We start from the raw sequence: 142,924 nt of genomic DNA, 5'->3' as shown, positions 1-142,924 counted from the left end.
GTCCGGGTCCGGCGGCCAGTCCGGGTCCGGGTCCGGGTTTCATACCAAAGTCCGGGTCCGGAGTCCGGTCCGGTCCGGGTTTCAGTGCGTACCAAAATATGATTATTTTTGAAAATGAGACTAAATTTCGGCACTTACGGCAAAGGACCGAAAAATGGACAACGATTTGCAGCCAATTTCCTGAATGAAAAAAACGATTTCAAAGAAGCATTCCTTAGTAATTCTTTGACTGATTGCCCTAAATTTCAGTTTTTTACACCTTTCAAATGTCTGCTATTCGTCTATAATGAAATTTATTTGATAAATATTGTTTAAAGCTGCAGTTATTTGGTTTTAAACAGATATGTAAAAACGGCGAATATGTGTCCCCCGTTGACAAAAAAATAGGAAATTTCATACATCCTTTAATCCAACTTTTCAGATGATTTTACTCAAAACAAACACGTTTTCAAGCTAAGAATATTTTGCATTTGAAGTTATCTTCATATAGAAATATCTGTATACTTCAAAAACATAAAGACCTAAACATAAACTGAAGAAAACATGGAAAGATATGGCGAAAATGATCACCCCACTCTATATATTTCCATAAAAATCATCACACTTTTTTCAAAACAGTTAACATGGTTAAAATAACACTTTTTAGAAACATATTTTAAAGTGAATTTAATTCAGCATTGTCAACTACATAACGCTTTTTGTCAACTACATAACGATTCACTGTGTTATGTAGTTGACCGTTATGTAGTTGACCTATTTGTGTTTTTTGGATGTTTTTCTTGACCCTAATACTACCAGATAAATGGTTTTTATTGAATTAGAGTAAGTATTACAGACTTTGAATAATTTATGAAAAAAAAAAATATTTATGCCAAAATTTATCAATGTTTTTGCCGTTACAAAGTTGACATAGAATAAAATTACGGAGTAATTTGTAATCACCAAAACTAATCTATAATGAAATGAATCAATGATGTCATCCTGTAACTTTAAGCACGTCATCAGAGGATGAAGAGTAAGTAGAGAGCACTTCCGTAGTTACAAGGGATATAATCAGTTGTTTATTGGCAACATTATTTTATTTGTGTTATGTAGTTGACATTTTTTTAAGTACGAAATGAAAAGTAAGAAAAAATGCTAATAAAATCTAATAATTCCCTGTATTTGTGTATACATACCTGCAGTGATACCTATATATTTATAATAACAAAAGAAAAATATTAATTTCAGCTGGGTATTAAAACCAGCATTTAAAAAAGACTAGTTTTTCAATTTCGTACAAGCAATTTTGGGGTTTTTGGACCCTTTGAAACCCTCTGGAAGCAATTTCTGTAGCTAAATTTCATATAGAATTTGCTGGAACTTGTTACACACACCAAAAACTAAATTGTGTATCTAAAAATTGGATAAAAATATTTACACTTTTTTAGAAATATTGATTGTACAAGAAAATCCACATTTTTTGAAAAAGGCCCATATATATGATTGTACTTTCTTTAATGCTGAAAGGCTGAATTTTTTGCCTGCAGATATTTGTAAAGTTAAAAATACTATGAGTTTCTTTAATCTAATGAACAGCTAAGATAAATTTGTTCGTGTTGGCTTAGCCAAGTTCTGTAAAATTGTAACATGTGTAATGTCAATTTACAAATGATATTTACCTTATTTATTCATGCATTTGTAAATATGTTTGTTCATGCATTATATCTTATTTGTTATATTGTTGTACTATCATGACTCATGTGAGGCCTTTAGTGAAATAAAATGTTTCAATCATTATGTTTCAATGTTACAATAGATCATAGGAAGATGCCCAGTGGTGTGAGTGCCAATTGAGACAACTCTCCATCCAAATAACAATTTATAAAAGTAAACCATTATATTTCAATGTACGGCCTTCAACACGGAGCCTTGGCTCACACTGAACAAAAAGCTCTAAAGGGCCCCATATTGCTAGTGTAAAACCACTGATTCAATCGGGAAAAACAAGTTATTCCCGCGTCACGCTTAGACCTCAATGAGACCCACTATGAAGATATTTTGGAGGTGGCTTCGGCTGTTGTCTGTTCTTTGGTTGGGTTGTTGTCTCTTTGACACATTCCCCGTTTCCATTCTCAATTTTGCCGGTGTAAACATGGTAAAAGTGTATCAGTCTTAAATTATTTCCAGCTTTGTTGATACCTGTATCCTGGCATTGCACAAGGCCATGTTTTTCTCTGACTGTTTATGTCAATGACGTCTTTACACTGAAACCATTGGATGTTGGATGTGTACGGATTGATAATTAAGTCTTAGTTGCATGATTTTTTATTAGTTGTTAGAGGCTTTAAACTAGCTGTCAGTTAACTACTCTCAGAAATGTACCGAGCGTTTTTATGTTGTTGGGATGTACAAGTACCCGACCACCTCCACTTGTAATTTTGTTCATCTGATGGGTGAAGCCTTTTTCAACTGATTTGTAAAGTTCGTTCTTATGTTGTACTGTTATATCACTGTCTCAGGTTAGGGGAGGGTTGGGGTTCCGCTAATTTGTTTAACCCCGCCACAGTATGTATGTATGTGCCTGTAATTCAGTGGTTATCGTTTGTTTATGTGTTACATATTTGTTTTTCGTTCATTTTTTTTGTACATAATTAAGGCTTGAAAGAATACTTAGACTTTTTACACTCACTGAATTTTGTAAGCACACAGGAACTATATTGTTCAAAATATTTTTCTAGAGCTATTGTTCTTATACGTCTGATCTGTATGGAGGGCACCTTAGCTTGATGTAAGAGGTCCTCGTTTAGCTCATATAATTCTCGTATACAAAACACCTTTTCTATTATTATTTTTATTATTTTCTCAGTGTAAAAATGTCATGTCAAAGGGCTAAATAAAAAAAAATAAGAACAAAAGTACGAAAAATAGAAGTTTACTAAGTCTATCCAAAACAGAACCCATACGTGTTATAACGTTTAGATGCTTTGAGATCGCTAATCGAGATGATATGAACATCAAAATTTAACTGACAGTCGATTTCAATGACTAATTCTATTACTGTTTTTTTACATGTAAGGTTCGATTTTGAGATTTGTTTTTCAATGGTCTTTTTTCCAACAGCCAAAACTTGAAACTTGTTGGGTTTTGCTTGCATTTTATTCATCAGGAACCACTCAATAAGTATCATTGAATTAGATTCCAAAGTTTCATTTTTCTCAGTTAAAGTTCAAGTTTTTGAGATACGTTTTAATCCTTCTAATTGTCAAAACCGAGAACGTCATAATCCGACGTTTCAAATAGTGTTGCGGATAGCATGTTTGACACAACTGTGCCTTATAAACGAACTGCTGATTAAATGAAAGGATAATGTTATCCGATTCTTTTCATTTTTTTCATAAACCTTCTGTGTGAAGTTTGTATAATACGAATACGAATGCACTGGACGATGAGCACAGTTGGTTCCTAAATGAATGTTTGTTAGAAGGTTAATAATGTTTTACGTCAATTTTATTTAGTGTGTTCAACTGTTGTCTCATATGTAACCTTGATCACTCCACGGATCAAATTCAAATGAGGGAGGGATGACTATTCAACTAGAGGTTGCTCACCTTGGTCTTTAACATATTTAACAAATGACAATCTCCAACATTGTAGACAAGAATATAATTCATGACAAAAATCTCTTTTTGTTGATCTTGTTTTGCTGATCATTTAGTCTGTTAAGTTTTTCTCTATCTTCTTTAGTTTTTGCTCAAAACACAAAAGAGGGTAAAAAATGCCAAAATTAAAGAAAATCACTCCTATGTAGACTGACAGTGTACCTCCGATGTGGGCAAAATTTGACTTGTTGTTAGAATTTGTCTTGCCAATCCGTTTTGCTCATTAAAGTTTTTATCTATCTATTATAATTAGTTATCAAAGGTACCAGGATTATAATTTAGTACGCCAGATGGGCGTTTCGTCTACATAAGACTCATCAGTGACGCTCACATCAAAATATTTATAAAGCCAACCAAGTACAAAGTTGAAGAGCATTGAGGATCCAATATTCCAAAAAGTTGTGCCAAATACGTTCAAGTGGTGTAAATAGTTATCAAAGGTAATTTTTATCATATAAGGCACAACGCAAAGAAAATGGTAAACATCGTCATTAAAGGAAAATAGCTCCAATAAGGAGTTAAATGACGATTTCCACCGTATAAATTAATTGTAGATCTTGTCTTTCTATTAGTTCTGTCTATTTAAGTTTCTATCTATCTGTCAGAATTTTTAAAGATATAAGGCAAAACGCAAAACAATAGTGAAAAATCGTCATAATGAACAAAACTTGCATTTTACCCAAATGTTCTATGTTTAGCAATATCGTCATCTTGGTTGGCGGGCAGGATCAATGGACACGTTTTTTTTAAACTAGATACCTCAATGATGATTGGTTAAATTTGGAAAAGTATTTTCAAAGGAGAATATTTTTCCAACAGTTAACAGACTATGACGACGTTCGACGACGACGGACGCCAGGTGAGCTAAATATAAGTTTAACTAGGTGTTATGTTATGTTATCGTGACTGATTTGTTAAAGCCCCATGATAATTGATTAAAACTTTCATAGAGTTGATGTACTGATATTTATATTTCTTTTTTTTGTGTTGTGTTGCTTTGTATGTTTTGTATCATTTGTTTTGTTTTGTATTACTTCCTTGGTTTTAATTCTGTCTAATTGACATCTGTTAATTCATATTTAGAAGACCCTTAGAATATAAACTAAATTTTTCACCTGATACAAACAAATTTCAGACAATGCTAAGTTTAATGGAGTAATATGATATAATTGACAACGCTTATAAAGTACACTACAAAATACAATACAAATAAATTATGATCCTTTATACAATAGTGAGATGTGTATCATTACATACAATTATACAAATATATACATAAAATAAAAAAATAACCCGAACCATTTTAGTGGTGTTCATAATGCTCAGTCTTCAGTTTTTTATGTAGCGTTTGCGGACTTGTTTGTTTACTTCGTCGCTTTCAGTGGGTTATTTTCTATAATAAGAGTATAATTAAGTCGCTAACTTTTTTAAATATACCTTTCTCAGTGAGAAAGCCATCATTTTTTAACCCCGCAGCATTTGTGTGCCTGTCCCAAGTCGGATCCTCTGGCCTTTGCTTTGTTAGTCTTGTGTTGTTGTTTTTTCTCTCTCCCCTCTTTCTTGACTTACTGATGTTTTGGATACTGAACGTATGACGTCCATTTTCACGGAACTAGCACACATTTTCGTTTAGATAACAGCTTTTGATGCTACTTTCCAAATTATATGATGTTTATCATTTCTTTGTTCTTATTAGCAATAATCCTAAACGGAGCGGGTTTCAATTGAGTATTACTTTTAAGTTTAAGGAATGGATCCCCTTTTTCTAAATATAGTTTTTTGCTTAATTTTTTTTAGTTACTAGTAATATCTAATCTACATCATTCAGTTTTTATAAAGCTTTCTTGTTCTTATCCATTATATATTACTATAACAAAAGTTGATATAAATTGCCCCTTTATCCTCATTTTCTATAATAAAAGATAAAATTATATACTAGTACTAAGGAATATATATATACAAAACACATCAAAACTCAACTTCTTTTTATAAGGGGATTCACTCGCCAAGCTCCTGTGTTTTTTATTGCACAGAATGTTTGACTGTACCAAGTTGGACTATCTGCCAACATTCTTCATTTAAAATTGATGAACCCTCCTCTATAAGATAAAAGTCCCATTAGAACAGCCTAAAATTATACCATGTGAACATTATTAATAAAGGATATCAAATCATTCACTATCTCTGATGTAATAACGCCTGAAATTTGATGATTCTTTCTTTGGACTACATTTTTGTTCCTCTGTATATAGATAGCATACTCCATCCGCAGACCGAAAGGAAAGGAAAGAACAATAAGCCAATAAACACATTTTGGCGCATTCAGTACGAGACTGTGTTATTGTACTAGATACTGGTGTTGTCAGGAGTACATGATCGTCTATCATATCCAATGCAAGCACAACTTTTCCTGAAAATAGATGGATACTAAAATAAACGCATAGTTTGTTCTAATGTTGTGCTGTTATACCATCGTCAAAGGGTAAGGAGATTGACTCTTCCGCAAACATGTTTAACCCCGCCCAACAGTCGTCTGTTGCTGTTAATCATATTTGTTTTGGTTTTTTGTCTTTTCTTTTTTTTTAATAAAAATTTTAAAAAATCCTTCACTATTCTAGATCTTACACCAAGCCACTTGCAATGGCTTTCTGTAGTCTCTGAATCCTTAAGAACTTGCTGGTAAGGGCTGATTTTTAAAAGCAGGGTCTCCGTTAACCTTGTCTTGTATATATATGTTTTGTGAATAGATACATATTCATGTACATATTTTGCACTCTCTCGGTACCTATGTATCTGCAATAGTTATGAATTAAAACAAAGATTCTGATCTGAAATAAATTAGATGTTGGTGTATACATGTAATCACTCTTAAACAGCCAAATTGAAGGTCAGATTACGAATTTGCACGAGGTAGAATTATTTACTTAGTTTAAACAATAGTTATTCAAATAAATTATTATAACGGTAAGATACAATTGAAACAAATAATTAGGATTCAAAAACAAGCAAATTTGCTTTTACAAATTATTTTCCCGCAAGTCAATAATACATCAGCGAGCTTTATAGTTTATAAATTTGTGACAAACTAATTGCTTCTAACAAATTCCGCTTTTATTCATATTTCAAACAAAAAAAATCGGGATTTTTTTGTAAATTTTTGTCTAAATCGTAGCTAATGCATCTTCTGACGGTAATTTCAAGCTATTGATTTAATTTGACACTCTGCACCCTATAAAACAAAACAAAAACAAATATAATGGAAAAGTGGCTTTCGCTTATACATCCAAACATTGTCAAAGTGTAGAAAATCGTGACAATATTATGAAAACGTGGCATTCGCTAAAATATCAAAGTGTAGAAATTCTTGTAAATATATGAAACAAAAATGATGAACACGTTTTAATATATGTAAGAGCTGCTAAACATAGATGTGTGCTGAAAACATAGTACTTACTCATGAGCTTAACACATAGAGATGTGTCGAAAAGATAGTACTTACTCATGAGCTTAATACATAGAAGTGTGCCGAAAAGATAGTACTTACCTATGAGCTTAACACATAGATATGTGCCGAATAGATAGTACGTACCCATGAGCTTAAGACATAGAGATGTGCCGAAGAGATAACATTTACTGATGAGCTGAGCACATAGAGATGTGCCGAAAAGATAAAACTTACAAACGAAGAGTGTATCAGAAAAGTGTGCCGAGTAGATAATACTTACCCACGAAATGGGTGCCGAAGAGATTATATTTACCCAACACGATAGTGCCGAAGAAATAATACTTAACCATTAAGACTTTGCCGAATAGATAATACTTACCAATGAAGAGTGTATCAGTTGCCTTTGTCTGAAATTAAAACACTGTAATTAACAATCAATATAGTCTAATCTTATCATGATATATAGATTCTGATTTCGTTATACTCATATGTACGAGCACGCGGGTTTATGTGTATAACTACTATTAGTTTGTTCCAACCCTTCGTTGCCTTGTGTAACATTTCGATCAAACATAATTTTTGAAAAAGCATTGTAAACTTGAAAATGCAAGAACAACAACAAAAATTTATTCTTATATGAATTCTTTTATTTTACTTTCAGATATATTATAATGTCGATGTCCTATCATTAAATAACCCATATTTCAGCCAATACCTACATCTCATATATCCCAATGAACCTGAAATTAAGGATACTACTGCTACTAGAGGGACTGCTTCATAACTTGATTTTTTCCTCAATATTGACACAGATAGACGACTTCAAAATAAAATCTATGACAAACTGGACTATTTCAACTTATCAATTTCCTATTTCTCAGCAGTAACATACCCTCTGCCTCCCATTGTATGGTATTTACATATCTCAGTTGATACCTTAGGCTCGTGCATTTTCGCACTATACGGACTTCGTATAAAGAAGTATACTTATTACGCAGAAACTGCTTCGACAAAGTTATGAAGAGGAAATAGTTATCAAAGGTACCAGGGTTATAAAGATTGAAAATGACTCTTCGTAAATTTTATAGACACCATCAGGAATTGGTTGATCCATACGATGTGTCTGTATCTAAACTAACTAAGGACATTTTTAACAATTCTAAGATTGTGGTTTACCAAGTACCAAACATGGCCTATTCCCGAATATTACTGTTTTGCTGAGGCTGAATTCGCTTTGCTATACGACATGTCACGGTATTTGTTTATCCAATATTCATGTATTTAGTTATGATATTAACGTTGTATTTGTAATTCTAGTAGGATATTGAACAAATTCTTATCGTTTGTAGCTTTCTATTCGTATGTAAAAGTAAATATAAATAATCCCCCAGTTCATTTATAAAATTTTAGTTTAAAACAACTATATATATGTACACGATTTATTTGTTTTACAGTTTGATTATACCGACATAGCTAGATAATACAATTAATTATCTTATTACTTACACAGTTCTATATTAATATCTTGTAATTGTTATAAAATACATCAAATAACATCCAATTTTTAGAAATTAACCTTTAACGTCACTTTTGTAGAGTTGATTATGTCGTGTGACGGACATTTCGTGGATCTGTTGTGCTGATCTTGTGTGCTGTCCTACGTTGCTTTATACGTGTTCGTTTTTATGCTGTGGTTAGCATGTCAAAAGTACTATTGTATTGTTCATTTGTGTATTTCTGTCCTGAATGTTCTTGCATTTATTTGTACTGTATTCCTGTTATGTAATCTTGTCATTTTAGTATTAAATTTAACATTGCCATAAAAGTGCGAGGTTTGGCTTGCCATAAAACCAGATTCTATCTACCATTTTTGTCTTAAATGTCCTGTCTTAAAAGTCAGGAAAATGGCAATTGTTATCTCATATTTCGTTTCGATGTGTTTTGCGTTGTCGTTTGTGTTTTGCTGCACATCAATGTGTCTGTTGTTTTGTTAGTTTTCTCTTATAGTTGATGTGCTTACCTCGGTTTTAGTTAGTAACCCGGATTTGTAATGGATTTATAGCTTTACCGTTGTTGCCTTTATTTGTACGTCAGAGGAATATAAATCTTATTACAGTACAGGATGAACGACTTATTTATTCAAATCTTTTAGTTATTCAAATGTCGATAAACATTTCTTAGAATTCAAATATTGAAAAATAATCAACGTAACCAGCGTACAAGGGAATTGTCAATGTTGCTCTGTCAGGAGTTAAATACATACAATTACTGTCTTTTGACGAGGTAAGTATGTGGTTTTATTGAACTTTGAAGAAGAAAAAACAAATATTCACTGAGTTAAATGGCCGTAATGAATATCAGTTTTTCAAACGTCAATTAAACCACATATTAACCGTAATAGTAAGATATTAAAAAAACTCATCATAAATACCAGGACTAAATTTAGTATATACGCCAGACGCGCGTTTCGTCTATAAAAGACTCGTCAGTAATGCTCGAATCCAAAAAAGTTAAAAGACCAAATAAAGTACAAAGTTTATTGTTTTATTCAATATTTCGTAAGAGTATCGAGAGAAATGTATGTAATGACAATTATTTACCAAAAATCAATTGTTCATTAAAAGAGGGACGAAAGATACCAGAGAGAGAGTCAAACTCATAGATTGAAAATAAACTGACAACACCATGGCTTAAACTGAACACGACAAACAGACAAATAATAGTACAGAAGACAAAACATGGAAAACTAAAGACTAAGCAACACGAACCCCAATAAAAACTGGGGGAGATCTCAGGTGCTCCGGAAGGGCAAGCAGATCGTGCTCCACATGTGGCACCTGTCGTGTTGCTTATGTTATTACAAATCCGGTAAATAGTCTAATTCGGTTGGTCACATTCGTGAAAAGGGAAGGGTATTGTAGTTACGACAAAAAGAACATATCCGATATCATCTTTGAAACGGTAATTCCATAACGGTCAACCAACTCGTGATGGCGTCCGTAAAATTTACGAACGGATGATTTCAACTTCACAATTTGGAACTATTGGTTCAATAGCTTCCTTGTGGGGTGTGTAGCAATTCTCTATCTAGGAAATCTTGATAGGAAAAACAAGCCAGGGAATATCGTATCTATTGGGAGATATATACTCCGTATGCAGGCGCTGCTGGAATGTTGCTACACAAAAATAGAAGGTTTACAATTGGGAAGCTGAAATCATCTCTTTTGTCGTACAGTTTTGTTTTTCAACCGACCTTCATTGTCAATTGCTAGATGTAAGTCAAGATATGAGGCAGACTTAACCGTATCTGTAGTATCCTTTATCTCTAGTTCGATGGGATAGATTCGTTCAACAAAGTCGCCAAATTTTGTATCATCTAGTGAGAGAACATCATCTATAGCGGAACGTAAAGTTAAAGGAAATTGCTTACTTTTTATCTTTCTTCCTCAGAAGTTCCTGTATGAAGTCAGCCTCATAATAATAAAGAAACAAGTCGGCGAGAAGAGCGGCACAATTGGTTCCCATTAGAATTCCGACAGTCTGTTGAAAAACACGTCCTCCAAACGTAACAAATATGTTGTCAATAAAAAAAAATGAAGCATCTTGAGAATGTCAGTTTGTTTCAGAGAGAAGTTTAAACAGTTGTTTACATAATCATACTCGCTAAAGCACGCGACGTTTTGCGCGGTGAATATATTTTTTTACGCAGGTCAATTAGCTTATTTATTCAAAATCCAATTTATATAGAAGAACTTACTAAAGTTATATCAATATAAATTATTTTCGATATCTCTCATTTCTGGTAAGTTATCATTTAATTAGGCGAATGGACTTTAGTAAAAAATTAGTAGAAATACAAGGACCTATATTTTTTCTACGAATTCTCATTTGATATCAAAGTCTTTGCTCTTACAGCAGGTATTATTTAATCACACATATCATCTAACATAATGAAAGTTGTTATTGATACTTCCGTGTCGAGGGAAGCACCTTCTGGTTACGGATATAACAAAACAATTAAACAGAAAACCACCTGCCTGAATTTTACTACACTAAGAAATGAAAGACAATTATAAAAGTCAACAATCAACGACAAATACTTGAATGATGGCTTTGAAAAGACACATTTAGAAAGTGATAGGGCAACATATGTGTGTTTGAGTCTTTAACCCTCTCATTATCCTTGGACAGTTTTTTAACAACAGAAGAACAATCTGTTTGAATACATCAAAAAGGGTTTTGCTTAATACACTAAAACTTAACACATAAAAACAAGGGATATCGACCTAAAGGTACTTCTAGTTAAATTACAAAATCATTTTCTCACTAAATCTCCGACGGATTTTGTTTAAGGAGTCATCAGCAGTCTCATAAAAACTTGGCCTGTCCTATACACAAAAAATATGCGTATAAGCCATCTCATAAATCTATTCAAGTTCAGTTCCCGTAACCGTTTCTTAGCTGTCACGCCAAGTACCACATTTCCAGTATTTTCAAGAAAAATTCTTCTCTTATATCTGCCATCTGTACTAGTTTCATTTAATCGAGAGAAACTGAAATTACCACCCCGAAACCACTTTCCATTTTCCCTGCATTAAGTAGCTGTCATCTTGAACTCCAACTTATGTATATCTTATAATATCAGGAAACCATTTTTGTACACAGACAGACAGGCTAATGAAATGAGGAACAAAAAGAGAAAACGACGGACTCACGTAGGACAAACGGATTGCAGGACAAACCGACAAAGCAACGACTATATGTAGCGACAAGTTAGGAAACACACACACCATAAGACGGTCACAAAGATATATAACCTTTAAAAAGTAGAATCACAAAAATGTTGATCTTAGAGGGAGATCTAATCGGAAATTCCATAATCACATGGCAAAATCAAATAACAAAACACATCAAAAACGAATGGACAAGAACTGTCATATTCCTGACTTGATATATGCATTTTCAAATGTAGAAAATGGTGGATTAAACCTGGTTTTATAGCGCTAACCCTCTCACTTTGATGACAGTCTCATCAAATTCCGTAATATTTACAATGATGCGTGAACTAAACAGACATAATAACTAAAATAGTCAAAGTATGTGTACAGCAGTCATCATCGTGTAAATTACACTGAAGGTATAACAGAATACAGTTACGCAACAATAAAAATGTTTTTACCTTTATAAAACTCCGGCCAATAGATGTTCCATATTCTTCGTACACACCGATTCCAAAAACATATCCCCAACATTTCAAATTTCCTATGCATTTCAACGTATGAGATCCTTGAGATAGCGGTAAAACTGTATAATTCAAATTTGTGTCTGCGATTTTAAACCAGACAGTGGATGGATCTAGACTCTCGTTGTCTAAGGTTATTTCATCAAGAACCATACTATAGGCCACCAGAACAAGTCCATGATCAAAACTTCCACCGTAAGACCTTCCAGGTGTACTAAAAGTGTATTCATGCAGCCAGGAATCTATTGGTGCCGGCAAGACTGATCTCGGATCTCCTATACGAGAGCCAGCATAAGGATGAGAAGATGATACTTGCGAAACGAGCACGGGTTTGTCCGAGGTTATTACTGCTGCTTCAGCTAATGCCAATGGAAACTCATAAAACGACTCTTGACTCACATTGATTTGTGAATGGACTCCTGGTTTGTCAATTATTATAGTAGCATTCTCACACAGCGTGAAAATACGAATAAGTTCGCCGTATCCGGAGTTAAACACGGGGTTACTGATTGCAACATATTGTGTTGACCAAAACTTCCATGGAATGAGCATTTCAAGGATCATATCTATAGTTGCAGACACACTAACTGATGGATTACCAAGCTGATGACCACTGATAACTGCTATTGGATAATTTGAAAATATAGTTGTACCAGATAAATCATCCTTAGATGAAAACTGAAATATCTCATATTTTATCAAGTTGACCGATAACTGACTTCCAAATGTATAGGTATCGCCATTATACATTACTGAAGAACCGAGAGGTAAACTAAGGTGAACAACAGTCTGGTCATTTACAGCGATGATTGCACTCATTGACTGATATGCAACAACCTTCGATTTCAAATTAACAGATACGTATTCAGTACTTAGTACTTCAACTGGATATACAATAAAGGAATCACCGCTATCAGCCTGCATATTTGAGGCGAATAATACAATAACATTGTCTGCTTGAACAAGAATACTCTTATCACTTTTTGAAGTATAGGCAATGGTGAGATCTGAGGGAATTTCAACGACGGTTTCTGCTCCACCTGATACGGTCACATCCATACTCGTATGACTAAGTAATGGGGTTTCGATGTGTACAGAGAATGTTTCATTTATCGGTGTTGATATGTACAAACGCAAATAACCATATCTAACGCCGTTTGGAAATGCAAGTACAAATTCTTTCCCTGAATGTGAACCGCTGGCCTGAAAAATACATTTGAAACCACACTGATGATATTCGTGGATTATTGACAAAAAGAAAAAACAATATATTTTCTGTTCCACAAACCAAAGGGACGTGGTAGTCAGTAATTTGTTTTAGCATTATACTTTACTTGGTTTTTGTATCCCCTATCTATTTGTATTAAATTATTATCGTTGAAACCAATGATTTGTATGTTTACTAGCATTGTGCAGTTTACTGTCCATATCCGTACACTGAAAATCATTTAGCGAAAATATTATTGTGTTACCCGTTCGATTCTCATAGGAAAAGTATGAACATGTAAGATGCTTTCAAATTTATTTCTTTATTAGAAGAATACGTTAAATACATTAATAAAAATGCTATTATGTTATACATGTATTACATAATTGTCTGTATTTTCTGATGGACAATAAATAACCCGATAATATCGTTACTTCTAAAAGTAACATGTACGCGACAAAAAAGTAACCTGTAACCCTTACAAAATACTCTTGTCCCTATAACGTTAATCCACATTGTAAGTCATTTCAAATTAAAATAGGTAATAGTTCCCAGGAAAAAAACGGGATAAAATTATCAGGTAATTCTGGGACACATGTATTTGACATACATTCATAAAATTGATATGCAAATAAACAAAATTGTAACATTGAATTTACTTACATGATTGGTTGTTGTTCCAGTTACAAAATGACAGAGGTTTAATATGAAACAGTACTGAAAAAAAAAGTTTTGTTTGTTTTAATCGAATTCTAATACAATTTTGATAACAATTAAAATATTAGCCAGTAGTTTTGTATGTAAATGTTATTTAGTAACGGATAATTTTTTCTTAATCTCAAATTACTCCAAAGAGTTTTCCTTCTGATTTATTTGAAACTGAATACATTTTATAGAAATTTTACAAACTCAGCAATCCCTTTTAATATTTATCTATATATTCGATAAAAATGTCTGTTGTTACCAAAATGTAAGCATCAAATAAAACTTGATTACTTAAGAATTATTGAATCGTTAAATCACAAATAACAGATTAAAAAAATATTTACCGTATTCAAATGTGAACGCATATTCATCTTCTGAGGCAACCTAAAAATGGATATGAGATCTTCACTCTAACTCTTATGTACTAACAATTGCTCGTTTACTAGCGGAACGTTATGTATTGACCATATACGTAAACTTCCTTATTAACAGCAATCATTATTATTCCCTGAACTATTTTAATTTTCCTGCAGAGCAGTGTTGATTACTCTCAAGATTTTTTGTGTCATTAATTTTAGTAGGATATTGAATTGAAGTATTTGTTCTTTTGATTGTGTTATTAATATTTAAAGTAGTTTCATTGTGTATGGGAGCAGCAGTTTAGCAAGCCAGTAGTACATGGGTAAAAATTCCTAATGGGCCTCAACATTTAGAACAAACATGGTAGAACATTTATGATGTATACCCGTGGGAAACATTTTCAAAAATGGTAAAAGAGATATGATTTATTGCAAAAATTATTGCATGCAAATGCATTACTTTTAGATTGATTTTTATCTACGACAGATTGGTTGCCTCACTGAAGCTGCACTACTTAAACGTTTATACCGTGAAATTAACCAGATTATACTATAAACAGCTGTTACATAAGTCTTCTCACACAGCATAAAAATGGGTATAGTTTCGCCGTATTCGGAGTTAAACACAGGCTTACTGATCACAATGTCATGTAACACCAATATTTCGCTGGAATAAGCGTTTCTAGTGACAGATACGTATTCAGTGCTTAATAAGAAATTTAGCTAGATATACAATAAAGAAATCACCGCTATCCGCCTGCATATTTGATGCGAATAATACCATTACATTTTCTGCTTGAACAAGAATACTCTTATCACTTTTCGAAGTATCGGGAACGGTCAGATCTGACGGAAATTCAACAAAGGTTTCCGTTCGTCTTGATACGATCATATTTAAACTCGTTTTCAGACTAAGTAATGAAGTTTCGATGTTTACAGAGAAGGTTTCATCTATGGGTGTTGATATGTACAAACGCAAATAACCATGTCTAGAAAATGGAAATTTTTTTTTTCCCCGAATATGATTCGCTGTCCTTAAAAAAACAGTTCCATGTTAAAAAATGAGTTAATGATTCCCTGTCAAATGCCTGACAAAAATAATCTTTCGTGTCTAACCACAAGACAAAAATCTCAATATTTAACAAAACTGGATTTGCAATGTGTTTTTATAGTATGTAACAAGGGAACTTAAATGTAAATCTTAATTACTAATATAACGTTAAATGTTTTAGTCAGATTTCTGTGCTGCTCCTAATGGATTGTTTATTATTTTTTTGTGATGGGTTACATATTGTAACAGTTCATGCGTTTTTGAGTTTCACTGTGATATAAAAACGCTAAAAGGTACATGTGAAACACAAATATGCGAAACTAGCCATTTTGTGTTTTGTGTTCTCTTTTTTACCTGTTCGCGTTTTCACGATTTATCATACATATAAGATTTACAAATTATAAGTTAATATTTCCTTCCATAAAATGATTTATAAACTTTCCCGGTGAAAAGTTTGTTTTTATGAACCAATTTTCCCATTCGCATTTTGTCTTTAAATCGTATTATCATAGCGATCTTATCATTGTATTTTGTTTTAACAAGAAAATAGAAATGATAGCGGTGGTCATGCTTCATTTACTCAAGTTATTCAAATTGAAATATATATAGAATTTTTTTTAAGGCAGTGGCTATTCATCCGGCCAACCAGGAGAATAGCTTTTTTTCTTTCATAATACTTTCATTCCGGCCATACAAGGACAAGAATAATGAATATGCGTTTGGTTTGGTGGTTATTGTAGCATCCAATGGAGAATATAGTGGCCAATGGTTTCTTTCAATGCTAACACTGAGAATTAGAACTATTCATTTGTTGCATATTCTCCGATAGCACTTTACTGATTATCAACAACTCAAGACAAAACGTTCTGGAAAATAGTAATAATAAAAAGAAAAAAATAATTGATACAGAATTATCATAGGAATAATCTGCTTCATTAATTGCAATGTACCAAACCCTTTGAAATTTATGTTTTAGAACAAATTGCTTCTATCATTTGCCTATAACTTCTGAATTTTTAATTTCTTAATTAAAATATGTAATTAAAACTTTTCAGATTAACGAATTGTTTTCACAAACATTATTTTGTTCAACTCTTTAACATGACTTTTATTAAGAATAAATGGCTGGCTATTAGATAAAGTCACTATCCATGAAATCAGTTGATATAATGCTTTAACCTTAGTTTAACGCAAAGGTGTGATTACTCATTGAATGTTTTATTTTTTCTTTACGAAACTTTATTGATAATGGTAAAAAAAAATATTAAAAAAACTCCAGTGAACTGAAAATTCAAATTGGAAAGTCCATTATTAAATAGCGAGATCAAGAGCTCGAACACATCAAACGAATCAAAAGTAATATTATAGTAAGCAAAAACGTGTTCGTTATGTAGTCGATAAAATATCAAGTACTCTATAAAATATTAAGATAAATCTGAAACCAATAATATCAACCTACAGCGTATTTTCTACCTTTAAAATAAAAAATTGCAGAATTTGTGTAATTGTTTTAAGGTGTCTCTTTTGTTACAATACTTGGTATTTTTGGAGTTGGGTCATGCAGTTTCGGGTCTTTTTAAAGCTTTGAGCAGAATTTCCAAGCAAAAACACTGACCCGTTCTGTATTTTTCTTCTGCAAGTAGTGGACTTACGTTGCACTTTGAAGGATTAAAAAATTCAAATGATGATACCGCCGTATTTTCCTCACATATCAACCTTACAAGAATAAGCACAAAATTTGAAAAAAGACCCAAATAACGTCAGTACCTAGAATATATACTATGAGACCATCATGTATTATTTTTGAAGTTGATACGGAATATTTATAAACAAGTTCTTGGAATCTTCCGATGAACTTTTAAAATCAAAGGACAAGACGTTACTCTGATGCAGCAACTTTCTGCTCAGACACTGATGAAGTTTTATAAAGTCCGAGAAGCATCTGCAAGCTCTTCAATACCGAATGAGTTGGGAAATGTATATCTCATATGCAGGTGAAGTTGGTATATTTCTTCTAGTGTGGGGGAAATTTGATTGATTCAACAATCGTCTCTTTTGTCATAGATTCTGGTACTGAGATAACCGTTTATGTCATATTCGAAATACAAGTTTTAACATGAGACAGAGGATGCTGTGTCGGTTGAAAGGTTTCGATTGTTAATGGAAAGAACATCATCAATATATCTAAATGTGAAATTAAATAATCTGGCTTCTTTGGTCTTCTTTTTACAAGTGTCGTATGAAAGTAAAAAGAGGTCGCCAAGGAGTTTGTTCCCATAGGGATGCCGACAACTTTTTTAAATAGTTTACCTCTAAATTCAACAAATATATTGTAAATAAGAACTTCCAGCATACTGATCACTTGTTCCTCTGTGTAGTTTGTTTGACCTTTTTGTTTACTATTTACAAAATGTGCCTTATGGTATCCAAAAGTAATAAATTTATTGCGTATGTGTCGTACTTGACTTTTAGCACATGTCGTCTTTTTTTTTTTTACATACTCTAAAAGGCTTTATTATCAGCACCGATCCTTGCATATCCTGATATGAACAAAACTTTTAAGTCGAGAGCAGGTCATAGCATATGAAGGTATAGGTTTGTCTAAGGCAGAATGAATTTGGTGCTCCACAAAACATGTTCAGCTGTTTTAGAATGTTTCAAACATTTTCATGCTGATCTGACTTGTCGGTTTAGAATTTGCACAGATCGTAAGGCTCTTAAATATTCGATGGATCAAAAGGTTTCAGTCGGTAGATTGGGTCGTATTGCGCTTAAATTACAAGTACCATGCCTTTGATATCGTTCAAAAACCAAGTAAAAAGAATAGGGTAGCAGACGCACTCAGCGCACATATACTGAAGTGGCTGATGAAAATAAAACTTTGCCAGTGAAAGTGTATGTTGTAAATACAAATGCAAATGAGTTTCTATTAAATACAATTGACGATAATGATTGTGGGACCAATCTAGCGGTATACAATAAAGGAGACGAAGACTTTGAGAGTTTAGCACTCGAATTATATTATTGAGACTATATTCTTGCTTCTCTTAATCCCGACGTCGTCAATAAGTGAGTTATTAGACATCAGTTACAACAAGTTGTCCCAGATTTTCTGAATATGTTTAATTACTTGCAAAATGACGTTTTACCTCAAAGTGAAAAGGTTCGACAAGAAGGTTCTAGCAGAATCTCAAGCTTCTTCTGTTTGTGATAGTGTTTTGTATAAATTGTTTCAAAAGAGGTTGAAAACAAGTGAAGTTGAAAAGTACATTAAACAATTGTGTGAAAAGTACATTAATCAATTATGCCTTCCGTTATCTCTCAGACGTCATGCTTTGCTAGCTTATCGTGACTTGAATTATGGTGGTGCTCACTTGGGATTGGACAGGGTGTTGGCTGCCTTGAGACTAAAAAAATGTGGCAAAAAATGCACCAGTAAAAAAAATATTCCTTCGTGTTGCAGGTGTCATCGCGTTAAGATTGACCATACACGAACAAAACACCTTTAGATCATTTTTGGCCGGTGGCAGTACAATTTTATCGATGGCATATGCATTTTTTTTAAAGCTGAGCAAGACTAGCAAAGGTGAAACATACTTGCTCGTTTGTTTGATAGTTATAGTAAATTGGTTGAAGCATTTGTTTTGATCACACAAGAGGCTAATGAAGTTGCAAAGGCCTTGTTCAAGGAGGTTTTCTACAGATTTGGTGCAGCAAGGATTTTGAATAGCAATTGTGGAAAAATCTTCATGATTGACCTAGTTCTGTCTTCATGTGAAATATTCGATATCACAAGTTAAAATTAAAAATGAGAGAATGGAAATGGGGAATGTGTCAAAGAGACAACCCGACCATAGAGCACTATCACGTACCATCCTCAATCGTATGGGTTATGAGAAAAATGCAACTCAATTCTGATAGAGTCTTTCTGAGCATACTGTGTAAGGCTCAGATTATTTGGCCCGATAAATTAACCGGAATTTCAATGGCTTTAATTTACGAATTTCTACGGCAACTCAATTAACTGATTTTTCTCCTTTTCATTTGCTATTTGGTAGAGAAATGAATCTACTTCTTAACACTTCGGTTACACCTGTGCAAGTAAATAATTCATCACCAATGTTTATAAGCTTACTTTGACAAAATTGGACGATACAGGCTGCTAAAAAGCGAATTGTTATTTCACTTTTCCACTTTCGTAACTGATTGAACAAAAAAAACATACTTTTTATTTTGTATGTATATATATCGTAGACAGTGTCCCTTTAATAGGAATATATGACAGGTGTTATCCATTCGTTTGATGTGTTTGATTTTTTGATTTTGCCATTAGATTATGGACTTTCCGTTTTGTATTTTCCTCGGAGTTCATTATTTTTGTGATTTTTCTTTTTAAGATGATTCAGATTAAAACTTTTATATTGTTTGTACTGATCATGAATAAATAAAGTTAAGTTATCTGAAGTACATTAGATAATTATTTTTTTTTAGACTAGTTAAATGGATGAAGTTTATTCAATTTTTTAAAGTTACACTCAAAATATTTACCGTGATTCATTTCGAACGCATGTTACACTTGTAAAACGGCGACAACTTCAAACGAGTTTTAAACGTATATACACTTATGGAATAAAATTCTTTTAAAAACCGGCAGAATGATACTGATTGATTAACCAATCCGATTTCTTGTAACTTGCTTTTGATAAATGATGCTTATAATACTCATTCCCTGAAGTTTTCGAAAATTTTATGCAGAGCAGTTTTAATTAATTTTCAGGTATTTTTGGCCATTAACAGAAGCATAGCGTTATCAATATTTAATGTATATTTATAGAACTCATTAAGTGCGATGGTACTCTACAGTGCGATTGTCACGCTAAAGTGCGATGGTCTACGCTAAAGTGCGATGGTTGTCTGTTTGCTAAAGTACGATGGAATATCACGCTAAAGTGCGATGGACCAACAGGGCTTAAAACGTTAAAGAACACGTATGTTAATAAAAAGTCTTTTTGCAAAAGCTAGTATGCTAAGGTTTTATAACATATGTGATAGGCTTTATAATTACCGGTAGTCTTAAGTGGTTGTTTTTAAATAAAGAAGAACGACCACGTAATAATTGCTAAAATGGTAATTTAGGTGTGACAAAAATCTATATATATATCCTGTATATAATATTGGCGTTACTTGCCGTTCACACAGTCTATCACTAATGTGAACATCTCCCCTTAAAGCCGTCATTGTAAATTACAAATACAAAATTCGTCCATTGTGTAACATTTATTTGTTTAAATCTTAATTTAAATGAGAGAGAAATGCAATGTTCGTGGAGCTTTCTCCTTTTTCGCAGCGAGTACAAATACAGGTTGAATTTTTCTACAATGTACAACATAATGTTTTAGCGGACAACTTATGATTCACGCATGAAAACATGTACCTTTATTTTATCGACTTTAACATGTTTAATTTTCAATAAAATCGACAATATTTTAACGCGGACCGCAAAGTTAACTGCAACATAAACAATGATTTTAATGTATCGAAACAAGATAAAGAATACGTATGCGTATACTTGTGTATCTGTATAGTAAAATGGACGACTGTAGGACACAAGTCCTTCTTCCAGCACCCGGGAAAAAACATAACCCTCAGCTGACAAAGCACGGTTAGGTTTAAATTAAGTAAGTCATGGACATTTGGTTTAAAGTTGATGAATTTATCAAATATTCTACATTTATCTTTCGGCATGTTCATTCTTTTGTTTGTATAAACGACTGTTCACGTCATAATCCATAGTACGTTTATTACGTCTATACTTTCGCGGACCATCGCACTATAGCGAAGACCATCGAACTTTAGCATCCTCATCGCACTTTAGAGTCCTACATATTTATCTTTAAAAAGTTCAGCAGAATAGCAAGATAGAAAAATTATATAAAACAAAATACGCAGGGGTTTACCTTGTCAATTACTTTATTTATCATAAACATTAAAAAAAAATGTAATTAACAAAAACAATAAGAGTGTGGCGTTGACAAAAAAGACGTAAAGACAAAAACAATAAATTGCATATTCAATCCCAAAAGAATCATGTCATCATCAGACAAAAACAAAAAATAGTAAATAAAAAATGACACGAAAGATAATAAGCGTTATATTTCTTCATGGCTTCTAGTGAACAGTGTCAAAATCTTCAGAAATTCACCTGTGACGTTTCTTTTGTGGCGTTGATTCAGTTGTGTGAAAGACAGTTCGTGGTTCTGTTGTGCTGTTTTTGTGTGCTGTCCTATGTTGTTTTACATGTTCGTTTTTATTATGTGGTTAACATGTCGAAATATACTATTGTATTGTTTATTTGTGTATTCCTCTATCCTGAATGTTCTTGCATTTATTTGAACTGTATTCCTGTCATTTTAATGTTATATATTTAATATTGCCATAAAAGGGCGAGTTTGGCTAGCCACAAAACCAGGTGCAACCCCCCATTTTCCTTCTTGTACCAAGTCAAGAAAATGTCAGTTGTTATCTTATAGTTCGTTTCTGTGTGTGTTGCATTGTCGTCTGTTTTTTGTTCACTTCAGTTTTTTCTGCTTTTTCGTTGTTTTCCTCTTTAAGTTGATGTGTGAATTTCCATCGATTTAGTTTGTAGCCCGGATTTGTTTTCTCTTATGACAATCGATTTATGCTTTCGAACAGTGGTATACTACTTTCGTCTTTATGAGAATATCTATAAAAGGGGATGATTACATATTTAATCTAGAGATCTTTAGTCGTGGATCTCTTTTCTGGTTGTTAATACATTTAGTTTCAAACACAGTGCGCTCATTGCAAAAGGACATTTTTCGCCAAGCTTTTCTTCGATTCTATTGAAGTGAAATATTTTGTATTTAACTTTCAGCTTGATAAATTATAGTTATTAGAGTACACTTTAGAAGTTGCAAGTGATTACAATGCTTGGAAGAGTAAAAATCGATTGATGACAACATCGGTAAACAACTGTAGCCTCAATTTGCAATCAGATAAACCTTTTGTCAATGTTGAGTTTGAAAAAAATATATATTACACAGCTGAAAAACGAGATACTAATACTTAGATATAAAGGGTGAGTAGTTTCTTTCTGTACAAATAACACACAAACATAAATTGATCTGGCTTCAAATGCAGCTGGATGGCAGCACTTACTTTCAAGTCAGGCTCAGTAAGTGACAGGCTGAAGTTACGGGTTTGTACTAACATGTGCAACACGACAAGGTCTACACGTGGAGCAGAATCTGCTTGCCCTACCGGAGCACCTGAGATCACCCGTAGTTTTGTTGTCACAGTTCGTGTGGCTCAGTCTTTAGTTTTCTATGTTGTGTGTTATATACTGTTGGTTGTGTCTCTGTTCGTCTGTTCCTATTTCTATTTCAGTCATGGCGTCGACTTATTAGTTTTAATGTCCCTTTGGTACGTATCTTTCGCCTCTTTTTTAATGTCATGTTAAGTCATTGTATATCACATCAATTCCACAGCATTTCAAAACTAGGGAAAAGTTGTAGCATACTAAATTTAACGGTATATCCTGCATATTTTACATGATTGAGTAAAATAAATATCAATTTTGTTGCTTTTAGATAAGGGTTTCGGAATGGCCGGTACAGCAATGTTATGGTCAAATAAAATAACAGAGAAAATTACTGTTTTGAATGAGGGGAGTCATAGAATTAGTGCAGTGACACTTAGTGATGATATTTTAGATTTTAATTTGTATTGTGTTTATATGCCGTGTCAAAATTATTCCATGGATTTATTTGAAAGTACTTTGGACGAACTAGGTGAAATTATGACAAAGTATAGTAACTCAACAACTATAATATTAGGTGACATGAATGCCAGTGTGAATAGGTCAAAGGGTTATCGCCAAGATAAAGCTTTAAAGTCATTTCTGAACGAGAAACATCTGTCCGTGCCATAGGACTACCCAGAAGAGCATACATATTACCACCACGGTGGGAAACAATCTTCCCAGATTGATTATATAGTCATATCCTCAACTCAAATAGATAAAATCTCAGATATAAAAGTCATGATAGATGAACCGCTTAACACTTCATCTCATAGGTCAGTGCAGGCAACCTTGTCATGTTTCTTTTCAACAAGAACTACTAAGTCTGGAAAATCGATTTCAACACTGAAGAAAGTGAACTGGAAAAAACTTGACAATGAAAAATATGAAAAATTACTTCATCAGAGACTTAGTTATATGTTTATTGACAATAGTATTTTCTCATTTATCGAAATGAGCTGTGAAGAACTTTTTAATATTTTAACTACAACCGCCTTTGAATGTGCACCAACAATTTCTGTTGGAAAAAGGAAACGTTCATGGAACTCTATGCTGCAACAACTCTGTAAACAAAGCAAGGATGCACATTGGAAATGGAAATCTCTTGGGAGTCCGTCTGACATAAACGACCCTGCAAACAGAAAACGTCTCGATATGAAAAGAGAACTTAGAAAACTCCAAAGACAATTGAATGCAGAAGAGCGACATTCTCTCTATCAGAACATTATGGATGCTCATTCTGGTGACAATGCCACATTTTATAAAATTATTCGCCGTCAGAGGCAGAGTGGAAAACGCTTACTCGACTGTCTGATCATTGATGATGTTCATTTTGATACACCTGATCTTATTCGTGAGGCATGGACAAATTATTTCACTGATTTATCTACTCCGTCTGAAAAACCGCAGAATCAACAGTACCGCTCTCAAGTTGAGCTAGACCGTATTTTGCTTCAAGACATATTGGAACATGAAGATGAAAAAACTATTGAATTTGATATTGGAACAATTCAAAAATGTATTTCTAAAATGAAAACCGGGAAAGCTACTGACCAATTTGGAATTTCTGCTGAACATTTTAAATATGGAGGTGAAAAAACAGCCAAAATACTTACAAACTTGATAAATGAAGCATTTAAATTTAAGCGTGTACCACAGTGTTTCAAAGAAGGTATTGTTTCACCGTTGTTCAAAGGTCATGGAAAACCTATCTGCCTACCAAAATCTTATCGACGTATAACAGTTTCTCCTGTAATGGGAAAATTGATGGAATCGGTACATCTTTGTTTAGAGGAACCTAAACTACTAAAGGTACAGAGCAGACTTCAACGTGGCTTTACTGCCGGGGTCAATCCTACTTTTGCAGCACTTCCCCTGACTGAGGCAATCATAGAAGCAAAAGAATTAGGACAAACATTATTTACTACTTTTGTTGATGCGTCATCCGCCTTCGATGTTGTTTGGCATGCCTCTCTGTTAAAAAGTATATTTAAAAGTGGAATATCTGGACAAAGTTGGCAAATCTTAAATGACTGGTACACGAATATGAGCTCTGCAGTTCGATGGGAAGGCAAGTTATCTACTTCGTTTGCTGAACTCCAAGGCGTCCGTCAAGGCAGCGTATGGTCTCCCTCTGTATACAAACTTTTCGTTAATCCGCTAATAAAAAAGTTAGAAAGTGAAAGTTTGGGTTTTAAAATTGGTAATGTGTTTGTGGGTACTCCAATGTGTGCAGACGATCTGCTACTTATCTCTTCAAAACCTGATGAACTCCAGACTATGATTAGTTATACTTCCCATTTTGCAGAGACAGAAGAATATAATATAAGTAAGGAAAAAACTAAAGTTATGATATGGAACTCATCTTTGAATTGCAACCTTTGGAATCAAATGGAAAAGTTTCACATTGGCTCAGAAACATTAGAAACTGTAGAAAATTATAAACATATTGGTATTGATAGAGACTCCCGTGAAGTAGAGGCAACAAGAACAATTATTGGAAATCGTTTAAAAACTGCAAGACAGACTTCATACGCACTTATGGGCTCAGGACTACATGGTTTAAATGGACTTAATCCAGAGGTGTCATGTAAACTTTGGTCAACATATGTGGTTCCACGTTTGTTATTTGGACTTGAAATTGTAAATCTTAGTGCTAAAGATATTTCCCGCTTAGATATCTTTTGTAATAACTTTTTGAAACAAATTCAAAATTTACCTGCTAGAGCCTCCAACGCTGGAGCTTATCTACTTTTAGGTCAATTACCTATTATTGCACTTCTACACAAAAAGATTCTGATAACGTTTGGTACCATTGCCAGAAGTGACTCTGTCGAAAATGATCTTGCTAAGCGTCAACTGTCTACAAAAGGAAAAAACTCTAAAAGCTGGTTTATTAGGGCTGACAAGATTTTGAAACAATATAACTTGCCGTGTGCCTCAGAAGTTTTACTTAAACCAGAGACAAAATACAAGTGGAAAATGAAAGTAAAAAAGTGTGTTGATAACTTTTGGTCCGAAAAACTGTTTACTGAAGCCAAATCAAAACCGTCATTACGGTACTTAAATATCAAAAACTGTAAAATTGGTGTTGTTAATTCTATATGGAAAAGTGCTGGTTCAGAACAAATGTGTATACGTAAAGCCTGTTATAAGATCAAAATGCTATTGGATACATATATTCTACAGTACCACCGTTCAAAATTTTCAAATGGTCAAAAAACTTCAATTTGTCCGCTATGTGAGGAAGGAACTGAGCATTTAGAACATTTTCTTGTCGTATGCTCTGCCTTAACAAGTATTAGAGACATTTTTATCTCAAAGCTTTATACAGTTATTGTACCAAAGATTGGAACCGTTGCATGGACTGACATTTGCGTTAGTAACTCGAAAATGATACAATTAATCTTGGACTGTAGTCGTTTCGAGTGGTATCATGTGTTAGAGAAAAATGACATAAATTTGGTGGAATCAATCACTAGAAGCCTGTGTTACTCGCTCCATGAAAAGCGTAGTGTGCTCCTTGAAAGTAAATAAACATTTAAAAGTTGTAAGGTTTACCAAACTCATAGGCTGTAAATAGATAAAATTGTTTAAAGATAAATGTATAGTGACTGGAAACAGATGTAAATATAAGGCAACAAAATTTTACTGGATGAACTCCAGGTTCTCCTGATAGAGGAGGGATTTACAGAAGGTAACAGGTAACATTCCCCATATCTCCACGTTCCCCAAGACAAAATTCCTGCATCCGCCCCTGCCCTGACTATACTAGTTATGTATGTCATTGGGGAGTTTAAGCGTATATAAACTCATTAACAGAATCAAATTCGAACCAATTCTTCTAACGACAATGAGGACTTTCGTTGTTTTTTGATATGTGGTGATTCCAATAAAAAAAATCGCCCATATTAAGACTGAAAATGCCGTCCAAACTCTAAGGTATATTTAGAAAGAGCAGTCCATAAAATGTGACATTTTTTTTGGATTAACTTGGAAATCTACCTATGGAAAGGGTAAATATTATGCTTTCAGATAAACACTGTTTGTAGACTTTTTGATTTCTTTTCTCTTTTTAATACTGATCAATACTTTCATTGAGAAGGGAACGGTTATCTGACACGGTTATATTCCCTGACAATTCGCTCGGATGTAACAATCATCGATAGTTTAGAATTTGATGTTTGGCTTATCTAACTATATTGAAAAATATATCAAAATTATAAAATAATTTGAATTTTGACTAAACATTTCTTACTTTGACGTAGACAACTTGACCAACTTCAAGCAGATTTAAATTAACAGGATTTAACCCTTATTACATGTGGCGAGTTGGTTAACCAGTTTGGTGCGAGTTGGTGCGGGGCGATTTTTTCAAAGTGGGGCGAGTTGGTGTGTAGGATTCCATTAGTTAAATAAATCTTTAGAACACTAAGTTCTCTTCTGCTAAGCATATACATGAATATATGATTAAACAAATGGACTGGAGGTCAGTATCTTGCATAATATAGTTTATTAAGATATTTCACATATTTTTCTTTTATTTAATTTTGTCCACATCTATTTTTCTTCATTATTAGGTATTTAGATTCACCTTAATATTGATCCTAGTTTGGAGTGTCATTCCCCATATCTCCACGTTCCCCAAGACAACATTGTTCAATATTTTTGATACATTGTGTAAGTATTCTTGGGTTTCATATGTCTTTTAAGTGATCTTAAAATTTAGAAAGAAAGTTATGATTAGTCTCTGTTGTAATTGTATAGTATGTCCATTATCTTGTAGAAGTCACAGGAGTTTGAAATCCTAATAACAGTTTAAAATATACCGAACTCGACTATCACAGTAGAGCTTCTCTGGAACCAACTCCTGTGTAGAAGTAGAAGATCTGGAATCTAATTCCCAATTCCCATAATTGACCCTGTAATTAAATATTCCTATTTAGTTTTCTTCCTTATGAGGGACATTTTAATTTTTATCATGTTTATTTACTAGCAGACTATATTAATAGCATGCCCTAGATAAATAGAATTCAAATGCATTGTATGATTTAGAAAATTCATAACTTAACTGGATTTTGCTGTACACTTTTTTTCGTCCCTGCAAAATTAACAAACAGTTGAGTTTACCTTGATATGGTCCATTCAGGTACACAGTTTAAATAACCAATTATTGTCAGGTATCTATTGTCCATCTCATGTCCATGTCAAGCAATACAGCTCACTTCAATTATTACCTGTGGGGAAGTTCTCAAACCTGTTTCCCAACTTAGTTTATTTTGGCACCCTCTGGAGGAATGAAAAAAAGTGCACGGCAAAATCCTGGTAAGTTTTTATTTTTCTAAAACATAAAACATATTTGAAATTTATTTATCTAGGGCATGCTATGCCTGAAATTTTTTACAGATGCGCAGGTTTGTCTGTACTCAGAGTAAATTTTGAGGTGAAAATACGGCCATTTTAGCCATAGGGTCCACATGAACCTTTAGAGCAAATTTCATAAGAGCAAAATTAATTTGTTGTTAAGCTAAATCATGAACATGTGTAAATGCTTTTGACATCAGAATTTTTTTTCATGAAAAATTAGGGGAAGGTCTAAAACGCGGAAGTGAAAAATGGGTGTATTATAACTAATATCTGTGGAACCGCTTAAGCTAAATCAATAAATAGAACTGATTCTGAAAGCTATTATAATAGGCTATAAGATAACATTAAACAAATATTTATTAAAATATGCATTTTTACCGAAAAGTTGACCGGAAGTCTTTCTTAGTGTGACTCTGGCAACACATTTTTGAACATAGTTTGTTCAGTAGTTACTTTTAAAATCACAATTCCCTAATGTGGTGGTGCTGATTGTCAATTATGAGAATTTAATTTGCCGAATAATTTATGCAATATAGCTTTATAGTTTTCCAACCACTTGCTAAACATTGGAACGGAATCGATGACACCCCTAAATGCACGAGTGACGTTCACTGAAACCAAAGTTTTTGAAGGAAATGCATCAAACTCAAAAGTTATCTATTGCTTTTGTGCAAATCAAAGGAAATTAATTATTTGGTAGCAGCAATAGACTATAGTATTGCCAATAGTATTATATATGATACAAGACAAAAGTTGCTGAAATGTCCAACAAACTTTAACATACTCTCCGGAGCACCTGAGATCACCCCTAGTTTTTGGTGGGGTTCGTGTTGTTTATTCTTTAGTTTTCTATGTTGTGTCGTGTGTACTATTGTTTTTCTGTTTGTCTTTTTTATTTTTAGCCATGGCGTTGTCAGTTTGTTTTAGATTTATGAGTTTGACTGTCCCTTTGGTATCTTTCGTCCCTCTTTTAACTTTATTCAAATAATTAACATTGTACAACAAGACAACAGAATAAAATAAAATCAAGGGGAAAGACCCATGCCAGAGTAAACAAATATTCAGGCTAACATGTACATGTAGTTGGATGAATAGATCTGGATTCTCTTAACTTGTAAGACTTGTAAGGAAATTTATTTTCACAGCTTGCCTCCTTGACTTAAATGTATTTTTATGAGTGACAGTTTTTTTTATATTTGGAAGTGGATTGCCAAATCAGATCATGATCATTCTTCTGTAAACTACAGGTGACTTTGTAATACAATATACATGTACATTTTGTAAAATTACAAGCCATTCAAAAATGACAGAAATCATTGGATGTCTCTTATTAAAGATTATTGGCCTTAAAGTCATAAGAAACGAGTGACCGGTGAAAAAAAATGTTCTTCCATCAGAGCTCAGACATAAACAAGTCCATTTTTGTTTTTGACTTAAAGAAGTCAAAACATGTATTTATTATAATACAATGTATGTGTTTTCAATTTTAGACTTATTTAAGTCAGAAAAAGACAGACTTGTTTACATGTAGGTCTATTTATGTTGATGAAAAAACTTAATTTTACTTGGTGGCCAAAGTACTCCACCTATGACAGCAAAAACCTGTCTGAGAGTTCACAAGGACTTGAGCTATCTATATTTAATTATTTAATTGAACATCCTTACTAAGCACAGATGTTTTACCTTATTTAGTGTGGTTCCAGGTGGTTGTTTTGTAAGGTTAATTAACATTATCTCCAATTTTTTAGACTCTCATTCATATTTTTCTATAGAAGACAAAGCATTGTCCTTCAATGTTGTCATTATTTGATTTAGATGCATGATTTTTTTATAAATATGCATGGGTCTTGAAGTTAACCAATTTTGATAACTTATCGACTTGTAGGAGTCGACATTTGCAACTTTTTGATTCTGGTCAATTATTTCTTGCTTAACAGTATTTGACTTATTTAAGTCGTATTTTGTCTAGCATTAAAGGGAGACAAATCCTAAAACATACAAATTTAGACCTCTATGAGTCAAAAGCAGATTCAGACTTATTTATGTCTGAGCTCTGACTGTCCAATTCTTGAACCAATGCATACAAACATCATTAAGTTAGTCTTCTGTGCACGAATTTATCATTTTTTTCGTGTAAGTTTCGTATAATTGTCAATTTTTTTTTCAATCGGTCAGTGTTTTTGTGAAAATATGGCAAGTAACTAAAGTTCGTGTTTTGAAGCTGAAATTTAACGATGGTCACCTCAGTGAGTGAGTGTTTGTCAACAATCGACAAAAATCTACAAAATTGAGCACGTGTTTAACATGTAAATTCAGATAATAGTTTATTTTAAGGACATCCATTCGTATTGTGATCACTGGATTTTTACGAGATGGGTCACACTGAGGTCACTTTGCATACGGAAAATATGTCGGGGAATTGCTTCCTGGAAGGAAGCAATTAAAATAAAGTAAACTTCTTCTAAATATGAATAAATTAAAGAATTTTCTTCAGAAAAAAGTATATGTACATAAGTTTAATAATGAAAACTATCCATTGAGTTATAAAAAAACATATGCATTTTTTTTTTGATTTGAGGTTTCTTATGACTTTAACTATAAATTTGTGTTTGCATCAAGTGCATAAAAACTATGAAGGGTGATCAAATGTTACCAGGTTAGGGAATCAAGCTCTTATTTAGGTCTTTAGGAGGTTCTACTTTTTAAAACCTGTATGTTGCTGATGTCTAAATCATGACAATGTACATGTATTTCAACTAGTCGTATGTACATGTATATAGAACTGATAATACTTTACAATGTTCCTGAAATGTGATTGCACCAAGTGATATTAATGAGAACACAGATTTTTTGCCTTATCTTTTGAAATATGTTTATCATGTTTATTCTTTGCAGATCAACATATAGATGGCTCTGTACAGGGAACTTCCAACACATGTCTTTGAGAATACTGCAGCTATTGGATTAAAAGTAGGGATTGAGTACTACTGTACTTGTATGAATTATGTTTGTGATTCATTGTTGATGATTGAGATACAACATAATACTGATGCATGTCAGGATACAGGCCCGTAGCCAGGAATTTCCAAAGGGGGGTTATTTGGCCTCAAAAACTCGACTTTAACAGTCACGATTCGAACAGAACGTTGACTTTAACAGTCATTATTTGTTTTCAAGGGGGGTTCAGACCCCCTGGCTACGGGTATGGGATATTAAAAACAATTAATAAATAATATTTTATATGGTTCTACTACACCGCTGTGTTGGTTATCAGGATATTAAAAATGTATAAGTCTCTGATTTTTTTCATCTTTAGCTGATTATGATGAAGGTAAATCTAGAAAAATGCTTCAGAAGCACAAAATTCATTAAGTGATAATATTATAGGATTAAACACATTTTTTCTAGAGGTTATTGATGTGTAAACCGGGGCGATTAACTCACAAACTGAATAAAAGTCCGAAGGACTTTTATGTTAAGTTTGTGAGTAAGAGACCCGGTTTACACATCAATAACCTCTAGAAAAAATGTGTTTAATCCTTATAATTCTTCAGCCAAACATACACGATTATTAATTTACATTATTTGTTTGATGGCTGCTATATTTGCCATCAAAAGCACAATGGCATGTCGTAACTAAGGAGTACGCCGCCATCTTAACTTTCTAAAAACCATAAATGTCCGATGAATGTATCAGAATCTAATATAAAATGTAGCACCTACCTCAAAAACTTCATTTTAATTAAATATTATCCGAATTTGAAGCTTACACGTAACGAAATAATCTTTCCCTTGAAAATTTCCACCCGTATGACGTCGTGTTATGCCAAGACGTAAATTCGGCAAATCCTTCATGAAATTTCGCGGATTTTTATTTAAATTTTATTTTTATACATTTTCGTAGCTTAAGTGCATTTGTTTTATTTCTTTTTTTGTTAAATATGCATTAGAATAGAAACAACTGTTATGCAATTGTTTTATAATCGCAATTTGCTGAAAAATCCCAGTATCCTTGTAAGAATGTGTATCGAGCATGAATAGATTACGAAAGAAGATTCGGAAACATGGTTTATCGAAGTGTAAACCAAGAGAAAAATTCGAATCGACCAATCCAATTCAATTATTTATCGATATGCAAATGATATAAGAATTATTCATTTATCTTTTTTTTATAATTAGTATGGCTTTTTGAGATTTTTTGTACACTGTTCATGACATAGCAAAACATGGACTGTAGGATTGATTGATTGATTTCCAAATAAATCACTTTTGGTAATATTAATGCACAGAGCCAAACATGTAAAAGACCAATGCAAATGTTCACAAAAATATGTGTAATAAGGATGAAGCTATACCATATTACTTATTCTATGTATATGTATTGAGTTATTTTTTCTTCATGTTTTTAGAGTAGAAGTGCAGTTGAAAATGACTTTGTTTCTTCATTTCTCCAAAGACATTTGCCAGCTAATCGCTTGCGAAAAGGGGAGGATAAAGATCTCAAATACAAAACTCAGAATTTGGACAAAGTCAAGAAAAAGAAACCAGAAGTTATAAACAAGAAAAGAAGAAAAGGATTAACTTCAAGAGAAAGAAAGAAATTAAAGCTCTTTGATATTAAGAAAGAACACCAAAGGTACAAGAACAACTTGCAACCAAGTTTTGAAAAAAATAATAGAATTAAGATAAAATTAAGAATAAATGTACATAGAAGTTAGGTGGGGGAAAAAAATGTGAAAATCCAATTTGAACCAAGCCCTAGAATGAATATGATAAATTTATAAATAGGAAATACATTGCAACAAGTGAATAACAAAATGATCAAAAATTTTCATCAACTGAAACATGGTATTAAAGGATAATGGGCAAATCTATTCTTATAAGAATTACTGTGCAGGTCTAGCCTAAAATAAAATATTGTTTGTTTCCCCAATCCCAACTGCCCCTGCAAAAACGGTCCTACTCATATAATTTTATTGTCAAAACTAGGTCAAATATTATTTTATTCATTTCCAATTTTCAGGCTTACCAGATCGACCAATACTGTTCCTGCATTTTGGAAAATAGAATTATTTCCCTACCTACCTACCCATACCTGGTATGGCAGGGTCAGGATTGGGGAAACAAACAATAATATTAATTTAGGCTCAGTAGCTTAAAACATATCATTGAGAAGGTATTGCAATATTCAGGAAGTTGAGTTTTTGTTTTTAGAAATTTCTAAAATTATGCCAAAATCTGAGCTAATCATTCATTTAAACCCCTGAACAGCTTATTTTTATATGCTTGGAAAGCCTTTAATAATCTTAATAAATATGACGTCTGGTAAGGCTATTTTAATATTTTTCTAAGACGCCTTCCTACGACGTCATAAGGCTGAAGCCACTTTTTACGTCTGGAGTTTGAGAGCAAATTTTGGGGGGAACTATGACACCTAATTTTGACAAAAAATTTTCATTGCCGGTTAGAAATTTTTACGTAGGTACAAGTCCTACCTTTTTTGTACTTATTGATGTAAAATATTTCCAGAAATATCCAAAAGAAAGGATTAAATAAATTTTAAATCTTAAAAATTTTAAATCCGGTAAATTTTAATGGATCCGAATTTCCGGAACGTTCAATTTACATTATCTGGTAATTCAGGTCGGTCAAATTTTATCGGATTTTATATTCACGGAAAGTGACGTGGGAAATCATTTCCAAACAAAATAATATTTCCCCCACTTCAAATGGAATTGTATCTTATTTAATCCTTTCTTTTGGATATTTCTGGAAATATTTTACATCAATAAGCACAAAAAAGGTAGGAATTTGCAACTACGTTAAAATTTCTAACCCGCAATAAAAATTTCTTGTCAAAATTAGGTGTCAAAGTCCCCCCAAAATTTGCTCTCAAACTCCAGATGTAAAAAATGGCTTTAGCGTTACGACGTCGTAGGAAGGCATCTCAGAAAAAAATTAAAATAGCCTTGCCAGACAACATAATTTGGACTAGGAAAGCCTGTGTTTAAATATCTAAAATAAATTTTTTATTGTGTAATTCTCAAAGTGTACCTCCTCCTTTTTGGACGTTGTGTTTTTATTGTAGATAAAAGTATATATATTTACCATTAAATTATTTTTACAGTTATGAAAAATACATTCCAATGCACAAAATATGGAAAGACTACATAGAAGATGTCTTAAATATTAAAAGGTATGTAAACATCCTGGAATAAAGTTGCAGATAAGTAAGTCTGATCTCTACTCTAATTAGGTCTACTCTACTTGTTGTAATCTATATAAATACAAATTCTTTAAAAGTTAACTGTTTGATATACACTGTCCCATTGATTCTTATGAAACAACTGGCAGTTTATTGTTTATTGCAACTAGATCATGGCTGAATGGTACAGAAAGCTAATGAAAAAAACATTTAGGATATGGGGTATCTATCCATGACACAAAGTCAATACATGCGCATCAACGACAACAATAAAAAACACACACAAAAAGCAAGGAACAGCGTTTTTCTTTTGCTTCCTTCACATATACATATACTTAATCTTGTTTCCACTGTGTTGAAGGTACCTTATTCAGGTCACTTTCAAGAAAGACTACTGGGTAGATGTACATTCAATGAACAGAGTGTGATTAAAAGAGATAAATTTGTTTGATATTTCACCATGAGAAATTCTGTTTTCTCCACCAGAAAGAAAGTAACTGCTGCTTTTGTGAGAAAATAGGTCGTACTTATTATATATATATATATATATATAATTCTTATATGATTTGCATATAAGGGAATACATTGATATGAATGGCAAAGATTAATCGTTAAATTGAATAATAAACACAAAACATTCATTTGAATAATATTATGATATTATGAGTTTTTTATTTTTATTTTTTGAGTTAACAAATTTCATGGAGTACATACTTTTGCATAAACCAATATTCATGTACCAGGCCATTTCAATGACATAAATATACAATTAACATGTGAAAGAGGTTATGAGTGTGGAAAAAATAATGTCCTCATTATTCTCTGATTTGAAAAATTATAAGGATTAAAAGCCTTTTTTAAGGAATTTATTGGTGTATAAACTGAACCAATTCCTTCGGATTATGATTTTTATTTGTTTGTGAGTGAATAGTCCAGTTTATACACCAATAAATTCCTTTAAAAAGGCTTTTAATCCTTAAAATTCTTTATATATGTGTGAAATTAAGGAAATAGAGAGAAAAAATATAGATTTATTTTGTCAAGCTATTCACAAAAATGAGTGTATCCAGAAAAAAATCAATACCTTGTAGTGAAACTTATAACATTGTATAAGTTGAAAACTAGACTATTTTAGTCTAAAAAAAAATTATTTATAGATAAACTTAAAAGACATGTGAGGAAGTAGAAAATTCAATTTGTAAGTCTTAATCATGTTTCTTTACATAAATTTTAGTGTAAATAAAGATAATATACATGCTGCACAAGAAAGATTATTGAAAGCAGATTTCCATGGTAGTTGTTTGACAATCCAAAGGTCTAAATGTCCTTCTTATGTGGGCGTTAGTGGCATAGTGCTTCAGGAAACTAGAAACACATTTAAAATTATTACACAAGAGGATCAAGTTAAATGTAAGTACTGTGAACAGTTGTGTAATCTACCTTTGTTTATTGTCCCACACATTGTAAGTGTGTTCAACTCTTAATCTTTTATGACTAAAAATTAATGCTAATGAAAACTGTCCACCACAAAATAGTCAACAGGGCTGAAAGTTGTTTTTAATACTATTGAATCAATCAATATGTTTATTGTCTACATCTTATTTATGTTTGGATAAGTTTATATCTACACATGACTTTTTTATTGATTAACTTTGTTATTTAATTTTTTTAGGGATAATTGATAATAACAACAGCTATGTGAAACACAGTACCAGAATACAAAAAAAAATCTAGATTTCCCTGACAGCAGAGAATCACCTTCTTTACCATGTATTTCAAAACTTTTCCTAAATTAATGGGATTAGACTGTTTAAATGTTATCAAATATTTAAAGTTGTTTCATATGTAAGCTTAATCCTTTAATATTTTACCTTTGTATCTAAAAGTGTTGTAAGCATAGTATAACCTTGATGTTTTGTATAGTAGTGCTAATGATTGATCAAACACACATGCAAAGTATAAAATATTTTTAAATTATGTTGTATATTTCAGGTATTCCAAAAACCAACTCTGTATTCGTATTTGAAATTGGAGGATATGTTTTCACCCTACATGGAAATCAATTTTGTGTGAGGTCAGCAGAAAGATGTACAAGAAAATTCAAATTAAAAGGAACTATTGAGATTTAGTATTTTGCTGACATGAAATTAAAATAACATTTGTAATTATTTTATAGTCTTTTATTTCCTCTGCATTAATTAAGCAATCCCAAATAAGACAGTGTTGAAGATCAAATCTTACGCTCAGATTTGACCATCAATAATTTTGTTTTACAATTGCAGTCATAATAGAATATTCAAATTTGAATAAAGAAACCACAGAAGCCTAAGGGGTATAAAAAACTACTAATTGTATATAAGCTATGATTAGAGAAAACTTGCAGAATGTAAGCTGCTCTACCTATTGTCCCTTGACATCAAAATAGTCACAAGGCTTCTGGTAGGAATTATTTACTTAGTTAAAGATTTTTATGGGTTTTTGTGTAAAGATAGCATAAAATGCAATCAAAACCTTATGGTACTGACTTGATATTTAAATCTTCCAAGGCTAATCACAACATATTTGATACACAAAATAGTACATTGATCATAACATTCTATATATCCTATCCATCAAGGATTTGTATACTATATAAGCAATATGTCAGGTATGTTCGGTGTATGAAAGGACTGTAAGGTGTACATGTCCAACTGGCAGGTGACATATGACCTTGACCTCATTTTCATGGTTCTGTGGTTATAGTTAAGTTTTTGTGTTTTGGTCTGTTTTCTTATACTTTATGCAATAGGTCTACTATATATGGTGTATGGAATGATTGTAAGGTGTACATGTCTATGGGGCAGGTGTCACCTGAAATTGACCTGATTTTCATGGTTCAGTGGTCAAAGTTAAGTATTTTAGTTTTGGCCTTTTTTCTAATACTATATGCAAAAGGTAAACTATATTTGGTGTATGGAAATATTTTATGAACTAAATGTCAGTCGCGCAGGTTTTATTTTACCATAGCCTCATTTTCACGGTTTGTTGCTCAGTGTTAAGTTTTTGTGTATCTGTCTGTTTTTCTTAAACTATACGCTATAGGTCAACTATATTTGTTGTATGGAAGAATTGTTACCTGTACATGCCTGCCTGGCATGGGTCATCTGACTTTGACCTCATTTTCATGGTTCATTGTTTAATGTTTAGTTTTCTTGGTTAATGTTAAGTTTATGTGACAGTTGTAATAAAACTTTATATCTAGGACTATCAACATTATATCAACGTTTAGTAAAAAAGGTGAGACATTTCAGCGTGTGCACTCTTGTATTGCTTATTAGCTTGAAAACTTTAAAAGTTACAGAGAAACATTGGCTAGCTAAAATGATCAGCAAGGTAAAATCTTCTAATATTTCAACAGCGTCGAAATCTTCAGACGACTTCTTAAAGTCCCTTATCAAATATCAAAATCTCGAACACATCAAACGAATAAAAAACAAAAGTCATTTTCCTGACTTTGTACAGGCCATTTCTTATGTAGAAAATGGTGAATCAAACTTTGTTTTATAGCTAGCTAAACCTCCCACTTTTATGACAGTCGTATAACATTATTGACAACAATGTGTGACCAAACCAAACTGACGAAATGAGTAATTAGCTATCAAAGGTACCAGGATTATAATTTAATATGCCAGACACGTGTTTCGTCTACATAAGACCCATTAGTGGCGCTTAGATCAAAATAGTTATATAGTTAAGCCAAACAAGTACAAAGTTGAAGAGCATTGAGGACCCAAAATTCCAAAAAGTTGTGCCAAATACGGGTAAGGTAATCTATTCCTGGGATAAGAAAATCCTTAGTTTTTTCGAAAAATGTAAAGTTTGGTCAACAGGAAATTTATGCAAATGACCATATAATTGATATTCATGTCAACACCGAAGTGGTGACTGCTGGGCTGGCGATACCCTCGGGGACATAGACAGCAGTTAACTTTGTGTTATAATCTGAATCAATTTAAAACAAACAAATATAGTATACAACAATGAAAAAAAAACCAAAATGGCGTTAAGTCAAAGCACATCAGCAGAAATGAAAGACAGGAATATAAAAATGACCACAGCACAACAACTGACTGAATGCATAAGTACATAGCTACGCCAAACGGAGATTACCAAAAATAGACTAAGCAGAAAAAGTTAACAATTTACAAAGACAAATAAAAGAACACAAAAGACGTAATTAGGATGATAAACAACAACAGTACCTACAATATTTACGTCAAGACCATCATGTATTATTTGTGAAGTTGATACGGAAATCTTGTCGACACGTCTTCTGACATTTTTTGGAACAACGTCCGCAGTAACAACATATTAATCGGGAAGATATATATATATATTCCACAGGTTCTTTGTCTTTATAAACGGACTTTGAAGGTAGAAAAGTTGTTGAAGGCCGTACGGTGGCCTATAGTTGTTAGTTTCTGTGTCATTTGGTCTCTAATGGAGGTTGTCTCATTGGCAATATATCACATCTTCTTTTTTATATTTGGTTGATTATTCGCACAGTTTTTCAACTTAAAAGTTCGATCTTTTATCATAGACCAGATTGTTTTTATCCATTCTGACAGTGTCTCCAGTTCAGCTTTTTCTCGTTTAACCCATGCACTGGTGTAGTCCTCAATAGAATCCATAATTATTTATGAAGTTAAGGTTACAATGATGTGTTCGGTTTAGTTTCTCTGAACTTATGACCATGAGATATAACCTTTTAAGATGTTCATGTTGAATTAGATTTAGTAGTAGATGTAAGGCAATTGGGAACATGTCAGAGGTTTTTTTAGGGATTGTTCAAGGTCCTGTAATGCTTATTTATAGTTAAATACTTTAAGTGCATTAATAATTGTGGTGTAATTGTAGATTGTAATAGGAACAGACTGATTTTCAAGTGGAGCTTTAGATTTTACCTCCTCGTGATGAAGAACATTGCTGATGTTGATTGCATCATTTCCTGTATTTGAAAACTGAACAGAAGAAATTTCCTCTATTCATCATGCAAAGGTTTCATTCTTACTGAACGAAAAAGAGCTACATCACAAGTCTGTATATATATTGGAGAAAATGTATTTATGCATCTATTGTCAAGTGCATAATCTCTCAAACATTTTGGAAAATCAACAGGCAGTGTAAAAAGAAAATTGCTAATGTATATATAACTGTAGCGGATTATGAAGATGTGAAAAAATGTCACCAAAGCTCCGAGAGGGCGATCTATATTTGGAAGACTTTTTTTTTTTTTTACATTAGACCGATGTTAATGTTTGCCCATGACAACGCTGGTATCTTAAAAAAAGATCATTGCAATGAAGGTTGGAATTTCTACTCCTTAAATATTAAAATTGCAACCATATTGCCTTGCAGTACCAAGTTTCCTTGTTCAGGCATTTTCTGTATCTCGGAAAGGAATACTTAGTAGTTTGTATGTGGTGATACATTTTCTCGGTGATGCATATTTTCATAGAAGGATCATGGTCCAGTCGTTTAGATCAATGTTTGGTCTATGATTGAATGCAATTTCTTGAGAACAACTCTTGGTGTTTCATGTTCTTTTTACCAGTCACATGGATAAACTACTTGTGCACATTTAATTGTAATGACTTATTGAGCAACAGAGCTAGAGGTTGACTTAAGTCGCGAGTCACATATTTAAATAGTCTTGGACTAAGTCACTTATGATTCCGGCCGGGATCTGTTACCATAGATACGTCTAAAAAAAACAGGTGTTGCATGGCGTTACTTAAATGAACACGTGAAACATTTGTGGAAGAGTCGTCAACGCTCGAATTTTCACAATATCAATAAATAAAGGAATGTGCCTTGTCTTTATTATCAGCTTAGTAGGGTATCATTCAGTAGGATACGGGTTAGTGTGTACATATTGAAGGTAGCCCAGCCAGTTAGTTGCGCATATTTTCTACCAATTCTTGATGTAATTTATCTGAGTTTATTTAATTTTTTTTCAATGAACAGGATGTTTGCATATTTAATCAATTGACAAATGCATTTCAATTTTGATAAAGTGTACCCAAGCTTGTCACCCTCAAGATAGTCACCTTATTTATCATTGTCTTCCAGTTCCTTGTCATTATCGCCGGCACGTTTATTGGCATCACTCTTGTGGTCGTCGGTCTGTTTATTATCATTCTTTTTCATATCGTTGGCTTGTTTGTCATCATTTCCATAGACGTCGACATGTTTATTGCCATAAATGTTATCACCTTCATTCAGGTCATGGTCATTTTCGCCGGCCTGTTTATTGTGAACATTTTGATAATCGCGATCGTCGACCTGTTTATTGCCATTACTTTCATCGTCGCCAGCCTGTTTATTATCTTTATTTTCTTGATCATCGGCTTGTTTGTCATCCTTTTCATGATTGTCGACCTGTTTATTGTCATCGTCGACTTGTTTGCCATCCTTAACATGGACGTCGACTTGTCTATTGTCATTACTTTCATCGTCGACAGCCTGTTTACTGTCTTTGTTTTCTTGATCGTCGAATTGTTTGTCACCATTTTCATGATCGTGGGCCTGTTTGTCATCTTTTTCTTGATCGCCGGCCTGTTTATTGTTACCATTTTCTTCATCGTCGGCATGTGTGTTGTTATTTTCTTGATCGTCGGTTTGTTTGTCATCTTTTTCTTGATCGCCGGCCTGTTTATTGTTACGACTTTCTTCATCATCGGCATGTGTGTTATCATTTTCTTGATTGTCGGTTTGTTTGTCATCTTTTTCTTGATCGCCGGCCTGTTTATTGTTACCATTTTCTTCATCGTCGGCATGTGTGTTATCATTTTCTTGATCGTCGGTTTGTTTGTCATCTTTTTCTTGATCGCCGGCCTGTTTATTGTTACCATTTTCTTCATCGTCGTCATGTGTGTTATCCTTTTCTTGATCGTCGGTTTGTTTGTCATCTTTTTCTTGATCGCCGGCCTGTTTATTGTTACCCTTTTCTTCATCGTCGGCATGTTTGTTATCATTTTCTTGATCGTCGATTTGTTTGTCATCTTTCTCTTGATCGTCGGCCTGTTTATTGTTATCATTTTTATCTTTAAATGTTGTAATGTCTGAATTTTCGTCCTCTACAGTTTGTTCAATTTCCCATAAAACTTGTTCATATTCACTTTTGACGAACTTTTGAACACATATTCTGCCTGTGAAACCAGCAAACAAGAACATGTTGGTGAATCCCTGAGGAGCAATCAAATAACATTTTGACTTTTCCTCATCATGCTCATTATCTATCGGAATAATTTTCCACGTGCCATTCCCCGCACTAGGATCACCACTTAATCCCTCCACCCACATTCCATTGCTCAGCGCCCTAACATGATACTCAGTGTGTCTATGGGAATTAATATGAAAATAATTTCCGACAATACTTGCACGTTTGAATGTAAAACGGGTTTTCTTCTGAGCGACAGATTTGGTATATGTCCATCTAACAAACTTGAGTCCTGGGAGTTTATTTTTTGCCATATACATCTTTGAGTTTTTATACATGACTGGTTTTATATGATATACGCCTTCGCACAAAAAATTCAAATCATCCATTTTCATTTTATGCTCTTCTAAGAATTGTCGTATTATCTTGTGTTCGAACAAGTTTCCAGAATAATGGATAATAGCAGTTTCTCTCGATGGCCGTACCAAAAATTTTAACAATTCCTTGTTTTCTTCTTGCTGCTCTTCAATAACAGCTTTCACTCCTTTAATAAGACTTGGTGAATTATTTGAAAATTTCAGTAATGCATAGATATGCCACAATATTCCTCTCTTCATCGTGTCGAGACAACAGTAAACGTGAATATAACGAACAATCTTTTCAAATTCTGATGTTCTGCAGCTACAATATTTTTCATATTCCTCGTCTCTCAGCTCCTTGATACGCTTTGCCAATTTTCCCATTGTTGCAAATCCGTCACCGATGGGAACCATTGCGCATACAGCACTTACTTCGTGGGTTTCAAGTTTTTTGTCGCCCATAGCACATACTAATTTGGCATATTTTGTCAATGTGCATTTTATTCCTTCGCATTCGTTCAGCATTTCGTTATCTGATTGTTCTTTAAGCATCTCCCTCAGTGTTGTTTCTAGATTTGGACCATTCGTCTGCCTGTTGAATAATGCCATGCCAGCAACAATAACAAAATACAAGACGGAAAAAAGCGGATGAACAGTGGACAACTGTTGGAAAATGGACGACGCATTTTGAAATAATTGCACACCTACAGCAACATTTAAATCATTTTTCTTCAAACTGGGCAGCAATGAAACAAATGAAACAATACTTGACCGCAGTTCCTCTGAATCGGTATCGCTCAGTTTGTCCAATTCAACGAAAACAGACTGAAGAGCTTTCTGTAATTCATCGTCAATTGGTAGTATTTCAAGAATAATCTGCAGTTCCTGATATAGTCCTAAATATTTAAAAAAAAGTAATTTAACTCTATATCTACGTGTAATCCTTTTAATCAAAGTAAATATATAATGAAAAAATTGAAGAAGAAAACTGTCTTAAATGTGTGGTAGTAATTAATAATTCACGTCCTAGGTCCTAGTCTTTTGGATATATGGCTCAATATCTTTAATTGTTTTTACATAGGCGGTAATGGTAACGTTTTTTCCTGTAGCTCAGTCCATATCGTAAACTTGGATATGTATGATAGCTCGTTTCTGTGACATTTTCACGAAGTGAGATTACTTTTTCCGTAAATCAGCAAACCCCGAACATCCTTATGTGATGCGGCTCCTTGTGGTAAAATATCCCCTTTTTAACACAATAAGTTCTTTGAAAATTTAATACTTTGAACACATTCAATAGCTCCATAGTTTTTACACATTTATTCTATGTTCCTCTACTTTCCTAATCACCACAAACAATTAAGTTCAGTCATTTGTTAAAAATAGAAACATGTCCAATATCACTACACAGAGATTTTTTCTTTACACGTTACTTTTGAGTTCCTTATTTCGAGGCGCATTATGAATGTTGTCCCATATGACACCCCATATATCATATATATATATATATATATAAAGAAGAAGTGGTATGAATGCCAATGAGACACCTCTGCACAAGATAACAAATGACACAGAAATTAACAGCTATAGGTCACCGTACGGCCTTCAACAATGAGCCAAGCCCATAAAGGCCACATAATCGGCTATAAAAGGCCCCGAAATCAAAAATGTTAATCAATCCAAACAAGAAAACTAACGGCCTAATTTATGCATAAAAAATGAACGAAAAACAAATAAGTAACACAGCAACAAACAACAACCCCTGAATTACAGGCTCCTGTTTTGGAACAGGCACATACATACAGACTATGGCGGGGTTAGACATGTTAGCGGGATCCTAACCGTCAGAGTGGACGTGAATGTGTAATTGTACATCCCAACAAAAGACTATAGGTACAGATCTGAGAGTACTTGCAGTTACTGACAGCTACATGTAGTTCAAAGCCAATGCCAACTATTAATAAAATCACGCTTGTAAGGCTAAAATATCAATCAGTACACATCTAACATCCAATAGATTTAGTATAAAGACGTCATAAACAATCAAAGAAAAACATAACAGGATAATAAGATACACAATTCGACAGCTTTTAGATCCATGACAGTGCCGATGTATATAACAATAATATTTAGTTTGCTTTTAACTTACTGGTGATAAGATCAATATTAATACCAATAAAAACAATATTCAAAGATCTAATGACAGTGAATTGGTAACCTTGTAGACTAAGTTTATTTAAAGGATCGATAATTTTACTAGTATCGTTTCTAAATTCCAAGGCATGGTAAACAACATCTCCGTAAAAATGAGGATGTGCTATTCCATTTGAAATAAGTTTTCTACAGGTACAACCGAACTTTAGGACCAAATCTTTATATCTATGGAAGAATTTAGTAAAAGTTTAAAGTAATTTGTAATAACGAAATTCCTGACTTAATAATTTACCAGTAATACATAGGTTACGTTCGTTAAAATCTAAAACGTCACATCAGACACGGGCATACACTACAAACCAGTAAAAGTCTGAAATCTGTACTCGACTGTACTAATTTTTACTCGACCAGTCTGAATTTGTCTGAAATTTACTTGATAATACTCAACTGTAGTTTGAACCATACTTAACAGTCTGAACTTTTACTAGACCCGTGCTTAACCATTTTTTACGAGTTTGAACCATGCTCGACCTAGTCTGAACCATACTCGACCTAGTCTGAATCATACTTGACCAAGACTTAACCAACCTACACCTATTCTTTGAATCTGTCAACTAAATGTTATCAATTTCGGTAATATTTAAAAAGAAATTAATTTGAACAACAACTAGAATTTAGAATTGTATTCAATATAGTATTGAAATTAAAATTTCATAATAATCAATCATAATATAACTTCAACACAATATTCACCAAAACTTACATAATTATTTATATCAAGTTTAAAATATGAAATTTTAATAAAACAAGCTGATCAAATAATCTCAAAAATGAATCGTGACTGATATTTTCAATGTTATTCAAATTATTGTGAATTTTTCAGAGGTATTTTATGGTAACTAGACTATTTTCACCATTAACTTAAGCGTAGACTAGTATAGATTTATTGTGTCAGTTGAGTTTAGTTAATAATGCAGTGAATATTGTTTTTATTATTAATAAATAAAAATATAATGTATATATATATAAGTACTTCTGAGTCAGTGACAACTCTACAACAGATGTATCCATCGGATCGCCATCAATGATGGTGATACATGGCTGTGTACATAATGTATATATAACTCGTCTAAACATCAACCCAACAATGTTAGATCTGTAAATTTGCTTTCGCAAATTTTTGGTTCTTCCCTCGCCGGGATTCGAACCCATGCTACTGTGATATCGTGACACCAAATCGCCTGCACTGCAGCCGTCCCGCTAGACCACACGACCACCTGGGCTCTCATAAAAAGAGCTTTCGCTGGCCGTGTGTTACCTTTCCTCGTCAGTTTTAATCTAGCGGCGTACTACAGTACATGATATATTTGAGAGCCCATGTGGTCGTGTGGTCTAGCGGGACGGCTGCAGTGCAGGCGATTTGGTGTCACGATAACACAGTAGGCTTCATTGTTTTACATGCATATATGAATTGCTCGTTTGTACAATTTCCTGGGGAATTGTTCATAATGTACAAATTGTAAAACAATGCATGCCCAGTTCAACAGACAATTGTACAACTGGGCATGCTCAGTACTACAAAATCATTTGACAAAACATACCTCCCTATTTCCTTAAACTCGTGTATTACTTATCTAGTATATTCAATGTCTCCACTTTAACGTAAATAATTGAAACTAGGAAAAAAGGTAAATTGTCAACTTTTGTCTCTTGTAGATTTTAAGAAGGCATATGATATAATTGACAGGTCACTATTGTTAACAAATTAACAGATTTAGGTATAAGTACAAAGTTTATGTGTGTTTGCAAGCCATTTATTCAAATATAGAATGCTATGTTCGTGTGAACGGAAATACTACTGATTGGTTCAGTATAAATACTGGTTTAAAACAAGGATGTGTTTTATCCACAGCCATGTTTAATGTTTTCATTAATAACTTAATTGATGATATAAAAGCATTAAATATTGGTATAGACATTGACGAGGGTGGTAAAGGGTTATTTTCGTGCAACGTGATCGGCGTTTTTTATTTCACGTTCAACGTGTATTTACTTTTTTATTTGACGTTCAGTCGTGAAAGACGGGTGCCTCGTTCAAGGTGTTATGCTTATTTAATTTTACGTGCATCGTGATTTTCAAAGTCTTATTTAGCGTGCTCGGTATTTTTCAAATAAAATTCAAACACTTGGCAGGGATTGTCAAGAAATACTTTTTTAAAAGCCGTAAACCAATTATTTCACTAAATTGGGAATAACATGTAAAACAAAGAGTTAATATATACAAGAAGACAGTGACTAAGTCACAAAAGGTTCAAATGAAAGTATTTATTTTTCGTGTAACGTTCATAACACAAATTATTTCACGTTCAACGTGAAATTATGTCTTATTTCACGTTTTTTTCGTGCAAGCACAGCCCCCCCCCCCCCCCCCCCCCCCACCCACCTTTTACCACCCTCATTGACGGCGAAAGGATTGCTATTTTATTATATGCAGATGATCTTGTTTTATTGTCCGACAATACAGAAGATATGCAGAAATTGATTAATGTATTAGGTGTATGGTGTAATGATAATTGTTTAAAAGTTAATTTAAATAAATCAAAAATCATGCATTTTACAAATCCCTCTGTGATAAGATAAGATTTTGTTTTAATATAAATAGTAAAGTCATTGATTATGTTTCTAGCTATCAATGTTTAGGATTAGTATTAAATGAATTTTTAGATTATAAAGTTATGGCAAAGACAGTTGCAAAGTCAGCAAGTTGGGCATTAGGCCTTCTCATAGTAAAATATAAAGCACATGGTGGCTTCCAACACAATATTTTCACCAAATTGTTTGACACTTTAGTTTGGTCAGTCATCAATCACGGCTCAGCTATTTGGGGTACAAGTGTGTGCTCCTGCATCTCAGCAGTTCAGAACCGAGCCATGAGATTTTATATGGGAGTTGGAAAGTATACCCCCAATGATGCTGTTTCGGGTGACATGGGTTGGAAGCCTTCATATGTTAAGCAGTGGTCTAACATTGTAAGACACTGGGGAAGATGTACAAAAAAGGTTAAAGACAGGATAAATTATAAAGTATTTAAATGGTCAATTACAAAAAGTAGTTATAAAATTAAAAATTGGAGTTATAAAGTTAGAAATGTTGAAACTTTACAATATGGACAGATTTTGTAATGTAGATGATTATATACTGGCATTTTTGCGCCTGTCCCAAGTCAGGAGCCTCTGGCCTTTGTTAGTCTTGTATTATTTTAACTTTTTGTACAATTTGGAGTTTAGTATGGGGTTCATTATCACTGAACCAGTATATATTTGTTTAGGGGACAGCTGAAGGACGCCTCCGGGTGCGAGAATTTCTCGTTGCATTGAAGACCTGTTGGTGATCTTCTGCTGTTGTCTGTCGGGTTGTTGTCTCTTTGGCACATTCCCCATTTCCATTCTCAATTTTATGGATAAAGATATAATTCATCAGTCAGAAGTTAATATTTTTGATAATTATTAAACAGAATGGAGTACAAGGCTTGATTCTTATGGTCAAGGAAATAAGTTGAGAACTTGTAAATTGTTTAAATTTTCATACTCTACTGAACAATATTTGTTGCAAAATATACCTATTCGATATTGACAATTTGTTTTTAACTTTGTCAGATGATGAAAAATTTATATTTTTGTTCAAAAATGAAAAGGTTTGTAGTTCTGTTGCTAAAACCTGCCATAATATTTTATTGCGACGAAATAGTATCTTATACTGTTAAAAATCATTGTTATTTTTATAATGAACATGTTTCAGGTTTTATCCTTGAATGTGCATGGTGATATTGCACTTTAATGTTTTGTGTAAATAACAAAACTATGTTTTAATTCTGTTGTTTTATAATTGTATATAACAGTCTCTCATAGTTCTTTAAAGAATGGCACATACATGCATTCTATATTTGTATATTGTGTACTTGATATTATATTGTGTTTATATATGTATGTGGTGAGACTTTAATAAACTATTGAATCTGTATATTCAAAAGGCCTTGTTATTTAATTAAACAGAAAGTTGAAATTTACATTTACAATTACAGTCTTAATAAAGTAAAAAATTGGAACTGTAGAGTGCATACAAAGTTTTAAAGTGATAGAACTTGATCTTTATCAGTATTGTAATATTAATTTGTATTTTGAGCAAGTCTGTTATTAAAGATATTGAAAACTAACTATTTATTGTGTAACAAAATAAATGGCATTCAAATTTACTTGCTAATGAAAGCAGTAAACTGCGTACTTACAGGTTGTTTAAATCAAATTACTGTACAGAAAAATATTTAAGTATTACTATGCCCGGTAAATATAGAAATGCATAAATAAATTATGCTAAATTTAGAGCAGGTGTTGCTCCGATTAAAATTGAAACTGTCAGATATAAAGGTATAGATGAAAGGTTTTATTTTAATTGTAGAAAAAATGATTTGAATATAATTGAAGATGTAAACATGTTTTATTAGAAAGCCCAGAATATGCAAACTTGCGAACGATAATCTTTAAAAGTGCATGTAATATAGAAAGTACTTTTAGTAATTTAAGTAATGAGGAAAAGTTTTTATTTTTATTTCATGATGATATTGTTTGCTTTTTTACAGCCAAAATCTACCTTGAAGTGCTTTTTAAGAGAAAGTGTATTTTTATACTCGTAATAAGTGTATATGTTGTGTACAAGTTATCATTTTGTACAAATTATAATTTGTACAAAAATATTGTACAAATTATAATTTGTATTTTGACTTTGTACAAATTGTAATTTGTACAAAAAGTGCTTGTACAAATTACAATTTGTACAAAAATGGACAAAAATTCACTTATAACTTGTACAATTATTTATCATATGGATTTTGGTGAAAAAAGCATTGATACACATTATTGAAATGCTATTAAATGACCACACAGTACACCTAAGTTACAAAATCAAAAATTTGTTCTTTATCATTCGTTTGAGCAGTTGATCTAGTGATTTATGGAATCAGGTATTTCAAACCATCTTTTGACTCTCAAATCGATGACGACCTGTTTTACTGGCATTTTAACTGCTTCACATAGCGAACGTTGAAGCTCAAGAACCGTAAGTGAATAAACATGTGTATTTCACTGCTTCAGTTGGATTTTTAGACAAATAAATATCCAAGAAAGAAAGCGAGATTAAACACCCCATTTGGTTAAGGAATATGACTATGCTAAAGTCAGAAATATGTCAGTTGTTTTTCTGCCGATTTTTATCAATGATTTTTTTTCAACAAGGATCTTTGTTTTATAAATATCAAACTTAACGGAAATCAGTTGAGACAATCTAAACTTGAAAAAACAACATTAAACGTATGCAGAACAGACAGACAGACTTTTATTTTATAGTTGGTGTAGTATTATAAAATCATCAGACCCAATGGCATTGAACCATCAATCTTTTCACAAACAACAGTGAAGCTGAATAAGTCATATAAATCAAATCTTTTGATGTACCAATTACAAATATAAACTATTACTTGTTTAAAGAAAGATTTGATTGTTTTCATGGACTTTTTAAAATAACGAATAAGTGGCAACATATTTTTTGAGATCCTTTTCACGATCATCAAAATGCTATACACGATCTTTCACGATACAAAATATCAAATTTTACAACTATAATCGTTTTTGCAAAGTTTCTAAATAAAACAAAAATCCTCAAAATAACGATAAGAACTAATCAAGCAGTACTATTGAATGATCTTTTTGTTTAAGAAAAAGTAGTTTATGTATTAAAAATTTGTATAAAAATCCTATTTGTTTAACTTTTTTCTCTAAAAAATTTCGAAGATCAATCTGCCTTTTGTAGTTGTGTAAAACGGTGTATTTTGTTAATAAGGTTTAGTGTGTGGTCAGTTAATTACAATTCTATCGTGTGAATCAATGCATTTTTCACCAAAATTCATATTTAAAACTGTTGTACAAGTTATAAGTGAATTTTGGTCAAATTTAGTACAAATTGTAATTTGTACAGGCACGTTTTGTACAAATTATAATTTGTACAAAGTCAAAATACAAATTATAATTTGTACAATATTTTTGTACAAATTATAATTTGTACAAAATGATAACTTGTACACAACATATATAAGGTTGTTTGTTTTCATTTGTATATTAATTGTTTTTCATAGAATGGTGTTTTATGCTAAGATATATTGCAATATGTTATAGATGTAATATAAATGTATTTTAATCTGTGTTGTTACAGTCTCTCATAACTCTTTTTAGAGTAGCTCTTTTATGCCTATATTATATTGTGTTTTATATCAAATATCATATGTTTTAAAGAGGCGAGACTCTATAATAAATTATGTGTTGTTGTTGTTGTTGTTGTTGTTGTTGTTGTATAAATTATTTATTATATAAAGCAAAGTATTCCAAATTATAATAATAGATATATTTCTCATATAAGATTAATTAAACAATTTATTGATTTTGTTGGCAGTTGTTATATATGTCAGTTAAAAAGAAATTTATTTTAACAGTTAAACAAAATAGAGGTTATTTGATCCAGTATGGTTCAGACTGGTCTAGTATTGTTTTGACCTTTGGTTAAGTATGGTTTAGACTGGAAAAAAGTTCGAGTACAGGTCGAGAATGGGTTAGGACTGTTTCTGACTGATAACAATACAAAAACAAGTCTGCTATTAAAGGGGCACAATTAGTGGCACTAGGAATACCTAAAATGTGTCGATGATATTATATATTTGCATTCAGATTTAGCCAAACGACCACTTAATTAAATAGGAAAACTTTTGTTTGATAATATTATGTGGAAGTGTAGTGTAAGGAGTAGAAAAGGCAAAACTGTCAAAAGAATTTAAAAAAAGACCACCAATAGCACGTAATTTACCTAAAACATCCAAAGAATTTTTACCCTCCAAAAAAAATAATTCCACTATTTTCATATATTTTATTACAAAAGTGTGTGATAAGTTCTTTAATAGTAGTTAAGGAACTAGTTAAAAGTACTGAAAGCTTATTGTAGAGGCCGAGATGAAACGAAATTTTACTATTTTTAGATTAGTTTTATTGACATTCAAGAATTTTTTTGTATTCCTAAACGGAAGATTATATAGACAGAAGAGTTATAGTTGACAACAAAATTATTTTCATTTACCTGTGTATAATATGACGTAATTTTTTCATAGTTGATGTTTTTCTAAAATTGTTTAACATTTCACAGCGGTTTTATACTTTTACTTTAATAATCCCTTGTTTTTAATAACTATGTACTTACATTGTATCACAGATCAAATGTATTCGTTCATTGCGTGTAAATTTGTGTTACTACGTTTTTTGATTGAGTTAGGTCATTCCAATTGATATTTTATAGTATGTCTTTCTATGTTGTGATGTTATATAATTGTTTCAAAAAAGGGAGAAGGTTTGGTACCATTAAAACGTTAAATCCCGCTGCAATTGTTTGCACCTGTCCTAAGTCAGGAATCTGACGTCTGTTTATGGTGTTCATAAGTGTTTCTCGTTTTTCGTTTTTATATAGATTAAACCGATGGTTTCCCTGTTTGAATGGTTTTACACTCGTAATTTTCGGGGTCCTTTATAGCTTGCTGTTCGGTGTGAACCAAAGCTCCGTGTTGAAGGTTGTACCTTGACCTATAATGCCGTATAATTTTATAAATTGTTACTTGGATGGAGAGTTGTCTCATTTGCACTTATACCCTATCTTCCTATACATCTATGTGCCGTGAAAAATGGCGTTTTGAGAGCGCGGATATTAATATACTTGTTGGCATATCCCTGGTTGAAATTAATTAAAATAAGGTCCCAAATGCGTGTGCATGACTGATATTTTTTCCTTTATTTTACAGAATTACTTAAAATGTCAAAACTACAAGAGGACAGATAGCGGATGTGTTATTTATCTTCCGTTTCTATAGAAAAGATAAAAGAAACATTTGAGAATAAAACTGAATGGTATATAAATAGGTTACCGTGAAACATAAATTTGTTGATTTAACATTTTACCTGCTTGGGTAGATGATTTTTTTGAATTACTTTCTTCGCCAGCGAGCACTGAATTTGATGCCATATTATCTTTCCATTCGTATAGATATTTCTTCAACTAGAATCTTTAGCCTTATTATTCTAGACCTATGCCATGATTTGGTAAACATCGCAGTATACATCCGAGTTATTTATTAGCATTAACACGTATTCAAACGTTGAAACGTTCTTTAACTACGTTTATTAATTTTAAAATGAAACCAAACATAAAACGACACGGTTCATTTTTTGTATTGTTCATGCTCAATATTTGTGAAAAGTTATATCACTATTTGACATAGTGTGTCAAATGTTTTTCTTCTCGGGAACCGATGTTGCAAATGATGTAATTTAATATTAAGGGTAAAATAAGTACACTTTATGGAACCTAAAAATAGAATTGCCATACGGTAACATATAGATAAATGTTTTCAAAACTTTCTGTTGTGCAACAAAATAAGGGTTTTCTCCCTAGGAATAGATTACCTTAGCTGAAAAATATTCCGGAATTTCTGGCCTTCGATGCTTTCCACTCAGTACTTGATTTGATCTTTTATATTTGACACCCCAATCTTACAAAATGATAAATATTGTAGAAATCTATTGGGGGATTTGTTTGTTGTTGACAAAACATCCTTATCCACCTTAAATGGATAGTTGTATTATTGGCAACCATGTCACATTTCCTTATCTTATATTTTTGGATGTATTTCTCTATTGGTTGTGATGTTTACTGATTTCCATAGCCCCTCTTTTGATTTTTTTGTTTGCAGAATTAGTTGCTCAGTTTGACCGTTCTCATTAATAACCTTCTGGTTTAGTTTTATGATTCCAAGCTTCCTCTTTTTGGATCTGTCTTGTATAAGGTTTCCCGCGTTTTTATATTTTAAAAGAATAAAGGACATGCAAAATCCTACATTCTTTTGTACCCTCGAGCCTCTTTAAAGCATCGCAATTCAATTATTAATAAACACAAATATTTAATCATTCAAAAAAAGACAAGATATGTGATTCATCTGTCATTCTCAACCGTGGCAGTGTTTAAAATATATTTTTCCACATAAAGTGTGAAGATTGCTTTTATTTGAATTTCCGTGTAAATATTTATAAACTATCCAAAAGATATCCCACCAACAAATGCATGTGGCGAAAGCATATTATAGACTGCATTTTGAAACCTATCCCAAGTCAGGTGCTTCTCAGTCTTGTTTGTTTGTTTATTTTATTTTAGTTCATTTAAGTGTTATTGAGTTTAGTATGACGTCCATTTTCACTGAACTAGTACACAATTTTATTTAGGGGTTGTTGTCTCTTGACATATTCCCCATTTCCATTCTCAATTTTATTTATGTAGATTTACGATGACTTATGTTAATGTAAAGTATGTATCTGTATCTTTATCATATGTTTTTACTTGTTTGTCTTACATTTTTCTATCTTCACTGAAATATAACATGTCAATGTCCCCCATTAAACTGTCATATGTCCGTCTAAAAGTCGTAAAAATATGTCTAAAAGTGTCCACTCGATTTTGTTTTAACGAAAAAAATATGCATTCTTTTAACGGATAATATCTAAAAAGGTTAGTTAATATTTCGAAGACTGCATTACCAATTGTATTCATTAATTCAAATTAAACTTTACACCATCTTCAACTATTTACCGTTTACAAAAAAAAATATATATTTTTATTCGCTTAATTAACGTTTTCTGGATAATCAGATGGTATATATCCAACTGGCTTGTCTAGTTATACCTTAGTTTTACTTTTGATTTGACTTTACTTCTTCGAAACACTGGACGTTAAACAACCAACAATCAATCAATCCATATTGTAATACTTCATATATTTGAGTCCTAATATAGTTAAATTGGATTATTATACGCATTTAAACATGCGTAATGTGCTATGGTTTTGGGATTGGGTTTTCTTTATTAACAATAAACTTATAAATGAAAAGGTATGGAGGAGACATTCATCATGTACAATATTTACAGTAAAATAGAAGACACACATTTTTAGATACTGATGAATAAATGGAGTATACATTTTAGCCTGGAGCACATATACATGTACCAGCGTTGATAATCTTTATAAATTTACAAATTTAAAAACATTCAATAATGATTTGTTTTTTTAAGACATAACCTGTCTGTATGTAATAAGCATTTGAGCTTTTAAAATAACACAATCGGTCAAACAATTTATTTAGTTTAAAATTGTCTGGTAAATTACTAATATCACAAGCGAAAAACAACTACTAGTATGCAAAATGCTTAATGACAAAACATGTTGACAAGAAAGAGACAATAATATCGAAATATCTGAAACAAATAGGGATTTTATGATGGAATTTTATTCCTTTGCAAAACTCGTTACTAATTACTTCTTTCAGTGTGATGAGCAGAGACCTACAGAATTCGAACCAACATCTAAGATAATGGAGAGAGAATTGAAAAAGTCCGCAACTCGTCGTAGTTATAAAAATCTAGCATCAGTTTGTGTCGGATGGTTCCTGTTGGTCGTATCATTCGGATCACTGCAGGGTATTGTCAGTAGTATAAACCATGAAGATGGTCTGGGATTCTTTTCTATGGCATGTTTTTACGCGGGTGCTATTGTCTGTCCATTTGCCGCAACAATATTTAGAAGATGGAATACGAAACCAGTTTTGTGTGTTTTAACCCTTGCTCAGATACCATTGGTATTATCATATGCTATTCCCAGACTTTATACAGTTTTACCAATGGCATTTTTTGGCGGTATAGCACAGTCGGTTGCATTTTCTCTGACAGGAGCATACCTGGTTTGGGTATCTGGTATACTGAGCAATGCCAAAGGTGACACAACCAGTCGATATCTCAGTATGGCATTTGGTATTTACTACATGTCTGTTAGTTTCGCGCCTGCAATTGGAGGAATATGTTCAACGTTTATATTATCTATGAAATTTGAACAAACATACTATAAATACTTAAACTGTACAAAATCTCTAAAATCTATAATTACCGAAAACATAACCCTACCTAACATTACTATAGGGTGTGGACCCGACTTCTGTCCGTTTGAACAAGCAGACGTTTCACAATTTGAGATATCGGGTATTGTGAGATACTGTTTACTTGGATTCTATTCTTTGTGTATGGTAGCAGCGACGGTAGTGTTTTCGTTTGGAATGGAAGATAAACCTTCGACATGTCAGAAGAAAAACCAATGCAAACATAAGCTGAAATTACAAGATAAACCAGACGAAAAGTACAGAATGACTGCAGTGTTAAAATCAACAATATATGTAATGAAGCAAAGCAGATTCCTCATTGTAGCCCCTCTTGTATTTTATAATGGATTTCAGTGGGCTTTTGCTGTAGGTGATATAATGAAGGTACGTTTTTAAGTTTATTTCTCCGCTGTATTCAATGATAGATTATGTTATATATTTTAAAACTTACAAAGAAATATTCAGTCTAAAGGTGCGGTTGGGTAGGACTCAATAACATTTAGGGGGTGTAACCCCGGGTTACTAATGAAACCACCATTACAGTTTGCTTTATTTGGCATTGAAATTTAATTCCGTTGCTTGAACTTGTGTTGGTTTTTTTTTAAATGTTTTATCGTTAGTCTATTTTCAAGTGCCTTAAGTACAATATTTCGTATTGCTTGATCTTTTATAGCCTTTAGATTTTATTTGGGCCCGTTATAGCTTGCTGTTCGGTATGAGCTTAGGCTCCGCGTTGAAGACCGTACTTTGGCCTATAATGGTTTACTATTATAAATTGTGACTTGGATGGAGAGTTGTCTCATTGCCACTCATACCACATCCTCTTATATCTATTTTGTTATTTACATGGTCCAGTTTAAAAAAGGGAGTGTAAAGATATAAAAAAAAATATATAAATAAAGCGCCACAATTCTGACCGTCATTTCGCCATGTTAGGGATCCCTGCAAAGCCATGTCGTTTGTTATATTTTGGTATTTTCGGGGGTTTCTTTCTCTGTTTGGAAGATTCTATACCCCTTTTTATAGTTTGGAGAATTTATTGTTGGCAGATCTGTGCACTGTACCATATAACAATTGAATTAGTGCTTTTTGTTTGATAGGCATTTGGTGGATGTATTTTTGGTGCAGAAAAGGTTGGGATATTTATAGCAACATACCATTTTTCAACATGCCTGTCTTCAGTATGTTCGGGATTAGTCGAACCAAGAACTGGTAGAAAAGTATTGTTCATGTTCGGTATGTATATAGGGCTTGACATGATAATATTAACGGTACCAATATTTCAGCACCAGATGCACACTTCGACAATTAAAGTTTCTTCGGTGGTGTTCTGACAAGGTAAAATTATTTGAAAATAGAAACCTTTAATAAATGCTAAAGAGGGACGAAAGATACCAAAGGGACAATAACTCATAAATCGAAAATAAACTGACAACGCAATTGCTGAAAAAGACAAACAGACAACTAATTATACACAAGACACAACATAGAAAACTAAAGACTAAGCAACACGAAAACAACCATAAACTGGGGATGATCTCAGGTGCTCCGGAAGGGTAAGCAGATGATAGCAAAAAAGGCCTAAAGTACTAGCCAAACATAAAATATCATATATTGGTAGCACACTTAAAACTCATTTATTATTTGACCTGACATGAAACACCAATTTAAAAACATATTTTAATACTATTTGTGTGATTAGACGTATTTCACATTCGCCATAATCAGATTCATCTGACTTATGTCTTGTTTCAAATCTGTAACTGACCAACATATTCCATTGTATTACAGCCTGCGCTATGCACACGTCAGCGTGTATTATGATGAAGTTTTGGTCGTCGTATCCATCTTATCTAGCATATGTATTGTGTGCTATGTGGGGATTGGGAAGTGGTACATTTTTAGCACAAAGCCATGGTATGTATTTGTAATAGATAGATAGTTTATTCTCATAAAACCATGCAAGTACAAAGGTTACAGAGAAGTTAAAAAAAAAATAGTATACATAAAAATAAAAAAATGCATTAAAAATGCATAAAATTCAAAATTTCGGATGAGATAACATATAAAGAATATATATATAGACTTGTATAGTCAAATGTAAAAGCTAAAATTGTATAAAGAAATACTTTCTATAAGTATGTTAAATAAATTATGGTTGTTAAGAAGGAGTGTGCTTACTATTAATACATCTTATAAAATTGCAGAGGTTTCTTAGTGTCTTTGGTTTTTTTGAATTAAACAGTTTGTTGAATGTAAAAATGTTATGTCTTGGTATTAGTCCATTTGGAATAAATCTTCTTCTTTCATCTTGTAAAGCCGGGCAAACAAAAATATAGTGGTATTCGTCTCCGATATCTCTTTTTGTACATATTGAACATTTTCTATCACTTCTTTCAATGTTATACCATCTCCCCTTTTCTATTGGCAGTGAATGATTCGATGTTCGGAATTTACAAAGTGTATATATATCTCGGTCATTTATGATGTTGAAATAATTCTCAAATTCAAAATGTTCCTTAAAGAGCCTATATGTAATGCATTTTGATGTGTTCTGAATAGCTGAGTTCCAAATTTGTTTAAACTGGTCAATTAATCTAAGTTTGATACTTTTTGGTAACCATTTGGTGAGGTCTGTATTTTGCACATAAAATAAGTTTGAAAATCCGGCATTGTCCAATATATTTTTAATGTTCTTTATCCATAAAATATCATCATTGTTTGTGTGATATCGGTAATATACAAATTTGTATAATATTGATGATAACTTGTTTTCATCTATAAGCAGCCTGCACCAATATGTTATCATTCGACATTTAATGCTTATTTCCAATGGGTATCGCCCAGTTTCACCGTACACAATTATGCTTGGGGTAGATCTCTTGAGGTGTAGTAAATGCTTTAAAAATTTGAGATGAACTTAATCATGTTATTTATCAGTACTTTCAATTATGTGAACTTGTAATATGAAACTTACTTAAAACTGTCTTTGTAACACTATAGTTATATTTATCTGATATATATTTATTATGATTAAAATATAGTTTTATAGTAAGTGGATTTAAGTTTTAACAAAAATACTTTAAATTTAAAGCGACGCCAAAATTGTAACGAAAAATGCGTTTTAGTGTGAAAATAAAAGTAAAACAATGCATGTATTAACTATGATTAATTTCAAAGATTTTAACTTGTGTGACCAAATCATGTCAAGTTTAAAAAAGAAAACATAGTCTTTTTAAAATTGAATAAATTTCAGTGACTTTTTTTTTTCTTTTTCAGCTTTAATTGGTGAATTATTTCCTTCCGACGTGGAACCTGCAATGGCAGTTTATTTAATGTTCCGATCATTTGGTCATATCATGGGATTTGGATACGCCCATTTTTTGTGCATGAACACCAAGATTTATGTTACTGGTGGTATTTGTTTGGTAGCATCTGGATTTGTTGCTGTATTTCATCAAAAGCCCTATCTACAGAAAGAAAATCTTAAAACTGAAAAAGCTTGATTGGTGTTAAGATTTTATCGAGAAGTAACGAACCATTTCTACATAACGGATGTGGCTGTCAAATCTGTATATATAAATCATCTCTTTTATGGAGAAGACATTATAAGTTGCAAAACTTGTGTCTAATCCTATTGTCAATGTTTTTGGACAATGAAATATGTTTAAACTAAACCATCTCGTAATTAATCCCATTCCTTGTTTATAATTGTACTTGTCTTATTACTTTGGGTACATATATTCAATCATTCTGATCCCCTTCTGTCCTTTATTGTCTAATAATTCATTTCATTGTATTGTCACCGTGGTATTGTTGATTTTTTTATCATTAGTATCTTACCATTATCATTACAATTTACCCCATGATTTGTTATCTCATTCGGTGTCTTCTTTCTATCATAATAGTTAGGATTTATTTTTTTCAATTACATCTAGTTGAAATTAGGTACAAAAATAATAATAACGTAAAATTGTAGTCAGTAGATTGAAATCAATTCAGTGTTACTGCGACAAGTATTAGAGCGTAAAATAGTACGATTTCGTTAGACTGTTAAAATACTTGGAGTATATGGTGGAAAGTTAAATACTTGGACTATATGGTGGAACGTTCTTTAGAAAATAATATGATGATTTTTTAGTGTTCGATATATATGTTTTAAGCCCTGCCCTTTTTAATCTATTCATAAATGATCTACCTAACTGTTTACTAAATTGTCCTGATAGTGTAAAACTCAGCACTAGTCGCATAGACTGTCTTATGTATGCAGATGATGTCATTGTATTTTCTGATTCTGCAGATGGACTTCAAAAGCGCTTGAAGGCATTGGAATCATACTGTGATACCTGGTGCCTTAATGTAAACTTAAAAAAAACTAAAGTCTTAATCTTTAATAAAAGTGGACGCCACATAAAAGAACCATTTTATTTTAAAAGTGAATTAATTGAAACTGTTTTCAAATATAAATACCTTGGAGTTATATTCCAGTCAAGTGGCCTATTTAATTATGCAAAAGAAGACTTATTTAATAAATCTTTAAAAGCTTCATATAAACTTAATAGATGTTTATCTGGCTCAGATGCTAGTATTAAAACAAATTTACATCTGTTTGACCATACCATTAAACCTATTATTTTGTATGGCTCCGAGATATGGGGAATGTTTAAAACCAACTCTGCTTCCTGTAAAAAAGATGCTACAAATGTGCTTGAAAAAATATACCAGAATAATGTTGCTGATAAAATGAACTTAAAGTTCTGTAAGCATATTCTAGGCTTAAATAATAAAAGTACAAATGTTGCTGTACAATCAGAATTAGGTAGATTTCCTATATATTTTAATATTGTTATATCTATGATAAGCTATCTGCATAGATTACATCATTGTAACTCAAATTTATTGAAAGAAGCGTTTTTATGTAACAAAGATATGCATGAAAATAACACTATAACATGGTATTCCTCTGTTAAATTTATTTTACAAAAGCTTGAATTGAAAGAAACATATTGTATTGATTATTCAATTAATAGATTAAAACAACTTATTATGAAAAAGTTAAAGACATTATTTTTAAAAGCATGGTTCAATGATAAAGATAATGTTAATGGAAAGCTAGATACATATTTTTCTCATAAAAGTAATTTCCAAATGGAAAAATATCTTGATATTCAAAGTTTTCAATCAAGACAAATTTTATGTAAATTTCGCATAAGTGCTCACCAATTAAGAGTAGAAAAAGACCGACATAAGAACAAACCTATAGAAAGGTCACAGAGGACTTGTAATTTTTGTTCTCATAATGATATTGAAGATGAGTTTCATTTTTTAATTAACTGTCCATTGTATAATCAATGTAGAGAATCACTGTTTGCACAAGCTCATGAACACTGTCAAAATTTCAATAACTTGGACTGCAAATCAAAATTTTTATGGTTAATGACCACTGAAGATCAACATATACTGAAAAAGTTATGCATTTTTCTTATCCAGAGTTTTCAATTGAGATCCACAAATTCTGTTAATGGCTAAATGTCTTTTAGTTTATCTATATATATATATTTTAAATTCAAAAATTTAATTTAAGTGCACATTTCTCTATGTGTATGCATATTTCTTCTATTATTATGTAAATGCTTATAAACAAACTGCAGTAAAACTCTAAGGTGCTTATCATATTCCTGCAATTGTCAAAAAATATAATTATATACATAAATATCTAGTAATTGGTTGCTGTGTGTACATGGGAGAAAAATACCCTTATATCTAATCAGTTGGGGCTGCATATCATTTGTATGCAACTCAAAACACCATATCTGTTTAAAGGGGAATAATCCTTACAGAAATTGATTGATTGTCTCCCATATTACTTTCTATTCCATGTGCATGCAATAACTGTTCAGAGTTCTATTGTCATGTATTTCATTTTATTATTTCATTGTTATAACAAATCATTGTAATCATTGTATGAAATTTAAAACCCGCAAGGGTCCATAATTGGATTAATAAAGTATTCTTATTCTTATTCTTATTCTTATATTCCAAGAGACAATGAGACAACATACCGGAAATAAAAACAAAAGGCAACTGAAGGACAATAATTGGTCCAAACAACAAGAGGCTGTTACAACGACAGCAAACCGGATTTATTAATATTTATTTGTGTCCTGGCAATATCACAAGAAGCATTACTGATGAATGGTGAAAGTGAAAATCGTCAATATCAAATTTGACCTCCATTTTGTCATCAGTATCAACATCTTAAAATTTGAAAAGCTTAGATTGAATGGTTCATGAGTAAATGCAACAACGTGAATGGAAACACCATTTCACAATCTTTCAAGAACCATAACTCCTGAACAGTAAAAGTCAAAATCGTCATTATTGAACTTGACCTCTAATTTGCCATCAGTAACAACATATAAAAATTTCAAAAGCTTTGGTTGAATGATTCATGAGAAAATGCACGGACACGACTGGAAACACCATTTTTCAATCTTTCAAGAACCATAACTCCTGAACGGTAAAAGTCAAAATCTTCATTATTGAACTTGACCTCTATTTTGTCATCAGTAACAACATATTAAAATTTGGGAAGCTTTGGTAAAACAGTTCATGCGTAAATGCACGGACACGACTGGAAACACCATTTTTCAATCTTTCAAGAACCATAACTCCTGAACGGTAAAAGTCAAAATCGCCATTATTGAACTTGACCTCCATTTTGTCATCAGTAACAACATATTAAAATTTGGCAAGCTTAGGTAGAACAGTTCATGCGTAAATGCACGGACACGACTGGAAACTCCATTTTCCAATCTTTCAAGAACCATAACTCCTGAACGGTAAAAGTCAAAATCCCCATTATTGAACTTGACCTTCATTTAGTTGTCAGTAACAACATATTAAAATTTTAAAAGCTTTGGTTGAACGGTTCATGAGTTAATACACGGACAACATTTGATTGTCGCCCGCCCGCCCGATCGACCGACCGACCGACCGACCGACCGCCCGCCCGCCGTACATCCCCAAATCAATAACCGACATTTTTGTCACAAAAATCCGGTTAAAAATAAACTGTACGGTATCAACGAATGCTTACAGTCCAGTAAAGGGCTTAATGCAATTTGTCAATACTAGAGACGAATTTTATTTTTATTTTTTTGTCAATAAGTCTCTTTGAATTGCTGTTTAGGACAATGTTTCTTTTTATTCATAAATGGGGTGTGTCGCCGTTATAGGAAACTATGACAAGCTGTTCTACTCTTTATTCTAACTTCGAGATGATAAATACACATTAACATTATAGGATATCTTAAATAATTTTTATGAAATCTTATATATCATATGAGATATATAACATATAACATGAGATATCTTATATATATTATATGTGATATCTAAAAGAAAGAATAAATATAAAAGGGTTTGCCATAGGCATCTCAGCATTGGTTGTCTTAAAATATTTTAGTTATTTGGAGAACTGGTGAAAGAGAAATGTTTTGTGTTTAATTTTGCATTTATCATCAACATACTCGAATCATTGATTTTGAAATCAAATGTTCTTCAAAATTGTATCTACTTTATTTCCCAAGAGGACTGTACTGTTAATACATATGTATAAAAGGAGAATTTGTACACTAATGAGACAACATACCGGAAATAAAAACAAAAGACAACTGAAGGACAATAATCGGTCCAAACAAAAATAAACTGTACGGTATCAACGAATGCTTACAGTCCAGTAAAGGGCTTAATGCAATGTGACTCTCTCTCTATCTTGGATCGTTACATGTTTACGGGGGGGGGGGGGGGGGGGCAAGGGGTTTAGCTGTTATGCTGTTATGGGGCATTTTAATTCTTTGTTATCTGTTATTCTGAAAATATATTTGCTGTTAGCTGTTATTGTCTTATTCATTGTTAGCTGTTATTGGGATTTTAGTTTTTTTGTTATCTGTTATTGTGATAATGTATTTGCTGTTAACTGTTATTGAAAATTGGACTGTTAGCATTTTTTTGACAGCCAAAGTCGGTAGAAATTGATGATCATTGGACATTGGAGTCTACCACTACTAATATGTTGGTTCCGTATTCGAAGAAGGATTCCATTAACATATACCCATCACAGGAGTGAGGTCCAGGACAATTCCAGTATATCTTATGATTATCATGGCCTTTGTAATTAATTCCATTTATTTTTCAGTGGAACATTTATTTAGAATTATCTTATTTTTTTGTATGAAGAGTAATGTTCCTTGTTTCCCGTACGAACATATTAAATAAGAACAATTCTTAATATGACAAAAAGGAATATCTAGCAAGGAACTCAATTAAGTACTAGGTCCTTACAACCAGTTAACCTTTTATACTATAATATGGTACATAGAATCAGCTCTTTACAAAGCAGAACCAAATACATTGTACAATGAAAGTTCCCACCATGTACTGGGTTCCGACGCTGCACATAACTCATTACAAACAAAGATTTATTTCGTCTTCAAGCCATTGTTCCCCTATTAAGCTACTTTGTATTCTACTAACTAGTAGACTTGGTACAAAAATGTTCAAATAAGGCCTTTGGGAATAGTGGAATAAATAACTTTTGGAGTGTCAAAATTGCTTCGAGGTACTTGCTAAATTGCATGCTTTAAAGATAATTGGTGCTTTTGATTTTTCTACCCTATATATACAACTTTGCCTCATAGTCTTATTCAGAAAAATTCACACACCTCATTAATTAAATGGGCATTTAAAAAGTCAGAATGCGAATATAAATATTCAAACTCTCTTAGGTCATTTTTTAGTAGCAAAAAAACACAAGAACTATGTCAATTGGACCTACTTTGATACCATAACTGCCCTTGAATTTTTACTAGATATCATTTTAGTCTCTTTGACATATTCCTCATTTCCATTCTCAATTTAATTACAGACTAGTTAAATTACAAGCATGTGTGAGTTTCCATAACTACATACAACAATAAATGCTGAAAAAGTATTCTATAACAAATAAACAGCTACTCCATGAGCGCATGATACGCCCGTCGCCTTTTTGAAATATTCGATAACTTCTCAATGTCATATCAGATATTTATCAAAATCGAAAGGTAGCTTCAGTCAATATATATCATGTATATAAACAATACATCAAAGTATCACGAGAACTGCTGAAAACATTTTTGAGTTATTGTCCGAAAACTGGAAAATACAATCTTTTTTAATGAATAAACCCCTCAACTGAATAACATAAAATCGAAAATTAATAAAAATCAAAAGGGCGCTTATAACAATAGATATAAACAATTCAGCAAAGTTTCATGAGACCTGCTGACAACGTTTTTGTGTTTATGTCCGAAAACTAGAAAATCCCCCTTTTTAATTAATAAAACCCCTTAACTCGGACACGTAAATTTATAAAAAATGAAAGGGAGCTCATGTCAATAGATCTAAACAATTCACCAAAATTCCTTGCAAATTTGTGAAAGGATTTTTGAGATAAATATCAGAAAACTGAAGAAAAAAAACCTACCATTTTTATTGAATAAAATCCCATTACTCAGAAACTTAAAATCTAAAATTTATAAAAAAAAAAAAAAAAACGATAGGGAGCTGGCATCAATAGATGGGTCATTTTCAAAAAATGTCGAATTTTCAGTACACCCATGCTAAAATTTGTATTTCTAATGGAAATTTCAGTTGTAATGGTTTAAATGAAAGCTTGTCGGATTTGTGATTCAGAACATTAATAATTAACACATCTTACATCTATTTTGATAAGATTAAACTGCATTTAAGGCCGATTTTGGGGGTATTTGTGTGCGTACATTGTCAGAAAAACACATTTCAAACGATTTTTTTCCGATTTTCTGATCGCCTTGATATCTGCAAAAGGGACTTTCTAAGAACGTTAATTATAATTCTAACGAAAAATCGTAGCTTCTTTATCATTGTATGTAACAGATTATCTACAAACTAAATTCAATCAGCGTACAGGAGGTTCATGTCTATCCTGTTACCGCTACTTCAATAAGTCGTTAAATTATTCTCCCTATGAATATTGAATCAGTCAGTGTTGATTTCAAAAATGCAAAGTAATCTTTACATTTAAAACGCCTCGTTTCTTGAACGACAGTGTAGAGAAAAGAAATTTCAAGACATTTAGTGAAAAAAATAGAGCGTACTTTTTTTCATGTCTATGCTGTTACCAACCATTTTGATTAATTACACTAACAGAATGGTTGTAAAAAGTGCTATAACGTGTTGGAAACCAAATTCACAATAGAAAACCATAATCACTTCACCAAAGGGAGTAGTTATTTCACAACAGCAATCAAAAACGAAGAAATTTGTCTATCCTGTTATGTCTATCCTGTTACTATGGTTGCTATGGTTACAGTAACAGGATAGACAATTATAGACAAAAACGTCGTTAATTTTTTTTATCTTAACATGTAGGTGGAAAACGAATGAAATATTTCATTGTTTGAACTCATTTTAAGGTTATAACGTCTTAATCTTCCCAAATTAAGCATTTGCAGGTGCAATACTAATATCGGTAACAGGATAGACAAAAAGGTAACAGGATAGACTTTTATATAGTGATATATCAGAAACGTACGTTCCTGTTACCAACGAAATAAAGAGAAAAGTAAATTAACTTATAAGTGATTTACTTGATGTTGGGTTTATTTGAAAGGGTGAAAAAGGCCGAACAATATAAATTGCTATCTTAGACTTGCATTACTGGTGGTAATTTTTACAACCTTTGAAAACCAATTTTTAGAGCCATTTTGCAGTACAACCTAGAAAATTGGCAAATAATCTATTATTTTACAGAATGAATATATATAAAAGTTCATTCTCTTGAAAACCATCTAATTGGCTACGTAAAACATGCTTAACATTTTATCTGAACCTTTTCTTAATAACCCAAAATTTCTTTTGAAAATGGTAACAGGATAGACAAAATATTGTACCACCGATCAAAAAATGTTTCAAGATATTCTTGTATGACATCATTAAGATTGCATCTTTTAATATGTTGTTCTTAAAGTACTGTTTGTTTTGATTTGCTTATGTAGAGGGTTGTATGAATAAGTAACTTTTAAAAAAATTTTCAATTTCAAAATTCGACATTTTTTGAAAATGACCCAGATATAAACAATTTCCCAAAGTCTTATGTAAATTGGTTAAAGAGTGTTTGAGTTAATGTCCGAAATGTTGACAACGGACGGACAAGAATATACCAAATATTTCTCTAAAACTCTAAAAATCATGTTCATAGAAAATGTATTTCATTACAAAGGATTATACCCGTAATAAGAAATACTGGATTTGTCAAGGACCCAACTAATTTTAATATTTCATTTACTGTTATCTGTTTTTGTCCATTTTAATTCCTTGTTATCTGTTATAAGCCAAATCAATTTGCTGTTTTGCTGTTATTGGGACCCCCCTTGCCCCCCCCCCCCCCCCCCCCCCCCGTTTACTGTATTTTGTCTGCTAACCCCTTCCAATGAGAAATTTTTGTTTGGCCTCTCTCCTTCTTGAAAAAAAACAAAATAGAGAAAAACGAACCTAACCAAAAACTAAGATGAACACAGTACGTTCCGAGTGGTGGGCAGTTCTTAATTCACTAGTCAGACGCGGAATCAGAGGGACAAGGGGGCGTTTCTTTCCTTTATAACTCTTCATTTGTGGTCTATCCAGCATTTTACCTGTTCCAATCCAACCTCTGACTAGTTTAGGGTCCCCTTTCCAAATTCTAGCATCTGCTTGTGGCACCAGTCTATGCATATTTCAATCTAACAAGTTACTTTCGGCTATGTCATAAATTATGAAAAGAAAAAGCTACCATGTTGATCGACGTCGATAGGTCAAAGAGGTCAACTAAACATCAATCAAACTCGTGAAACAACGTTAAAAAGTACCATTGGGTTAATAGCTTTCTGTCAGCAGAAACCATATATCAAACAAGTTAATTTAGGAAAAATCAAAACCTGTGTTTTAACTACTTGTAGATGTCGAATCCATATGCAGATTCTGTTGTTCAGTATTTTTGTGATTTTTCTTTTTGGTACATAGAAATGTAAGGTTCACAATGGGAACTTAAGTTCATGGCCCAACCGACCAGTAATGTCAATTTCTAGTTGAAAGTATGGACTATTACTATAATACCAAATAAATAGTCCTAGTTGAAAGTCAAAATAGGAATCTTTATTAAAATTTAAATAGGATAAAGGCAATCAGCATATATTACCAAACGTAATATATGAGAGAGGGGATACAATCTATATAAAAGAGCCTGAAGTTAACGGACGTCATTTCAGGAAGACCTTATAGGAAGGAATAAAAAAAGAAGTATACACGAAGATGAGCAAAATTGTTTTCATAAGTGAAAAATTTGACCGTCAGTCTATTGAAAACACATGTCAATCAAACGTAAAGTAAAAAGTAAAGGCTCTAAAGAATCTGTGTCGACCGCTCACCTATATCTTATGTGCAAGCAGCATATACAACAATGTCGATCTTGTATTGCTGATTTTTGTCTGTTTATAGTTTTTATTGTCGCAGAAAGCGATACATAGGGATAGTGATCCGGAGGAGGCCTGGTTTAATAACTAACTAGCTTAATTAATTAAGTAGTATATATATTAAGTTGGAAGATGCTTAAAACTTTGTCTGTGTCGATGTACAAATGTATTATGTTATGAAGATTCTATCTGTCCATTGTCCTAGACCTAATTTTCAGTGACTCCTTGAAGAAAAGTTAAGATTTGTTTGCTATGCTAATTTCTCTCTTATTATGAGTAATAGGATAACTATATGCGTACCTTGCAAGGTCATCATGCCTCTCAGACAGTTTTCCGTTGACATCAACCGATGATTTTATGGATCAGTGGACAAGGTTAAGGTTTTGTGTCAAGGTCATATCTCAGATACTTTTTAGCAATAGGTTTACTTTATTTGATGTATGGACTGATTGTAAGGTGAACATGTCCAACTGGCAGGTGTCATCTGACCTTGACCTCATTATCATGGTTTATTGCTCAATGTTATTTTTTTTATTTTTGGTCTTTCTTCAAATACTAGTTATTAGGTCAACTGTGTATGGAATGATTGTAATGTATTTATTTCTAGCAGGTATAATCTGACCTTGACCCTATTTTTATGGTTCATTGGTCAATGTAAAGTTTGTTTCTTGTATACTAAATGAAGAAGGTAAACAAAAATCAAAAGATTATTTGGAGGGAGGTTTGAAAATGCTTGATTTGAATATGTTCATTGCAGCACTTAAATCAACATGGATTAGGAGGAGTTTGCAGAGAGATAGTAAATGGCAAAATATTTTCATGTCAAATATAGATAAAAGAAAGTTGTTTAGTTGTGGTGTTGATTATATTAGACAACTGTATATGACAGTTAACAACCATTTTTGGAAAGATGTACTAAGATCCTGGGAAATGATTATTCAAAAAGAAAGAAATTTTACTTATGATTCATTTTTATCAAAAATCCACTATGGCTGAAAGATTGGTCATAAATCAGTAATTTATCAAGAATGGTTCAAAAGCGGTATTAGATTTGTAAATTACATCCCAGCTCCTTTGTTCTAACAGGGGTGATCTGAGCCGGATCACCCCAGTTTGAGTTTCTTTGTTATGCATGCTTTCCTTTGTTCTGTAACATTATGGCGGGAATGTCAAATCCACTATAAAACTTATAATCAACCGCGTCTTTGTGGGATAACTATTAATGATATAGTTGACCAAAATGGATTGTATGTTTCATTTTACCAATTTAAGCAAATATATAACATTAACACAGATTTTCTCAAATTTTACAGTGTTATTTTGGCAGTGAAAGAGGCATCAAAATCTTTCCCTAAAGGATCTTACAAATTAGTTTGTCCTTTTATACCAACATGTCTACAAATATTTTTAAAACATTGTAAAGGATCAAAAGATATGTATTCTGTACTGACAAGAAATAATGTTATTCCTACAGGACAGCTTAAGTGGGTTAAAATTTTAGGTGAACAGAATCTGAACTGGAAAAATATTTTCAGACTGCCTTTTCCTGTTACTAAAAAAAGTAAATTACAGTGGTTGCAATATAGGATTAACCATTGCATTATTGCCACAAATCAGTATTTAGTTAAAATAAAATTTACTGATGATCCTTTATCTACATTTTGTAAATCAGATAATGAGTCTATAGAACACCTATTTTGGAATTGCAATACTGTACAAGATTTTCTACAGGATATTGATAACTGTTCCTTTCCGGTGGAATAAGTCTCCCAATGAATAAATTAAACTTTCTTTTTTATTTTATTTTTGAAGAAACATGGTATATTCTAAATTTTGGCAAAGTATAAGAAAAATTTTATGAGGGAATATATCCCCTTGATCCACCTTAAAATCGGTAAACAATTATTGAATCAAAGCATGGATTGCCCATATCATTTTTGTGAAACCATTTGGTGCAGATGGAATGACAGCAGCAACTTTCTTTTCAATTTATACACAGCATTTATATACTGGTTCAGCATAGAACATAACATAGTGTGTAGACACCTGTATTTTATTGATTACTGTTTGTTGCTTTCTACAGGTTGTTCTTCACATCTTTTGTTTATTTTTGTGTTGGGTTGCTGTTTCATTGAAATATACCCTTCATATCTTTTTATTCAAAATATATGCTCTTTGATAAATTGTCAGTAAATGTCACTTGGATGGAGAGCAGTGGCGGATCCAGAGGGGGGGTTCCGGGGGTTGGAACCCCCCTTTTTTTGGCCGATCAATGCATTTGAATGGGAGCATATAGTTGGAACCCCCCCTTTACTCTGGGTTGGGAACCCCCCCCTTTTAAAATGGCTGGATCTGCACCTGGAGAGTTGTCTCATTGACACTCATACCACATCTTTTTATCATGTTTATATCTATATTCTCTTAAAATAAAACGACAAAAATCTTTTTTTATTATTTATGTACCAAATCAATCAATTTCCTCTTTTTCATGTTTTAATGACTTCAGTCCACCTCCTCAGCAGACATCTCTTTTTCAAATATTTTAACAAATGTTTGATATTCAGCTACTGTCATTTTGCCATGTTTCTTGGCAAATATCTCATCACTTGTGTCCAACATTTCCCGAAGTGATGGATTCTTGCCTATTTCACCTGTATCCTTGGTAATTTTCTTGTACAGTCCTGCTCTTGTTAAGAACTGATGCCTACACTTGATATAGTCCATCGAGTGAGAAAATAAATTGCTACGTATAACCTGTCCTGGTGTTGCTCCCATTCGATGAGAAACATATTCATATTTCAAATGGATCATATTTATATCTTCCGTAAGAACCAAAGGCGACTTTACAATTAACTGTAGAACTGACTTTGATAAAAACATTTTTTTAAGTTCATCAACACGATGAATTACATATTCCTGTTCAAGTAATAAAATCGTTGGATCGGAAACAACCAGAGTCATAAGGACATCATCATTAAACCCAATGTTACGAAATATTTCTAAGTTCTTAAGAAATGTCTCAAAGTTCATGTCTAAAATATCTGGAAACTTACTGAGTATGTGAACCAGTTGTTTAGGAGAAAATCCATACTCTCTTAACTGTTTTGTAAGTGTACACATGTCTTCCGTGATGAGAATCTTTGGCGATGTTAACATCAATTGTTCAATATCCTTTATTTTCAACTTTAAATTAATCAGATGCTGGACATAGTCTTTTATTCTCTCTTTTCCTGATGACACAATCATTATGTTGCAACTTCTGTAATATTCATAAATTTTGTCTGTTGTTTCTTCAATCTGTATTTCATAGTTTGTTGTCACTCTTTCCTTCATGTTAGTAAGAGCTGCTTCAGAGACACAATGTCTTACATGGAAAGACTGACAGCTGGTTTCATGAAAATTCCAACATTTTATACTGCCTCTAATACAATAATGTACTGACCTAGAAGACATGGTCATATAATTGGCCCCATATCTGAAAACCAGAAATGCTCTGTTTTTCATAACAGCATGAAGAAACTTACAATGGAACATAGTTTTTAAATTAATGTGACTATAAAACCTCAGAAATCTAGATTATCCTCTTTTACAATCCAGAATTAATGTTTCTTCTTCAGTATCTGAATAATCTTCTACACCTCAAAGGTGTCACTAAAAATCTAAAAAATATCAATAGTACTTTAAACTATATACATGTATTAGTAATCAGTTTTTGCACACTACATGTATCTATGTCATAATTATATAGAAGTGTGTTTGTGTACATTTTTCATAAACATGATAAACATTAATACATTTGTATAAACATGATAAACATGTACAAAATGTATAATAAAGCTAGAATTTGAAATTACAGAATTAATTATAAAATTTCAGTATCCTGGCATGTCTGGTATCAGAGACTGGATAGTGTAACGTGACGGTACCCAAATTGCACCTATTTTGACAGTTTTTTCAACTACCTCTTTTTATGATCAAGACAAAAATTTCCATTTAGTGTTTATTTTGTAGCCATATCCTTCTTTATTATATAGGTTCATCAATTTGATTTTCAATTCATATGGAATCATAGAAAAATTGGTCTGAACTAACCTCCAAATCATCAATGATTCTGTAATGAGGAGTACCCAAATTGCATCCATGCTTAAAATTGCATCGTCAAAAGTCGAATAACAGAGCTTTTGTTTACTTTTTTCAAATATTTTGAACAATTGGATATTTGTCCATGCTGATTATTCTTTTTTTAAGAAATGGATACTTGAAACATATTGTTTTTGTTAATTTTAAAACGATGACATTTTGATGACGTCGCATGGCGACGTTTCAGTACATTTTGCTTTTTCAGTAAACACTTCATCTGTTGATAAATACTGTAAACGTTTTGTATATATATATCTAAATATATTTACCTATGTTGAAAGACGTGCATACTATCGGATTTTAAAAATACAACTTGTTTAGTCTCTAGGAAATCTTGTAAGATTTCCACTGCTATTTTTGCTAAATAGGTGCAATTTGGGTATTCTTTGCAATTTGGGTACCCGTTACGTTAATTGTCTTAATAAATGACTTGGTTATTAATTTATGTCATGTACCTAAAAAAAACTTGTATGGTACTCAACAACCCTTGTATATTTTGCTCTTTCCACCTGTTAACAAAGGAGAGATCACCTGTGCCAGTGACACTTCTATCATAACTATATTCTCCTTTTATTGGGTAAAAAAATTCAGGACACAAAATTCTTCCAAAAGACCATTTTTGAACTTAGACACTTGACATTGCACGAGGTCATGTTTTTCTCTGACTGCTAATGACGTCTTTACACTATATCCATTGAATGTTTGATGTGTTCTGAATGAAACTTGGTCGGCAGCATCTCTTTTCACAAAAAAACTTAAGAGTAACATACTCGTTTTTTCTGCAACTTTCAAATTGTTTTAAGGTTTTATGATTTAAGTATGTTTACATGTCTGTCATTGTTTTATACTAGTATTACTACTTTTGTAAATTGTGTTGCATGTTGATATTTGATCAAATAGTATACGTATATCTATATTAAAAGGAAAGGTGCATGCCATGTGTGCTTTGAGTCCTCCCCTCAGTGGGTTACCTGTTTTCACGGTATTATTTCCTGGCGAAGTCGTTAGTTGTTGATTGCTTTGTCAGCACACACAAACTGTATCACAGCGAATTCGATCCCAGACCATCATTAAATGAGTTGCAGTTCAGATTAGTAGAGGTCGAAGAATTACTCCAATAGGTCCATATGTTGACGGGGAAAGAAACGAAATAATAATGCATAATAATGTATGTACGTATATTCCTCCGTTTATTGGAGCACCATCCAAAGCTGCAATACCAGCACTGAATGTTAACCCATAAAATTTTCACTTTTGTTTTAACTGTGTACAAGCTTAAGTGGCCTTCTTTTACTGTCAGGGGTACCAACCCATATAGACCTACCCTTCATCCTAAACCTTACCCTATTAAACCAATACTTAGCCTAACACTTGCTCTAATAATAAAACCTAACCCTAACGAGTCTAGAAAATCCCCTAACCTATAAACCATGACTATGAATGAACCCTATAGTTAAGGCTACATCAGATAGTTTTGCTAGTGCCCTCCTCCCCCTTTTTGTGGGAAAAATTTGGTAAATTATAAAGGGAATCGCTGAAGCATGACTGGAGTGGGTCCCCTCTAAGGCAGTCAATGGGCCCCCTTTTAAAAATTTCTGGATCCACAACTGTCTTTGAATTAAAGAGAGGGAGGGTATCAAAATTTTTCATCAGATACCATTTTTCCATCATGAATTCCCAAATTTGATGGGTTGTTAGTATGAAGCAAATGGTTGTTATAAAAAAAACAAAAAAAAACACCTAAACTTGTTTTCCATCCAGTTCCATATTTTTTCTCATCTTTGTGCACCCAAACTTTTTTTAGAATGCATAACCATGTAAAAGTTATTTAGAAACTCTCATATTAATAGTTTCAGTTAAGGTGTGAAAAATTCAAATTAGCATTGTTTTATAAAATTGTTAATGGTGAATTTAATCTGTGATGCACAGAGGCTCAAAAGCAACACCTATATATATATATAATTTATGTAATCTGGTGGTGATCCAATGGGGAGGATTAGAGGGTGTACAATCCTTTGATTGCCATAAAAAAAATATTATTGTTTTTCATAATCTATATGATTTTTTCAGTATAAAATTATTCAAAAAATTAATTATTGAGGGACATTATATAGTTTATTCTTATATTGTACTGCTACACCACTATCCAAAGTAAGGTGGAGTTTTGCTAGAAAATATGATTTACCCTGCCATATTCTGTATGTGCCTATCCTAAGTCAGGAGCCTGCAGGGGCGTAGCTAGAACGAAACGATGTGCAAGCAACTACCGCCGAGCGGAGAGAGGCGAAAAAAATTTTGGACCCTTTTATGCAGATTTTTTTTTTTTTGGTTTTCGGTCATAGGACGGTTAAAAGAGGAGCTAAATGTAGAAAGGACTTATAAACAATTTATGAATGAAAACTATTAATTAATCTTCTGAATAGAGTAAATCATGGTAAATTGAATACATAAACAACACATTTTTGTGATACCGAAATTACTCAAAATTGTCCAAAATCTGCTCTTCGGGTCTAGGCAGAAACGAACTTCTCTATTACTTTGTCAATATTAACACTGAATTCCCGATGAATATGCAGTAATGCTAGCGATGATAACCCGTCGTTGTTCATTGTTGATCGTACATTTGCAAGTTTTCAACAGACGTAGTACCTTGATATATCTCCACGGTAGCACTCGCGAGGTGTTATAAATCAGCGTACGTGTTCGCTATTGAGCGACCTCCCAATTGAATTTGTCAAATTTACATACCAGGTCAGTTTCGTATGTCTCAGAGATTTCTTCGTTTGTTATATTTCCAACAACACAAGGAAGCAGATACGGCGCAAAGAAGCGATTTTCTAATAATACCAGACGCGACTTCACTCTCCAGTTTCATTATCATATGGTCTATGAACGCAAAATATAATGAGACTTTCCAATACTGTTTTGGCGTGTTTGCAGGGTGATTGGGTCTTGTTGTCTGTCGAACACATCGCCTCAGGATCTGATAAATCTAATGCCGATTGGTACATCTCATTCCAAACAGATAAACCGTACTCAATAAAATGTGCTCCGAAACTACATGTCTTAGACTGAGTATAACAAATTCAAATCTTGTAAAAGATACAAGTTACTGTCCGATTTTGTCATGATCTCCAATAAAACTTTTATTTTGAAACCAAATGCCGTTATTTAATGACATTTCATTAATAAAAAAAAAGTGACAACATATGTGTTTCCTTTAATCATTTAATTAATATTTTTATTTTGCCATATTTTTTTTTTGATGCAGAATCGATGTGCACGCAACTGCGTGTTAGCGTATATGCAGCTACGCGCCTGGCCTGTTATTCTGTATGTGCCTATCCTAAGTCAGGAGCCTGTTATTCTGTATGTGCCTATCCTATTAAGTCAGGAGCCTGTTATTCTGTATGTGCCTATCCTAAGTCAGGAGCCTGTTATTCTGTATGTGCCTATCCTAAGTCAGGAGCCTGTTATTCTGTATGTGCCTATCCTAAGTCAGGAGCCTGTTATTCTGTATGTGCCTATCCTAAGTCAGGAGCCTGTTATTCTGTATGTGCCTGTCCTCAGTCAGGAGCCTGTAGTTTCCTGGTTATTGTATATCATACTTGTTTCTCAGTTATTGTTTTGTTCATAAACTAGTGGCCTTCAGGGCAATAGTTTTTCATCTGAACTATTTTGCATTTGTCCTTTCAGGGCCTTTATGTTTCCAATGTGTAATGAGGGTAGGGATGCCTTTACAGTCAGGCATCAAATGGTCATTTTCCACTACCTTTAGCATCAAATTAGTTAAAACTTTACCGTGATCCATCAAAATCTTTCTGGTGATTTGTCAGGTCTGAAATAATTATTGTTAGGCCAAATAAAAAAGATGTGTGTTTCATATTACTGTACCCTCCCTATTTTTTAAGCTAAAAAAATCCTACCCGAAAGAGTTTTTTGCCCTTTTTCAATAAGCACTGTTTAAGTTAGAATGTCCCTCCCATAGACTCAATGTAAATAAATAATGTTAAAATAAAAAAAAAATCCTACCTACAATTGTACCTACCCTATTTTTTTAAAAGCTGTAATAGGAAACACATACATTATTTTTTTTGGCCTCTACAATTGTTTTTATTGTCTAGAAGAAATAGTACATTTTATCATCATGCACAATAAATTACTGTTAATGCCATTCTGCTATCATTTTTACTGAATTTCAACATGAAGGTACCCCCATTACAACTCTCAGTAATGGGTTTTGCTAATTTTTGAAAGATGTTAATGACTTATAGTTGGTAACTTCTAGTTGGTCTCAGGTGAAGAGTTGCCTCATTGACAATAATACCACATCTTCCTATCTGTCTAGTGTGTTTTTTTTAATTTATAATGGATAACAAAAGTCCAGACAAAAGTTTCCACATTTGTATTATCTCCCTTTATAACAATTATATTTGTTACTTTTGTATAAAATCTTTCAAAGGAAAGAAAAATATAAAAACATAAAATACATGATATAAATTATAAACAAATAATAAATAAATAAAAATTTAAACGAGATATATTTAATGCATACTTTAGATTTGTTTTTAAAGCAATAAAAATGCCAGACCGCCCTTGAAATGTTTACCGGTAAATTGAATTTTGCTAAAACAAAACTACTTCAATCCTGTGTCGAAAAGAAATACATATCTTTTATGATTTAATTATCAGGAAAAGGAGCTGCTTTTATATCTTAGTTTTAATAACGGCTTCTCATATAGATGCTATCTTTTTAATGGATTAGATGTATTACCTAGAACTCAGGGCTGTTAAAAGATTTTACCTGTTTGAGACAATACACCTTATCACTAAATTGACACTAATCCCGGCTGACCCGGCCGGTTGAATTTTTGACGCATACAACAATCACTTTTCCTTTGTGGCGTCAGATATTTTGTTTTATGACGTCAAAATTTTACGGGAACCTGTGTGATATGCAGTAATGGCGGACAAATAGCGATAAGGTGTATTTATATCTTCCCTGTCCCTTTACTTAGCTTCTACAGAGTTAATCCTAAATGTACCTGTTTAAACAATATCAAATATTTTGAGTTTTTTTACAAAGTAGTTTTTTGCAACAAAAAATGAAAAGAAAAACATATCTTATCAAATGTGTTATCTTAAGTATTTTTCACATTGTTTATAGATTATAGCAACCTGGTTTTTTTCAAATTTTGAACAAATAAAACACACTGATGAATCCTGGACAAATTTAAAAAGTATGAATATACTTTTTAACTGTCAAAATTTAAGATTGGACAATTCTTCATTACAATTGAAAATACAGTACAATTTTTTATTTCAAAACTTCTCAATATATCAATGAAACCCTAACCATAACACATAGAGTTTCAAATACTGTTGACTGTGCTGTCCATCCACTCTATCACAATTCAAAATTAAGTAAGGTTTAATCTCATAGTGCTTTTAAAAAAAAAAATGCATACCAGCTATTTTTCACCTAGTTAATTTGAATATGTAATAAAAAAAAATACCTTCATGTGCTTCTAAGTTAGAGATAAATGGTGTTGAAATTTTAGGCACTTACTCAATATTTTGTTTTTTGGACATTTCAACCCTTTGGACACACATTCCTAACTTTTTGTTTCAAAAGATAAATTCAACTTCATTTTTGTAAAAACATTTGGAATATCTTCCTTAAAATATTCTCTAAATTTGTGTAAATTCTTTTTAATACATTTTCATGGTTTAAAAAAAAATCTGTTTATTTATCTATACTTTATGATCAAATACATTTTGTTGTAAATCTATACTAGAAGTAAACCTTTTCAAGATATACAATACAAGAGGCTGTCACAATGACAGCAAACCGGATTTATTAACATTTATTTGTGTTCTGGCAATATCACAAGAACCATTACTGATGAATGGTGAAAGTGAAAATCGTCAATATCAAATGTGACCTCCATTTTGTCATCAGTATCAACATATTAAAATTTGAAAAGCTTAGATTGAATGGTTCATGAGTAAATGCAACAACGTGAATGGAAACGCCATTTGACGATCTTTCAAGAACCATAACTCCTGAATTGTCATTATTAAACTTGACCTCTATTTTGTCATCAGTAACAACATATTAAAATTTCAAAAGCTTTGGTTGAATTGTTTATGAGAAAATGCACGGACACGACGGGAAACACCATTTTTCAATCTTTCAAGAACCATAACTCCTGAACGGTAAAAGTCAAAAACGTCATTATTGAACTTGACCTCCATTTTGTCATCAGTAACAGCATATTAAAATTTCGGAAGCTTTGGTAGAACAGTTCAAGCATAAATGATCGGACACGACTGGAAACTCCATTTTTCAATCTTTCAAGAACCATAACTCCTGAACGGTAAAAGTCAAAATCGCCATTATTAAACTTGACCTCCATTCTGTCATCAGTAACAACATATTAAAATTTGGGAAGCTTTGGTAGAACAGTTCATAAGTAAATGCACGGACACGACTGGAAACTCCATTTTTCAATCTTTCAAGAACCATAACTCCTGAACGGTAAATGTCAAAATCGCCATTATTGAACTTGACCTTCGTATAGTTGTCAGTAATAACATATTAAAATTTTAAAAGCTTTGGTTGAACGGTTCATGAGTTAATGCACGGACAACATTTGATTGCCCCCCGCCCGCCCACCCAACCGCCCGCCCGCCGTACATCCCCAAATCAATTACCGACATTTTTGTCACAAAAATCCGGTTAAAAATAGACAAAACTTGTTCAAACAATATAATTAAACCCAAATATTAATTCAAGTGAACTTTAAAATTCAAAAATAACAAATAATAGTACACCACCGGTTTAAAAAATGATGGCAATATAAACATTTCGTTAAACATTCAGACTTAAAGTAAATTCTTCCAAGATGATTGCAAAAAGTATGAATTATGAATAATTTGTTTTATCATAAACCAGTATCTAATGAAAGATGGTCAGTGGAGTTTCCTGGGGTTGGGCCAGGGGTTGGACCCCCTCTTTTTGTTTGATGATCAATGCATTTGAATGGGAACATATGGTTGGAACCCCCCCTTTTTTTTTTAAATGGCTGGATCAGCCCCTGATGGTATTTAAAATGAATTTTATAAAGCTTATGCTATATAAAAATATGGAGATGTGGTATGACGGCCAATGAGACAACTAGTTCAAATGAAGAGGATGTAAGCAATTACAGGCAACAATACAACCTTCAATAATGAGAAAACCTATACCATATAGTCTGCTATAAAAGGCCATAAAATGAAAAATAGCATGGTTAAACATGTTTGTGAGCGCTCAACCCTCTCCTAATCTGGGATCAGACAATATTTCCCAAAGCTTGGCTATATCATAATTTTAAAAAGCTAAAATAATATAAATATAGCAATATTTTGTATTTTATTTTTAATAGTTTATTTTTAAATACATACTTAAACATCTATCATATATAAGATGAAGGTGATATTAACATGAATATTGCTGAAAAGGATTTTTTATATATTTATTACATAAGTAATGCAATAAAATACATATGTAATATTAAACATACACTCTGCAGATTTTTCAAAATATATTAAAATTGCCATCAGATTACACTATATGGTTCTTCCACATTTTTTGGTATACTTGTACACAATAACTTAATGAAAAACACATTTATTCAAAATCACAACTAATAATATAGATTTATTTTCTCTATTTTCCATGATTTCTAATCAACTGAAAAATGGCACAACATTTTATGAATTTTAAAATCATAATATTTATCTATGTGAACAATGTTTCTTTGAGATTCATGAATGTTATCAGGCGCGGATCCAGAGGAGGGGTTCCGGGGGTTGGAACCCCCCCTTTTTTTTGGACGATCAATGCATTTGAATGCGGACATGTAATTGGAACCCCCCCTTTGTCCTGGGTTAGGAACCCCCCCCCCCCCCCCTTTTTAAAATGGCTGGATCCGCCCATGGTTATAAAACACTTTGATCTTTGATCGGAATGCATAAAATAAAGTTTGGTTTCTACATTGTCAACAATAATTGGTTGATTATGGCTCAATATCATATGTACTACATTTTCACTATAAACATAAATTATCATGTCATTTCTGTTTGCAACATTTACAAAATGTAGCCTTTGATAGTTTTCTCCATTTCCAACTTTCCTTTATCACAGTTTTATCTTCTGAGTTTTGCTAGTATATAACTTTTCCTGGAATCACAGTATTTTCTCTCAAGGGGTTGAAACATGCATCATATCTGGTAGGACTATCTTACGATATCTTTTCTCTAAACTTTGCATATACTTTATATTGTCAGCAACGTGAAAACCATGAATGGCTGTTTCCTGTTGATAAAATAATAAATCAGTGAACATCAGTTGTTACAGAAATAGATCTAGACAGAAACAATGCACACCATTTCGTGTTTCCACTACAACATTTCCATGTAACTGCAAAGTCTAGATAAAACCGAATTTTTACATACCCCGGTACATATTAAAAAATTCACATCATAATCAACAGTTGTACTAAGTTTCAAGTTATTCAGACTACAACTCCATTTCAAACTTCCCTAAACAAAACTTTTAACTTGATATGGAATGGACAGACTAAACAATCTATGTAGAGTAGAAACAAGAGTGCTCCCTAATATTGTAGGCAGGATGTAAAAATGCCTCAAACTGAAGAAAATCTTTAGTTTATCATCGGTGTGTGGTTATTGTTGTGTTTGTCTTTATTCTTGTTTAACTTGTAAGTTTCATGAAAATTTAACACAAAAAAAAGAAAAGAAACAGAGGTGTCTTAATGTAAAACAAAAAAAGGTCATGTGAATTACCCATTATTGAATGTAGAAATTTTGTTTTATTTAAACAAATAATATCCTTGATGTTGAATTCAAGTCTTTATGTAGGAATCTGGATAGTAAGTATGTATATGTTGATCACCTTGCACTTTCACAACTTGACTGTGGTTTTCTACAGCAGTTTGTTCAAATTTCTGACCAACTGAACAGTTTGGTTTTAAAATAAAATGCAATGCAATGGTATAAAATAAAATACAATTCAGTAATAATTTTGAATATACATGTATAGGTATAGAGCAACACTTACAGTCAAGTCACAGTACACTGAAATTGAAATCTGAGAGAAACTGGGCTTATCAAAACAACATTAATCAGCCTTATACTTTATAGTTAAACATACCTTTAGAAATATGATAAGATCCTGTGTTTGCATGTGTTCCATAATTTCTTTCTGTAGATGTCTTAGGATGGCAATACACAGATACACTTGGTAATCAACACCCATGACTATACTTATACATATGTAATGACAAATGTCTAACCAATCAAGGTAGTTCCAGAAACATTGCTTTAACCAATGCATACAAATCTGAAAAATACATGTGTAAAATACAAGTTGGGTAAAGATGGGATAAAGATGATAAGGGCCAAAAAAATAATACTATTTTACAAACAATTTTTAGCTGGTAACTTCTAGGGACTAAGTCTGTTTTAAACAGTGCTTGTTCAAAAATGGCATAAAAAATGTTGTTAGGCACTAAAAATTAGGGTAGGTAGGGTTAGCAGAAACACATATACTATTTTTGTTTGCCTTATATCACATTACAATGATAATTTTGTATCTTATTCTTATAAACTTCTATTTTTGATTTACCCTTACATTTGATTTGGAACAAATTTAGAAACCCTCAAACCAGCAACCAGTTCAATATTGTCTCATCATTTATCTGACAGATAATGAAATTGGTGCTACAACTACTGGTATGTAAGAAAAGGGTATGATTACTATTTGGAATCATCTAATACGGTACATATATTTAATTTGTATGTAATATTGTTCGCAATCAATCTAAGTCAAAGAAGTTTCTGTAAAATTTTGTTTCTGGTTTATAAGTGACCTTTAACACGACGAGTGCCACATGTGGAGCAGGATCTGCTTACCCTTCCAAAGCACCTGAGATCACCACCAGTTTTTGGTGGGGTTTGTGTTGCTTAGTCTTTAGTTTTCTATGTTGTGTCTTCTGTACTATTTTTTGTCTGTTTGTCTTTTTATTTTTAGCCATGGAGTTGTCAGTTTATTTTCCATCTATGAGTTTGACTCTCCCACTGGTATCTTTCGTCCCTCTTTAATGGTTTTACTTTCATAAATTGTGACTTGGATGGAGAGTTGTCTCATTGACACTCATACCACATCTTCCTTTATCTATATAATAAGTGTCATTATTTAAACCAGTTGACAGTATAATTAAAAATTAATTGTTGCATGATGCCAGAAGATTTAAATTTAGAAAGATCAAGGGCAAATTTGGAATACCAAGCACCTGTGTAACCTCAAGATTTTGATGAGGGTGGTAAAGGGTTATTTTCGTGCAACGCGTTTTGCCATTTTTATTTCAAGTGCAGCCGTGAAAAATCACTGTGCAGGAAATTTTTTATTTTGTTTATCATGAAATGGCAATTTTATTTCTCGTTCTTCCGTGCATATACCCTCCCTTCACTTGCCTCTTTGATGGGGTTCATGTTTTTGTGTTTTTTGGAACTTTTGGGTTTTTTAGGGGGGGTTGTTGTTTGTTTGTTTGTTTTTATTTGCTATGGTGTTGTCTCTATTTCATCTACTTTAAAGTTTATGACTGCTCCCTTTGTATCCTCTTCACTTTTCACAAATATCAAGGATGAAAAGGGAAATAAACATCTCACCTGAGCTGCAGTATAACCAGACATTTTAAAAGCTGAAGCTACCAATGGGAGCTCTATTTGAAGTAAAAGTTCTATATTGTGTCCAGTACTAGAAAACATTGGTGATATACCACTGATCATTACTGCTGAGGGAAGGTGAACCTGAAATAGTAGAAACAAAAAAAAATTTTAAAATTGCTTTCAGATTTTTATTACAAGTGTAAAATTTTAACTTGATCTTTTAATTCTTTATTTACTTTTTATTTTTCAGAGAGAAACAAATTTCCTGCTGAAGTTTTGTGGTTCTTTCCAGGCATTTAGGCATCCTCCACCAATAAAAAATGGCCATCACATAATAGCTCACTTGTGCTCAATAGTGGCAGTCAAGACCAAATATCAATCATCAATCATAATAACAAACCAAGTGTCCAAAAAGTTATTTTCTTCAAAAATTCATTCAAAGCAAAACATATGGATATAACACCCATCACTTAGGTCAAATTATCAACACTTACAGAACAATGAAGCCTATGTGGCCATAGATATCCAGATGACCCTAAGCAGGAAAACTTGTGTAAGAAATGCCATGACTTCTCTACGTTTCCATTAAATATTAGAAAAACAGTTGCTGCAAACCAGTCAAATCCGGGATATCTGTTACTAATAAATTCTGAACAACTGTTAAGGATAATAGATCACAGAGATAACTGTACTGATTAAACTGAGAAAAAGAACAATCAGAATTTGCCTAACTAGCAGCAGGTTCATTGACTAGCATTGAATCTCTTCAGTTAAGGCATCTATGTACCAAACCAATCATTTTCCCCTCCCTATTTTTTTTTAATTCTCAATAAAGCAAAACAGTTGTGAGCACACTTTTATAATTTACTGCACATGTTTAAGAACCTTTGACCTTTCATGTTGTAAATTCATAAAATACTTTTTTTTCGAATTTGCAGAATGAATAGTTTTTTTTGTGTTGTTTGATTGCTGTCTTATTACATTACCCCATGCTTCCTTTTATTTGTATTCCATCAAACTAATCAGTTCTAATCAGATTACACTATATTGGTATGACTTGTATGTTATAACTTAATGAAAAACACATTCATTCCAAATCAAAACTAATAATAAAGATTTATAGCATAATAAAGTATATTTAACAGAACTTTTGTCATAAAGAACATTCTGTATGGAAGTCAATAAAACAACAACTCTTAAACAATAAAACAACACATGTACGGCAATATATGGTCTTCAGAGTCAAGTGTCTGTACCATATGTGATAGAAGCTGTACATTAAAATAATCTGGTAATAATTCAAGAAACAACCACATCTACCATCAACTTCAAATTCTTAAACATAAAAAAAAATCTAGCAAAAAGGGAATATAACAGATCAAACCCCTCTTACAGTAACACAGGTATACAAGACTTTATTTTCATTGTAATAAGGATACTGATTTTAGCATGTCCCCCTCTTTGTTCTGGTCTCTGTTGTTGCTGTAGGTAGAAAGCACACTGTTTCAATAGTAATGTCAGTTTCTCTGTCACATCAGAGGAGGTGTGGATCACTTTCAGATGGATTCCATATCTATAATGAACAAAAATTGGTGAAAACATGACGACCTTCAAATATCAATTCTGTCAGGGACACAAAGAAAGTCCCTGTTTCTATACATAAATACTCCTCTTTTAATAAAAATCATTTACAACACGATTTGAAAGTATTTCAAAATCAGTTCCTAAATACCTAGATAGAAATTCTTAGTGAAAAACTTACATACTTAACATCAAAATAACCTAAGAAAGATGCTGTCAATGTAATATTGTTCATTCTCTTTAGAAGTCATCAAAACTTAAAATGGACTTTTTCACCTCTGTAACCATTTGAAATAATGAGCAAATTAAATGTTTAACAATTTTAACGTTATCGTTTGTTTATATTATCAAATTACTTATGGAGATAAAAAATTCATATATAATGTATGATATTATATCGTCGCTGGGCTTCTAAAATGTCGTATATGACTTTTTTGGTTAAAAATACTTTTTGACATCAATGGTCTGGGCGGGAAGAAATCTTTGGTATCACAAAATAGCATGCAGTTAGACCAATCAAAATGTGTGAAATAAGACATATTACAAAATTGCCAATGTCAGTTGTTTGTAAAGTTTGCTTCCAAAATGTGGTATGAAAACTTGAAAATCGTTGTAGAATGGCTTTGGGAAAAAAATAATTGTACATTTCTTTATTTCTGTGAAAATAATTTAAGTTCTTGGATAATCCAGAAATGTCAACGTTTTTATTTCACTGCTATTTACAAAAATGTTCAAGTTCACATACGACATTTTGGAAGCATGCATTTTGCCAAAATTTTCAAAGCCTGTTTGTGAGAAAAAAAATTCTTGAAAAATTTGTAATTTACAACATTTTAGAAGCCCAGCGACAATATATTATTTGTTCTTTTAACTAAAGTATCAAATGAGTTGAAAGAATTTTGAACAACATATTTCTATGATTTAATTATACGAAATCTTCACTTAAACTTGTGTCTCCTTTCATTGTATCAAGATAAAGTTAATGCCACTTTTCTTTTTAAGTTAAGCTAGGTATAAAAAATGAAGTGGATTTAGAAAAATACTTATCACCAAAAATTTCAAATATCCAATATAAATACCTGATAGCAATCTTAATGCCTAGCTGTTGTAATGGAGTTAACTGGAATGATTTCAACGAATTCTCAGACCCTGAAATATAGTAATTAATCTGTTACATTCTTCAAATATCACAAGACCTTTACCATTAGAAATAAATTTCTTACTTTAATTATGCAATCAGTAATAACTTCTTGTCTTACTGATTTAGTGCCTTACTTGATATCATGATAAATATATATTCAGAAATTTTGGTACAATGTAATGTTTACTGGCATAATATGTGATGGGAAAAGTGCATATGTATATATTAAAAAGAACTTGCATTTTATTGCAATTATGTTTGTTGATTAACTAAAGCATGAACGAAAGCACACAACACTTTTTGAATTTACACTATTACTTCATTGTAACAATTTTCAAATAAATAGTTTAATTTGTAATGATTCCCTATTTAAACTTTTATCAAAACAGATTAAAAACCCAAGATTGCATAAAGTATAAATATTAAAGTCCACTTAATCACTAATATTCATATGAAGCATATTTATTAATTGATGTCTACTTTTATTCCTGTTTTTTTATTAATTAATGTCTACTTTTATTCGTTTTTTATTAATTAATGTCTACTTTTATTCCTGTTTTTTATTAATTGATGTCTACTTTTATTCCTATTTTTCAACATGTTCAACACAAAAAGCCAGTCGTTTTTAGAAACTTTTGTTGAAGGAATAGAACCTGATTTATAACAAGATGAATCTGAGATATATTTAAACTCTTATGCAATGACATACTGTGGATTCATTTATTTTCATGGGTACTAATTTTCGTGACTTGATGAAAAGTTGTTTATTTGAAGAGATTTGATTTTTGGATTTGCAAAAGTTTGCAGACTAGCCTAAAAAAAATGAAACTTGAATTTCATCTCCCAAATAACAAAAGGATTTGTAAAAGTTTGACATCAATACATGCATTTACATGTGGTATTAGTGACAAGAATCAATATCAAAATTATACAAGTACACATATAATAAAGTAAATATCTGTTTAAAACTACCTGGCTTCCAACTTTTCTAAACATTGAAATATAATGCACCAAAACCTAATCAAAACCTTACAAAAATATATATCATGTTTTTATTGAAACTATTACTTGCAGTACCTCTCTATAGCTACATGCTATGAATATTTTCAAATGTCTTTATTTAAACTATTTCTTTCACTACCTCTCTACATGCTATGAATATTTACAAAACTGAAATCAGACATAAGATCTAAACCAAAACCATCAAAATAATTCTACAGAAATTTCAAACTTTACTCAAATGCCATGAATATGTAAAATCTTTGTTCTTCTTTGCTGAAATACAAATAACATTGGGCTGTTGCAACTTGAATGCATCAGGTTTGAGAATATAATGTAGCTTTATTGACGCTTTAGACTAATATATTTTGAAATTTAAACCTAAAATTATTGATATAAACATCAGATGAGTCGATTGATCAAGTCTGGTCCCTTCGACTTCGACACAATAAGGTTTAACTGTATGAAAGAAATAGACATCCTACTATTTTCCAAATGACTTCCATAGTTTTTGCTGTAATTTGCCTTTAAACTATGTCTGCATTATCATGCCAACACTAAAGTTTTAGTCTGATTTTATCGTAAAGGACTAACAGTTCATTATCAAATATATCAATGCATTATATTAATTTTGAACTTAGGACATAAAAACTTCTTGTTGCCTAAAAATAAACTTATTTATGGTGGGAGTTTTCTAATGTAATTGTTCTCAATAATAGAGAACAGATTGCACTGTAAATTTATCCATTTTGCAATATATCAAGAAAATTAGTAGTGAACCCAGTCATAGATTTATTTCACCAGTACCATCTTCACAAAAATTGAAAACTTTTAAATTATGTTGTTTGAAAACCAAAATGTAGACGGCAAAACTATTTGGGACTTAGAGATTGATATGTGTCCTGAATATTGACCTTCTGAAGGTATGTTGTGTTATTGAAGCATTCAAATATAAAATAGGAAGTTCTCTTGCGTGAGGTGAACCCTTTATCAATTTTTATGCATATCAGGTTTATTGTAATGTGGATTCATTTATTTTTGTGGATTGAGGAAATCTAGCATTTTTGATATTTGATTTCATTGATTGATTTTCAAAGTCTGTGTACATTCCTTTAGACAACTTGTAATTCAAAGTCTGTGTACATTCCTTTAGACAACTTGTAATTCAAAGTCTGTGTACATTCCTTTAGACAACTTGTAATTCAAAGTCTGTGTACATTCCTTTAGACAACTTGTAATTCAAAGTCTGTGTACATTCCTTCAGACAACTTGTAATTCAAAGTCTGTGTACATTCCTTCAGACAACTTGTAATTCAAAGTCTGTGTACATTCCTTCAGACAACTTGTAATTCAAAGTCTGCATACATTCCTTCAGACAACTTGTAATTCAAAGTCTGTGTACATTCCTTCAGACAACTTGTAATTCAAAGTCTGCATACATTCCTTCAGACAACTTGTAATTCATTGAACATTTAAATCGTTGGTTCCACTGCATCCATGGGTTCCACTGTACCCATGAAATCAATGACAATTGGGATCCAACAAATATTAATGATTCTACAGTATTGATAATAAGAGAAATGGCTGGGTTCTACTGAACCACTTTGTCATATCCATATAAAGGTTGAATTGATAATAAGAGAAATGCCTGGGTTCCACCTACCCACTTTGTGATATCCATATAAAGGTTGAATTGACCAGCGTTGTCTTTGAATACAACTAACAATAATTTAGAATCAGTAAAAAGAGAAGGTACAGAGACAGAAAATAATAAGTTATCCAGCTGATTTTCCATCAAAAGGTGAATAGACTTATTTTTATCAAATGTTAGTCCAGGTACTGTATATTCAGAAATTATTGCAAGATTTTTTTATTATTGCGAAAAATGCGACAGAGTTATACAAGAAATAATTTATACTCACATTTTTTTTCTTTTTGTATAAACTAAACAGGATTCTACTCATTATCGAAAAAATTGATATTGTATTTCAGTCTCAAATGACAAAATCGTAATAATAAATGCATTTAATAATTTCTGAATTTACAGTATTAAGACAATATATGAATGCTAAAATTAAGTTTGTTCTGTCTCGCAGACTAGTGGCTGTCCTGTTTAGGTTAAATGTATTATATATAATATATAGTTTTATGTTATTCTGATAATATTGTGCACATACTGTACTCACACATGACTTTAGATGATCTGTATATTTTGCCCCTATGTATAACTGTAATTTATGCAGATCTTTTTATAAATACACTATGTCGTTGGGTTGTTTTTTGCATACAGTGGATTCAGTATCATTTCGCGGTGACGAATAACAAATTTAAAGGTTTGACAAACTTTTAAGTCTATAAACTTGTAATCAAATATTCATGAAAAAAGTTTTTCATTAACCCGCATAAATTGGTATCCATGAAAATAAATGAATCCACAGTATATAGACACATATGTAGGATTATATTTCATACACTTATGATTTGAGTACAGGAAAAAAATATTACTTCAGTCACCTACCAAATTATTCATTGATATTATTATGTTTCTTAAGTATCATTCAGTGATTTTGGACTGGAATAAAAATACAAATCCATTCCATAAGCTTAGTACTTATAACAAAGAAAACAATGATGTTTTTTTTTTAAATTAAAAAACATTAAAGGACCTAACAGTCAGCTAGAATTTCAAATCATCATCAATTGACTAGTTTCTGATGCTATTCATCCATAAGTTCTAATCAAGTTAAGTTTAAATGCATGTTAAGCTTCTCCAGATGTTTAATAAAAAAAAAGGGATTAATAGCCTATATACATCATGTGACAGTAAAAACTGACACCAACCTTTGAACCAGGGAGCTCAAATATACAAAACCCTGTTTCTGAACCTTAATGCCAATTTCATTTCAAAATATTTTTGGTCTTGTCTGAGATTATCCACCTTTTTTTACCATTGAAGTGTTATTGTGTTAAAATTCACATAATAAATATAGTTGAATTGCAACAAGTTTATTCTGATGATGCATACGTATATGATACATGGAGAGCAACCATGAGGTGCAAGTAGACTACCTGTCGCTCACCTTGGTCTATGTGAATATTAAAGGAAGCAGATGGATTCATGACAAAATTGTGTTTTGGTGATGGTGATGTGTTTGTACATCTTACTTTACTGAACATTCTTGCTGCTTAAAATTGTCTCTATCTATAATGAACTTGGCCCATTAGTTTCAGTGGAAATGTTAGTAAACATTTACAAATTTTATGAAAATTATTAAAAATTGACTATAAAGCACTTTGCTGAACATTATTGTTGTTTACAGTTTATCTCTATCTATAATAATATTCAAGATAATGACCAAAAACAGCAAAATTTCCTTCAAACTAACAATTCAGGGTCAGCAACCCAACAACGGGTTGTCCGATTCATCTAAAAATTTCAGAGCAGATAAATATTGACCTGTTAAACAATTTTACCCCATGTCAGATTTGCTCTAAATGCTTTGAGTTTTGAGTTATAAGCCAAAAACTGCATTTTACCCCATGTTCTATTTTTAGCCATGTCGGCCATCTTGGTTGGATGGCCGGGTCACCGGACACATTTTTTCAAACTACTAACCCAAAAGATGATTGTGGCCAAGTTTGGATTAATTTGGCCAAGTAGTTTCAGAGGAGAAGATTTTTGTAAAAGGTTACTAAGATTTACGAAAAATGGTTAAAAATTGACTATAAAGGGCAATAAATCCTAAAGGGGTCAACTGACCATTTCAGTCATGTTGACTTATTTGTAAATCTTACTTTGGTGAACATTATTGCTGTTTATAGTTTATCTCTATCTATAATAATATTCAAGATAATAACCAAAAAGAGCAAAATTTCCTTAAAATTACTAATTCAGGGCCAGCAACCCAACAACGGGTTGTCCGATTCATCTGGAAATTTCAGGGCAGATAGATCTTGAACTGATAAACAATTTTACCCCTGTCAGATTTGCTCTAAATGCTTTGGGTTTTGAGTTATAAGCCAAAAACTGCATTTTACCCCATGTTCTATTTTTAGCCATGGCGGCCATCTTGGTTTGATGGCCGGGTCACCGGACACATTTTTCAAACTACTAATCTAAAAGATGATTGTGGCCAAGTTTGGATTAATTTGGCCCAGTAGTTTCAGAGGAGAAGATTTTTGTAAAATATTACTAAGATTTACGAAAAATGGTTAAAAATTGACTATAAAGGGCAATAACTCCTAAAGGGGTCAACTGACCATTTCAGTCATGTTGACTTATTTGTAAATCTTACTTTGCTGAACATTATTGCCGTTTACTGTTTATCTCTATCTATAATAATATTCAAGATAATAACCAAAAACAGCAAAATTTTCTTAAAATTACTAATTCAGGGGCAGCAACCCAACAACGGGTTATCGGATTCATCTGAAAATTTCAGGGCAGATAGATCTTCACCTATTTAACACTTCTACCCCATGTCAGATTTGCTCTAAATGCTTTGGTTTTTGAGTTATAAGCCAAAAACTGCATTTTACCCCTATGTTCTATTTTTAGCCATGGCGGCCATCTTGGATGGTTGGCCGGGTCACCGGACACATTTTTTAAACTAGATACCCCAATGATGATTGTGGGTAAGTTTGGTTTAATTTGGCCCAGTAGTTTCAGAGGAGAAGATTTTTGTAAAAGTTAACGACGACGACGGACGACGGACGACGGACGCCAAGTGATGAGAAAAGCTCACTTGGCCTTTTAGGCCAGGTGAGCTAAAAAGGGGTCAATGAAATGATATTGTATAAATAATGATTATCTCATACAAATGATAATGAGTTATCTGTCATCTTTTGCATGTTTTTAATTGGACACACCTGCTTCTCTTGTAAAGAATGAATAGTAAATAGAACTGATAGAATTATATCAAACTGTTTCATATTATAAGATTATTCAAAACATTAACCAACAATGTTCCAAAATATCTAAGAAGCTACATGGAATGATATTTACAATTACCTTTTTGTTTCTTCCTTATAATTGCAAATTTTTTGCTTTGGTTGGGATGAGGTAGAAAACAAATCCTTATTATTTGCAATATATTATATCTTCTCACTAGCTGATTTTGATGCCATCACAAAAGGGATTTCTTTAAAATGGATAAATGATTTATTTTGAGCTCTGGTTATGTACAAACTAACTCATATTTTCATATTTACTGAATGCTGTACAACCTTATCTTATTTACACCCCAAAAAAAAACATGTGAATTTTTGCAGATCTAGCATATTGATTGATAGATGACTGTTTAATGTCCAGTGGCAAATTAAATGTCATTTCTGGATAAAAACATTCTTGATGAGAACATTTTAACAGATATGAACATGAACCCTGCTTAAATAGTACTAGACAGACCTGCTGATAAAAATTTTGAACGTGCTTGTTCACAATATCATAGTCTACAGGAAGACATGTTATCCCAGCCCTAGTCTTACCTTTATCTCATCAATGCATGAATGTAAAGTGTCTATATATCAAGAGAGTCTTAGCTTTATCTCATAATTGCTGCTGAGTGTCTATTTATGAAGAGAATTTACTTACCTGTAAAATCTACTGAGGGAAAGATGGACTCTTCCTGTATCTTTGACATGATAGGTGTGGCTACATCTAATAACTGCTGGATAACTATAAAAATATAATAATATATGGAGTTAAAAAAGTAATAAAAGGAGTTATAAATATATAAGATGAAATATTAATGAATCAAGAGACTGCTGGAATACTACTTATTATTGATGATAATATTCTCTTGTCAAGAGTTGTCCATTGGCATATACATTTGTACCAAATTATCTTTTTCATTTTTTTATTTTTTACAGGTGCAATAGACTTATAAAGACTGATAATTTTTTCACAAGGAGCACAAACAGTTTTGTTTAAAAGCACAAAAAACATAGTAACAACAGAAGGTACATTTGCACAGGTTGTAAAATAAGTATCATTTTAATTAAGCCAACATGTTGAATAAAATTAATGGGGGTCTCATTGGAGAGTTCTGATCCCAGATCCTGATTACTGTTTTGTCAGATTCCTGTATCCCGCTGACACTATGTATGTAAGTAATTCTCACTTTTTTGTTATTTCCTGTGTCCCACTAGACTTCATTTCCTGTTTTCGCAGCGCAAAAATTTGACTTTCACGTGTCACGCTTACAGAAAATCGGCAATTCTGTGTCATGCTGACCCCAATGAGACCCATATTAATCACCACCTTTCTCAATACAATTTGTTTTTTTGTAATAAATCAAGAAATACTGATTTATCAATATCTGATGCTAAATAAACTTGGTTGATATGTTAAATCAGGATATAATATAACATTGGTAAAATTAAATTTAATTTATATCAAAATAGGGTTTTAGGCATTTCTTATTAAAAAAATAAATAAAAACCTCATTGCTGCCCAAAAAAATGAATTTTATACCCATCATAAGACGAAGAAATAAAAGTCTCAGATATATTTAAAAAGAAAAGAATAGACTTTTATCATCCATAAATCCTACCATTTCCTTTGACTAAATCTGCTCGGTTCAATAAAATCTTGATAAGGTTAACTCTACATTTGTCTAGCCAACTCTTTCCTTGATCATGTTTCTTCAGTGAAAGGAACTTCACCAGGTCGTTCTCTGAAACAGTCATTCAATTCTTATTTAGGCTATATTTATACAAGGCATTCATTAACCATACATGTAGTAGTTCATTATGGCTTCATTGGATCTTATAACTTTTAGTTATAGTGTAGAAAAAATTGATATGATTAATGTATATCTGTTCTCAAACAAAAGATAGAATGCAATAAAGGCCTTATGTATCCTAATTTTTAACTGCAACTGGTATGTTATTTTTGACTTTGAATTATTCTTGTACTAAGCCACATTTGTTTCTTTAAAGAAAGATGTAACATAATTGTTAATAGACCTATTTAGTATTTTATCCTGATTTGTATCAATAATCTCAGTCCTAGCCTGTTGGTATAAAGTATATCATAAAGTTGCAATAACTTGTTTCCCAATCCACTATAAATAAATATGTTTAAACTGAAGTAGCTACATCTTTTTTCACCTTTGGACAATTTGGTATTGAAATATAAAACAAAGTACACTAAACTGCCTACTTTGAAACAGCTGATGAGACAGCTACAAAAAAAAATCATTGGTAATTTTTATATTAAATCTACTTTTAAAGTTGATGTGGATGATAATTGGATTAACTTTATAATAGCTTCAACCATATTCTATCATAAGAAAATCAAATTTTAGATACTATAGAAAAATCATATAAAAAGATTTTAAAACATAAGTGAAGAATACCCTATTGTTTATACTGCTATTTTACACATTGTTGTACAATACAATATTAACTTTGTTGAAAGTTTCCATTTAATATTCATATTCCATTTTTCCAAAAGCATGTGCAAACCTATTCACACTGATTTCATGCAAAACATGTTTTATAACTCCACAAGTTTCATGCAAAAGTCATTGAAAAAGAGTGCTGCATAAATGCCAAGTGATACCAAGAGTTAAATAATTCTATCAATTTGTCATTCAATTAACTGTTTATTTATCTTGAAATATTGCATCATCATTAAATAATTGGTGTTTTAAAGCATTTGTCAAGCCATTTTCAATATGTGCAAGCAGATGCTTGAATCCAGATCACCAAAGTGCTTTCATTTCTACTCAGGGGAAAATACCTTGAAGATCAAACAAAGCTTCATCTGATTCGGATTCTGTAAAAAGCATACTAAACTAAAACTAAACCCTTCTATGTAATAAAAAAACATTTAGCAAAGTAACTCAATCTAGGCTGTGACTGTCACTAAAAAATCTACAATGTCTAATAACACATGTGGATATGAAATGTATCTTTCTACTTTTCAATGCTGTTCAAATCATGAATTATAAAAGTTTATTCAAGTCAATTTAAACTAAACTATACATATAATTTAATTGAAAAGCACTTTTCATTAAAGAACATTATTAAGTTTCCTGTGTATATCTTGCTCTTATGGACAGATATTGTACTGATGAAATATTATAAATATAACCTAGCTCTTTGCAGATTTTACTTCTGACCGTGCAAAGGGCTGTATAGCCAGTCAAGGTCGTTAAAAACTTTCATTTGTTGTCAGATTTTCTGTTCTTTAAATTATTAGCAAACCAAATATATTTGAATACAATTTACAAGCCCTATAGTGTAAAGAATTAGATTACAAAACATACAAGGAGAACATGTTCCCACAAAGACCACATATCTTTTAATCTTTTAAAAAAGGCATAGATGTGACATTTTTTTATGAAAATATATTTTATCTAATTCACCAATTCTGTTTAAATCTTATCCATCTCAACAGAAAAATAAAACTTAAATGAATCTCTTTTTTTCCAGATATACAAGTAACAGTTAATCGTGTTTAATCATATACTCCAATACATTTAACCTTTTTCAACATTTTATCTGAACCCAAATAGTGCTTTTATTTTCAAAATACAAATGTACTGCACTCTTTTTTATTTACACAGGTTATCAGACAGGTTGGAAATATAGAATGATTCAGTGTTTCCTCTGTGTTATACACAATTGATCTAGGCATTTTCCTAAAAAGTCTTGGTCAATGGATTAGGAATACATGTATAGACAATATATGGTAACTAAGACAACAAAGACTTTGAATTGATTGAATTAAAGCAATTTTGATACCTTATTTGACTGTAGATTTTAAAAAATTTAATAATACCTTGTTTTACTGTAGATTTTAAAACATTTAATAATACCTTGTTTTACTGTAGATTTTAAAACATTTAATAATACCTTGTTTTACTGTAGATCTTGAAACATTTAATACCTTGTTTTACTGTAGATTTTAAAACATTTAATAATACCTTGTTTTACTGTAGATCTTAAAACATTTAACAATACCTTGTTTTACTGTAGATCTAGCTCCCAGGTTAGGAATGTAAGCTCTGGGTACTGGATACGATGATATCAATGGATAAGGATATACATGTCCACGAGTGTCCTGTTAAAATATCATTTATATTTAAGAAATAAGTCATGGCACCCATACTTTTGATGTTATTCAACCATGGGGTGGGCATTTATATCCGATTATTTTATCCTGAGCATTAGCGGAACAGCAGTTTTGTGTGTTTCTGCATTTGCGCTAAAAGTAGATATACTGTGATTATACTGGTTGACGATAATAGGTCCTCATATTAGAATTACAAAAATTTGTCAATAAATAAAAGATCATAAAACTTGAAATAGATGAATAATAACTAACAAATAAGAAACTTTACAACAGTTTTATCCAAATAAATTATTTGTCATTTCTAACTTATTTACAACTTTCCAAACTGTATGTACATAGTTATTTCTAATTGTTTTTGTAAAGCCTAGGTGGTCGAGTGGTCTAGCACGTTGGGCATATTGCAAGGTAATTTGGTGCACGATATCTCAGTAGCATGAGTTTTAATCTCGGCCATAGAAGAACAAAAAATATGATTCCGCAAATTTACAGATCTTACATTGTTGGGCTGATATTTAGAGTAGACAAATCATAACTATTTTTGTATATACAGAATTCAATTTACATAAATACAGCATTTGATTTATATGTTTGGTTTGATTTGACAAGGTTAACAAGTGAAAACTAAACAATTCACCATCAGTACATCAGACAACTTTATACATGTTATAAATATACTTACCATATCTAGCCCTCTTGGTGGCAGAATCCTTTCAGAAGGACCCCCTATTAAGAATGCTCTGACTAGTACGTAGTTTCTTTCTATAGATAACATGTCTATTATTATCTCTTCTCTGCAAAAAAAAAAGGAAAGATAAACTGTAAGCAAATCTAGGTAATAAAACTAGAGGCTCTCAAGAGCCTGTGTCGCTCACCTGTTACTGTGTTTACTGATGCCGTCCATCTTCGTTGGTAGGCAGGGTCATTAGACGCTTTTTTTAAATAGATATCCTAGTATTATGATTGTGGCCAAGTTTGGTTAAATTTGGCCAAGTAGTTTTAGAAAAGATTTTTATATAAGTTACAAAAATGACAAAAAGTTGTTCAATATTGACTATAAAGGGCAATAACTCCTTAAGGGGTCCTCTTACAATTTTGATCATGCTGACTTATTTGTAGATCTTACTTTGCTGAACATTATTGCTGTTTATAGTTTATCTCTATCTATAATAGTATTCAAGATAATAACCAAAAACTGCAAAATTTCCTTAAAATTACCCATTTTAGGGCAGCAACCCAACAACAGGTTGTCAGATTCATCTGAAAATTTGTGAGGGGATATATCTTAATCTGATGGACATTTAAATCTTGAAAGATTTGCCCTTAATGTCTTAGTTTCAAAGATATAAAGCAAAAACTGCTTTTTACCACTATGTTCTAATTTAAGCCATGTCGGCCATTTTGTTTGGTAGGCTGGGTCGTCGGACACATTTTTTAAACTATAAACCACAATGATAATTGTGGCCAAGTTTGGTTAAATTTGGCAAAGTAGTTTTAGAGAAGAAGATTTTTAGAAAAGTTGCAAAAAATGACGAAAAGTTGTTAAAAATTTACTATAAAGGGCAATAACTCTTTAAGGGGTTGACTGACAATTTTGGTCATGTTGACTTATTTGTAGGTCATACTTTGCTGAACATTATTGCTGTTTACAGTTTATATCTATCTATAACAGTATTCAAGATAATTACCAAAAACTGCAAAATTTTCTTAAAATAACCATTTCAGGGGCAGCAACCCAACAACAGGTTGTCCGATTCGTCTGAAAATTTCAGGGCAGATAGATCTTGACCTGATCAACAATTTTACCCCATGTCAGATTAGCTCTAAATGCTTTGGTTACAAAGATATAAGCCAAAATATACATTTTACCCCTGTGTTCTATTTATAGCCATGGCGGCCATCTTGGTTGGTTGGCCAGGTCACGCCACACATTTTTTAAACTAGATACCCCAAGGATGATTGTGGCCAAGTTTGGTAGAATTTGGCCCAGTAGTTTCAGAGGAGAAGATTTTTGTAAAAGTTTACGGACGACGGACGACGGACAACAGACGACGGACGACAAGTGATGAGAAAAGCTCACTTGACCTTTCAGGTCAGGTGAGCTAAAAAGTAGTATATTCTCTTTTCTGTCTTAGAACATAAGGTAACATTGTTTGTTTGAATATATGACAATCACAAGATGGACACTGTTGTAATGCAGCAAGTGTACAAACAGTATAGAAAGCTCACATAAATCTTAGTTCCAAATTTCAGAAATTAATACTTGGCAATAATGTGTTAGAATGTATAAGTATTCAGTTAATAGAAAACTGATGAACAATGAATCTGAAAATCCATCAAACTAAATAGATGCTTAAAAAAACTTGTTTTCAAATTTCAATAAGCCTTGATTTAAACTTCCTGATGAAATTGCATATTTTCCACCTTTGAGTTGATAACTTACATGTCTTTGATATGATTTTCCACCTGTGAGTTGCTAACTTACCTGTCTTTGGTATGATTTTCCACCTGTGAGTTGATAACTTACCTGTCTTTGGTATGATTTTCCACCTGTGAGTTGATAACTTACCTGTCTTTGGTATGATTTTCCACCTGTGAGTTGATAACTTACCTGTCTTTGATATGATTTTTCATCTGTGAGTTGATAACTTACCTGTCTTTGGTATGATTTTCAGCCTGTGAGGTAAGCAGTACATCCTGGAACTTATACTGTGACTGCAGCAAGAGATATGTATCCAAACAGGAAATCATCACACTAAGACATCTGTAAAACATTATAATAGCAAAAACTGAATCAATATACATACAGGTTGAGAACAAAATTATCAATCAATTACTGTGTTCCAACTTATTTATTTCCAGATACTCTATTTCATGTTTAGCCCTTTTTAGCTATAACCCACCTCGCAGCGATTTAATTTCCTGATTTTTAAATTTACTTGATGCAGTTTAATAAGAAGAGATCCAAGTTTTACTTATTCATGACAATTCATATTTGTGTTATTTTTCTACTTGGGAAATTCGCAATAATAAGTCACTAAACTAGAGGCTCTAAAGAGCCTGTGTCGCTCACCTTGGTCTATGTGCATATTAAACAAAGGACACAAATGGATTCATGACAAAATTGTATTTTGGTGATGGTGATGTGTTTGAAGTTCTTACTTTACTGAACGATTTTGCTTCTTACAATTATATCTATCATGAACTTTGCCCATTAGTAACAGAGAACTATATTTGGTAAAAATTTACATAAATTTACCAAATTAATGAAAATTGTTAAAAATTGACTATAAAGGGCAATAACTCCTTAAGGGGTCAATTGACCATTTAGGTCATGTTGACTTATTTGTAGATCTTACTTTGCTGAACATTATAATATTGCTGTTTACAGTTTATCTCTAACTATAATAATATTCAAGATAATAACCAAAAACAGCAAAATTTCTTCAAAATTACCAATTCAGGGGCAGCAACCCAACAACCGATTGACCGATTCATCTGAAAATTTCAGGGCAGATAGTTCTTGACCTGATAAACATTTTTATCCCCTGTCAGATTTCCTCAAAATGCTTTGGTTTTTGAGTTATAAGCCAAAAACTGCATTTTACCCCTATGTTCTATTTTTAGCGGTGGCGGCCATCTTGGTTGGTTGACCAGGTCACGCCACACATTTTTTAAACTAGATACCCCAAAGATGATTGTGGCCAAGTTTGGATTAATTTGGCCAAGTAGTTTCAGAGGAGAAGATTTTTGTAAAAGATTACTTTAATTTACGAAAAATGGTTAAAAATTGACTATAAAGGGCAATAACTCCTAAACGGGTCAACTGACCATTTTGGTCATGTTGACTTATTTGTAGATCTTACTTTGCTGAACATTATTGCTGTTTACAGTTTATCTCTATCTATAATAATATTCAAGATAATAACCAAAAACAGCAAAATTTCCTCAAAATTACCAATTCAGGGGCAGCAACCCAACAACCGATTGACCGATTCATCTGAAAATTTTAGGGCAGATAGATCTTGACCTGATAAACATTTTTATCCCATGTCAGATTTCCTCAAAATGCTTTGGTTTTTGAGTTATAAGCCAAAAACTGCATTTTACCCCTTTGTTCTATTTTTAGCCGTGGCCGCCATCTAGGTTGGTTGACCAGGTCACGCCACACATTTTTTAAACTAGATACCCCAAAGATGATTGTGGCCAAGTTTGGATTAATTTGGCCAAGTAGTTTCAGAGGAGAAGATTTTTGTAAAAGATTACTTTAATTAACGAAAAATGGTTAAAAATTGACTATAAAGGGCAATAACTCCTAAACGGGTCAACTGACCATTTTGGTCATGTTGACTTATTTGTAGATCTTACTTTGCTGAACATTATTGCTGTTTACAGTTTATCTCTAACTATAATAATATTCAAGATAATAACCAAAAACAGCAAAATTTCTTCAAAATTACCAATTCAGGGGCAGCAACCCAACAACCGATTGACCGATTCATCTGAAAATTTCAGGGCAGATAGATCTTGACCTGATAAACATTTTTACCCCATGTCAGATTTGCTCTAAATGCTTTGGTTTTTGAGTTATAAGCCAAAAACTGCATTTTACCCCTATGTTCTATTTTTAGCCGTGGCGGCCATCTTGGTTGGTTGACCGGGTCACGCCACACATTTTTTAAACTAGATACCCCAATGATGATTGTGGCCAAGTTTGGTTTGATTTGGCCCAGTAGTTTCAGAGGAGAAGATTTTTGTAAAAGTTAACGACGACGGACGACGACGGACGACGGACGCCAAGTGATGAGAAAAGCTCACTTGGCCCTTCGGGCCAGGTGAGCTAAAAATATATATAGTTTCTGCAATGTGGGTCAAGTATATTGAAGGATGATCAATTTGGAACACATTTAAATTTTAATAGTACAGATATTTTGTTTTGCCTTTGCCTGATCCATTAAAATGTGGTAACAAATCTTTAGACAACACTGATGTTTTTCATTTAAAATTAAATGTTTATACTTAAAAAACAAATATGATATTATATAAGTATATTTCTCTTACCTGAGACCAAACACATGAGACTGTTCAAAATTAAATAATGAATGGATTTTTGCCGGTGAGTCTACTATCACAAATCTGTCTACAAACTCCTAAAGATAGAACATGCTTAAATAAAATATACATATTTCAGATACAAGAATGCTTTAATAATATGTCAATATCAAGGGTAAAACAAGAACTTTAATTATAAGGAAAAACTTTATTATGTAAAAAGCCAGCAAAATTCAAAGGTTTTCTGCTCTTTGGTAGTGTTTTTGTGTTTTTGACACATTTACCGATTTCATTTAAAATTCTATATAAAAATTTGTATAATTATGAAATATCTCTGATATTTTAATAAGGGAAGTTCAATATACTTTTTAAAAAATCCAATCATTCTGGAGACTGGAAACCATTTGGCCACAAAAAAAATAAAAACAATTTTAATAACAAAATCTTTATCTCCATATAAATAAGAGTGATAGATCCTTAAATTCTATGGATGACGGAATTATCTATAGTATTTATTATAAATGTTCAATTATGTAATAAAACATTACCACAACTGAATCAGGAATTTCTCGAAAACCGTAACTTTCTTTCTTTGGTAAAGTTTTATCTCCCAATAATTCATACACTGCATGAAAGCTTGATAACACATTTAACAACTTTATCAAACTCTAAAATGTAAAAATAAACATATTATTACAAAAAACTGTTATAGAAGTTTAAATTAATGTCTCATTGACAAACACCCACATTTTCCGTGTTGTTGTTTTTCTTTTCTTTAGAGGTATTGACAAACTGTAATAAGAATTTTGCAGAATTTTTTTTTTTTTATAAAAATCAGTATTTAAAAGTGCAATAATTGTATGCAATTATTAGGTGCAGTTAATGTGTTTAACGTTACTTTTATTTCTATTCTTCATACTATTGCTATACTTGTAGATCAGTGTTGACGTATCTTAAATTTGCAAAATAAGCAAGTTTTATCTGACTTTATCCAAATGTATCATACATGCACTGTCTTTAAACTTAAAATACAGCAAATATTTAAAGAAAGATTTTGTTTTTCAATTTAAAGTACAATAATTAAATATAAATTACAATACAGTGATTTTTTCTTCCATCTTATAAATGTGTCCATATGATCATTTGTTTATTAATCTTACCTTATGAGATGATCTTTCTATGGGATCGACTGGCCAGGCCTTTGGTGTAAATAGCACTGTATCTAATGGACTTGACTCTATCACTGACCACAGCTCGGACAGCAATGCTTTAATATATCCTATAAATGTATTCCAATAAATTAATTAGTCATAAACATTTTATTCTGTACTCCATTTTAAATCATAAATGAGAGATAAAATTGAAAATGGAAATGGGGAATGTGTCAAAGAGACAACAACCCGACCACAGAAAAAACAACAGCAGAAGGTCACCAACAGGTCTTCAATGTAGCGAGAAATTCCTGCACCTGGAGGCGGCCTTCAGCTGGCCCCTAAACAAATATATACTAGTTCAGTGATAATGAACGCCATACTAATCTTCAAATTGTACACAAGAAACTAAAATTAAAATAATACAAGACTAACAAAGGTCAGAGGCTCCTGACTTGGGACAGGCGCAAAAATGCGGCGGGGTTAAACATGTTTATGAGATCTCAACCCTCCCCCTATACCTCTAGCCAATGTAGAAAAGTAAATGCATAACAATACGCACATTTAAAATACAATTCAATTCAAGAGAAGTCCGAGTCTAATGTCAGAAGATGTAACCAAAGAAAATAAACAAAATGACAATAATACATAAATAACAACAGACTACTAGCAGTTAACTGACATGCCAGCTCCAGACTTCAATTAAACTGATTGGAAGATTATGATTTCATCATATGAATATCAGGCACAATCCTTCCCGTTAGGGGTTTAGTATCATACCATCATAACATATATGAGAAGAACATAACCCATGTCATGCCAACACTGGTTTTTGAATAAATGTGTTTAGTTCCGATACAAAGACCCTATAAGTGAATCAATATTAACGCCAAAATATGCAATCTTTAATGACTTGACAACAGTATCGTAACTATATCCCTTCTTGATAAGTCTATTTAAAGGTTTTGTTAGTTTCTGAGGTGAATACTGACATTTTTGTGCTTTATAAATAAAATTGAGAATGGAAATGGGGAATGTGTCAAAGAGACAACAACCCGACCAAATAAAAAACAACAGCAAAGGGTCACCAACAGGTCTCCAATGTAGCGAGAAATTCCCGCTATATAAAGAATATTTCCAAAAAAAATTGGATGTGAAATACCTGAACGTATTAGATGTCTGCATGTTGAGCTATATTTACGAATGATGTCCTTATATCGATGATAAAATTTAGTAAATATTTTGACTAGTTTGTGATATCGAAACCCCTGGTGTAACAATTTTTCAGTAATACATAAATTTCTCTCGTTAAAATCTAAAACATTGTTACACACACGAGCGAATCGTAAGTTGAGATATATAAACACTGTAAGATGGTGACAAGGGAACGTCACCATCTAAAAATAGATAATTAACGATAGGAAATGAAAAATCATCTCTTTTATCATAAATTTTAGTATTAAGCTTTCCGTTAGTGATATAGATATCAAGATCGAGGAAAGGGCAGTGGTCATTGTTAGTATTAGCTTTATTTAAAGTAAGTTCAACAGGATAAATTTCTTTAGTATAAATACTGTAGTCGTTATTATTGAGAGCCAAAATATCATCCAAATATCTAAAAGTATTATTAAATTTGTTTATGAGGTGTTGTTTCGATGGGTCTTTGCTGATTTTTGTCATAAATTGTAACTCATAGCAATACAAAAACAGGTCCGCAATAAGTGGTGCACAGTTAGTCCCCATTGGAATTCCGATAACCTGGCGATATACGGAATCTCCAAAGCGAACAAAAATGTTATCTAGTAAAAATTCAAGGGCATATATAGTATCAAAGCATGTCCAATTGACATAGTTTTTTGTTAATTTTTACTACATGTAATTTGAGTTGTTTAAAATCCTACACAGCAACTAAGTACATGAAGTAGTATATATTTTCAATAAGTAAAAACAAGAGAAATGTCTGCCCTGCTTTACTGATCATGATTGATCATTATGTTGCAAATCTTTAAGATAAAAATATCTTCCACAAATATCTACAAACACTTAACATTATCAATATTTTAAAATTGGTATTTGCTGCTTTTACACTAAGCATGCAGCATTAAGGAATAAGGGCAAAAACTGGTCAGCTCAAATTCAGAATAATGTAACAGGTAGGATGACATGACTTACTGCAGACTGTTAACTAGCATGTTCAAAACCTTGCTCAGTATGACAGTCTAGTACAATGCAGGTTAATATTCATATTACATTAACATGTTCTCGTCCTGAATATGCATAGAATTGACTTTAAACAGTCATCCACCATCATTTGAATTCTTATAAGTGAAAAAAATCATATGATAAAATAGCTTTTCAGTTTTTGTCTAAGCAGTTGGTGAACAATGAAAAAGAGATCATGGACAACAAACGCTGGATGAAACCTTGCAACACAAGTCATCCCCATACATGATATGAAGTATTCAGGTATTCCACCTTCTGAAATATACCCCGATTAGAATTTATATGTTGCAAATTCTGCAACATTTGTATCAGGCAAGAAGAACCAAATCAATAGAAAATGTCGTCTACTGGCAGATGCTTATCTGAAATGTTAAGTTTAAATACATTATTAAGGGGATTGGAATAAACCATCTGTGACTACAACCAAACAACTTACCTGTTTTCTGTAGAGCAACCATACCAGGGGCAGTCCCTGCTACTTGTGTTACCATAAAACCATAACCAAACTTCTCACATTTGCTAACCTATACATATTCAAAATAAAAAATAATTTACATAATAAAAAAACTAAAAACTTTTGAAAGTATAGAATTATAATCATAATGAAAATCAGTCAGATGTTATCATAATGAAAATCACAGGCCAGTAATATGATTATCATTACCCATGCAGATCATCCTTTTTAACTATTTAAACCTATTAAATTTACCTTTCTTTTTCTTTTTTTAATATAAAAAAATGCTGCCAATGCAGCATCATATTTTGCACTGTCAAAATCTGCCACACTATATAATTAACAAGAATGTGTCCCCAGTACACGGATGCCCCATCCGCACTATCATTTTCTATGTTCAGTGGACCGTGATAATGGGGTAAAATCTCTAATTTGGCATTAAAATTAGAAAGATCATGTCATAGGGAACATGTGTACTAAGTTTCAAGTTGATTGGAATTCAACTTCATCCAAAACTACCTCGACCAAAAACTTTAACCTGAAGCGGGACAAACGGACAGACGGCCAGACGAATGCACAGACTAGAAAACATAATGCCCATAAATGGGGCATAAAAAGAAAAGCGTTTTATATGTTTAATGATTACTTTTATATCAATATATTTTAATCATTTTCTCATTACTCTTTTTAGGGTGGCTTATGTTGTTTACCTTTTATATATGATGCCTTAACAAATAGGTTGTATGCTTGTATATATATTTCTTTTTATGTTTATGTGTTTTTAATCAGTCTCTCATAATTCTTTTTAGAGTGGCTTATGTATACGTTGTTGTTTACCTTTAATAAATGTTTTATATGCATGTACATAGATGAGACTTTAATAAAGCATTTGTCTTGTCTTTTCTTTGTCTATCCAATGCATTTTTAAAATTTCATAATTGAGGGTAATGCCCTTTAGAGTCAGGCTTCAAACGGTCATTCAAATTGATTAAAATTTTACAGTGATTCATCAAAGTATCCTTATTGTGATTCATCAGAGGTCTCAAATTTCATTGTCATGCACAAAAAAACTGTTAACATCATTTAGCAAGAATTTTTACTGTTATTTTTCATGAAGGTAACCCCCTTTACCACCTTCATAATTGGTAAGTCTTACCTGTAATTTGTTTTTATATCTATCATACATATAGGTCATACATTCATTCATAGCTTTGGTTTGTTGCAACAACAATATTCCTTTAGCAGTACTAGCAAAGTTCAGTAAGTTATCCCTCAGAGTGTCTTCCCAGGCATTTCTGTAAATAATTAGGACCAAAAGGTGTTTAATAGAAACACAATATGCTTATAATTCATTATGAAATCATGTGTTACAAGAGATACAAATATATGTGCTGTGTTTTGATTCTTTCTAGATAGTGTATATTCTGTCTTCATATGATTTTTGTAAGACCATTTAACAATTTGATATCACTAGATAGTGCATATTTTGTCTTCATGTGATTTGGGACAATACCCCTAATGCGCCTTGAAATGAGGAACTCAAAAGTCACGTGTAAACAAAAAATCTCTGTGTAGTGATATTTGACACATTTCTATGATAAACAAATGACTGAGCTGAAGCATTAGTGTTAATTTAGAAAATAAGGCAACACAGAATAAATGTGTAAAAACCATGGAGCTATGAAATGTGTTCAAAGTATTAAAATTTCAAAGAACTTATTGTGTTAAAATTGGGATTTTTTACCATGAGGAGCGACATCGCAAAAGGATACTCGGGGTTTGCTAAATTACGGAAAAATGAATCACACTTCGTACCCCGAAAATTTAACCACATATGTAAAAATGTCTCAGCTTCGAAACAAGCCATCATACATATACAAGTTTACGATATGGGCTGAGCAACAGAAGAAAACGTTACCATTACGGCCTATGGAGAAACAATTGCGCATATTGCCCCATTTGTATAAGACCATTTAACAGTTTGATATCACTAGATAGTGTATATACTGTCTTCATATGATTTTTATAAGACCATTTAACAGTTTGATAACAGTTTGCAGAATTTGTTTCTACCTGTAAATCTACAATGTTGGAGATTGGTTCTACCTGTAAATCTACAGGGTTGGAGTTTGTTTCTACCTGTAAATCTACAACGTTGGAGTTTGTGTCTACCTGTAAATCTACAACGTTGGAGTTTGTTTCTACCTGTAAATCTACAACGTTGGAGTTTGTTTCTACCTGTAAATCTACAATGTTGGAGTTTGTTTCTACCTGTAAATCTACAATGTTGGAGTTTGTTTCTACCTGTAAATCTACAACATTGAAGATTGTTTCTACCTGTAAATCTACAACATTGAAGTTTGTTTCTACCTGTAAATCTACAGCGTTGGAGTTTGTTTCTACCTGTAAATCTACAACGTTGGAGATTGGTTCTACCTGTAAATCTACAGCGTTGGAGTTTGTTTCTACCTGTAAATCTACAACGTTGGAGATTGGTTCTACCTGTAAATCTACAACGTTGGAGTTTGTTTCTACCTGTAAATCTACAACGTTGAAGTTTGTTTCTACCTGTAAATCTACAACATTGAAGATTGTTTCTACCTGTAAATCTACAATGTTGGAGTTTGTTTCTACCTGTAAATCTACAACGTTGGAGTTTGGTTCTACCTGTAAATCTACAACGTTGAAGTTTGTTTCTACCTGTAAATCTACAACATTGAAGTTTGTTTCTACCTGTAAATCTACAACGTTGGAGTTTGTTTCTACCTGTGAATCTACAACGTTGGAGTTTGGTTCTCCCTGTAAATCTACAACGTTGGAGTTTGTTTCTACCTGTAAATCTACAATGTTGGAGTTTGGTTCTACCTGTAAATCTACAGCGTTGGAGTTTGTTTCTACCTGTAAATCTACAATGTTGGAGTTTGGTTCTACCTGTAAATCTACAGCGTTGAAGTTTGTTTCTACCTGTAAATCTACAATGTTGGAGTTTGTTTCTACCTGTAAAACTACAGCGTTGGAGTTTGTTTCTACCAGTAAATCTACAACGTTGGAGATTGGTTCTACCTGTAAATCTACAACGTTGGAGTTTGTTTCTACCTGTAAATCTACAACGTTGAAGTTTGTTTCTACCTGTAAATCTACAACATTGAAGATTGGTTCTACCTGTAAATCTACAATGTTGGAGTTTGTTTCTACCTGTAAATCTACAACGTTGGAGTTTGGTTCTACCTGTAAATCTACAACGTTGAAGTTTGGTTCTACCTGTAAATCTACAACATTGAAATCTACAACATTGAAGTTTGTTTCTACCTGTAAATTAACAACGTTGGAGTTTGGTTCTACCTGTAAATCTACAACGTTGAAGTTTGGTTCTACCTGTAAATCTACAACGTTGGAGTTTGGTTCTACCTGTAAATCTACAACGTTGAAGTTTGTTTCTACCTGTAAATCTACAACGTTGGAGTTTGTTTCTACCTGTAAATCTACAACGTTGAAGTTTGGTTCTACCTGTAAATCTACAACGTTGAAGTTTGGTTCTACCTGTAAATCTACAACGTTGAAGTTTGTTTCTACCTGTAAATCTACAACGTTGGAGTTTGGTTCTACCTGTAAATCTACAACGTTGAAGTTTGGTTCTACCTGTAAATCTACAACGTTGGAGTTTGGTTCTACCTGTAAATCTACAACGTTGGAGTTTGTTTCTACCTGTAAATCTACAACGTTGGAGTTTTGTTACTTATTTTAATTCTACCTGTAAATCTACAACGTTGGAGTTTGGTTTTTTTAGATTTTTCTAGTAATGCAGAAATTCTATTGAGAGTATCCCCAATATTTAGAACAAATATAAATTTTGTAATCATTATTTCTATGTAGCAGTTCTTGAAATTTCATTAATTTATTTCATATTTTTTCTACCATTCTTCAACCTATTACATGTATATCTATTTGGAATAATTTCTTAATATACAGTAATAATATGAATCAATGAATACTAAGTAAGATTATTTACATGTCATATGCTTTAGTTGTAGTGGAAGTAGAATCAGAACTATCATCAGACATGGTGGGTGTAGCTGTTCTTTCTGCTTCAGAATAGGCCTGTAAGTATAAGCAGTTTATTTTAGTTACTGAAATCACTTTATTTAATGGAACTTGGAAGGACATTTTACCTCAACCTCAAGGCATACTAATTACATCAGATGTATGTTTCATATAATATCTTATTTTGATTGGATAACAGCAATATTGCGTCATTCATTTCAAAATAAATTGTAACATTCATGATAACACACATTTGAAAAAAAATGCACAGGTTAATAAAAGAAAAATTTGAAAGTAATCATGTTTTCATGATCACAGCGGGAAAAATGTAATTACAGTATAAGTATTGAATGCTTCTTTAAGTAATTTCATAGGGTTGTAAAAGTGCTGACTGATCACAATTATTAGAATGAAGTGCTTCTACGCTTCATACAAAAAGTACTTAAGTCAACACTCAAACACCCCAATGAATTTACAAAAAGAAGCATTTGAGATATTTTTACAAGCCTCCTTCTCAAAATGATCTCCCAACTTTCCGATTGTAGGACTCCTCTGAAGTTTTGACGAGTTGTAACCTTTAAACTAATTTGTAAGGATCTGACCAAACTTCACATTACTGTAGACAAGAGTAAGATGGGATTTGTTTTTAAGTCTCCAAATGACAAAGGAGATCAAAAATCTAATATCTACTGATTATCAGTCACCCAAATGTGTAGAACATCCAACAAAATATGAAAGCCCTATCATAGCAACAAAAAGTGATGAATGATGGACACACTAATGAATGGGTCAAAAGCAGTATATAAACAACTTTTGTGCATTGGGTTCATTCTTGTAATATTTAACACATGGCAATTTAGCAAAATGCATGTACAATCAATTAAAAATATTCATATACTATTATTCTATCAGTTGTTTTGATGATGTGAATTTTTTGTGATAGTAGCAATATACTAATCATCAGGAAAAAAAAATCTAAATAAAAGACAAACCTCTCTCCACGCTTCAGCTACAACTTTATGTAGTTCATACTGATATAGTACAAGTAATCCTTCACATGTGTTGTATAACTGTCTACAGATATAAAGGAATGCTCCAATCACAGCCTGGGAAGGCTTTGGTCCAGATTGTTTTGGAAGTTTGTCTAATAATGCCCTCTTGGTAAACCTTGCAATCACATGGGCAGCAGACGATCTGTTAAAAAAAAGACTTTGGATAATATAGACTGATAAAATTAAAGAATGCATAAACCAAAAAGAAAAAACAAAACACATAGTAAACATCTAATTTTTTCATCAGTTATATGAACTGAAATAAGATCAAGTCTTTCTTCTTAATTCCTAATGAATATCTTAATTTCCAAGAACAGTAAAGTGAAACGTGTGGCATCCCTATGATGAGCAATGTCATCTGTTGTTTTGTGTGTGTACAATTTGTTTAAAGATGATGACAAATTGGAAATGAAAGAAAAATTATTTTCAAACACACCATGCCCACATTAGATGTATGTTTTGATTTATGTGGCAAATATTAAATGTATGGTATCAACTCTTGTTAACATAACTTTACAATTTTTTAAATGTTTACATTAAGGTATTACTGGTGTCATCTTTAAACTGATGTTAATATTTATATTATACCATTTAACTTACACATTTGGTTTAGTAAACATATCTTTCCTTTCGCCATACATCAAGTGTCGTCTGCCCCTAGTACTTGATGCCACCATGGCAAACAGATCAGCCACATGTAACATTGTATTCTCACTTGGTGCATAGTTATGCTTCTAAAAACAAAATAAGGAGAAAGTAGTATACGATGAGAAAAAAATAACTATACTTCTTTTAAATATATATGTGGACCTGAAAAATAGCTGCATAAAATAATTCTACTTCTACAAGAGAGCCAGTGTTTCAGATAAGGTCTGGAAATTAGCTTTAAAAATGAATATACAGACCCTAACCCCTATTAATTAATAGATATTATCCTCCATCATGCAAATACCCTGGAATTCTTCCAATACATTCTTTAATTGTAACATTTCCATTAAGACCAGATACAAATGCATATATTTATACATGGCCAAATTCAATAATGATATATATGTTGGTGAATTGTATATTTTTTTAGACAAATATTTCTTCCTTTTATCATTGAATATAAACATCACCCAAAAACATTTCCTTGAAAAACAAAAATCTGAATATAGGAAAGCAAAAACTATCAATAAGATTTTGTACAATCATTGATTTGGAATGGAATTATTCAGTTTATATATTATGTATGCAACGGAATAGTTTTTAACAATAAAATTGAGAATGGAAATGGGGAATGTGCCAAAGAGACAACAACCCGACCATAGAAAAAAACAACAGCAGAAGGTCACCAACAGGTCTTCAATGTTGCGAGAAATTCCCGCACCCGGAGGCGTCCTTCAACTGGCCCCTAAACATATATATACTAGTTCAGTGATAATGAACGCCATACTAATTTCCAAATTGTACACAAGAAACTAAAATTAAAATAATACAAGACTAACAAAGGCCAGAGGCTCCTGACTTGGGACAGAGCAAAAATGTGGCGGGGTTAAACATGTTTGTGAGATCTCAACCCTCCCCCTTTACCTCTAGCCAATGTAGAAAAGTAAACGCATAACAATACGCACATTAAAATTCAGTTCAAGAGAAGTCCGAGTCTAATGTCAGAAGATGTAACCAAAGAAAATAAACAAAATGACAATAATACATAAATAACAACAGACTACTAGCAGTTAACTGACATGCCAGCTCCAGACTTCAATTAAACTGACTGAAAGATTATGATTTCATCATATGAACATCAGGCACAATCCTTCCCGTTAGGGGTTTACTATCATACCATCATAACATATATGAGAAGAACATAACCCGTGTCATGCCAACAACTGGTTTTTGAATAAATGTGTTTAGTTCCGATGCAAAGACCCTATAAGTGAATCAATATTAACACCAAAATATGCAATCTTTAATGACCTGACAACAGTATCGTAACTATATCCCTTCTTAATAAGTCTATTCAAAGGTTTTGTTAGTTTTTGAGGTGAATACTGACACCTTTGTGCTTTATAAAGAATATTTCCATAAAAAATTGGATGTGAAATACCTGAACGTATAAGAAGTCTGCATGTTGAGCTATATTTACGAATGATGTCCTTATACCGATGATAAAATTTAGTAAATGTTTTGACTAGATTGTGATATCAAAAACCCTGGTGTAATAATTTTTGAGTAAAACATAAATTTCTCTCGTTAAAATCTAAAACCTTTTTTAAAGTTGGAAAAGGTTTGGTTGCGGTATATAAATCTTTCTAGACATGTGATTTTTCCAAATTTTAAAAAAGCTTGCATTTTAAAATTTTTAAATGATAATCACATATGATATTAAATACAATACTGTAACTGGTAAACCAACTTATTAACCAGGCTTATTTTTCATGTTTAGCCCTTTTTATCACAATTTAAAGCAATTTCATTTTGCAATTCTAAAATTAACTTGATGTCGTTATAGACAAGGAACAATCCAGGTTTTAAATTTTCATGAAGATTCATATTCGCATTACTTTTCTTATAGCCAAATTGGCAAAAATAAAACACAATTGCGAAAATTATTAGGCTTACAGTATTAGAAGTACCAACCTTTGGTTCTAAGTAATGTGATACAGGAGCCAGTAGAGCTGTAACTATCTCATCTTTATACATACATATCTCACAGACTTGCTCTGAAGTACATATTCCTTTAACAATCTCTGTCACTAAATTCCCTGGCTCATATACAACTAAAAATAATATTGAAATCATATAACACTGTGACACCTTTAAGCCCTTAAATCTAATTAAGCACAGGATTTATAATCTATCTATTATCAATATTTTAACACAATTGTGAAAGAATTCAAGATTTATCAATTTCAATTTCTTTTAGAAAAGAGATGTTCATGTCATAAAACTATTGCAATTGGTCAATGTTCGCAATAGTTTCTCCATAGGCGGTTATGGTAACGTTTTCTTCTGTTGCTCAGTCCATATAGCTAACTTGGATAGGTATGATGGCTTGTTTCGAAGCTGAGACATTTTCACATATGTGGTTAAATTTTCAGGGTACAAAGTGTGATTACTTTTTTTGTAAATTAGCAAAACCTGAGTATCCTTTCGTGATGCGGCTCCCCGTGGTAAAAAAATCCCTTTTTTAACACAATAAGTTCTTTGAAAATTTAATACTTTGAACACATTTAATAGCTCCATAGTTTTTACACATTTATTCTATGTTCTACTTTCTAAATCAACACAAATGGTTAAGCTCAGTCACTTGTTTATCATAGAAATGTGTCAAATATCACTACACAGAGATTTTTTGTTTACAAACAACTTTTGAGTTCCTCATTTCGATGCGCATTAGGGATATTGTCCCAATTTAGAGGCAAAGTACTTAAGTTTTACTGATAAGAGAATAAGGAATAGAATGTGAATTCAAGTGATGTTGAATCAACTTTCACTTTTACTTTTCAATAATAATATTATTCAATTTTACATGAAGTAAACCAGCAGTCAGAAACACTGACAGTGGCATTTTTATTACAAACTAAATGCCATATGGAATGTCAGGTTCTATCATAGTGGAAAATATCTTCCATTTTCTAAACATTATATTCTCCTTAATCAGAACTAATGTCCTAAAAACATTATACAAAAGTTATAATGATGCATTCAGACACATACTAGTGTTGAGTGCTATATTTTTTTTTTTACAGTTACATATTTTTCATGCAATTGAGATTTATTCATTATTTCGTTTAACCTTCATTGAATGGATGAAATATTAGTACATTATAATCTGATGAAGCATGAATGTATACCTGATAAATGTTTAGATGGAGATGGATCAACCAGCACTACAACCATGGATACAAGTAATTTAGTCACTGTTACTGTTTCTGAAAATAATTATAGCATAAACTTTTAATATAACCATTTATAAAAAAAAAAAAATGATTTTAAAAGTAAGCTATGATGATACTTAAGCTTGTTAATAAGAACCATCTTCAAAATATATGTATTAAGCAAGAAAAAGTTGTTTTTAATTGGCAAAGAATTCTAATCTATTAATTAGCAAATTTCTTCCGTTTAAAAAATGTAACATTTAAAAACAGTTTAATGCAAAGAACTGTATAGTCAAATCATACATTTTATCATTATAAATTTGTTTCATATTCTTATTTAATTTTCTCTTTACTTTTATGTTATTCACACTTCTATGCCAAACAATATCACTCTGAATAATTATCACACGGAGTTCTGAAATCACATAAAAACTGAAATCCTCATATAAGTGTTATATCTTTTTTATAAACTGGAAACCATAATGAGTTCTATTTCAAAGTTCTTCAACAAGGTTTATGTTAAATGACAAGAATCAAACAGCTCAACCCAACTTTATTTTACTTAGAAGCTAACTATTTACTACCACATAAGTTCTTATGACGAAATAATTAAAATAATGGCACCAAAAATTAGGGTAGTAGTGCACTTTACATTCATGCGTCATACGGTCATTTTCAGCTTCTGTTAGCATCAGGTAGGTTAAAATTTTACCTTGATTTGTCAAAATATCCTTATGGTGATTCATCAAAAGTCTTAATAAATTATCGTTACCGTCAATTTTTACGAAATTTGTTAAAATCAGTCCATTTATTTATTTGTCATGCACTAAAAATTATTGTTAACAGCATCTGGCAAGAAATTTTACCATTATTTATCATGAAGGTAACCCCATTACGACCCTCATACATGTCTTACCATCTGCTTCCTTTAATTTGATAGGGAAAAATCTTCTTCCATTCACAAAACACATCATCCTACCAAGCATAAAGGCAGAATGAACAAAGAAGGCATACTCAAGCTCAGCTTCTGTATAGTAACTTCTTCTGTTATCTGGAAATAATTATCACAAGTATTGTACAAGTTATCTGGAAATAATTATCACAAGTATTGTACAAAAGAAATCAAAAATATTGTACAAAAGAAACACAAATATTGTACAAAAGAAACACAAATATTGTACAAAAGAAATTATTGTACAAAAGAAATCACAAATATTGTACAAAAAAAATCACAAATATTGTACAAAAGAAACACAAATATTGTACAAAAGAAACACAAATATTGTACAAAAGAAATCACAAATATTGTACAAAAGAAACACAAATATTGTACAAAAGAAACACAAATATTGTACAAAAGAAATCACAAATATTGTACAAAAAAATCACAAATATTGTACAGAAGAAATCACAAATATTGAACAAAAAAAATCACCAATATTGTACATAAGAAAACATTTTCAGTAAAACACAATATGCTTATTGTCAAAACAAACATATTTAAATTAAAAATTCAACTGTGGTAGCTTAATTGAAGCTCATCAATAAATTGCCAAATGACTATTGACAATATGAAATATGACCTGTTGACTTCAATGCTATTGCTTCAGGTCTATCTTTAAGTCAGCTTAGCTTGTCAAATGACCATTGACTATATGAACCCTCGACCAGCTGACTCACAAAAAAGTTATAGCTCTGCTGGTAAATCAACTAAGCGTGTCAAATGAACCTTGACCATATGAACCTCGACCTGTTGGCTTATACTAACCTATTGCCCTGGCTTCAGATCTATCTGTTAAGTCAGCTGAATGTTTTCTATGTAGTGAGAACTCTAGGCAATGTCGTATGGCATTAGTTACCTGAAACATACAATCTCAATGACAATCTGACATTATATTTTAATCTTTTGATATAAATTTTTAAAATATTACCACAGGTTCTTGCAAGTCACCAGGATAACTCCTTAAGAAATTAGAAATAATTGGTGATTAACTCCAATCTAAAATTGGCATCTGACTCTAATTAATCCATGTTTCATTGTCAAATAGACAAGGGATTATCACATGAAATGTATAGATGGTATGAAATATATGTGCTTGTATGATTAATAATCATGGCTTGGTTTTCTGTTTTAAACAAGACAAAATATACTATCTTGGTTGGGCGCTTTATACAAGATAAACTATAATAACTTTGGTTTTTTGTTTTATTCAAGATAGAATATGATATCTTTGTTTCTTTGTTTTATACAAGATAAACTATAATATCTTAGGTTATCTGTTCTATACAAGATAAACTATGATATCTTTGGTTTTCTATTTTATGCAAGACAACATATTATAGCTTGGTTTTCTGTTTTATAATTGAACTTACAAAGACAGAATGTAAAGAAAAATAAATATAATGCTTTAAAAAAATACCTTTTCCTCGCTTGGAGTCAGTTTGATTGACTCAAAAGATATGAGAAGTTGGTAAATACACATTACTCTGCTCAATGAGTTTGTGTTTGATAATACTTACTATTGGTCTGTATTTCTCTAACATTCGAAGAAGACATTGTCTACTGTAGTTTCCATGCTAAAAAATATACAGTTTTTACTATGGATACAGTTTGTTTATAAACAAATATGTATAAAAAAAATCAACAACTAATATACAAACATGTACTGAAGAAATAAATTTTGATATTTCAATATGTTTATATGTATTATCTAGTAGTTGTCTATAGTTATATATGTAAAACATTTGGTTATTTTAACACTTAACAGTGGTGGCTGATTTTTTTTACACCCCTATCAGTTTTTTGGGTTCTTGTTTAGACTTCTTTATAGCTAGCTTTACAGTATAGATGCCTGCCCGTCCTTGGAGACTATGATTACTTCTTTATAGCTAGCTTTACAGTATAGATGCCTGCCCGTCCTTGGAGACTATGATTACTTCTTTATAGCTAGCTTTACAGTATAGATGCCTGCCCGTCCTTGGAGACTATGATTACTTCTTTATAGCTAGCTTTACAGTATAGATGCCTGCCCGTCCTTGGAGACTATGATTACTTCTTTATAGCTAGCTTTACAGTATAGATGCCTGCCCGTCCTTGGAGACTATGATTACTTCTTTATAGCTAGATTTACAGCATAGATGCTTGCCCGTCCTTGGAGACTATGATTACTTTTAAATGTAGGTTTATTCTGTTGTTTGGTTGCTGTATCACTGACATGTATCCCACATCTGCTGGTATTCACAACATTACAGTATGTGTTCTTCATATAAACCTCAGGGTTTTTTTCTTCTTCTGAATACTGAGTAGAGTCCTAGGTAGGAGTGTCAAACTTCCCGGTTTTAACATGCAAATAATATGTTTGTAGATTGTATTTACTGCAATAATTTATTGAAGATTTCTCAAGACTTTAGTGAACACTAAATTAAGGAGATAGACCTAGGTTGAGGGATATAACTCTTTAAATCATCTGTATGTTTGTGTCAACCATTTGCATAAATATATTCTATAAATGAAAATGAACTTTTCTAAAATATAACTGATTTAAAGAGTTATCTCCCTGAACCAAAATGTGAGGTTTAACAAAGCTTCAAAAGCAAAAGTGACAAAAAATTTAATAGACAGTATAATAATTAATGAGCATTTCTTTTTTCCAATTAAAAAATAGAGGGATTTAAAAAAATATTAATACTACATACCATCCATTTGATAAACCACTGTGCCTTTGGATCTATTAATGCTATAAAATGTACTGGTGATAACTGTAGTGAAGATCCACCTTGGCTCCCACTCTGATTAATGGCATATAAAGTTAATGTACTCTCAATTATCTCTTCCAAATATCTAAAAAATAATTATATATGTTTATCATTATGGAGATCAAGAATTTAAAAAGAAATATTCATATCTGCTACTGATTATTATATAGAAAGAAGTTTATCATATAATGTTTTACTTTTCTCTGTTTCGTATTTTCAAAATCTTGAAAATATTAGGCAATGACGTCATTTATCAGTGTAAAAACATCATGTACTGAAGTCCACCCACATCCAATTATCAATGCAGTGCATGTTAATTCATTCATACAGCCATACAAGCTATATAAGCATTTTGTACAAATTAAAGTAGATATACTAACTATTTTATTATTCTTCATATTCTCAACCAAAAAAACATTCAGTTAACACAAATTGCTGATTAAACATTTAGTGGCATTTTATTTTTCGATACTGACTCCATCAGCTGGAATATCAGTTCGCCCTGGCATGCTTGCTTGATATTCTTGCTGAAAAAAATCAGCATCAAAAACAAAAATGCCAATATTCTATATGTATTTACTAACCTGTCAGGATATCTTATCCAATAGTTTATGGTTTCTTGTTGGAACTCATTCAATAAACGGAACTGAAATATAATAAAAAGTTATACATAATCTTCTTGTTTTTTACTAATGCATACATCTAAATAAAATGCTTTGTCAAATTATCTATGTTACCTTCAGTTCAAAAATAAATTGAAAACAAGAATGTGTCCAAAGTACATAGATGCCCCACTCGCACTATCCTTTTCCATGTTCCATGGACCGTGAAATTGGGTAATTATCTAATTTGGCATTAAAATTAGAAAGATCATATCATAAGCAACAAGTGTACTAAGTTTCAAGTTGATTGGACTTCAGCTTCATCAAAAACTACCTTGACCAAAAACTTTAACCTGAAACTCCCATTTTCATTTTCTATATTCAGTGGACCGTCAAATTGGGGTCAAAAGTCTAATTTGGCTTAAAAATTAGAAAGATCATCTCATAAGCAACAAGTGTACTAAGTTTCAAGTTGATTGGACTTCAGCTTCATCAAAAACTACCTTGACCAAAAACTTTAACCTGGACGGACGAACAGAACCACAGACCAGAAAACATAATGCCCCTCTACTATCGTAGGTGGGGCATAATAAAGGAATTAGAAATGACTTTTTTCAATAATATTAAATATTTAATTTAAAGCTTTTAAGTAGTTGGCAATCATTGTGTTCAAAAATCAAAATAACTAATAAGGCTTTAGTTTTAAGCAACAGTATCAAACAATTATTTTTTCATCTTCATTTATTCTATTTATAACTTATGTTTGCTATCATTTTTTCTTCACTAAAGGTATTTCAGAGAAGATTTATGAATAGTCTTTTGTGTAATATGTTTTAGTCACCAAGATAAAATTATAAGTGGGAACATCTGCATATTCTGTATAAGTGTTTTTGGCTTGTTACAGTGGGTTCATTATCAGTGATACTCATTTGGTACCAATTTACATGGTTTCAGAAAAAAAAAAAATTTCATGGATATTTGATTTTGCATTTTTTGCTATAGTCTGCATACTAATTTATAAAAAATTTGTATTTCGTTGAACATTCAAATTCATGATTTATCTTTTCCCACAAAATCCACAAAAATTTGTAGCTCTTGAAAAATATTGAATCCACAGTAGTTTAAATTGTAATTTATAACAACAGAATTAGATGCACATAATTCTATTTCATCTCATTTCATTATTCTTTAATTTCAAGGTCCATATTTCGGTTTTGTTAATTTTTTATCAAATTCACTTTATTTGTAATAGCTTCAAATCTATGCCTGTACTGCATTGATTAGATATATAGAAAGATGTATCACAATTTATACCAAAGACATAAAATCATTTTACAATTATTTTTTGCCTAAAAAACTTACAGCTTTCATTAATTTGACATTTTCAGGATTGGTGAAGTCTAATCCACTCTTTATATTTGGTATGTTGTTTCCCTTCTTTGCATTGAACTGGGAAATCAAGTATTCAACTGTTAAAACAAATACAATTGCTATTATATGTATAGGAAATTTCCAATGTTTATTTCATCATACTGTTCCAGTGCTGAAATCTTTTTAAGATGCACAAAATAAAAGGGAAATATCACTTATAATCTTACTTTATATTAGGCTATTTTTGTGCCGCGAATTGAACTCAGTAAGCCAGTTAATCTTTAATTTAGTTCATTATTCCTATTCAAAAGCTTTCTACAGTGCAGTTAACAAAACAGTAAAATAATCATGTAGGGAAATACCAAATAATTTTAAATTAACCTAGTAATAACTTCACATCAAGCTTGATTACAAATTTGTTATTTGACGAATCCTAAAAAAATTGTGACCAAAACTGTATTACTTCCCCTTAACTTGACTTCATTAAATTATTGATGAATTGCTAATACCAACCTAATAATGTATACACTTCTCTTGTCTGTGGTGATGTGTTGGTGAAAGCTCTTGTTATAAATTTGGTACTCAAATGCTGAAATCAAAACAATGTATAAATAACTAACATATTACCAGTAGTTTTGAAATGTCAAATTCAAGTCCTACAATATTCTTATTTTTTATAACCAATCCTGAATTATTCACATATGAATGCATTTTAGTAGCAAAATATATAATTTCTTCAGTCTTTACAAACAAATCAATTTTATCCATAGTCTTTATTTTAACAATTTTAATGACATCTAAAGTCTAACTTTTTCTAATATATTATTTAATTTCAAGAGACAGCAGTTTCATGCTGAAATGAACTGCAAACTGAAACAAGAATGTGTCCCCAGTACACCGATGCCCCATCCACACTATCATTTTCTATGTTCAGTGGACCGTGAAAATGGGGTTAAATCTCTAATTTGGAATTAAAATTAGAAAGATCATATCATACAGAACATATATACTAAGTTTCAAGTTGATTAGACTTCAACTTTATCAAAAACTACCTCGACCAAAAACTTTAACCTGAAGCGGGACAGACGGACGAACGGACGAACGGACGAACGAACGAACAGACGGACGGACGGACGCACAGACCAGAAAACATAATGCCCATAAATGGGGCATAAAAAGTTAGATATAAATGCATTAGAATGATGTATCTCTTTACTATTACGAGTAAATAACTTAAATACATCCAAAAAAATGTAATTTCTCAAGTTAATATATTTCAGGTAAAGAGATTTGCAAGATTAATTAAAATAATCTCTTAATCCTTTTTGTTTCTTATTAATGTGTACAATATTGTTTGTATCTAGTTTAATGCACGTACCATTATTTGTACATTAGATTCATCAAGAGCATCTATGAGGTGACGTTTCATTGTTGGCCAATGATCACTGCTGATAAAGTCTGCTGGTAAGTTCTGATTCAGAGTCTGCAATGCTTCTACTCGTACCTAAAATTAAAGTCAGTTAACATTTAAATATAATGAAATCAAATACTGTAAACTTAGAAACTATTGCGTGCATTTGTTATTGCAAATTGATCATTTTAGACTAAAATGCGATTTTAATTTTTGTGACATTGCAAAAGTTCCTGTTTAATTCATATTTAAAATTTCAAAATGCGAGTTTAAATTATTGCAATTATAACCCTGTAACATTTTTCTCAATAAATTCTGAATTTACATTAATACGTTTATTAATCATACATCAATGATAGGATTGTAAATTAAAAATCCCTAGAAAGTGCAACAAGGAATATTTTTTCCACTGCTTTATTTGTCCATTAGGCCAGACTTTTTATTTTATCTGTTTAACGAGAAAATTTGTAAAAAATTAGGGTCGAGGGGGCGAAATAAAAAAAAAAAAAAAGTGCAAAATTGGTCCAGTCGACACTAAAAATAAAAATAAAACCATTAAAAGTGACTTTTTTTCTTTTTTTTTTAGAATTTAGAATTTATCAAAATACAAGAACAATGAAATGAGAACAGAGAAATATAAATACATATAGTTTATATATGTCTCTGGTTAACCCTTCTATTAATATAAACATAAACATATGTTTTGATTCTGTATTTCCACTAATATAGATCCATGGCACCACTCAAATATATCAACCTCGCTGCATATACACTATATATGTATATACCAGTAACCCAGTCAGGAACCTCTTACATTAGTGTATGCATAGACATATATATACACATGTAAATGTCTCTGGTGTAATAGTTCCAGAGTTAAGCAACTTTAACCTATAAATTGAAACAATGCTTATGCATGGAAATATATACATTAATCAAGAAGATCTAACCAAAAGTATGTTAATGCGTGTGGAATGCGTAATTTTCCCTTTTGGGATCAATTTTTGTCTGTCAGCAGTGCCATTCATGCGTCTGTAGTCATTATCGCAAGAATCCGGATTTCGGTCATAGCGGGTCCGTTTCCGATGAAATCCCGATTCCGATCCGTAGTTCTACAAATTTAAATGTCGGACGAAGAAAAATTTACAAAAATAAAAGATGTTTGATACGCTATTTGGAAAGGAATATGACGTTTCTAATGCAATACATGGATGACAAGTTTACTTGAGGCTAATTTCATCAAGTTCTGATGAAGTAATAACTGATTTTGCCGAAAGTTAGAATGATTTGATGTACGCTCTCGTGTAACAAGTATGAAAAGCATGCCACCAGCTTAAAAATCTTTTAAAAGAAAATATATCGTTTATGCCTTGAATTTCTTTACTTTCAAATGAAAATTGCTGTTTCATTGACTTGGTAAAAATTAAACCGATAACGAAATTGACTGAAAGCTAGTATCGTGAACAACACATTTTATTTTTTTCTGAGGATTTCGTAACAGTCGGCGGGAAAAATAATAATAAAAGTAAGAAGCACTACTTTTATTTTTATTCTAAAATCGGGAAAGGTGGAGTCGGCGGATCTCGTTAAACAGATAATAAAAAAATTCTGGCCTTATGTATTTATAAATCTTTCCAAAACATAATGCCAAAATAGCAACATTTCTTAAATAATGAACTTGATGCTTATGCATATTCAGAAATAAGAATACTTGCATATTGGTAAATTAAACTTTGTATTACAGAAATCAGAAGTGATGTTTAAAATATTAATTTATTCCTAAAGGTGCCTAGAATCTTACCACATTATCTCTGTGGCGACTCATCTTCTCTGCAACTTGCTGCATTATTTCATGGTTGTTGAAAAACATACCCTAGAAAATATCAAATAATAAGTTATATCATACAAATAAGTTTATTAACACTACAAGTCAATAATTTGATAATGTGGTTAGTTTATTCTTACTTAGATATAAGAAGATGTGGAATGAGTGCCAATGAGACAACTCTCCATCCAAGTTACAATTTGTAAGAGTTAACCATTAAAAGTCAAAGTATGGCCTTCAAATACAGAGCCTTAGTTTAAACATATTTATTTATAGTGGATTGGGAAACAAGTTTTGCAACTTATATTAATCCCTTTCCACTTTGCGGGTGCGAGTGCTGCCTTGTAGCGGCATTAGCCTACTCTTTTTTCGAAATCTAAAAGGGTGTCTTTAACGTGCAAGAGATATGGCTCTCTCTTAACACGGGTCAGCCATTTACCCCTTCTGACGGACTATCATCGTTTCCTCAAGACTATACTCGCAAATGGTGTCAAGGGAGAGCCGAAAATTGAGTTCCTGAAATTTTCATCCCAAACGGGAATCGAACCAGGAACCTTTGTGTTAGTAGTCTGATGCACTGACCACTACACCAGAGCCTTGGCTCACACCTAACAGTAACAGTGTTCCAGCTAGGTTTTCAAAAGGGCAGGGTGCCAGTCCTGAAAAAGGGCATTTAACACGCGATATGATAATATGAAAAGGGCATATTTTAATAAAAGATGTTAATCAAACATTTGTGTTTATTTGTTGAATCACAGGTTATACAAGAACAACATCATTAGCCCATATAGAACTCTATCTTTCTACTTTTAAGGCTGAAAAACTTGTCAAGCAGCTTGTCACACAAGTTTTTTTATCATTGCTTGGCACAGTTGAACTTTATATGCAGTATGTTTTAAAAGGAGACCTGTTTCATACTGTTTCTATGGGCTACCACATTTTACCAGTTTCACCTTTCTACCCCTGCAGTGCTTGATGGCAATACAGCACAAAACAGCTGTGCTCAGTAAATTCACAATTTTAGGAAATAAAGCAACAGTGAAAAATAGTATCAAAAATAAAGAATACAGAAAAAGATGACCAAGGCACCCTACCAACACTGCTACTAAGACCCTCTTTAACTTTTCCCATAACTCAAAATAAATACCTAAACATATATATTCTTAAGCAAGAAGTATGGAGACATATTTTAGAATATGTAAATGGGTTACTCAATGCTAGGAAAAAATTCAGATTGAGTTATCTTTCTTTATTCGGGTGTGCTCCTTCTTTGGAGGATTATAAACAGTACGTAAATATGATGTAAATATGATCACAATATGGCGGCCGATTTGTTATTTTCGTATCAAATATGAAGGCAGTCAATGACAAATACGTCTGAATTTTCTGTTTATTTTACAGAAAACAAGTAAAACAATGTCTTCAACGAGTTTATTAAGGTTTTTCGACTTTCTGTCATTACGTTTCCTCCATGAAACTACGGTAAACATCGCAGTGCCCAAGTTGTTGTATGCACATTTTTTCAAAGATAATTGCCGACTGACCGATTCTATTTGAACGAATTAATGTTGATGATCATTAATGACCCATCCGATAAACGGATTACCTATAACAACAGATTATGACACCAGTTGTAACCATTGATTAGCTTGGGGTCGTAAACAAAGTCATAAACTTTTCCCCAGGTAAAATTTAGTAATTAGCGTATCATATCAATACGCAAATTAATATGCAATCGATCTTAAAAAAGGCAGGGCGCCCTGGAAACTGTAAAAAGGGCACAGGGCGCCACTCGGAAAAGGGCGGGCGCCGCGCCCTCTGAAAACGGCCTAGCTGGAACACTGAGTAAGCTATAAAGGTCCCCAAAAATGACTATTTTACCTATTTAATCTTTCCCCTTTGCCTTCAATTTAAATGGGCTGATACATTAACAAGTTTTCAAATTGGCAGTTTTCACCAAAGACTTTTTTAACATAGGTGTTCAATGGTCTATTTAAATTGCTAACTTTATTTTAAGACCATGAGATAAATTCAGAAAAAAAAAAACATATATTACCTGACCAAAAGAACTGCCACAAGATTCATCATCTTCATCACTCATGTAAGACCTCCGTATTGGATGATCTGAGGTCTCATGATGGCTATTACCGCCAAACTCAGCATCAAAGTTCCTTATCAGCTCATCAACAGCACCCTGAACATTACCTCTTAACTTTTTTGACAAGTCATTATAACTGGAAAAAAAGAGAAGCAGGAGATTTTACCAAAAGTTCTAACTATCATTGTTTTTTTATTCAAACTTAATGATGTGACACTTTTCCAAATAAATTTTATCAAAAACTAATGGTTTGATTATAAAATGAATTTAACAGTGTTCCAACTTCCAACTAAGTCATATTCTGACAGCATATTGCAATATTTTTCGGTGATGCTTAAAGCTGTTTTCCCTCTAATATTAGGGCTCTCACATATTTTATACCCTATTCCAGGATGTCAAAATAAAAGGGCAACTTCACCTATTTGTAAAATTTAATTACTTCATGACAGCTTTGGTACAAACATATTGTTTTGTTTTTTGTTTTTGTATTTTTATTCTCTTTTTTTTTTTTTTTTTACCAATATATTGTTACTTAACCTCTCATCAACTTAAAGCTATACACATGCATCTAAAACAGCTAAAAATATGATATCAAATCCTTAAAAATTTGTACAGAATACAATTATAGTAAAGATTAAGTTGAATTCAAAGTCATAAAAGGGGGTTAAATTTGTTGATGACCAAAAGAGGGGTCAGTTTTCATTAATAGCAACATCAAACCTTCTCATAAAAAATTTAATATTTCAAATTTCTTTGTTTGTGTCAGACTATTGAGTTTATTACATACTGTCTTGAGTGAAGTATTTTATCTGTAATTTTGTTGATGAGTGTCTCTTGTCCATTGGAATCATGTATACTAGACTCGAATCTTTCTATCTCTTCTTCTGCCAATGGACCAATAATGTCTTCTATTTTTCTTCTTAACACTTTCACAAATTCATGCCTGTAAAATAAATTACAAGATCAAAACTGATGCACCATATCTCTATTTAGAAAATATATTTCTTCTCAAAACCAAATAAAATTAAGTGAAATGTATAAAAAGTTAATTAATAATAAAAAAAAGTACATTCATAATGTTTTTACTGTTTCCAATATAACAAAAATAACTGCAATTTTTTCATGACATAGGTTTAAGAACTTAAAAAATTCACAGTAAATGTATGATTTTGCCTTTATTCTAACCAATTTCTATTTAATTCTTTTTTATATACAAATAACATTACCAATATTCTGTATGTATTCCATGGTTTCATTGAAATTAATTGTAAACTTATTTTTATTGGGAGTATTATATAGTACATTTTTTCCTGGAGTTTGTTGTAAAAAATGCTAACACAAAGAAATTATAAGAGACCAGAAATATTTTGCTTTATATTACATGTATAATCAGCCTTGATTATATCAAATGAATCCATCTTACACTTATTTATGAAATTTATAAACATTTGTATCTGGTATATATAACACACTGTTAAAAACAACAATGTTGAATAATTTGTATATATTCATATAGAAAATGTAAAACAGGTATTACGTCTTGCTCTATTGAAGAGAAAATATAAGATTTAATACTCTAGCTGGGAGTATTTTGTACAAGAATTATACAAAAAAAAATGTTTCATGAAATATTTTGCTGATGTGTAAAGATAGATCACAAAAGTTTTACAATAAGGATCAGGTATAACCACCCACTTTCTGCCACCATTGCCATTAGTGTATGTTAATAAAGTAAATGATGGTACAAAAGTCAACATGATCAATGTTTTAGAAATTACAAAAATCATATCTGACCTATGGAAATGTTCATCATTTTCCTCTAGATGATACAAAGCTTCTTCTGATTGGTCAACAGTCCCAGCTTCTCTTATCTGAGGTTCGAAACTAATGACCAGTTGTCTCAGATTCTGGACCAAATCTTCACCCTCCAAACCTTTCCACGACATTATCTAAATACTGTGTCTACTCTGGAAAAACAAATAATATATTTATTGAATAAGAGTTTCAATAATTTATATTGATCAATTTAAATGATAGAGCAGTAATATGAAAAATATGTGATGTACCAAGAGAGGAAAGTCCTATTTTTTGTAAACAAATAATGTTGTCTAAAATTTTTATTCATTAAATATTTGATACACTAGATTTTTATCTTTTCTAAAGGAACAGAATGTTCAAATGAACATGAATGGTCAGATCATATATATGTTTGAGTATGTCAATTGAATATTTAGAATAGATACTATGCATACTTTGTAATGGAAATTATGACTTCAATATATATACACGAAAACCCATGAGATGAGGATATGTTTGTTTTACTTAATATTATTGGCTCAATAAATCTTGGTATTAAATTGGGGTGGGTCTTACCACTGAACACTCAAAATACCACCAACCACAAAGAAAAACAGTAATATTAAATAAAGTGCATGTAAGCACTGAATGGTAAAGATTACTTCAATTTATCAGGGGGAAGTAAAGATGAATATTGCATTTTATAAAGCATTGGGTGTAGTGGATTTAACAGTCTGGACAAATGATGACTTTAACAATGCATGACATCATTCATATTTCTAAAACAGATATTAGATTCCTGCACCTTGCAAAAGTTATGTAAATTTCTTGTCATGTGTAACATCATTTTGTGCCTTGAATATCTGAGCATATATTACATCGATACTCTTCTGGAAATGTTCATGGGTAGAATTTATAGAATGTTATGATCAATGCACTATATTTTGTGTACCAAAAAGGTAGTGATCAGCCTTGGAAATAGGGGGAAAAAATTGTGAGTTGTCCTTGACAGTTTACAGAGTGGTCTTATAGACTACTTTTCTGTTCAATGTAGATATTTGGTCTTTTAATCTTATGACTTGTTAATAACTTAAATATGATATTTAGGTCACATTTATAACAATAGAAGACAAAAAACAAATTGGGGTGTTTTTTAGTGTTCGGTGGTGAAAAGATACAATGTAGGCAACTGACTCTCCTCATAAATAAAAAATAAAAATACATTTGTGTCTGTACATGTATTTTATTTTTCATTTACATGTTGTACTGTTAGATCAATCATCCTTAATCAGAACGATAGTTGTATGTGTGAGTGTATGCGAGTGGGAAAGAAAGGCTTTTTATTTTTACTTTATCTGTTTATGTGATTACATGCTTGTTATGAGCCCTATGATTAGGAAATAAAATATTTTTATCTAAAAGACCTACTGACATGACTGATTAAATTGTTTGTTTTAGTTATATATTCTACTTGTGCTTCATGAAGGGGGAAGGACCTTAATCCGGACTACGGGATCGGGTGTTTTTAAGCTCAGGATTTCTGGATTGACCCTTTCGGGATCCAGTAATTCTCTTTTCGAATTTCAGGATGACAGGATTTAAATTTATTTAAATTTAGGACCTCAGGATTTCATGATTTTAAGGATCAGGACCCCTCATACCCCCTCTCATAAGACATTTTCAAGGGGATAAGGTTCGGTCTTTTTATCAGTTAATGTGTATGAGGTCCATTTTATGAACATGCATGCAAAGCCAAAGGGTACTAATGTGCTAAGGCATAACATGGTCATGGTGGTTCATGAGACAGCTAGTAATAGACTAATGAGAAGTTTTTCCCTGCTAACAAAATCCTAATACTACTTTGCAAGTGAGTGTAAAAATAATCAATCAGTTGATGCATATTAAAACAGTCTGATAAGTATAAAATTGTCAATTTTAAATGGAAAATAAATATTGTTTACTATTTCCGCCATATTGAAAATGTTCCTAAACTTCTTTTCAAAGGACAGCGCTGATTGGTTAATAGCACACTTTTGACCAATGAAAATTTATTTTATAGAAATTTGGTTGTCAATCAGCATCAGGGGATCTGAGAGGGGAAATTATAACGTTATAATATGATTTTTATCAGTGTTAGATAAAAGTATAATATTTTACAATGTAACTTTTTTTCACGATCATGTATGTTAATATTTATTGTACATGCAATAGGTCATAATTTGTAATGTAAAAACAACATAAAAAAAGTTGAATTATTAAAATATGTTTGGAGTGTATATGACGGGTAGATAAATTACGTGCTTTTGACATACGTACTTGGGATAGGAAAATCTTTTGGTTGCCCTCCCCATTTTTTTTCATCAAACAAACAATAATAACAGATTTTGAAAAAAGGGGGACGGCAAGAATAAAATGTCCTGCCTCCAAGTATCTATGCCTTTTGATCTGGTCATTCTATTTCGGTTGATAATTTTGAATTTTCAACTCTCAACACTATAGCTACACTAAATATAACGGAATTTGATGAGACTGTCATCAAATAGAAAGGGTTAGCGCTATAAAACCAGGTTTAATTAATCCACCATTTTCTACATTTGAAAATGCCTGTACCAAGTCAGGAATATGACAGTTCTCATGGTTCTTGTCCATTCGTTTTTGATGCGTTTTGTTATTTGATTTTGCCATATGATTATGGACTTTCCGAATTGATTTCCCTCTAAGTTTAGTATTTTTGTGATTTTACTTTTTTTCCACAAAATCTTATCGAACACCAATTACCTATTAATTTAAATGCATGGTCGTTGAAAAAAGGCTTTCTTTTAAAATCTAAATATACAACTCAAGTGTTATTTCCTATTTCCATGTTAACTAACAACTATTCAACGATTTTTGTGATAGCCGAGTGATAAGTTTGACGGTATTATAACCCAGTATGATGCTTTTTTTTTTTTTGAGAATATGATTTTTTTTTAGATATTTGCCATTGAACCAATTAATGAAGTGAATTTAGTTACAGATATAAGTCAAGTTAATCGACGTATCATTAACATCAGAACTGTTATGGATTGTCAATATCGAGTCTTGCAAATTTAAGAGATTAAAGTAAGTTCAAACTTAATAAACCGTAACATGCATAATATTTTTTCAAATATTCCCGTTATATCCGCATCTATCTATTTAATGTAAAACAATACCACAGAAGAGTAGCGAGAATTAAAACCCACAATCTAATCATGGAACGTCATTGACGTTAATTATTACGTCTCATTCTCTTGCCTTAGTTACGTTGGAGAAGTTGCTGCAGATAGTCATATCTTCCTAGATAGATCAGACGTACAAAAGTTCCGAGCGAGAGATAAAAAAAAACCCAAAAACAGCAATTTCGACCATTTCTGATAGAAACCTCTACATGTAAGTTGTAATTAGTTTCGTGATAATGGTCTTAAAATATAGATTTTTTTAAGAGTTAAGTTAAGGAGAATTTTCATGCTGATAAGCCTTTACTTACCGAGTTTCTTGCCGTAATACTTTGTTTGAATAAATGTTTCAAACCTAAAATTAATTGTCGTTCATAACGATGTTTCTTCAAGTCCGTGAGCATACCCCATCTTCTTAATAGTTTTAATTTACCACAAAATCAACAAAACTGTATGTTATTGAAAATATTGAGTGAGAATCGTAGGATTCAGGAATACTGTTTGTACGTTTCGTTTGGTATGAAACAATGTAGCCATTTTATCTGCAAACCGACTTTCGGGCCTGGAAATTTTTGGGGGTTTTAGCTGACTATGCGGTATGGGCTGTGTTCATTGTTCATACGATCACCAGTAGCTTTCTGTGCCATTTTGGTCTCTTGTGGAGATCTAAAGTTGTCTCATTGGCAATAATAACGCTTCTTCTTTTTTATATTGTCGTATTTTGTAATTGATTTACAAGATAAGAAAATTGTTCATCATCGAAATCGTTTTGTCTTCTCCATAAATGAGTTCTACAAAAAGGGTAAATTTATATAATTTGGTGAGTATTTTAAGAGAACACAGAGTTTCATACTGTTGATATTATCATCGCTGTTTGTGGACTAACCAACCGATGACCGTTAGATATAGTATTTTATCTTTGATTGGTATTTGTCTTATTGTGCTGTTGGTATGTTGTCGCGATTAAGTTCGTTGCTTGTCTTGAGATTGTGACACAGTGATGACTGCTGTAACTATATTTTGACTATTTTACCGATTATGTCTGTTTTGTTGACGCATCGCGTAAAAATAACGGAATTTGACGCGACTGTCATAAACGTGAGATGTTTAGCGCTATAAAACCAGGTTCAATCCACCATTTTCTACATTTGAAAATGCCTGTACCAAGTCAGGAATATGACAGTTGTTGTCCATTCGACGTTTGATGTGTTTTATCCTTTGATTTTGTCATTTGATTAGGGACTTTCCGTTTTGTGAATTTTCCTCGGAGTTCAGTATTTTTGTGATTTTACTTTTTGCTTCTGTAACCATACTGAATAATATTTATAGTCTTTATTGTTCACCAAATTTTCTTTGAACATATCTAGACTAGCTTCGTAATATAAAAAAACACTACATGTACAACAAATCATATTCCAATGATAGAACATGATTTTCCTTCCCATATAACTACTGCAAAAGTGTATTGATGAGAACTTGGGTAAGTTGTTGTGCCACGTACATCATCAATGCTTTGTCTAGAAGCATTACATATTGGATTTAATTGGAGTGCTACTTCTATATTTGTTTATCTAACTTGCGGAAGACATTTTGCTGCACACGAACTAAAACATCCATATGTAAACAGTAAAGAAAAGCAAGAAAAACCACGTACATAATGAATTAATTATTATTTTTCAGAATGTTTGACCTTATGAACATGATTACTGGATACCAAACTAATTATTTAGAAAAGTTACTAGGAGTAGTAGTTTCATCCCAACAGTTCATTTCAGAGCACATATTAACTCAATGTCTCACCAGTTTCACAGAGGTTACCATTTCAACACAGCAGAATATAGCTGAGTGCACTAGGAACTATTTTGACGTGTTACCAGACACTTATATCAAACCCAATGATTACCCATTGGACCAGGCAAAGTTTTACTACAATTCAGCCATTGACTACAATAATCAGATTACAAACATGATGAATCATTATATAGATGATCTAGTTCATCCAATGTTACAACAGACAACAGATATCACAACATATACGTACAACAACTTAGTCCTACCAGCTGTAGAGAACACATCAAATTGTATACTCGCCTTTATTTCCTTGTCGGAAAATGTAAGCAAACTTCTTCAATAATTATCTTAACTTGTATGTTTTATGTTTTTAAAATGATCCATTATTCGCATTCTATCCTATTGACATACTAGCTTCCATCATCAATGGTCGACTGATATTTATGGTCACAGAGTCACCTGTTTAACTTATGTTTTGTCATCATTGTTTTGGTTTTATCTATCTTATATATTAGCTCGTTATTTTTTTATTTTTCTTCTACTAGTGCTATTTGAATTCGTTAATACATTTTTTGTTTTCTCTGTTGTTGTAACTCAATTTCTTTTTTTATTTCTTTTCTTTCTCTTTCCTGTATTCTGTTTCACAACCATCCTGTACACAGTACCTGGCTGACTTCAGCAAACTACAGTTATTCTGTTTATTGCTTCTCTTCTTTCTGTTCTTTTGGATGCAAAGGAACGTCCTGCTGACAAGAAACATGAAACAAGGTGTGATAGTAAAATAATTACCTTATATCTCTTGATCTACATGCTGTAATATAAAGCACGCTCCCCGAAGTGTCGATTGAGGCGATACTTTTTTATACAAATGTAATTAATTCAATATTATACATCAAATCATTTTTTAAAATACAGTCACGTATTGCACAAGTTATGATGATTAAACGAAAGAGTTTATATATAAGGAACACTAAATGCAGATATATGACATTTTTTTTATGACACTGTTTTTACGTGTATTTCTGGATTGACTTTCATCGGGTACATTCGAACAGGGACTTTTTATACGTTAGTGTAGAAAGTTCCCGATTCGAAACAAAAATACCGTGTATCCAATCAACCACAAGTCCCAACCCACAAGTCAACACCATTCAAGGTAACTTTCTTTAAATAACCGTTAATTCAAGGGGTGTTTTTTTTTATAACGAATACAATTATTAACAATTTTGAAACCATACTGTTTCTAAAATCAAGTATCACGCCAGCTTTATGAAATACATGATTTATCATCCCCAGATATATGATATAATCACCAGCCGACGGTCGATGATGAATGTCATATCTCTGGGGCTGATGAATTATTTTATTTACTTTTATGAAAGAAAAGTTCCATTCCCTGGATTTTTTGAAATGTGATTTTTTTTAAATCGTGAAGCCTCTGGACCTGACAAAAACAATGTATTCTGAATAACATTCTATTTTTTTTCTTCAGATATGAACGTTTATCGTAGTATTATGAATAAGTTCTTGTGGCAAAATGAAACGTTATTAATTGAGGTTGAAGGTAAGCTAGTGTTAATTATATGCATGGTAACTATCATTGTTTTCATCTCTTTTGATGAATCAGCAAATTTTGAACCACAGGAGTGATTTATTATCATCTTCGACCGTTTTCGATTTTATTGAAAGATCGGCCTTATTTGAAAAAAAGGTATTATTTTAGCTTGTTCGTGATATTTTTATCATCTTTCTTTCTGGGTTATATCAGGAACAATATATAGATATACTAGCTGTACCCAGGGTATATGTAATTTTCACTAGCTGTTCATTGAATGAGTAAAGTGGTTAATCAATCCATTTGTCTTGGAAAATATAAAATATATTTCATAGCAATACCTTTTAGCAAAAAACTTTAATTGCAGGGTCGTTCTATGCTTTGAATTGGTGAGAACTAATTGTTGGACCCTTTTCATTTAAATCCTTTGTGTGAACAAAAATAGATACTGACATACGTTTTTAATTATTTAAGAGCTCAACAGACGCCTCAAAAAGAATAAAGAAAAAAGAATTCCAAAAACAGTTTCTCGTATTGAGAATTTGTACACATTGATGGACAAGAGTTACGATAAGAAAACTCGACTTTTAGACGAGCTGAACTATTGGAGCCCAGTAATCATGGCCCAAGAAAATAAATTGAGGATGGCAAATAAAGCTATGGAAAGCAATGACGAAAATTGTAATGTTGAAGAAATTAGGAATCTTGGACACCATGTCGGTATGTAGATTGTTATTTAGATATAAGAATCTATAAATAAGTTGTACACAAAAAAGCATAACAATTCACCAATAATTGGTAGTGATCATGTTGAGCCTTCTATTCGAAAGGTATATTAGGTACATCTTTTGTAAAAGAGGAAGAAGACTAAAAAATGGGGATACACATTTAAGCTGAAACCATACAGACAACACCACAGAAAACTTTACATAAAACCAAATATCTATTTACAACAAATAACACATCGCAAAACGAGGGCAATCTTAACTGTTCAAAATTTCAGAAAATACCTTTATGAAATGAAATAGAGTTAGGTGGCTATATTTTCAATGATAAAACAGTCGATTCTTTTGTCAGGAATAAAAAGTAGTCGCCCATTATATAATATATAGACAAAGGAACATTTCCTGTAACATAACAACCAATTTTGAAGTTAATATGAAAGGTTTTATAAGATGAATCTTAGTAGTCTTCTTTGTGTAGAATAACCAACAATAAAAGGTTATAATAGTTAATGTATACTTTATACAAGCTTAATTTATACTTACTACATGTCAAATTTATACTTTTATATCAGCTCAATGTATACTTGATACCAGCCAAAAATACTTTATAACAGCTCAATTTATACTTTTTACCAACTTATACTTAATACCATCTTAATTTATACTTAATAACAGCCACACGTATGCTTTATACTAACTCAATGTATACTTTATACCAACTCAATTTATACTTTATACCAACTCAATTTATACTTTATACCAGCCAAATGTATACTTTATACCAGCCACATGTACACTTTATACCCACTCAACTTATAATTTATACCAACTCAATTTATACTTTATACCAACTCAATTTATACTTTATACCAGCCAAATGTATACGACCTGTTAGTGACCCTCTGCTGTTGTTTTTTATTTGGGCGGGTTGTTGTCTCTTTGACACATTCCCCATTTCCATTCTCAATTTTATTTATACCAGCCACATGTATACTTTATACCAACTCAATTTATACCTTTCACTGATGAATGTGACCTACCGAAAAAAAGACTATTTACCAGATGTGTTATAACATGAGCAATACGACGGGTGCCCCATGTGGAGCAGGATCTGCTTACCCTTCCAGAGCACCCCAGTTTTTAATGGGGTTCGTGTTGCTTATTCTTTAGTTTTATATGTTGTGTCATGTGTGCTATTGTTTGTCTGTTTCATTTTTAGCCATGGCGTTGTCAGTTTATTTTCTATTTATGAGTTTGACTGTCCCTCTGGTATCTTTTGTCCCTCTTTCATACTTTATACCAACTCAATTTATACTCAATAACAACTCAACTCAATTTATACTTTATACCAGCTTAGATTATACTTCATACTTGCTCAATGTATACTTTATACCAGCTTAATGTATACTTTTTACCATCTCAATGTATACTTCATACCAGCTTAATGTATACTTTTTACCAGCTCAATGTATACTTCATACCAGCTTAATGTATACTTTTTACCAGCTCAATGTATACTTCATACCAGCTTAATGTATACTTTTTACCCGCTTAATGTATACTTTTTACCAGCTCAATGTATACTTCATACCAGCTTAATGTATATTTCATAACAGCTTAATGTGTACTTCGTACCAGCTCAATGTATACTTCGTACCAGCTCAATGAATACTTCATACCAGCTTAATGTATACTTCATACAAATAAAATTGTACTTCATACTAACTCAATGTTAACTTTTTACACACTGTTTTTGTACTTATACCAGCTCAATTTATATTGTATACCAGTTCAATGTATATTTCATACCAGCTCTGTGTGTACTTTATATCATCTCTATGTGCACTTCATACAAGCACAATTTATACTTTATACTAGCCCAAACGATATTTTATACCAGCTCTATGAATAATTTATACCAACTCTGTGTGTACTTTATACCAGCTGAATCTAAACTTGTTACCAGCTCTATGTATACTTTAAATTAGCTCTATGTGTACTTCGTACCAGCTCAATTTATAGTGTATAATGTATTCCAGCTCAATGTATACTTTCAACCAGGTGAATTCTTACTTTATACCAGCTCAATTTATATATAGTGTATAATGTATTCCAGCTCCATTTATACTTTCAATGTATACTTATACACTTCTCACTTTATACCAGCTCAATTTATACTTCATACCAGCTCAATGTATATTGTATACCAGCTTCATGCGTACTTCATACCTACTAAATTTTGACTTAACACAAGATCAACTTATATCTTATACCAGCTCTATGTGTACTGTATACCAGCTTAATGTATACCTTATACTAGCTCATTGAATATGTATTTTTTCCCAACTCAATGTATACTTCATACTAGCAAATGTATATTTCGCACTGGTTGAAGAATGTATATACTTTATACCATGTTCACTTTATATGGCTATTGTTTATCATAACAATCTGCTGGAAAAAAAATCGATAGGAAACCAAACTGTATCAAGGGTAAGCATTCAAAGATAAAGAAATTAAACTTATTAGTGCAGTTCAGAACAATTCTACTCTTTCAGATCTGGATTTAATTAGAATGAAGGACCAACTGGATAAGATGACAGCAGGGGTACAGAGGGAAATGAGAATCACATCAAGCCTTTACGATGGTCAAGGTACCTTTCATTTTCTAACGAATATATTTTATGATAATCTTTATACGAATACACATTTACATGTCGTATTACTCTCTACTATTATTAGCTATATAGATTAGTTAAAAACGGAACCTATCCCCATCTCATTACTTATGTGAAATCTTTGATGTCTGTTTATTCTCATTCACTCGCCTGTCTTTTGGTTTAACTTATACTGTATATTATTGTATTAATATAAGGATTACCGATCTCACATCTAGTTATTTTATATTTGCTACCTTAAATTCACCACAAAGCAAAATTATATAATAATTTTTCATTTTTTTTGGTACTTGCGATGTTTTAAACTAGAAATCTATGCAGTAGTATAACGAAAAAAGACATAAGAATAAAGAATTTCATTTTATGTTAATGATAGTTTTTTTCTTCATTTTTTTCAGATGCAACACATGAACAAGACATATACAAACTACAATAAGTTGCAATAAATCATGGTGCTAAAACAAGTCATTGTTATTATAGCTTATTAGGTCCAGTAAATATCATTTGAAAGCTTTTTAGAGAATTTTTTTATCTATGAATCATGAATTCTGTGCAAGAATTATTCTCCTTCACATATAAAAAAAAATCATCGCAGATCTATAAGAGCAAATAAAAGCACGATCTGAAAACCTCAACAATCAAGATCAGATGGACAAAATTTGAAATACATCATAAGGCTTCCATGTTATATTTTAATAACATTCAAACAACATGACTGCAATAATGAATTGATATGAAGGATAACTGATTCGCATACAGCAGAGAAAATATCATGGAAGCAGTCATAACACAGTCCGAATAGCGACAGGTCAACACATAACTAAAGGGAAAAAAATGAACAAATAGACAAATAACAGTACAATAACCAATTATAAATTGGGCAGCACAAACTCCACCAAAACTGAGGGTGAAATCGTATGCTCCGGGTGTCTGCTTAACAAGATGTACCCTTCGTGTGCCCATGGCAATTAGAATAAAGAAAAGCTCGTTTGATACATCACACTTAGTACTATTTACCGAGGGTTCCACCAGCTCAGTAGCCAGTTCTTTACACTGACACCTTTATTGTAAAAATTTTAAAACACTTTTGAATGTAAAAAGTAAAATCACAAAAATACTGAACTTAGAGGAAAATCAATTCGGAAATGCCATAATCACATGGCAAAATCAAATAACAAAACGCATTAAAAACGAATAGACAAGAACTCTCATATTCCTGACTTGGTACAGGCATTTTCAAATGTAGAAAATGGTGGATTAAACCTGGTATAATTTGTTTCCATTTGACCAAACTCAGCGGTCATACACAATGTGAAAGTAAGAAGCGTGTGACTAAACAAAATGTCGAGAAAAAAAATAAATCTGAAATGGATAGTGGATCATCTAAAAAAAGTTAGTAAACTATACAAATCAAAATGTCATATGACCTATTGACATTGTCTTCTTTACAGATTCATATGTTATAGTAACTGGTATTTGTATCAATTACACATGCATACGTCAAAATCAAAACCTGGCTTATTAACCTCTTTTTTTCCATAGATTATACCGTTGGTTTTCCTGGTTGTTTGGTTTTAAACTTGTCATTTTGGGGCCCTCTATAGATTCCGGTTCGCTCTGCACCAACGCTCCGTGCTGAGGGCCGTACTTTGACCTAAAATGGTTTACTTTTGACACTTTGGATGGAGAGTCGTTTCAATGGCACTCATACCACGTCTTCTTATTTCTCTTTTGTTGGTAAATAGGTCCAGGACGGGAAGAATAAAATGCATATAATTTCGTTCAAAATCAGGACATTATCTTGTGCAATACATAAAAATAAACTTAAAGTAAAAGATTTACATGTTCAATAAAGATAACACATAAAACAATTATTTGTATTTTCAGCATATGAATGAGTAAATCGATAAAGGACTCCCAATAATTGAGTGACTTTTAAAAAATGCAATAAATCTACTAAGCCCTTGCGATTAATTCGTAAAAATGACATGGATATGAAATTATTATTTTATAACATTTCCTGCAGTGAAACACATCTTCCTTTAATATTTGATAAATTTAGGAGCTGTTTTGGTTAATTTCTGTATTTATTTTACACTTTTGTATTTAATTATTGGAGTCCACATGCGCATATGAAGCATAACAAAAAAAATCTATGCCACATAAAAAGTCTGAAGAAATGAAAATTCGAAACTAGGATGGACAACATTTCAAGAACTTGAAATAGAAGAACATGGACATCTTAATTTTGCTCTCTGATTGGAGCTCATTAATCCCAATGCGTTTTACTATTTTCGAAAAGTACATTAGTAATTAAGTTCAACTTGATAATCATTTATCTTTAATAGAAAAATTACTATTCGTAGATGCCCTTCTTATAAGAGAAGAGTGACGAAAGTTACCAAAGGGACATTCAAACTCATAAGTCGAACATAAACTGACACCAAACATTTGGCGAAAATTAAAAAATCAAAAAAATCAACAGTACTTAAAACACAACATAGAAATCTAAAACCGAAGCAATAACAACCCCACCAAAAAAACTGTAGGTGATCTCGGGTACAGCTGAAGGGAAAGCAAATCCGGCTCCACAAGTAACACACGTTGTGTTGCACATGTTAGTATAAACCAGTGATTAGTCTTATTCGGTAGGATACATTCGGGGAAAAGGGGCGGAATTGTTGTTACGACTGTGAATCAGAAATTTCATAACGATCAATCAAATCGTGCACATAGTTTACAAAGGACGCTTTTTAACTACCCTTGGAACTCTTGGTTTAAGGTAGATTTATGGTATACCTTGGATTGTACTATTGCAGTACACAATCAGTCTAGTAATTTGTTCAAATCTGTAAATTTGTAGACAGATGTGCAATTTCATTGATTAGACTGTTTATTTATATGAAGAAAACTTGTTGATTTATTGCAATTTTCTAAATATCTAAACAAATACTAAACATTTGTGTTTTAGAACATTTTTTTTCTACTTAGCCATTTCAGAGGAGATAACTCTTTTAGTAACAAATTTATACTGGACTGATAGGGATTATTTTCTTATTACTTGTAGCAAGAATAAAGTTCGGTAACATCATTTTTATTTTTATTTTCTTAAAACATATTATAAACATATCTTCTTATTATTCATTTCAAAATTCTATCTCATAGTTTTTTTTTATTCTCTAAAATGTGTTTTTTCATGATCATTCTCAGCAAATTTAGGCAATTTTCTGCGACTTATAGCTTGCAAAAATAGCACGGTGACCCATCCTTTTCATTATATTTTTGAAAAGAGCATAGTAAAATCTTCATTCAAGTATAAAAAAAACTCTATCTCGGGGAAACATATACCTATGATCTAACTTAATAGCTTTAGTTTGAACAGCAACCCTCTATCAAGGAAATCATGGAAATACAAGCCCAGCAATATCGAATCAAGTTGAAGAAACATACTCCGTATGCGTGTGGCGCTGGAATGTTGATACAAAGAAATAGAAGGTTCCAATTGCAAATAGTTTTTTTGTCCTACAGTTTTGTTTATAAACCAACCCTCATTGTCAATTTCAAGATGTAAGTCGTGATATGAAACACATTTAACTGTATCTGTTGTATCCTTTATCTCAAAAAAGCCTTAACGAATTTTCAAATTATTTGGCAACTGATATCTTAAAGTTTATACACAGAAAAGAAGAAAAAAAAACATCGACATCAGAGCAGATTAGCAATAATGCATTAGGAAATAATGCAAATGTAGCTTAATATATTAAATGAGGAAATGTTTAAGTTGGAATTGAGTATATTAGGCCTAATGTTACAAAAATGTAACCTGATCAACATTAGATGATATTATTGAAGATAGTATGTTGATGTCATGAAATCATCAATTCAACATGACACAAAATGCAATATACCCAGAAAATACATATATAGTCATAGTTGTGAAGCGATCATTATCTTCTTCAATACCCAGAGTGAACTTATAGTAAAGAATTTCCACAAACAGCAAATTTAACGCATAAAAGGTTTGTTTGTTTTTGATACTATGAATAAGCAAATCGATATGGATCTCATATGATAATGTGACATAAAAATTTAGCAATTACTCTATAAAGCCCTTACACTCTATTCGCGTTAATGACAATGTGCATACTTAAATGCCTAAATAACTATTTTCCTTAAAAAGAAGGACATTAAATATCACTGCTCATAACATTTCTTGAAAGTGAAACCCAACTTAAACATGACAAAAATTATGTTATTTTTTTTATTAAATCACGAGACGTCACTGCAAACACGGGCATATCAAACAACCAGCCAACGGAGAAAACGATTGCTACGTAAGAAAGAGAGAACACAGTATCAATAACGAGGATGTGAAAAATCATACAAGGAAGGAAAATTTAACATACTTTTATAGTAGGAGAACATGTAATGTATTTTGTCCTCAGATAGGAGGATAATTAATCTCAACACGTTTTACTATTATCAAAATAAAATGTATAAGTAATATAGTTGAATCGGAAATGTACTATTAACAAATGGTTCTTATCATCTTATAACATTAAAAAGGACTTCATAAACTATCATATCAACCGTGAGAAAAATACTCCGTACGCAGGCGCCGCTGGAATGTTGCTAAATACAAAGAAAAGTTCACAGTTGGAAACTGAAATCATCTCTTTTTCGTTTAGGTTTTGCTTTCAATCGACAATGATTGTCAATATCTATATGTAAGTCAAGATGTGAGGCAGACTCAAATGATCTTTTATCTCACAATAGCCTAAACAAACATTATCAAATTATTGGGCAACTGACATCTCATAGTTTATATACTCATAGAAATTTTAAAAAAAAACTTTAAAAAAAAACCAGAACAGTAATTTATAAAAAACAAATATATTTAAAATTGAAAAATGTAGATGATCAAATTTATTAAGAAATTTTACAAGTTGTAATAAAGGACATTAATTAGACCAATCACAACAAGAAGAAAAGGTTCGTTTCAAATTTGAATCAGAACAATGTTATCTCTGTTATTACAAGACTATCACAAGACGGAAATTATTTTATCGAGATATCTATTTTTAGAATAAGAATTCAAACATAAGGACTTCTTAAAATAGACGACATTCTACGGTCAAATTATAACAAGAATTTTCCGTTATAGATAACGGATATTTTTAGGTTTTTCTTTTTGTAAAACACACCGAGGGGCCGGTGTCAGGATTGTTTACATGAAAGACCGACCCAATGTGTGTAATACGCTGTTAAATGTCATTATCTGACAATTCAGTGATTGTCATTGATTGTTCATGTCTGTCATAATCCCTTTTTTGCAAATTGTTTTGCTATAAATTAGGCTGTTGTTTCTGTCAATTTAATTGTTTCATTTCTTCATGTCGAAACCTTTATAGCCAACTATACGATATGAGTTTTTTCATTGTTTAAGGCCGTATGGTTGCCTATAGTTGTTAATATTAACTTTATTTCAACTTGGTTGGATAGTTATCTAATTGACAATTATAACATTTGTATAACACATCTTCTTTTTTCATATTATTCTCTTTTGCTTGACCAATCAGGATAGAACGTTCTATAATTTAGCTCTTACACCTGTGTGTTAATGGAACTAGTATTTCAAACTAACAAACAAAGTGAAGAAGTAAAATGAAATTGCTTAGAACAGAGTTCTCAGAGATATTTGATATTGAAAACCTCCTTTTTGCAACAATACACGATTGCTATCAACGGATGTTTCAACAAAATAAAGTTTGTATAAAAATCGGAATAAATAACACAGCTAATTATTCTATGCCTTGAAAAAAAAATCATTGAAACTTGGTATCGTTGGGATTCTTTCTTCAAAATTATTACCTATCGTTCTGTTAGGGAAACAAACTCCATTAGGTATATAATCTATATAATCATAAAAAGGAAGTCATTGGAACAGATGTCCGGAGACTAACTCATAGATAAAAGTTGTATTCATTTTAGTGTTATTTTTCTTGTCACAAACCTATACCAAGTTATTAATAAAAACAAAATTAAATTGAATCGATTCTATAATGAATTTTATCTCGACCAATGGAATATAACAAAATGTTGCAAGAGAAACGCAGACTGAGCAAAAAGTCATAACAACAACAACACTACTTTATTTTAAGAAGTTTACACAGTTAGCTATATAAAAATAACATAACTTAATGTGTTTTTGCCACTTAAAATTGTTATTAAAGACACAGATACAGCCAAAAGAGTACTAAAAAATACAGTGTATGACAAAAGAATGTCAACAGTTACTACGGTTACTAAAGACAAATATACTTTACAAATATACTTTACAAATATACTTTACAAATATACTTTATTTTTATACATACAGAAAGTGTTATATGTGTAATCCTCGGTTATGCGATGAAGAACGTGTGCCGTGAATATGGTTTATAATAACTTGAAGATATCATATATAACTTATATACTTCGTTTACATTTCAGCCTAACAATATTAAATCTGATCATTTCCGTCTATTAATGTTTTTCTTCTCTCAGCGGGATTCAAACCATTGTGTCTGTGACATCGTGGCAACATCATGCTGTTTTTGATAATTGCTGTCTTTGGTGTCAATACTGCGAGTATATCCGAGTCTCGTTCCTCACACTTATCTAAAAACGAACCGCTTGCTTTTTCTATCCATATGTACATGATATTCAAGATACTTAAGATTTTAACTCTCGCAGGCAAAGTTGACCTAAGATGCA

The 142,924-nt window shown here is 31.9% G+C and overlaps 7 protein-coding genes across 10 annotated transcripts; 3 read left to right on the top strand and 4 right to left on the bottom strand.

Annotated features, from left to right (window-relative positions):
- Window positions 1-4,826: 4,826 nt before the first annotated feature.
- LOC139522302 (IgGFc-binding protein-like) lies at window positions 4,827-13,399 on the bottom strand. The gene is made up of 3 exons (XM_071315846.1): window positions 12,266-13,399; window positions 7,466-7,493; window positions 4,827-6,051 (listed from the first exon to the last, which is right to left on the bottom strand). The coding sequence occupies exons 1-3, from the start codon at window positions 13,385-13,387 to the stop codon at window positions 5,813-5,815; spliced, it is 1,389 nt and encodes a 462-aa protein (XP_071171947.1). The 5' UTR covers window positions 13,388-13,399; the 3' UTR covers window positions 4,827-5,812.
- A 14,148-nt stretch (window positions 13,400-27,547) lies between these two features.
- On the top strand, window positions 27,548-36,711 carry LOC139523081 (ribonuclease P protein subunit p29-like). Of its 2 annotated transcripts, none has more exons than XM_071316843.1 (6): window positions 27,548-27,651; window positions 31,234-31,308; window positions 32,748-32,974; window positions 34,466-34,534; window positions 35,778-35,953; window positions 36,536-36,711. In XM_071316843.1, exons 2-6 carry the CDS (start codon window positions 31,246-31,248, stop codon window positions 36,670-36,672), a joined length of 672 nt encoding a protein of 223 aa, XP_071172944.1. In that variant the 5' UTR covers window positions 27,548-27,651; window positions 31,234-31,245; the 3' UTR covers window positions 36,673-36,711. The 2 variants fall into 2 exon arrangements, with proteins under 2 accessions (XP_071172944.1, XP_071172945.1); XM_071316844.1 differs by lacking the exon at window positions 27,548-27,651 and adding an exon at window positions 29,520-29,585.
- Window positions 36,712-40,500: 3,789 nt separating this feature from the next.
- LOC139523077 (uncharacterized) lies at window positions 40,501-52,503 on the bottom strand. Its single transcript, XM_071316837.1, has 2 exons — window positions 52,300-52,503; window positions 40,501-42,999 (listed from the first exon to the last, which is right to left on the bottom strand). Exons 1-2 carry the CDS (start codon window positions 52,361-52,363, stop codon window positions 40,634-40,636), a joined length of 2,430 nt encoding a protein of 809 aa, XP_071172938.1. The 5' UTR covers window positions 52,364-52,503; the 3' UTR covers window positions 40,501-40,633.
- Window positions 52,504-54,665: 2,162 nt separating this feature from the next.
- On the top strand, window positions 54,666-55,712 carry LOC139524953 (UNC93-like protein). The gene has a single exon (XM_071320128.1). The coding sequence runs from the start codon at window positions 54,666-54,668 to the stop codon at window positions 55,710-55,712; it is 1,047 nt and encodes a 348-aa protein (XP_071176229.1).
- A 14,575-nt stretch (window positions 55,713-70,287) lies between these two features.
- Window positions 70,288-73,133, bottom strand: LOC139523080 (transcription termination factor 4, mitochondrial-like). 2 transcript variants are annotated; one of them, XM_071316842.1, is made up of 2 exons: window positions 72,958-73,133; window positions 70,288-71,505 (listed from the first exon to the last, which is right to left on the bottom strand). In XM_071316842.1, exon 2 carries the CDS (start codon window positions 71,378-71,380, stop codon window positions 70,349-70,351), a length of 1,032 nt encoding a protein of 343 aa, XP_071172943.1. In that variant the 5' UTR covers window positions 71,381-71,505; window positions 72,958-73,133; the 3' UTR covers window positions 70,288-70,348. The 2 variants fall into 2 exon arrangements, with proteins under 2 accessions (XP_071172943.1, XP_071172941.1); XM_071316840.1 differs by having other exon boundaries at window positions 70,288-71,321; window positions 72,958-73,102.
- Window positions 73,134-76,376: 3,243 nt separating this feature from the next.
- On the bottom strand, window positions 76,377-128,246 carry LOC139523076 (protein broad-minded-like). 2 transcript variants are annotated; one of them, XM_071316835.1, is made up of 35 exons: window positions 128,184-128,246; window positions 126,220-126,392; window positions 125,213-125,368; window positions 124,384-124,561; window positions 122,304-122,375; window positions 120,470-120,595; window positions 119,605-119,680; window positions 119,083-119,189; window positions 117,703-117,764; window positions 117,059-117,203; window positions 115,883-115,939; window positions 115,131-115,221; window positions 114,279-114,413; window positions 113,339-113,416; window positions 112,122-112,261; window positions 110,100-110,233; window positions 109,440-109,641; window positions 108,416-108,504; window positions 105,563-105,701; window positions 104,389-104,476; window positions 101,739-101,857; window positions 101,127-101,246; window positions 100,588-100,676; window positions 98,180-98,290; window positions 96,209-96,320; window positions 95,418-95,517; window positions 94,192-94,227; window positions 92,999-93,121; window positions 92,038-92,121; window positions 85,384-85,453; window positions 84,163-84,296; window positions 83,218-83,372; window positions 82,724-82,864; window positions 81,207-81,395; window positions 76,377-80,348 (listed from the first exon to the last, which is right to left on the bottom strand). In XM_071316835.1, the coding sequence occupies exons 2-35, from the start codon at window positions 126,369-126,371 to the stop codon at window positions 80,235-80,237; spliced, it is 3,924 nt and encodes a 1,307-aa protein (XP_071172936.1). In that variant the 5' UTR covers window positions 126,372-126,392; window positions 128,184-128,246; the 3' UTR covers window positions 76,377-80,234. The 2 variants fall into 2 exon arrangements, with proteins under 2 accessions (XP_071172936.1, XP_071172937.1); XM_071316836.1 differs by lacking the exon at window positions 94,192-94,227.
- A 1,188-nt stretch (window positions 128,247-129,434) lies between these two features.
- On the top strand, window positions 129,435-137,168 carry LOC139523074 (uncharacterized). Its single transcript, XM_071316832.1, has 8 exons — window positions 129,435-129,633; window positions 131,100-131,532; window positions 131,873-131,978; window positions 132,703-132,774; window positions 133,240-133,485; window positions 136,049-136,144; window positions 136,567-136,636; window positions 137,025-137,168. Exons 2-7 carry the CDS (start codon window positions 131,101-131,103, stop codon window positions 136,602-136,604), a joined length of 990 nt encoding a protein of 329 aa, XP_071172933.1. The 5' UTR covers window positions 129,435-129,633; window position 131,100; the 3' UTR covers window positions 136,605-136,636; window positions 137,025-137,168.
- The last annotated feature ends 5,756 nt before the right edge of the window (window positions 137,169-142,924 follow it).

The sequence above is a fragment of the Mytilus edulis genome, chromosome 5 (assembly GCF_963676685.1).
Source record: "Mytilus edulis chromosome 5, xbMytEdul2.2, whole genome shotgun sequence".
Lineage (NCBI taxonomy): Eukaryota > Metazoa > Mollusca > Bivalvia > Mytilida > Mytilidae > Mytilus > Mytilus edulis.
This window is presented reverse-complemented; position numbering and strand designations above follow the sequence as displayed.

Coding starts and splice junctions, on each gene's coding strand:
- LOC139522302 (XM_071315846.1), bottom strand. CDS start 13,387: ATGGATGTGACCGTATCAGGTGGAGCAGAAACCGTCGTTGAAATTCCC. Junction 7,494..12,265: donor TTGGCCGGAGTTTTATAAAG/GTAAAAACATTT, acceptor TTTTAATTTCAG/ACAAAGGCAACTGATACACT. Junction 6,052..7,465: donor AACTGATACACTCTTCATTG/GTAAGTATTATC, acceptor ATCTATTTTCAG/GAAAAGTTGTGCTTGCATTG.
- LOC139523081 (XM_071316843.1), top strand. CDS start 31,246: ATGGCTCTGTACAGGGAACTTCCAACACATGTCTTTGAGAATACTGCA. Junction 32,975..34,465: donor ATTAAGAAAGAACACCAAAG/GTACAAGAACAA, acceptor TTATTTTTACAG/TTATGAAAAATACATTCCAA. Junction 35,954..36,535: donor ACAAGAGGATCAAGTTAAAT/GTAAGTACTGTG, acceptor TGTATATTTCAG/GTATTCCAAAAACCAACTCT.
- LOC139523077 (XM_071316837.1), bottom strand. CDS start 52,363: ATGGCATCAAATTCAGTGCTCGCTGGCGAAGAAAGTAATTCAAAAAAA. Junction 43,000..52,299: donor AAAATCATCTACCCAAGCAG/GTAAAATGTTAA, acceptor TTAAATATTTAG/GACTATATCAGGAACTGCAG.
- LOC139524953 (XM_071320128.1), top strand. CDS start 54,666: ATGGAATTTTATTCCTTTGCAAAACTCGTTACTAATTACTTCTTTCAG.
- LOC139523080 (XM_071316842.1), bottom strand. CDS start 71,380: ATGTTCCATTGTAAGTTTCTTCATGCTGTTATGAAAAACAGAGCATTT.
- LOC139523076 (XM_071316835.1), bottom strand. CDS start 126,371: ATGTCGTGGAAAGGTTTGGAGGGTGAAGATTTGGTCCAGAATCTGAGA. Junction 98,291..100,587: donor TCTCATGTGTTTGGTCTCAG/GTAAGAGAAATA, acceptor AATGTTTTACAG/ATGTCTTAGTGTGATGATTT. Junction 85,454..92,037: donor TCCCTCAGTAGATTTTACAG/GTAAGTAAATTC, acceptor ACTATATTTCAG/GGTCTGAGAATTCGTTGAAA.
- LOC139523074 (XM_071316832.1), top strand. CDS start 131,101: ATGTTTGACCTTATGAACATGATTACTGGATACCAAACTAATTATTTA. Junction 131,979..132,702: donor GACAAGAAACATGAAACAAG/GTGTGATAGTAA, acceptor TTTTTTCTTCAG/ATATGAACGTTTATCGTAGT. Junction 136,145..136,566: donor AAGCCTTTACGATGGTCAAG/GTACCTTTCATT, acceptor CATTTTTTTCAG/ATGCAACACATGAACAAGAC.